The sequence below is a fragment of the Rhynchophorus ferrugineus genome, unplaced genomic scaffold, assembly GCF_030347505.1.
Source record: "Rhynchophorus ferrugineus isolate W39M unplaced genomic scaffold, kcgeb_rfMv2 rfM10, whole genome shotgun sequence".
In the NCBI taxonomy this organism is placed as follows: domain Eukaryota; kingdom Metazoa; phylum Arthropoda; class Insecta; order Coleoptera; family Curculionidae; genus Rhynchophorus; species Rhynchophorus ferrugineus.
Genome location: NW_027472589.1, coordinates 24,967,775 through 25,069,447, shown reverse-complemented (window position 1 = coordinate 25,069,447; position 101,673 = coordinate 24,967,775). Strand labels below are relative to the sequence as shown.

At 33.4% G+C, this 101,673-nt stretch overlaps 3 protein-coding genes across 7 annotated transcripts; 1 reads left to right on the top strand and 2 right to left on the bottom strand.

The window, feature by feature from the left end:
• The first annotated feature begins 9,056 nt into the window (after nt 1–9,056).
• LOC143203901 (uncharacterized) lies at nt 9,057–19,031 on the top strand. Of its 2 annotated transcripts, XM_076416219.1 has the most exons (10): nt 9,058–9,823; nt 9,877–9,981; nt 11,022–11,331; nt 12,324–12,582; nt 12,649–12,931; nt 16,289–16,585; nt 16,639–16,848; nt 16,906–17,229; nt 18,131–18,365; nt 18,416–19,031. In XM_076416219.1, exons 1-10 carry the CDS (start codon nt 9,197–9,199, stop codon nt 18,835–18,837), a joined length of 3,072 nt encoding a protein of 1,023 aa, XP_076272334.1. In that variant the 5' UTR covers nt 9,058–9,196; the 3' UTR covers nt 18,838–19,031. The 2 variants fall into 2 exon arrangements, with proteins under 2 accessions (XP_076272335.1, XP_076272334.1); XM_076416220.1 differs by lacking the exon at nt 16,289–16,585 and having other exon boundaries at nt 9,057–9,823.
• Nucleotides 19,032–31,198: 12,167 nt separating this feature from the next.
• Nucleotides 31,199–80,919, bottom strand: CalpC (Calpain C). Of its 2 annotated transcripts, none has more exons than XM_076416213.1 (11): nt 80,624–80,919; nt 68,949–69,089; nt 59,753–59,822; nt 39,442–39,562; nt 36,426–36,560; nt 35,670–36,367; nt 33,510–33,761; nt 31,826–32,031; nt 31,511–31,775; nt 31,396–31,454; nt 31,199–31,333 (listed from the first exon to the last, which is right to left on the bottom strand). In XM_076416213.1, exons 2-11 carry the CDS (start codon nt 69,084–69,086, stop codon nt 31,307–31,309), a joined length of 1,971 nt encoding a protein of 656 aa, XP_076272328.1. In that variant the 5' UTR covers nt 69,087–69,089; nt 80,624–80,919; the 3' UTR covers nt 31,199–31,306. The 2 variants fall into 2 exon arrangements, with proteins under 2 accessions (XP_076272328.1, XP_076272329.1); XM_076416214.1 differs by having other exon boundaries at nt 36,426–36,478; nt 39,501–39,562; nt 80,624–80,912.
• A 3,220-nt stretch (nt 80,920–84,139) lies between these two features.
• Cyp4aa1 (Probable cytochrome P450 4aa1) lies at nt 84,140–94,798 on the bottom strand. 3 transcript variants are annotated; one of them, XM_076416218.1, is made up of 10 exons: nt 94,710–94,798; nt 94,526–94,641; nt 88,866–89,063; nt 88,638–88,814; nt 88,534–88,585; nt 88,356–88,482; nt 84,984–85,127; nt 84,690–84,930; nt 84,448–84,627; nt 84,140–84,395 (listed from the first exon to the last, which is right to left on the bottom strand). In XM_076416218.1, the coding sequence occupies exons 3-10, from the start codon at nt 88,993–88,995 to the stop codon at nt 84,235–84,237; spliced, it is 1,212 nt and encodes a 403-aa protein (XP_076272333.1). In that variant the 5' UTR covers nt 88,996–89,063; nt 94,526–94,641; nt 94,710–94,798; the 3' UTR covers nt 84,140–84,234. The 3 variants fall into 3 exon arrangements, with proteins under 3 accessions (XP_076272333.1, XP_076272332.1, XP_076272331.1); XM_076416217.1 differs by having other exon boundaries at nt 88,872–89,063; nt 94,526–94,769; XM_076416216.1 differs by having other exon boundaries at nt 94,526–94,768.
• Nucleotides 94,799–101,673: the final 6,875 nt, after the last annotated feature.

Sequence of the window (101,673 nt, the reverse complement as noted above, 5' to 3'; positions counted from 1 at the left end):
CAAGTTGAGTACAGTAATGCCCAAGGCTGTCTGGTAAAATTGAAGATTTTTCGTCAAAATTGATAAGGAGCGATGAAGTCCATTTTCTTCTCAGTGGCCACGTCAATAAATAGAACAGTCGGTTTTAGGGAACCCCCAATCCTCAATTAATTAAAGAAATTGCATCCACTAAAAACAACTATATCATTGGTCCCTGTTTTTTTGAAAATGACCAAGTTGTTGCAGTTACTGTTACTGCTGAATGGTACCAAGACGTGATTCGAAATTTTCTTGTGCCTGATATGGAAGATCAAGGACTAGAGGACATGTAGTTTCAGCAAGATGGGGTCACAGCACACACAGCTCGTTCAACAATTCAATTATTGAATGACGTTTTTCCACGAAGATATATAATTTCGTGAAGTATGGCCACGATTTAGCATGGCCAGCCAGGTCGCCGTATTTAACAGCACCAGACTTTTTCCTGAGGGGTTTTTTAAAATGAAAAGTTTATGTGAATAATTCCCAAACGATTTAACACATTAAAGACAATATTCGTCATATAGTCACGAAATTGAGGAAATTAAGCCTCAGATGTTGCAGGATGTCATGAAAAATGCATTAAAAATAGCCGAAACTTGCATAATTTTTCAATCATAACGAAAAAAACGTGAAAAAAGACCAAAGACCAAGTAAACTTTTTATTAAAAACAAACTTGCTTATCTTTTCTTTGAGCAAAGTTATACGCAATCGAAATGGCAGCGGGACTTTTGCCCCACGTTGTATTTCGATATAACTTAATAAAATTATGAAATTATACACCACAATATAATCACAACTACAGTCCAATGTATAGTTTAAGTAAGTTATCTTTTACACTAGGAAATTTATATAGTTTATATACATATGATATGATATGATATATGATACATTTTACTGAGAAAAAGACGCATTTTGAAACAATTTATATTCATTTTATATTTTTTTAACTGGTTCCATGGATAGTTTTATGGATATTTACAATACAAGCCCAAGGAGTTGATATGCAGATACCAATTCTAATACATTTTATTTTTTTGTTCTTACAGTTAAACCCCAGACGTCCGGTTTCCATTTTTTCCAGAAATACAAAGTAAGCCATCTATTTAGATAAAAATTGTTCTTTATAAACCTTATATATCATTTTGAATACTAGCTTAGTTAATTATTAAAACAAGTTTCAGTTGAAAGTTAATTGAAAAACAATGCCAAACGGATTAACATAGACTGATTTTTTCCTTTTGCTCTAATTATATATGTGTAACGCTGAAACTGTTCAAAAGTTTATTTTTTCAGCTTTCTAATTAAATTAATGCGTGACCATGTATTACATAAAATTCAATAATGTAATGAAGTTAATACGTAACGTCTTTCAAGAAATTACGTAGGTTTGACAGCATTTCGTTGATCATTTCAACAATCTATTCTCCGAAAACATTAATTCTTAAACATACATTATTACATACATACTTTATTTTTAGTTAAATAATACCGAAAGCTGATTAAAGGAATAGATGACGTTAAATTAATGCAATAACACAATACAAGGGTTTGAAAATCATCTGCTCTTTTATTACTAATGCTCAAGTTTTTTAAGTTCATCTTGTATCAAGTTTATTGCCATTTGCGATTTTCACAATTAACAAAAAACCTCAAAACCAAGAACTTATTTGTTTATTTTTGTGTATCCTTTAAACGTTTTGCAACGTGTGGCCGACCGTTCTCATGCAAAAGAATGACTTTCCGTCTGTCACTCGATATTGCTAGTTTTTTTTTAACCGACTTCGAAAAAGGAGTCTTTTCTCCGTCAATTGTGGGCCGATTTTCAAAATTCTTTTTTTATTCGAAAGAGTGTACTTCCGAGGTGGTCCCATTGGAACCAAATTAGGATCTGATTGGAGAAGGGGAGAAATCGAGGGAAACGCTCACATATCGAACGCACGTACAACGTTTTCACATATTTTTTATCCAAAATAATCAAATACTTCTTTATAATGTTATTGATGAGCTGCTGTGACGAAAAATCGTAAGTAATTCAGTACAAAAGCCATTCAGTGTGCTTTTTAAGCCCTAAATATAGCATATAAGACCTCGTGGAAGTATTGTACACAAATGCTTCTATGGTGCAATGGTTAAAATCAAATCACCTAGGCTAGATAGCGGACGCCGGGGCCTAAATGTCTCCTTATTTTCAATCATTGTTTCTTAATCCCTATTTTTGCTCATACGGCTGCCCCTTTACTTGGCCTACACATTGTAATATTAAATAAAATGACTGGGTAATTTATTCAGTAAATATCTAAAACCAAAGAGAGAAAAATAAAAAAAATTACAAAAAAATTTAACCGACTTCAAGAAATAAATAAGGAACTTACTAAAAATCAAAAAATAATCAAATTTGGATATTTAACAAAAAAAGTTTTAAAATAAAAATATATACATAATAGTCGTTGTAATAATCAATAACCTTATTTAACCTATCTACTGCACGTATTTTATATTCTACTATATACTGAACCTATCTATCTATTTAACTACCACTCTCTAATCACTTTGCAGTCAATTCCGAACCCACAATACAAAAATAATAGTAAACCGGCTTGGTGGCGCAGAGGTAAAGGCAACAGGACGGTCCTCCTACTGTTGCGATGGGCGCGGGTTCGAATCCTGCTGATTGTCCTAGGCAAGAGTGTAAAATCCGACAAGGAAAATGATCCCAGTCACAGTAATCACCAGTAACCAGGCTGGGTAAGACCGGATGTCTTAAATAGTAATAGTTAAACAGTGCAAATAAACCCATAGTTGGTAAAAGGAGACTTTAAAATACGTAAAATAATAATAATAATAATCATACAGTTTTGTGATATATACAAAAAAGTAAATTACCAACAAAAAAATCTAAATTAATATAATTGTTTGGGTTTGGCACCATAAAAAAAATTAATAATAGTAATTTTTAATAAGTTCCTTATTTATTTTTTGAAGTCAGTTCATTTTTTTTCAGTTTCAATACGTTTTAGTTTCTTTCCGTTTTAACAGTTTCTAATACAAATACACTGTAACTTGCTGGTCCCACAATATTCACAGCAAAATTTTATGGCCATTAATTAATTATTATCGTAGTAGATCATTTTCAACGCTCATTATAATACGCCACAGAAAATGCTTTTTAGTTTGCCTGGAAAGCAATGAAACTTTCAATTCGTACAGAAGCCTTACAGTTGATTAGTAAACTTTTATAAAGAGTTTTGGTCCAATAAGTCTTGTAATTCTTCTCCAATTCGGTCTTTCGTTTTAGTTTTTCTTGTTCTTCTTTAATTTTTGATCCTCTACCTAGCAGAATTTGATATGTGTCTTTGACATCAACATTCTTTATCATTGACGTTAACATTATCACCTTTAAATAATTAAAATCAAAACTGAGCATTACGAAATGAATAGGCAAGTTTCTAAAAGTGTTTCATCGCCGTAGCCGTAGAAGATTTCTTCAAATTGAAACATAATTGTAAAAAAAACACGATAAATAATGAATGCCTAAAACGCCTATATATATTCTATAATATTATAAAATAAATATACATAGAATGCTATCTCGCATATATAAAGTTGCAACTAAGTTTTGTGCGCATACACCATTATATATATATATATATATATATATATATATATATATATATATATATATATATATATATATATATATATATATTAACAACTATCGACTAGCTAAGATCACTGGTTGTTTGCGGATATTTCTTCAAAGAAACAGGCTCAAGTCCTGTCAAATTAAAATTGAACGAATTCCTCACGGATTTCTATAGCTAAATCGACCTTTTCAAGAAAACAATTAAAAAAAGTCATAGAAAGCGATCTGAAAAATAGAAGGCATTCCTGTGGCATCAACATCAATATCATAAAGGCATTTTGGCCATAGCTGCCATCGATAATCATAACTTGGGAAGTCGTTGGAGTTTCCATTCCTGAAAATTTTTCTGGAATTCCGGCAAACTTAGTAGTGTATGTAACCTTAACTATAGATAGATAGTTAAGAGATAGATAATTAAATTGCAAATTTTCTCCGAAACATCATTGTTGTTTATGTTATAAATATATACGGATTGGCTATTTATATTCAGATCATAACACGAACAAATAGACATTGCCGAGCTTTATAAGACCAGACTATTATTTTTCGACAGGAGCTGTTCACGATTAACGCATTGCATATTAATCTCATTAATATTTATAACTTGTACCTTAAAATTAGCCACGATTTTGTTTATTTGCCATCGAGACAGGATCAAGGCCACTTTATTCTAAGGTTTTTACCATTTGATTCACCATGGCATATCAATTGAATTATATAAATTATATCTATAACCTTCAGAACACTACCGCCAGGCTTTAGAATGCGTTGATTATTATTTTTGAGTATAACGTTCCCATGATATTTGAGGTTTATGAGAATGTTGTATTCTTACGGGTGCCGCGTTTTATACTAGGCTAATAAGGCTGATGATTTAAACCCTTTACTTTTACCATATCCTGACCGGGAGTGGAATAAATTGTCCAAATGTGAAAATATCCAAAGTATTAAGGTGGACACTCATCGAGTTATGTGGATAATTGATGTAGTCAGATGCAATAATATAACACAGTGTCTCATCAAACTAGTTCTTTTCGATCTCAAAGATGGTAAAGAACGGATTTATTCGTTCGAACTTACAGCAGACCTCAGTTCAGCCAGGTGGTTCTTTAAATGATATATGTTAGTCATCGATGACGGAATCGATGAGACATGCGCCTATATCAGTGACGCTCGAGTGATGATTCAAGTACAATTGTACAACTTAAAGACAAACAGAGCCCGGAAACTCAAAGATAATTCGATGTTTCCCGAATCAAGCGCCACAGTTTTCTTGAATGACTTTATAGTTGAAACTATCAACATATACAAATGTATTTACAATATAATGGAGTTATATTTATTGGATTCTGTTGGTTTATGTTTGCTGATTTTATAGAGAGCATTAACTAACATTTTTCTTGCTAGGAAATCACAGTTGTAGTAGAGAGCTGTAGTCGGAATAACGATGAACAGTGATGTGCCACTCATCAATAATTAATGTAAGAATGCTAGAATATTAAAAATCAAATTCAATATATTAACGGGGACAGGGAAGTAATAAAAGTAAAAATTTGAGGTATATGAAAGAAGACCTAACTTAATTGCTAAATTCGATTGTTTTGACATATTTTTTACATAAAATGTCATTTTTCTATTTAGTATTATTGATTAATTCCATGTATATAGATTTTAAAAATTCATTACTTCTGTTGTTTGATTAGGATAAATCACTTTTAAAATCTTATGATATTACTCCGTTATATAACAATTGATGTTTTGGTTTCATTAGATTTTGATCTCAGTGACAATGAACTACCAAGAGAATAATAAATTGCAAGATTTATTGAATCAAAGCCCGGGACAATCCAGGCATTCAGAGCTTTACATGTAAACGACAAGAACCGATAGGAATCCAAGCCACTACCAGAATGACTCAAAATATGATTTCGAACAGTTTCAACATCGCAGCTTTATTTGTTTTCAGGCAGAAAAGAGGGATTTTCCGTGGAGTATTGTAACTGACGTTGAAAAGTACCTCTACTATAATTCAAATCGCAAAAATCCATAGCCATTAAGTATTGCTCTGCATATCGTGACATCAGGAAGTTGTAGTTTATTACAAGCTCTTAAAACCAAATGGAACTGTTATTGCAGACACAATGGCATCCTCTTATCCTTGACCACATGTTGCAACCATGACGGGTTCTTCAGAGATGATCTGATACCATTCCTTACTTATAGCTCTAAATAATATGTACCCATTGTTTTTATTATAAGGCAATTGCATACAATTGTGACTGTTACCATGCTAGATAGTTCTATGAGAAAGTAACAGAAGATATTTTTATCTCTTATTAAAATGTCATTAAACACAGAATTAAAATTTAATCTGTTAATCTTTTTAACCATGACATCTTCATTTGACTATCAATTGGCGTCTTATTGGTAATCCTACAGAATTTCATTCAATATTAGATTTATATTGCTCTGATATGATGCAACTATAAAAAACTACACATCTTTTAATATCATGTTTTAGTCTCGTATATTTAAAAAGACGTCATTAATGTTATAATAGAGTTGAAATAGTAAATAATATTGTGTTAATTGAGCAATTGAGGCTGTCTTATTGAGTTGTCTACTCGAGCTGTTGAAATGCTTATTTACTGATAGTAAACAGATTAAAGGTTTCTATTAGCTTAAGTTCAGGAAACTTATGATGAACATTCAATTCCAATCACAAAAAATATTATATATCACTTTTCTTGGCGTTCAGGTTTGGCTAATTGGCTTTATAAAACATTGTGTATTATAAGCTTAGGTTTGGACTATGATCTACGTAATGTTGGTCTATTTATAGACATAATATTCGTTTCGTTTTTCTACTTTTCATCATTACCAATATTTATCTTAGATTCATATTTTACCAATAAATTCACAATTAAGATGCATTTTATCCTTTAAATGCCTGTTTGAGATGGACCCATGTTCTCAAATGTTTTAAGGTATCGTAAATAAGTATGCTTGTAGAACCTGACAAACCGACAGAAGAAGTTGGATCTTACAGGCCTATTTCGTAGCGGCCTACGCTATCAAAATTATTTGAGAAACTGTTGTTAAAACGCATTAAACCATTTATGGAAATATCAAATTTCCAGTTTGAATGTTGGCATCACCATTGTGATTGAATCACCATTGATCACACAATCGACCAAGTGCACAGAGTAACAGCAGTTTTTGAAAAGGCATTCGAAGAAAAGAAATACTGCTCTGCAATATTCAATATTCCTGGACAAGTTTTTGACTGTGTACGGCATTTGGGATTAATCTACAAAATAAGCAAATTGCTACCGCGGAATTACTGTCGACTGCTGGATTCATATCTTTTTGAAAGATAATTTAGAGTCTCGAATGAAGGGGCATTCTCAACACTTAAACCTATTTCGGTTGGAGCACCCCAGGGTAATCTCTTGGGACCACTCCTATATCTGTTCTATGCCGCTGATATCCCAACAATAAAAGAAACAGTACTTGGAATATTTTCTGACGACACAGTTAAAATGACAAAAGATGTATCTCTGTCTAAGGCTATAGAATAAGTACAAGTAGCAGTCAACAAGATCTATAAATGGACTAAAGACTGGAAAATACATTTTAATAGCTCCAAATTTGTCCAGGTCCAATGTTGCGTTGTGAAGAATTGACAAAAATTTATAATTAAGTTGACAGATGCCCGATTACTCAAGCAAACTCACCTAAATACCTTAGAATATGTCTCGATGGTAGGTTATACTGGAAACATCATGTCAAACAAAAAGCAGAGCACATTAGACTCAAAGTGAAGTAACTGTGTTTGTTAGTCCCGTACACGCCTTGCTTGTATATTAATGCAAGTACGACAGAATTAAAGTAATAAGTATAAATTAGTAGTAATAAATTAATTTATAAGTTAAGATTGTACTAAGCATATCGAATGTAAGATGTAATTAATTTCAAAAAATTACCCATTAAATTTTGCTCTTAATTTCTTAATCGAACTTTTTTCTCTTTAATATTATGCAAAGGGTTTAAAACTGTTTAATTGTTGTCGGCCCGTCTCGATATTTTAAAGAATTTCATCGACTTTTTCAAGCATTAGCTAACCAGAGTGTAGTTCACATATATATCAAAATTTCTGAAATGAATATATTTACACTCATTTCATAAAAGTATTTAAACCATTTTTTAGTGACGCCATCTTGGTATCTAAGGTTTACTATGAACTAGTAGTATTTTAAGTTTACTGTTTTAAAATATTTCATTCAAATACTAATTAACAATTGTATAAAACATCTTCAACACACATATAAAACATGGCCCTATCTTAGTCTCTAGTGCAATAATATTTATGTAATATCACTGATGAATTTCTATTTAATGTTCACTGACTTTACGCTATGCAAGATCAAATGTCTTGATTTTTTGAGTCTGTGCCCTGTTCTGGTATTATCTTGGAGTTATATGGTAGCCAATACATTTCCCTATATTTTAACTCCAGTTCTTTTCTTTTATTTTTTACATGTTTCTTCCAGCGAAGCTTTGCATCAAGATTCATTCCAAAATACTTGGCGAGGTTGCTATATCGAATCATAGTGTTATTTATTGTTGTTAGTGCTTGTGCGGTCTTACTATACGTGATCTGCACATGCACAGATAGACTTTTGTTAAATTTTATATTTCAGGTTTTGATCCAATTAATTACATTGTCACTTGCCTGTTACAATTTTCGAGTGGCTTCTTCACTATTATCTTCTACAGCTAGAATCGGAGCATCATCAGATATTTTTCATTTGCGGAATTCGTAAAGAATTAGCCCCAATACGCTTCCTTGTCGTGTACCTGCTTTAGCTTCTTTTATTGTAAAATAGGCTTCCCCTTTATTGTAAAATAGACTCTAGAGATAGTGACTGTAATGAACGATTTTAATGGTTCAGTGTGCCGTAATATTTAATTCATAATATTTTCTGCGGTTTATAAGCATGGCCGTCAAGCCGTCAACCTTATTGAAGGCTGATTGAAGTACTACATCAAGGAGTAATGCAGATATCTTTTTCACGCATTTTTAATTATATATTTAATTCAGTGCACCTGGTTAATTGTTGAATGTTTATTAATAAACTCAAAGTAGTGTGTAGATTTAGCGTAAAGTTATATTTGAATGCCATTCAAATAACGCCATAGTAACAAGTTTTCTTACAATTATGCACAAAAAAGTCTAGATGTATGCTATATTTTTACCTTCAGCCCTCTGGTGACTTAGAGGCACAGTGAGAGCATGATTATGGATGTGCCCATTTAAGTTCCCATTCTATATTTCTATGTTTTGTGATTTTTACGCGCCCTGTACATACTCCATCCCCTCTCATTAATTGTTTTTCTAGTTAGTGACGTTTCTTATCTCACAAAGTCCGTTCGCCATTCGCTCGCGATCTACACGAAGCATTTACACTCGTTTTAAACGGAAACGCGACGCATTCGTCCGCGATATATAGCGTCGGCATTACGGCGAAATGAAGGTGAACGAGTTTGACGTAGGACCTGTCAGATTGGCTCATCGGAAATCATTTCAGAACAGGCGAAAATTCACAGTGTCGGAAGGGTTCGTCGAGCAGATCGGTAGAGAAACGGACCGACGCACGTTGGAACTGAGGGCTCGGAGACGTATCTCCAGCAACCCGCTGGTGCAAAAGAACATATCCTTCCTGCAGTCGTACAACGCGCTGTTCGGGAGGCCTCGACTGACCCAGGCGGGCGACGCGGACTCTATTTTCCGTAAATCGTTGCGGAACTACAGCCAGTCTCTGGATATAGTGCGGGAGTTGCGTCTGGATATCGGACGCAAGAAAACCAAGCAGAGGTCGTTCTTGACCAAGCATCATCGACCCTGTCCGGATCATCAGCGATTATTTGGAACCGAGCGTACCGGGTCGGGGGATAACCGCGAAGAGGTCGCGTCTACTCACGAGTCAGTTCAGGAACTGTTCTCCAAGACGTCATTTGACAAACAGTTCGAGAGCACGTCCGAGGGCGACCTGGTTCTTGTCTCTCATATCGAAGACGATCGAGAGGACCAAATGGCCGAGGAGGATTTCGGCGGGGAGGATTTGGAGAACCCAAACCTCTTCGAGAATGCCGAGGTGATCTCTCCTAAAACCAACCTCTTTTTTGTTTATCACAGTATCCGTTTTAGGATAACGAAGATGACCTGAAAGATGTGGAGGAAATGATCCAACAAGCCTCCAAGGAGCTGGCGAAGGTGGCCGAGGAGAACCAACAGATGATGGAAGCCCTTGAGGTAAATACTGTTACGTATTACTTCTGCCACATTTGACTTTTAAATCAGACAAAATGTTATTTTTCATTTTCCATTGGACGCAAAACTATAACGCCCTCTACTTGTTATTCTTCGTCTTTTTCCACATGGGCCTGTTTATCGATATAACACAAATATTTAACATCCATCTTAATTTAAATGTATCTAACACCTAATATAATTGATATTATAAATGTAAACCAGTACAAAAATACAATGAAGTTGCAAAAATAAAACTGTTATAATATACATATAGAATCATTTGAGCTCATAACTACTCTATTTCTATATGTGGAGAATTTAGCTTTACTTTAAAATTGATTGATCAAGTCAGCACAATAATGTGATAAACACATTGAACAATTAGCTCTTTATTTAGACCCAGTTCCGTAATGCAGTAAGGCCTTTGCTTCTCTTTGTATTCAAAGATTTTAATCATAGAGCTAGCACATACATTGTCAACTTCTAACGGCGGTTATTTAGTGTAATACTGGGCCGCCAAACTTGCAGATGTATTTGTCTTCGAATGAATTAATTCAATGTCACCAGGTTGTCTTTATGAAACAGTATGAATCCACTAAAACTTTCCAAATTCAAATATCTGTTTAGATGTGAAGTACTATATTGAAGTTGTGATCTCATAACACATTCATCGTATATAAGACTGTATATAAATCTTTTATAAATAAAAAAAAATTATGATAGCAATTTAGTAAATTAACAGTAATAAGCTATTTGTTTTGATTATAATTCGCAACAATTTTAAAAATACTTATTCGACGACAGATACTTTAGACTTAACATCTATATTTTAATAATCTCTGTTTTTAATATGCACTGAACGCCAAGCCAGGGTATTTAGTTATATTTCCATATAGAACTACTTGCTGATTTGTCACTCGGAACAAACTACAATGCCTCCTACTAGGTATTCTTGTCCCTATATCGATAAAAACAGATATTTGAAAAATACATCAACCTAAACCACATCTAAGTTCTTCTTGACGCTATCCCGATTACAGGAAGACGATGAACAGGACGAAGTGATAGCTGTAACCGAACCAACAGGGAAAGAAGCTGCGGGTGATGGTTCCGTGTTCAAGTTCGACCCGGCTATTGATGCGGCCGTTTTAAGAGAGCTGGAGGATGCGGAGAAACAGGCCAAGGCCACCGCTGTGGTCATCGCTGAGCTGAAAGATCGAGTAACCCAACTGCTACAGAAGGAGAAGATGACTGAAGCGGAGGCCAAGGAATTGGAACAGAAGAATAAGGAACTCAAGGATCAAATGGTCTTGTTCGAGGAAAAGACCAAGAGGATTCAGTGTCTGTTGGGTATGGTATAGTTTTGTAAGGACGGTGAAGTAATTTTGTCGAAAAAATTAAAACATTATCATTGTTCAAGCCTTATCCATCTCTAGTCGCTATATTTTGGTAGTGGTTCAAGATCCAAATGGAATATTTGGAGCCTACAGCGAATCTTTCCATTTATTTTTGTGTACATACATTAGATTTTAATGTAGGCTTCTAATTCTTTGTCATCTTAATTTCTTGGTGAGCTTTTTCGAAATGTCTTCTTCTAAACCATTTAAAGTTATTTTGATCTTGATGATCTCGTTTTTTTCGATGATGTATTTAAATAAATGTATGTTGAAATTTTATTTAGTGGTTGTTGTAATTGGAAAATGTTAAAATATGCATAGGGATAATTTGAAATGCTTCTTTTACTGAATTTCATAGGTTCTCTAGAATAATGTACAGAAAATAAATGAAATAATAAATACTTATAGATGAATATATATCCTACTATAATATTCACATACAAATGAATATTTCTTTAATCCATTAAAGTAAATAACTGAAACTGATTGATGTATTCACTTTTATACTTCCCTCTTTCTCTCTCTATATATAGAAATCTGTTAAAAATCCATGATATTTTATTAATAACTTTGTCAGTTATTGCCCTTTATATTCCTTTCCATGGCATTTTCTTTCGATATATTTCGAGTTTTCTATTATTAATTATTACATTGTTACTAGTCGTTTCCGATTAACCTACAATTTGTCTTTTTGATAACTTAAATCTAGGTATATGACTAGGAAGTGTTACACTGATTATAGCGACCCTTCAACTCTTTGATACCATTTTTGTAGTACGATTTGCCCTTTGCTTCAAAATAGGCCTCAGTTTCGGCGACCACCTCTTCATTCGACGAATATTTCTTCCCAGCGAGCGTTCTTTTGAAATCTGAGAACAGGAAATAACCACTGAGGGCCAGATATAGGCAGATTGACGATTTCCTAAGGTATCAGTGTTTTTTCAGGTCAGACAAATTTGTTCGATAAAATGACTCCCATCCAACCGCCGCTCCAAGCTAAACACGCCGAAGACGCACTTCCTAAAATGCTGGTATGCGGCGTCGCCGAAAACTTCATACCCACCATCGTGCTGTGCCACGACAACAAAAAGAAGAAGAGCCGTCCCCGCAGCACTTCGCGGGATCCCATGACGCGCAAACTCAGCGACAGCTACAACATGCAGGAACGCCTGGTGGCCGAGAATGCCGACCTTGCCGGTACCAGGTATGACAGTCCGTCAAACGTTTCGGAGGTGGCAAAAAAATTGTTCGTGTTCTCGTCACACCCCAGATATAAGCTCCAGACGGACCTGATCCAGAAGGACCGGACGGTGGAGTGCTTGCAGAGACAGTTGTGCTGTTTGCAGAATGAACTGCGGATGGTGTGCCAACAGAACAACCAGCTGAACAACCAGATGCAAAGCTGCACCAACCCGAGCTGCTCGAAAAATGTGTCCAGGTCCAGTTCCCCCTCGGGGAGGAAGCAAGGAGGGGGTTGTGGGGCCGGGAAGGGTCCCTGTCCGGGCGAGGTAGAGAATAGGTTGGAGGAGTATTCTCAGGTCACTAGTAACTTGGTAAGTTCGAGTATACCTATTTTCATTTTCAACTGCTTAACGAAATGATTAATTTCAATAATTATAATGGGTATAAGATATTTGAATGCACTTTGATCAACTAAATATAATATGAAAATTATAAAGTTTAGATAAAAATAACTGTTAAACAAACTAACCTAACTATTCAACTCGATGTTTTTGAAATTTCTCTACATAAATTTACCATTTCCCATTTAGTATTATTGAGTTATTCAGTATATACCGATGATAGTGACAGAATACTCAAAAGTACATTCTTTAACGATTCCTAACGAATAGTTCTGTTGTTTAATTTGAACAAACTAACTGACAGAGCCCATCACACACTTTTAGAAATGTTGTTTTCGTTTCCTCATCACTCATCACTGTATATATTCTTAGTTTCTGCTTTCTGTTATGGCTTGTATACATTCTCTCCACATAATTAAATAAATATAATCGCTGTGTAGGAATATGTGGCTGTCGATTCGATTGTTTGTCCGAACACTCACTACTATTTTGTGGAAGGAATTCGCACAGGAACTGAAAACACTGAGTGAATAAAAACTTGTTTATTGCGATATTACATGATACATGTGGTCGATGGGAGAATTGACAGGATATTAGGTTAGTTAAAGGAAGTACGGTAGCGCGGTGGAAGTGGTACTGTTACAAGGGAATAGAGAAAAGAAAAGAGAGCGAGAGGTCGTCGTGGTGGACTTTTATGGCCGGGAACCGCATGATACCAATCCACCAGCATTGCCAGCCTTTAAACTTGCTATAGGTAAATGAGTTGTGGCCTGTGGCGGTCGCTACATCACTCCTCTCCTATTGAAGCTGCCGTGGAACGTACCTAGGAACTGCTTATGACATTGGGATCCCTACCTGAGCGAGGAGTTTAACGGGATCAGCTGCCATCGAAATTGTAGCAGGACGTCGTTCATCTTGGGGCGTTCCAATTTGTTTGAGGGTACCTATAAGTGTGGTGCTTTACATGTCCCGTTTCATGATGCAAGGGTGTTCATGTGTTGATGTTATGCATGATGGGCTTGTCTGGTTTTTGTCCATCAGGCTTGTCTCGTAGGATAACGTCGACCATGTGATGTTGATGGGTTCCATTCCTCGTACTATCCTTCCATGCACATGTCAAGCACTTGTAGAGTAGCTTATGTTGAGCTGGTTTACGTGTTAATCACTTCGATCACGTCGGGTCACCAATTCTAGGAATGCTCGTCTGGTTAGTCGAAATGTGTGGCTGTCGATGCGATTGTTTGTTTGAACACTCACTACTATTTTGTGGAAGGAATTCACATGAGAACTGAAAACACTGGTTGAATAAGAACTTGTTTATTGCGATATTAGATGATACATGTGGTCGATGGGAGAATGGACGGGATATTAGGTTAGGTAAACGAAGTACGGTAGCGCTGTGGAAGTGGTACTGTTACAAGGGGACAGAGAAAAAAAAAGAGAGCGAAACGTCGTTGTGGTGGTATTTCATAGCCGGGAACCGCATGATACCAACCCACTAGCGTTGCCAACCTTTGAACTTGCTGTGAGCTGAATGCGTGCGTGGCGTTAGTACTCACTCTTTTTTCGTATATTTTAGCCAAATGCTCATGTATATTCTAAACAATTACACACATATCTATGTACATAACTCTTTCACACTCTATAATACGATGTTCTACATTTATCCTATATTAATTATATACTCACCTTTAGTTGTTACCACTCTCATCACCGTGTCTTGGTAAGTGTCAGCATTGAATCATAATTCTTGTTAAGTTGATCCAAACCGAAGGTGTTATTGTAGACAATGCTTCTTTCCACATATCCAGAGAATTCTTGCTTGTATATCCATCTCACGTATGAGCTAGAGTTCTAGGCGCGTTTTTTATGTAATAATATCCCGTGGAGGCCTAATCTACCTAATTAACAATTATACATCCAAGTAATGTTTTTTATTTTCATTAGAGAGCATATTTACCTTCTACGTTTAGTTCTTGTTTCCTTCCGGGCAGTGTTTCTTTGTCAAGTCATTTTGATATCACTGTATTTCTTCTTAGTTTCTGCTGTTACTACCTGTTTAAACTTTGCTTGATAAAATTAGATTTAATTACGGAATTCTGCCTAATGCATTTTAGAATTTACAAGATCATCAGTTAGTTCTCATACAATTTAACCAAATGCTCGTGTATATTCTGAACAATTACCCATACATTTACGCATAGACATCTTTTACACTACAAAATACGATCATACCACCTTCATCACCCTGTCTTGGTAATTGTCGGCATTAGATCATAATACCACATCCAGAAAATGTCATTCCGTTACTGACACTTTCACTATCTGAGCTACTCTTCAGGGCTATCGCTAAATTGGTAGAAAAGCATAATGCACTGTGTGGCCACATCGTGTTTTTCGTATTACATAAAACGCAATTAATTATTTACTTTATATTTGCCAAGTAACAATTTGAAATGGTTTACTCTTTAACATGCTATTTTTAAACGTATATTATATTTTGTAATCCATTCCTTAATTACAGCCTTTGTCGATACACTTGTTAGGACCTTTTCCATCAATGTCGCTAATAATATCTGTTGGTTCCTCCAAGTTCTTTAACAGCTGATTTTCAAATCAGAACAAAAACGTGTTATGATTCATTTCCCCATGGTAATCGCCACTGAACTTGGAGGAAAACTAACTCTGCTCGAGAGATAAGCAGAATTCAGTGGATATTCAGCACGAAGAACAATATATCTGCAATGAATTATTTAAAGTTTAGATTTTTCCAATAACTTGTTCTAACAAATCTTTACTGTCGTTTTATTAATATTAATATTCATTGGAGTTGCAACACGCCAGAATATGTAGTCATTATTATTAATAGTATCAATATCTCTAACGACTTGGACTGGCAAGAGAGGGGTCCCATTATCCTGTTAAAAGTAACTATTAGAGACGCAATCCGCATTTGATGGGATTTGGCATTTTCAATCAGACACATATTGACATAATATAATCACACATATTAAGTAGCGATTTCAAATTTACTAATTACTTTTTAAATTAAATTTATTATTAACAGCAAGGTACCAAAACAACATTTGCTTAATTATTATCACTAATATTTCGAAGAATTATGCAATTGTTTGACAAGCAGTCGAATTTTATAGACTGATATGATTACATGTCCGGATCCATCAGATAGCATTGTATTTATTTTTCACTATAATAAAATGAGAAGGAAAAATGTGGTCTAATTTCAAATCCAGTTTACCAATAGGCAATGATACGAGTTCACAGGAACCTCTTATTGAAATTACCAATCCGTGAATTTTCGATCAGGAAAAACAACTAGTCGACGTCGAAAAGGAGGTCAAAGTTATCCAGAAGGAGTTGCTTGAGGTACAAAAGGAGCGAGAACACTTGGAACATCACAGGCGAATGCTCGCATTGCAACCGTTACCCTGTCCAGCATCGATTCCTCCACCTTGCCCGCCGCATCCTTGTATTGTTCCTCCACCATGTGGCCACCCGCCCTGCTACCCTCCGCCCCAACCACCGTGCGTCTCACCACCACCACCGTGCGGCCAACCTCCCTGCCCCAGACCTCCCCCACCATGTTTTCCAGCTGATGGAGCAGTAAGTCTTTTAGTGTCGATCATCGTTTTACCATAATCACTTTGATGGAATAGGGAGACGACCAACAGTACCGGGAAATGAAAGAGAAGTACAGCAAGTTGCAAGAGGATTTCAAGGCGAAGCTCACGGAGGTGTCGAGCCTGCGGGCTGAAAACGAGAAATTGAAAGAGGCATCGAAAAAGGCCGAGGACGCCCGAGCCAAGCTCGAGCTGAAGGTGAAGGAATTGGAGCAGAAGCTGAAGGAGCTGAGAGGCGGCGAAAAAGTGAGAACCACCATACTTCGCCGGTGTTTCAGTTAAATCGTTGCCGTTCTCGCGCAGGGTAGTTCCAAGGAACAGCTGATCGATCTGCAACAGCAAATCAAGGTTCACAAGGAGCTGTACCGCCAGGCCCAGGACGAGCTCGAGGAGTTGCGCGCCTTGGTCGAGGACCTACAGGGCCAGCTGAACGACTACCGGAACAAGTACCTGGAGGCGATCCAGACGGTGGAGGAGCAGAAGCGCCAGATCGACATGATGCGCATGGAGAACAGCCGGGTCAGCGAGCAGGTGAACCTGGAGATCTTGCGGGTGAAGAACCAGTTCCAGGAGAAATTGCAGGAACTGGCCCCGTTGCCCGATATCCTAAAAGCCACTCAACTGAAGGTACTGACATTATTTTAAATTAATTACATCTTATATTAGATACGGTTAGTACAATCTTAATTCATAAAATTAATTTATTGCTATTGTTCTATTGTGATTACGTCAATATACAAACTGTATGTATTTCCCAAATTAAAATAATATTAAATTATTTAAATTATAGTTAAGAATAATACTTTTAGTGCTGCTAGTGATCATATTTGACTGATAGATCAATCTGTTAATCTTAGGTCAAATTCTAAGTATCTTCTTGCTAACCAGATGCTTCATGCCAGACTACATTTTCTTTCGAAAATATATATACTCCTATGCTCCTATACCTTGTAGATTAGTCCCAAATGGCATACCCAGTCAGAAGCTTATAAAACGTCCAGGAATATTGCAGGGCAGTATTTCTTTTCTTCCAATGCCTTTCCAACATCCGCCGTTACTCAAACAATCTGGTAATCTGGTATTTCTATAAATGGTTTCATATTTTTTAAACAGCAGATTCCCAAATAACTTTGATATCTCAGGTAGCAGCGAAATAAGTCTGTAAGATCCGACTTGTTCGGCCTATTTGTCAAGCTTTTTAAGCATAATTATTTGAGATTATTTGTTGTTTCCTCATTTTACTTCATGAATGAATGAGAATGATCTTCTGAGTATTAACAGTAACGTTAGTGCCATAATTTCACAAAACTTTAAATTGTACTTGGTTACTGGTGACTCCCTTTATCTGTGTTCAAAAGGACTCCTTTTTTAAGTTTTCTACTTCCTTTTCTAAGGGGAAGGTGTAATCCCCCATTTATTCATCTTTTTATCCTCCTTGCTCTTAACTTCTCTACACTTGGACTGTTCTTTTACCAGTTTATAGCATGGATCTAGTGTAGATCCGGTGATATTTGACTTGTTGTTCCAGCTGCAAGAGGCTCAGCAGATGCACCTGCTCGCCGAGCGTAACAACGAAGCCCTGGCCAGGGAACTGCAGACCTACAAAGATAAACTGAAGGAAATCACGGACGAGATGGCTCTGGCCGACGACGACAAAGCTAGCGGCGCCAACGAGAAGGAGACATTAACGAAACGCGTCAAGGAGCTCGAAGAACAACTGAACGAATGCAAGAGTGCCAACGATGAACTCAAGATAGAAAGAGGTGATTATGATGATACCTCTGAACCTCTGACTAACCCTACCACCTTCCAGACAAGCATAAGGAAACGGCTGAGGAGAAAGAGCGTCTGGCCGACGAGAGACAGCATCAAATCGTCCAGTTGGAGACGCAGCTGGAGGACGTGCGGGAGGACGCCGCCCGACAAGTGGCCCGCATCAAGGACCGTTGCGAGATCGTCCGCAAATCCATGCAGAACCAGATAAACGACCTGGAGCGCCAACTGGCCAGAGCGGGGGCGGCGGCCAAGGCGGCCGAGCGGGACCGCGACGACGTGCGCCAGAAGATGCAGGCCCAGATCAGGAACCTGAACGAGAACTTCGAGGACGCCCAGATGCGAATCAGGAACCTGCAGGGCCACGTGAACTTCCTCAAGACCTCCTACTGCACCATACCGGAGACGACGCCGTCCGAGAAGCCGAAGCCCAAGCCGGATCCTTGCTGCTGCGCGGACTAGCGAGGTTTGGTTCGACAAGATCGTTTTCGGTGAGTCTCGGTGGATCAAGTCTGTTTGCATGCCGCATGAGTTATTTTCAGCCTTCAACAGTAAACGAAATTTAAACTCGAACTGGTATCTCGTTGGAAAAAAGCGCATTTTACATTTATTTTGATTTAAAACCATTTTATAAATAAAAAACGTATACGTACAAATATCTTTATTAGTAGTTCAATTATTGTGGTTAATACGTTTTATTCAAGCCATCTTCCCATCAAGTTTAAAGTCTCCGAGCTTGAACCAATGATAGGAAAAAGAGCTACAAAGATATAAGTACTTTCTATAGTGATAAATCTCACAGTAATGGATCATATACTTATATGCTTCCTTTTAGAAAACGACGAGTAATCTCTTTTTCTTTAAACAATCTAAATGTTTAAATAATTCTAAGCTACAGTAATTAAACATATTTCCTGATCATAGCATGCTACAATTTCAAACAAATTAATTCAAATGGTAAACAAGACTGTGTCCTGCTGGCTTGGTTGGCAGAGTGGTAAAGGTGACAAGATTTTCTCCTGCTGAGACTGTCGCGGATCCTGATAAGGCATGGATGTACTTAAGTTTATGATTGTCCTTAGGCAAGAGTGCAAAATCCGGGTGGACCGTGGTTCGCAACCCACGTTAAACTGTAGGTCCAGTCCAGATAAACCCTAGTTGGTAAACTTGTATTTATTTTTTTTGAATCATATTTTTTCAGGAAATGTATTATAGAATTGCATGGACTACCTTATCAAAAGATTGATAATATAACGAGATATAACTTGGTTACAATTTTTTGAATGACACTGGTTTCTGTGTATAATTATATGTTTATTTTTGTGTTTCAGTGAATCTTTAGGAAATATTTTAGATCTTAAACTCACTCTTTTATTATGGGATTGGTTCATAATATGCCATAATATATATTATTACTTATTTTTGTCGTTTATTGAATTTTTGGATAGATTTTTTAATATTAAAACGCTACAGTTTGGTAGTAACTATTATCAGAATAATGTGTTCGGATATCGGATTAATTAATAATATACTTTAAATTTATTATTTATATTTACATATTGATTTTTGCCTTTCGTTGTTTTCTATTATATTAATTTCGATTATGTTAATACTATTAACTCATAATATACTTTATATTTATTATTTATATTTGCATCTTGAATTATTATATACTTTTACTGAATTTTCAGGAAAACTTTTGAATCTAACAAAGGGTTAGATTATGGCAGAATCGATTTATAATATATTTTCATAATATTAATGCTATTAATTCATAATGATATATGTTTTCAAAAATTTAAGGTTTGTTGAGTAGTTCATAATAGTAAAATGGGCTCTAAAATGGTAAGTAATTTCTCTAGATAAAATTCTCAGAATTTTAGAAAAAATATTTAAACTTAAAGGAGCTACATGGTCTTAATGATGGCGGTATTAATGATTGTATTAATTAATAATATACTTTATACTTGTTATTTATATTTACATGTTGATTTTTGCACTTTAGTCAATTTTGAGGAATTCTTTTGAATTTGGGAGCTACATTTTGATTTTGTATATACTTTATATTTATTCTTTATATTTGCATATTGTCTTTTGCATTTTACTGTATTTTCAGGAAAGCTTTTAACTCCCAACATAGGTACGAGTACATGTTGATGGTATTACTTTATATTTATTACGACATATTGAATCTTATTTGCGTATTTTATTGAATTTTCAGGGAAGCTTTTAACTCTCAACATAGGTTCGATTACATGTTGATGGTATTACTTTATAATTGTTTATATTGTATTTTATTGAATTTTCAAGAAAGATTTTGAAAAAAGCTATAATCTGATGGTATTAAATCACATTTGCATATTGATTTTTACACTTTAGTCAATTTTCATGAATACTTTTGAATTTGGGAGCTATATTTTGATGGTATTAATTTTTTATATACTTTATATTTATTATTTATATTTGCATATTGATTTTTGTTTCTTATTGAATATTCATGAAAACATTTGAGTCTTAACATTGGTTCGAGTATATTCTGATGGAATTAAGTCATAATATGTTTTAATTTATTATTTTTATTTGCGTATTTTACTGTATTTTCAGGAAAGCTTTTAACTCTCAACATAGGTTCGAGTACATGTTGATGGTATTACTTTATAATTGTTACGACATATATTCTTATTTGCGTATTTTATTGAATTTTCAGGATAGATTTTGAAAAAAGCTATAATCTGATGGTATTAAATCACATTTGTTACGACATATTGATTTTTACACTTTAGTCAATTTTCATGAATACTTTTGAATTTGAGCTATATTTTGATGGTATTAATTTTTTATATACTTTATATTTATTATTTATATTTGCATATTGATTTTTGTTTCTTATTGAATATTCATGAAAACATTTGAGTCTTAACATTGGTTCTATATTCTGATGGAATTAAGTCATAATTGTTTTAATTTATTATTTTTATTTGCGTATTTTACTGTATTTTCAGGAAAGTTTTTAACTCTCAACATAGGTTCGATTACATGTTGATTGTATTACTTTATAATTGTTACGACATATTGATTCTTATTTGCGTATTTTATTGAATTTTCAGGAAAGATTTTGACTCTCAAAATAGCTTCGAGTACATCTTGATGGTATTAAATCACATTTGTTACGACATATTGATTTTTATTTGCGTACTTTAGTCAATTTTCATGAATACTTTTGAATTTGGGAGCTATATTTTGATGGTATTAATTTTTTATATACTTTATATTTATTATTTATATTTGCATATTGATTTTTGTTTCTTATTGAATATTCATGAAAACATTTGAGTCTTAACATTGGTTCGAGTATATTCTGATGGAATTAAGTCATAATTGTTTTAATTTATTATTTTTATTTGCGTATTTTACTGTATTTTCAGGAAAGTTTTTAACTCTCAACATAGGTTCGATTACATGTTGATGGTATTACTTTATAATTGTTTATATTCTTATTTGCGTATTTTATTGAATTTTCAGGATAGATTTTGAAAAAAGCCATAATCTGATGATATTAAATCACATTTGCATATTGATTTTTACACTTTAGTCAATTTTCATGAATACTTTTGAATTTGGGAGCTATATTTTGATGGTATTAATTTTTTATATACTTTATATTTATTATTTATATTTGCATATTGATTTTTGTTTCTTATTGAATATTCATGAAAACATTTGAGTCTTAAATTGGTTCGAGTATATTCTGATGGAATTAAGTCATAATATGTTTTATATTTATTATTTTTATTTGCGTATTTTACTGTATTTTCAGGAAAGTTTTTAACTCTCAACATAGGTTCGATTACATGTTGATGGTATTACTTTATAATTGTTTATATTCTTATTTGCGTATTTTATTGAATTTTCAGGATAGATTTTGAAAAAAGCTATAATCTGATGGTATTAAATCACATTTGTTACGACATATTGATTTTTATTTGCACTTTAGTCAATTTTTATGAATACTTTTGAATTTCAACATAGGTTCGAGCTATATTTTGATGGTATTAATTTTTTATATACTTTATATATATTATTTATATTTGCATATTTTATTGAATATTCATGAAAACATTTGAGTCTTAAATTGGTTCGAGTATATTCTGATGGAATTAAGTCATAATATGTTTTATATTTATTATTTTTATTTGCATATTGTATTTTACTGTATTTTCAGGAAAGTTTTTAACTCTCAACATAGGTTCGATTACATGTTGATGGTATTACTTTATAATTGTTTATATTCTTATTTGCGTATTTTATTGAATTTTCAGGATAGATTTTGAAAAAAGCTATAATCTGATGATATTAAATCACATTTGTTACGACATATTGATTTTTACACTTTAGTCAATTTTCATGAATACTTTTGAATTTGGGAGCTATATTTTGATGGTATTAATTTTTTATATACTTTATATTTATTATTTATATTTGCATATTGATTTTTGTTTCTTATTGAATATTCATGAAAACATTTGAGTCTTAAATTGTCGAGTATATTCTGATGGAATTAAGTCATAATATGTTTTATATTTATTATTTTTATTTGCGTATTTTACTGTATTTTCAGGAAAGTTTTTAACTCTCAACATAGGTTCGATTACATGTTGATGGTATTACTTTATAATTGTTACGACATATATTCTTATTTGCGTATTTTATTGAATTTTCAGGATAGATTTTGAAAAAAGCTATAATCTGATGATATTAAATCACATTTGTTACGACATATTGATTTTTACACTTTAGTCAATTTTCATGAATACTTTTGAATTTGGGAGCTATATTTTGATGGTATTAATTTTTTATATACTTTATATTTATTATTTATATTTGCATATTGATTTTTGTTTCTTATTGAATATTCATGAAAACATTTGAGTCTTAAATTGTCGAGTATATTCTGATGGAATTAAGTCATAATATGTTTTATATTTATTATTTTTATTTGCATATTGTATTTTACTGTATTTTCAGGAAAGCTTTTAACTCCCAACATAGGTACGAGTACATGTTGATTGTATTACTTTATAATTGTTACGACATATATTCTTATTTGCGTATTTTATTGAATTTTCAGGATAGATTTTGAAAAAAGCTATAATCTGATGGTATTAAATCACATTTGCATATTGATTTTTACACTTTAGTCAATTTTCATGAATACTTTTGAATTTGGGAGCTATATTTTGATGGTATTAATTTTTTATATACTTTATATTTATTATTTATATTTGCATATTGATTTTTGTTTCTTATTGAATATTCATGAAAACATTTGAGTCTTAAATTGTCTATATTCTGATGGAATTAAGTCATAATATGTTTTATATTTATTATTTTTATTTGCATATTGTCTTTTGCATTTTACTGTATTTTCAGGAAAGTTTTTAACTCTCAACATAGGTTCGATTACATGTTGATGGTATTACTTTATAATTGTTTATATTGTATTTTATTGAATTTTCAGGATAGATTTTGAAAAAAGCTATAATCTGATGATATTAAATCACATTTGCATATTGATTTTTACACTTTAGTCAATTTTCATGAATACTTTTGAATTTGGGAGCTATATTTTGATGGTATTAATTTTTTATATACTTTATATTTATTATTTATATTTGCATATTGATTTTTGTTTCTTATTGAATATTCATGAAAACATTTGAGTCTTAAATTGTCTATATTCTGATGGAATTAAGTCATAATATGTTTTATATTTATTATTTTTATTTGCATATTGTATTTTACTGTATTTTCAGGAAAGTTTTTAACTCTCAACATAGGTTCGATTACATGTTGATGGTATTACTTTATAATTGTTTATATTGTATTTTATTGAATTTTCAGGATAGATTTTGAAAAAAGCTATAATCTGATGGTATTAAATCACATTTGCATATTGATTTTTACACTTTAGTCAATTTTCATGAATACTTTTGAATTTGGGAGCTATATTTTGATGGTATTAATTTTTTATATACTTTATATTTATTATTTATATTTGCATATTGATTTTTGTTTCTTATTGAATATTCATGAAAACATTTGAGTCTTAAATTGTCTATATTCTGATGGAATTAAGTCATAATATGTTTTATATTTATTATTTTTATTTGCATATTGTCTTTTGCATTTTACTGTATTTTCAGGAAAGTTTTTAACTCTCACCATAGGTTCGATTACATGTTGATGGTATTACTTTATAATTGTTTATATTGTATTTTATTGAATTTTCAGGAATGATTTTGAAAAAAGCTATAATCTGATGGTATTAAATCACAATACTTTATATTTATTATTTATAGTTGCAAATTGATCTTTTTTTCAGGAATATTTTTTAATTTGAGATCTACATTCTGATGGTATTCGTTCTTTTTATACTTTATATTTATTATTTATATTTGCATGTTGATTTTGGCATTTTGTTGGATGCAAATCTTCTTATCATAAATGAACTAAATTCTAATGGTATTAATTCATGATGTACTTTACATTTATATATTGATTTTGAGTTTCTACTATATTTTCAAGTACCTTTTTGCATCTTAAAAGAACTACATTCTGATAAAATTAATTTATAATTTGCTTTATATTTATAATTGATATTTGCATATTTATTTTTATTTTTTATTGATTTTGCGGGAAAACTTGTTTAGTGTACTTACTACCCTTTAATAGTGTCATTTCATAACATACTCTATGATTATTATTTAGATTTGCATAAAAACTTTTGCCTTTTATTGAATTTTCAGGAAAACATTTTAATCTTAAAATAGCTACATTCTTATACTATTAATTTATAATATATCTTATATTTGTTATTTCTATTTGCACGTTGAATTTTGCTCTTCATTGATTTTTTAGGAATACTTTTATATTTTAAAAGGAGAGAAAGAACTGATGGAAATAACTGATAATATATTTTATATTTATTATTTATATTTGCATGTTGATTTTGGTATTAATTCATGATGTACTTTACATTTATATATTGATTTTGAGTTTTTACTATATTTTTAAGTACCTTTTTGCATCTTAAAAGGATTACATTTTGATAAAATTAATTTATAATTTGCTTTATATTTATAATTGATATTTGCATATTTATTTTTATTTTTTATTGAATTTTCGGGAAAACTTTTATAGTGTATTTACTACCCTTTAATAGTGTCGTTTCATAACATAATTTATGATTATTATTTAGATTTGCATATAAACTTTTGCCTTTTATTGAATTTTCAGGAAATCATTTTAATCTTAAAATAGCTAAATTTTTACTATATTTTTAAGTACCTTTTTGCATCTTAAAAGAACTACATTCTGATAAAATTAATTTATAATTTGCTTTATATTTATAATTGATATTTGCATATTTATTTTTATTTTTTATTGAATTTTCGGGAAAACTTTTATAGTGTATTTACTACCCTTTAATAGTGTCGTTTCATAACATAATTTATGATTATTATTTAGATTTGCATATAAACTTTTGCCTTTTATTGAATTTTCAGGAAATCATTTTAATCTTAAAATAGCTAAATTTTTACTATATTTTTAAGTACCTTTTTGCATCTTAAAAGAACTACATTCTGATAAAATTAATTTATAATTTGCTTTATATTTATAATTGATATTTGCATATTTATTTTTATTTTTTATTGAGTTTTCGGGAAAACTTTTATAGTGTACTAACTACCCTTTAATAGTGTCATTTCATAACATACTTTATGATTATTATTTAGATTTGCATAAAAACTTTTGCCTTTTATTGAATTTTCAGGAAAACGTTTTAATGTTAAAATAGCTACGTTCTTATTTGTTTTTATTTGTTTTTTATTTGTTTTTATTTGTTCTTATTTGCTATTTCTATTTGCACGTTGCATTTTTCTTTTCATTGAGCACTTTAAAAACACATAAAAACGAAGTTGTGAAGCTGAGAATACGATTTTTTGGCGAATTTGTGAAAAGATTCGGTTGGTCTATCAAATTCTTAAATTCTCCATGACAATTCCTGTAGTCCTACGATTACTACACTTTTTTTTTTAATACTAACAACTATGAAATATTTTCCTTAAATTCCAAAGAAATTGATTTTTAGAGAAGACCATACTGAACCATTGTAATAACTTGAATAATCGTGACTCGTTAAAATGATTCACACTCTTAATGGAAAGTATTATTCAGTAGTAAAATGGGAATTATTAAGTAATACAGAAGAGATGCCCAAATGATATCATTACAACAATCGTGCGTTACATTTCAAGGAAATATATCTTAATGGTTAGGCAATATTATACTAGGAGTTTTATTTTACGTTAAATCCGATATTATCTATATGACACCCTAGATTAATTATATCATTTTGGTGATTACTGAACTATATATTGTTTAATTAATATCTAATTATTAAATACTTAAGCCCTCCAAGATAATGTTAGTGATAATATATCACAATTAAATTAGTGCATATTTCTACACGTTAACATTCAACATTTTTTCTAATCAATAAATATGAACAGGGTTGCCAACGCCAATTTATCAAATTCACCAAATTGGGGAGAAATATTTACTGATTCCCCACAAATTCCCCTCAACATTATTTTAAGAAATTGTTGAGATTTTAGGTTATTAATTGATATTCTGAGATTATTTTTAGCAAAAACAGCTTTATTTATTGCATCTATCTAAACAGTTGAAAACTCTGTAAACGAACTAATGGACAATCTATATACAAGAACAACGTGGTTTTTCTCTTGACTAATACTTGTATACTTGTTGTTAGATATATATATATATATATATATATATATATATATATAACTCGAAAGTCCTTAGAAACTAGTAACATTTTATTACTGTAAATAACACAGATTTCTTCTTTTAAATAAAGAAGAAATATACTTTAACTCTTTCAGACTTCACTTTCATTTTCATTTCAAATGCAGCCGTTTTTTGACGATTTCGTCCTTCAAACAATCCAATAACGCTATGTAATAGTCGCTGTTGAGGGTCCTTCCTTTTTCAAGGTGGTCAAGGAAAATTATTCCATTGCGCATTCCGAAATTCTGACGCCATAACCTTTCTAGCCTACTGTTGCGTTTTCCCATGCTTTGGAGCGGGTTCATCGTGTGCAATCCACTCGGATGATTGTCGATTGGACTTCGGAGTGAAATGATGGAGCCATGTTTCATCCGTTGTCACATATCGACGCAAAAATTCGAATTTATTACGCTTGATCATCTTCAAACACTGCTCCGAATCATCAATTCGTCGTTGTTTTTGGTCAAAAGTGATCTCGCGCGGCACCCACTTTGCACAGAGCTTTCTCATACCCAAATATTCGTGAATTATATGATGTACACGTTCAGTTGATATCTTTATAGTGTGTGTTATTTCATTGAATTTCAATTTACGGGCATTCAAAATCATTTTGTGGATGTTTTTAATGTTTTCGTCGGTAACAACCTCTTTTGGGCATCCACTGCGTTCACCGTCTTCGGTGCTCATTTCACCACGTCTAAACTTAGCATACCAATCCTTGATGGTTGATTTTCCTAGGGCAGTATCCGGAAACTTGACATCACGCCAAGTTTTTGCTTCAACTGTATTTTTTACCAAAAAGCAATATTTTATCAGCACGCTAAATTCCTTTTAATCCATTTTTTTCACAATAATAAAAGTTGCTTCACTCAAAATGATATGATTCAGAAACTAAGGATCCAACAGCTGTTAAATTTATACAGGCTTCTTTTGAGGGTTAAGGCTAACTAAAAAACATATGGATTTAATTCTACTAGCGCCATCTATGTGTCAGGCCGGAAACTTTTAAATTGATCTGTTATATATCTAACAATTACATAACTCAAAAGTCCCTAAAAACTAGTAACATTTCATTATTGTACTTAATACAGATTCCTTTTCTTAACTAAAGAATAAATATACTTAACTAAAGAATAACAAAACTCAATGGTTTAAATATTTATTTTGTATCTTTTATAATATTGAATATAGTGTAATGTCGTCCAATTCCTTAATTCCTTCCCTTGATGCCATTAGAGACCCTACAGGATCTAAATTTTATCGATTGCAGTTAACAGTTTTCAAACTGTTAAGGACACTAAATTTTCCCTTTATCGATGCGTTCGAAAACAGTATCAGCAGAAAGGACATCAGAATTTTTATGTTTGGGAATAAATCCTACCCCGAAGGCAAAATAGATACAAAACCCCAATAACAATAATCATCATCATATCTTCATGAAGGTCAAACCCACGTTGATCAAAATCCAATATAGCATCACCTAGCCGCTCGTCATCTAATTTCTGTGCTGTCACAAATTTACGAAGCGCAGGAAGTCGCTTCAGCACTGACATCAGTTTTAACTGGTGATCTTCTAATTGATTTTCAGCAGACAAAAAAGAAAATAATGAATCTCTGTAAGTAATATAAAATTCTTGGCATGTTCTATTAAAATCTGCAATAACAGTATGACGTATACTTTCATCTTTTTTTCATCAAATAGTCCTTAATAGAGCTTTTAGTTCAATGCATATTTCGTTTGGACCTAGGAAAAGTGTTGAATTTCTGAAGTCAGCATTTTAAAGTAATTTATTAGCACAGGGCTTGACGTAGTTAATTTTCGTGAAGTTGGTAGGCAGCGTTTTAAAAAATGTCTAATTCTGTTTTCAGTTTGTAAATAAGAGATGTTTCTGATTAAAACAAAGTATTGGAATTTATTAGATACATAGACATTGAGTGAGGCTACATAAGACACGAATTCTAAATATTCCACAGTGCATTGATTATCGATATTATATTTACGAGATGTCAAAATTCCTTTTTTTTTCCGCATAATATCAATCCCCAATCAACATGAGTTTCTCAGCGAGTTGGAGTATTCCCCACAAGTTGGCAACGCTGTACATGAATTACTTGAATAACTTGGTGATGATGTAACTCATTTAGTGATACTTGCAAATAATACGTAATTTTTCTTATTTATTATCATCATTATATTTTTTGGAATCAATTAAATAGCTACAAGCGCAATTTTACTAGCATATTTTTTCCAGCATTACGCTATAAGTTACATTTTCTTTCTATTTTATGTTAATATAACAAAAAGACAATAACGAAATCTTGGAGTAACGTAATTAATTTGAAATAGTTTAAAATAAACTAATCCAATATTTGAAAAAGTCGTATTCGTAAAAGTTATTAACTTGTTTTCTTAAGAGATTGCTTCAAACTTTTTTTTATTTCTAGTTATTTTGCTGAAGCATTGGTTGAAAATGAATTTAAATACTTGTTAAGAGTGTTTGAAAGCTACCGTCCATATAACATGTTAGATATAAAGCTGGCTTAAATATAAAACTAATTACAGGGGGTCTTATCTAAGGGATAAAATGCAACTTAAACTGAAAACAATATGAATGAATGAAGAAAATAGCGTGGTATTTATGGTGATCAGTGCTTAAGTGAACGCCAGTATCAAAATTGGTTTTGATCTTTTTTATTAAGGAAATTTCAATGTTAAAGAGGAACCTTGCACTAGCTAGCTAATCGTTCTGATATCTTCGCAATGAAATTCTTATTCATATCGAAGTAGACCAACATATTTCGTCTCGCGGCATCACTATCACTTAAACAATTTTTGCATCATTTAAATAAGACTGCATACCAAAAGAAACTCTGTACTTGGGTTTCACATGAAGTAACACAAAAAATGTGTTGAACCGAATTATAATTTCTGACGTATTTCATCGTATTTTTGTAAATGATTACGGATGATGAAAAGGGGATGATCCGCTTTCTTACCAAATATACATTACCAAAGCCCCCAAGGTGATGTTGAGGTGTTAGAAAAGGAATTTCTTCTCATGAGTTGTTCAATTTGACATTAATTTAGTTCTTAATAATGGAGAGTCAAATTAATGGTTTGGCTATGTTTGAACAACTGTTTGAACATTAGACAAGGGCAGTCAGAATTAATCAATATGAATACTGTTCCATCATGACAATGCCAGGCTACATACATCTTTACTTGTTCAGAAAAATTTGTTAGAGGTTACCTGGGGACTTTTGATGTATCCACCGTATAGTCCAGAACTTCCACCGTCCGACTATCGTTTATTCCGTTCTTAACCCCGCTGATTTCAAAAGAAATATACCGCGTTTTCCACCAAAAATCTGCCAGAGACAGAATTATGGTTTAACAAAAAAAGGCACAAGATCATTTATGAAAACAGTACGAATATTATTGATTAATGTTTGAAATTCGTGTTAATAAATTTGTTCTAAAAAGGATGAAAAAACTGAACCTACTAACCCATTGTTTATTATCTAAGTGGATTTAATTTGATACTACATGCAACATGTTTTCAATTAAAAAAAACCATTTGCGTTATATTCAATCAACCAAACATAAAGATATGTCTGTTGCTTTTTTCAAACACCTTGAATATAATTAAAATATTAAACCATGCCATTATGGCGGATGCGCGGGGCGTCACCTAGTTGGTATGCAGTACGGGTTTTATTGTTTCAGCGTTAATAGGAATTAGACGCAAATTTATTTTTTATCGGAGAACGTGTAGTTTTACAAGCGGGATAATTAAAAATGTAGGAATAAGTAAAAAACCGAATAATCGCAAGGTTATATGCACAAGAATGTCGGCGTTTTTTTCGTCAAATTCGAAGTGGTGAAACAATGAATTGGCTGATGAATACTTTCGCTAATTTAACTTCTTCCTGCGAATTAAAAACACAGTTTTATAGGAAAACGTATATTACACGTAAGGTAATTGAGAACGTAGACAATGTTTCAAAAATCTGGGGATATTCACAAGGTTATATGTACAAAAACATCGGGACTGATTTAACAACTTAGTGATGACTTGAGCCACTGAAACAAAAGAGAAAACAAATAAATAACGAACGATTTTCCGGTCTGTTATCGTCGCTTACTTCGGATAAATTTAACTTAACGCTGCCATTCTGCAGGGGGTCCTTGGCTTCGAATATTCCTGAAATAAGATGGAATTAACAGTGACCGTGTTTTGAGTGTTTAGTTTGAACTCACCAAAGGCGACGGTCAGATGCAGAATGGCGGAGACGAAATCGCCGAATCTCAGGGTACCGTCTTTTCTCATGTATCGGAGCACCAACGTGGTAAGCACCTCGCTACTGAGCTGGAACCCGACTTCCAGCAGGGCATCCCGGAACCGCTCGGCTTTCAGGATACCGGTCTTTTCCTTGGTGTGGTTCTTGAAGGCGGTCTGCCAGAACTTCAGGCTGCACATCAGGTCCTTGAAGTCGTTGAACTTTAACCGACCAGTACCCGAGCTCTGCGAAGTAAAGTTATAGTGACGGCGATACGGGGTACTGTTTTACTGACCTCAAAAGTGAACACGATTTGTCGACAAACTTCTATTGAGGCACAGCTCTTGATGTAGTCGTTCGGCAGGCAGGCGTCCAGAAGCTCCTGTAGCTCGAACGCGTTGACGGTGCGGTGTTCGTCAGCCAGCTGCAGGAACACCGCTTCATATTGACTAAAACTTTTACCATCTAGTAGAGGAGGAGCTTTGACTATAGCTGATTTAACTGAAATAAATATTCTTGATTATATACATTGCTGATTTAGTAGTAAGTAGCGCTTTCCAACAATGAATATACTTTGGAACTATATAAAGATAAAAGTACTCGATGAACAAGTTTTTATTATTATTATTATGCACGTCTGGGCTCTACTGGACCACGCGAATTACAATATAGGGACATTTCATTCTCCCCTCTCGACCCATATTGTTTTATTCCCTCAGAATCTGCTTATTTTTGTTCATCTGACCACCTGGTTCCAGGTTTTCGGGGTTTCTCTGACTGTTCCACCTCCCAGTCACATACTTTCTATTCAAAAGCCTTTCTATGCTGTATTTCTTGTTGTGTTATTTTGGCTCCGTTCAGTGTTGTATAATTTTCCCTCCTTAATTGCAACGACATTTTATTCATTTCATTGTTTCAACATTAGCCTTACTGCGCGCTTTATAGAATTCCACGACCTGTCTGGTCAATCTGCTTGGTTCCATTCTTTTAATATGCCTATAAAACATTAGCCTGCACTTTTCTAAATCCGAATATATAACATGTCAATTAAAAAGTGCCCGGCCTGGTATATAGATGGAGCTACTAGAATTAAATCCAACTGTTTTTTAGTTAGCCCTAACCCTCAACAGATGCGTACATAAATTTGACAGCTCTCGGATTAATAGTTTGTGTATTATAGCATTTTGAGTGAAATAATTTTTGTTAAGTGTTAAGTTTGTCAGGTGTTTTTTGTTTATGTGTGAAAAACATTGATAAAAAGGAATTTCGCGTGTTGATAAAATATTGCTTTTTGAAGGGAAAGAATACAGTAGAAGCAAAAATTTGGCTTGATGCCAAATTTCCGCCCACTTCCCCAGAAAAATCAACAATCGAGGATTGGTATGCTAAGTTTAGACGTGGTGAAGTAAGCACCGAAGATGGTGATCGCAGTGGATCGAGTTGGCATTAAAAAAAAGCAAAATACCCGAAACTTTCATCAGCTATTAACCTACTCTAACCTACTCTTGACCTACTCCTTCTTCAGTCACTCCACTTCAAATATATGAGTTGCAAGTAGAAAAAGAAAGACAGCGTGGAAAAAGAAACACTCAACATTTATTCATTCAGCCAAATGAAGTTGAATAATCCCATTTGAGATTTTGATTTTGAGGTTACAGGGACGAAATCTTAGTTTGATCATCTATACTGATGTCAGTGTTTCTTATAAGTGAGAACCCAATACACAACGTGCGTATGAACCACCAATTACTTCTTAGTAGATTTAAACAACTCAACAGTTTTTTTTCAACAACTTGGTATATAAATATAATTAAAAAAGAAGCAATCATATTTTAAACGTTGCTAACATTTGTGATTATTTCATACAATCTTCTTAAAACTGCAAAAATTGTTGATTTTTTAAAAATCGAAAATGAGTAAAAATCCACTTATGAAGTGAAACATATAATTAATTTTTTGTTGGACAGTATAGTACTTACCTAAGAATGGTACGGTGTCCACTAATTTTAGTTTCAACGGTTTGCTCGAGTAGACTCTGAGGGTGAAACCGGATTCTTGACCTGGTTCGAAGGTTGTGGGTATGATGAGGTATCCACCCTGTTCCAGCTGACATCGGTGACTGATTTGCCGGCTGTTTGTGTATTGGGAATTGAACAGGGACTTGTTCTTCTTGAAGAAAGCCTTGCCTATAGTTTCCGAGTTGCTTTTCGGTAATGAATATGCGGTGAATCCTATAACAAATCATTAAGATACAAATATATTTTTAGAGGCAAATTTATAATGTAAATATTATATATTGGCAGTTCTAGTTATAAATCTTATAAATTCTGGAATAGGACTATGGCATATGCTTTGACTCTATCTAGAGGCCCAAGTTTCGATAACATTTGTGGTCATATATAAGTACAAACAGAGCTAATATTTGGTTTGGGGGGGAGTTTACATGGCTCACAGACAAATATTACGGTAGTCACCATTATAATACCGAGTGAAATATTATAGTAGTACCTTCGAGGATACGGGTGTGACACACCGGGTCCCCATTTTCTCAGAAGATCTTCCTGGTTCAAACTCAACGAGCATTGACAATCCTAAAACCCTAGTTCATAAGGAAACTCTGTACTGTACTCTACAATAAATACGTGAAATATGTTTATAATAAAGGCAGAAGTTATTGGCAGTATTGAAGAATGCAGAAATACAAAAGCAGTCCCACAATTCTTATTATCTGTTAATTAATTTAGCAAACCAACAGACAAGCCCATATCTTTATTGAGATTCGTTTGGTGTTTATGAATGTCTTAACTTTCTCAACGTTTCCTTTTAAAATCGCTTTGTGCTGTGGCTAAGATATATAAGTATCATTAATGGGGATTTGGTGAAAAGGAGACTATCTCAAAGCTAAAAAAGAATCTCCAATGGATTATATCGGGTGGGCTGACTCTTGTATGTTTTGTATCTTGTATTGGATGAATAATGATTCTCAAGCAGTTAAGACTTCCCTAGTTTTTGTTCTAAACTAAGCAGAAGGGAACAAGAATGTTTTTACAACGTTTTTAACAGTGTGGGTGCATATATTTTGCACTTTTGAATGAAATATTTTTTCTCCATTACGGCTGTAGTGTTTTCTTTGCCATTTCTTCCTGTGCAAAATGAGGATGTATTCGTTATCTTTAAAAGTGCTAGACGTTCTTCCTGTTATATATCTTCCTGTCGTATTGGGTTAGAAGCAAGAGATTTGGTACTATAGAGTATAGTATTAGTCCGGTACGCCCAATAGTTTAAATATTTTAATACTAGAATCTGAACTTAATTTTATCTTCACCGTTAAAATTTTTCATACCATAAAATATCTCCACCAAATGTGCTAGCACCAAGTGCCTGGTATTAGCCTTACCTAACGTAAATTTTCATTCGCATTTTCAACATTCATTACTTTTGTCTGGTTTGAAGAAATTAGCCGCCGAAACCCATAAGCTTATGGTGATGCTGTCCATGAACATTCATGGAGGCCAAACAAGTTTGAAGACTTTGAATTGCAAGACCTATTGGTCTTTGAAATAGCTCAAACCTTCAAAGAACTTTTAGACAGCTTAACAGCTGATAAATCAACTTTTTCGTGGGATATACATATGATTGGAAGGATCCGAAAGGCTTAAATAGCGATGTACTACTACAATTCTGAGTGTAAAAATTCATGGGTTAGTTCAGAAGAGCTATACACATCGAAGAACAAACGAAAAATGGAACGACGAATTGTTGAAAAAAGGATTAGCAATAGCCAGTAACAGACGCATTCATCCTCTGGCTTGACAGCGTTCGACCACACGCTTCAAGAGTTGTGAAAGATCGCTCGAATGAGTCTACCACATCTACCGTACCTTAAGACATAGTACCTTCTGATTATTCCTTGCCCGGATCGATGCAGTATGGCTTGGCTGGTACACGGTCTTAAAATGCTGAAGAAGTGCGAAAATAGATGGATAATTAGACCGCTACCAAACCAACGTAGTCATTTCGACACGGTTATCAGAAAAATAGGAAAAGTCTGTAGAAAATGATTAATTTTTTTTTTCAGTAATTGTCTACAAGCACCTAGTAATAATGTATGGGCTGATTCAGTTGTTAGTATTAATTACCTATAACTTTTGGTTCCATTATACTGTGCTGATTTAAAGACACCACCACCTCCTCCATCTCGCTGAGGATCAGATGCAGCTGCGGATTGATATGGAACGTATCCGGATTGTTCCTGCAACCCCCCGCCGTCACACCCTTTTGCCAGTTACCCTGGTAGAGCCTCATCTGCCAAGTGCTTTTGTTGTGGAGACTCGGCTCGTCTCTGCTGGTATCGCTGTCCAGATGCACCACCTCCAGGTGCGTGAACGTCCTCAAGAACTCCGAATAGGGCATGAAGAACTCGTCCTCCGTGAACTTGGCCTGGATGCGCTCGTATTCCTGCGGCGGTAGTTCCGTCCACTCGGAGGAGTCTAGACACAGAGGCCCGCAGTACTCGGCCGCCGACCCCAAGGGATTCTTGATCTTAATCAGCTGGAGCGTCTCGTTGTTGAAGGTTTCCACTCGGTCGACCGCGTAGATGCGGTAGTTGACGCCCGTCTGGATGCCGTTGTCCAACTTCTCGGTCAGGGAACGGACCTGATTCGGAGGTTGGGCCGTGCAGGTGATGATGGAGGTCATGTCCAGGAGTTTGTGGAGCAGCCTAGAGCAGGACGTCGCGTCCTGCCTGATGGCGATGCTCTCGGTGATGCCCCCGGTGAGGTCGGCCAAGCCGTCCAATAACGAACCATATTTTAAAGCTTCATACGACCCGTGCAACCTGAAAATCATGTTTTTATTGAATTTATTCGGTTACCACCATTTCTAAATATGTATACTTTGCGTAAGCCTTCTCTAGCAGGCCGGGCCAAAAGTAGTCTGAATTCTGCGACTGCAGGAAAGCGAGGCGACCGTGCACGGTCGGCAATCGGTCGTCCACTAGCACCTCGGTCCATTCTCCGCACCACCACAACCTGAAATCGAACCAGCCATATTTTAGACGACACGAAAATTCGGCCTTGCCAGTTTCTCATTGGTTTACATTAAACATGTGCCTTTTCGAAGTTCGTTTAAATCTGATATAGTGGGAATAATTGGCAGAATAGCCACGTGCTTTAAATAATTTCGTAATCGGAACGGTCGAGTAATTGGAATAGTCACGTTGTCTCGTTTACAATCGCGTTTTGATCGAATTTTTTTATTAGTATTTATTAGTTATAAAAAAAAACTCAAAAATGTAATACCGGAAGTTAATAAAATAGGGAAATTTGCCCAATTAGTGGATTTACATAATATCAAACTTTCAAAATCTGGTGAAGTAAAATTTGTAACCAACGTTTATGAAGTACGCATAACTTTATGGCAATATACTGTATATTTATGGGTCTTTTAGGTACTACATAAAACATGAGGAACGTAATAGGTGGGCTGAAAAGTCCCAGGTGTAATAAAGAACACATTATAACGCATTGTTAGAGCGCCGCTCTAACAATTCAGTACCACTTTTGTAGAACGATTTATCTTTTTCCTCATAATATGCCTGTCACTAGTTGCTATCCACTCAGATGACGGTCGTTTTGATTCCGGAGTGAAGTGATGGATCCATGTTTCATCCATTATTACCTATCGGCGCAAGAATTCCGGTTTGTTACCTTTAAACATGGCCAAACACTGCTGAGAATCATCAACATGTTCTTGTTTTTGGTCAACGGTGAGAAAACACGGCACCCACTATGACATAGTCAGCTTTCACATAGTTGTAATATAAATCAAACACGTTCTTTTGATATATTTACGATGTTAGCTAATTGAAGTGTAAAATTAAAACACGAAATTGTTTTTGATCCATTGTTTTGAAAATAACAAAAGTAGTATTACTCTTAGTAGAATACCATTTACAAGTTCATTTACAGTTTCTTTTACAAGTTCTTCCAACATATATAGAAACGTTTCTATCGTTATCTTATAGCATTTCTATACCATGCTATTACCTAAATTTTTTGCGATAGCCAGCTTTCTGGAAGTTAAGATAAATATCCGTATTAAGTAATTTTTCATTCCCTTTAGTGTATTTCACTGTTCATATTCCTTAATTTTTATAATGATGCCTGTTTAACATTATTTATATATGTATATATATTTTTAATACCATACAAAAAATGTCAACTTCTTGTTATATGATAGATCTGAAAATAGAGCTTTTACAGTAAGTTTTGAGTAAAAATCACATTACGTCTACATTGGGCTAGATTTGCTCTTAATCTGATCTACAATTTATGATTAACCTGCAGAATATAGATTCTGAGGTAAGAATGAATTTTAAACAAAAGTGAGATATAAATAATTTAATAACATAAAATATAAACACGTTATATTTTATAACACAAGATTTGTCTTATTATATTTGTGAAGTGGTCAAACAAGAAGAAGCTTACTCTACAATAAAAGAAGCTAAAGCAGGTGTACCACAACGAAGTGTACTGGGGCCATTGCTTTATCTACTCTACACTTGTGATATACCACAAATGGAAAATATTACGATGGCTACATTTGCTGATGATACTGCGATTATAGCTGTCGGAGACAATAGTGAATAAGCCTCACGAAAATGATAACAGGCAAATGACAATATAAATAATTGGACACAAGCTTGGAAAATAAGAATTAATGAAAATAAATCTGTACATGTGCAATTCATCTATAAACAGACCGTACAAGCACCAATAACATTATTTAACACTATCATTCCGTAAAGCAACAACGCTAAATATCTCGGAATAAATCTCGATGCAGAACTTCGCTGGAAGGAACATATAAAGAAGAAAAGAAAAGAACTGTAATCGAAATATAGGAAGATGTACAGGCTAATTCGAAGGAAATCACAATTATCAGTACATAATAAATTGCTATTATATAAGCAAATACTGAGACCTATATGGACATACGTTCATTTATGGAGATGTTCTGCAAAGAGTAACATAAATAAAATACAAATTTTTCAGAACAAAGTCCTGACAGGTATTGTGGGTGCACCCAAATACTATAGGACTGATTACCTACATCGAGACCTTCAGATACCCACAGTCAGTCAAGAAATCAAGAGAGTTGCAAGGGGGCATGAGAAAAAATTCCATTCTCATTCGAATATTGAAATATGGCAACTTTTGGATACCACCTGAACAGAAACAGACTCAAAATAATCAAACCATCTGATCTTGTGTAGTGAGGTGCATATATTAAAAAATTCAGCAGTAATATGTATAAACATTATTTCACCAGAGACTGAGTTAGGGCCTATGGGTCTTCCTAGTTATATACCTAGATTTAAGTTAGCATAAAGACAAATTATAGGTTAGACGGAAACGACAAGTAACAATGTATTAATTAAATAATTAAAAAAATATTTGTAAAGTGTGTTATTTTAATGGTTGACTCAGATTTGTTGAAATATGTTAAATAAGTAATTTTGATCGCAAATATTGTGAAATACACAAAGGAGTAACTAAATGAAAAAGTTACTAATTATTCTAAAATTATATAAATAATTCTAATTCTCTATTATCTCTTTCTATTTCAAAAACTAAGAATAACACGTAATTTTTATATTTTATATAGTTTTCTATTTTCTTTTCTTATATTTCTTTACTGCGTTTGATATGAAGTTGTCGAAGAGGGGTTTTTGTTGTCTAAAGCCTTACATGACTGATCTGATAATCGTTAATTCTTTATCGGAATTAAACGAATTTCATAAGTACATATGGTCAGTGTAAACAAATGAGAATCTGGCAAAGCCGAATTTTGGCATCCTTTGTCATATTTGACGACTGTTGAATCGATGATGACGAAGCGTCGTACCTGAATCTGAACAGACCACAATATTGGTCGCCACTGAAGGACTGGTCTGCCGGCACCACCCTGTAGAAGAGGCCCTTGTTCAGATAGAGCACGCCGAGGCAGGACACCAGCCACCTGTCACCTGCAACATTAGAACAGAAGCGTATTACACGCGACAGCAATCGATATTCACGTTTCCTACGACCAGAATATCCCTCAATTACGCGCCAAGGTTACGTTTTGAATACGGGAAAGTTTGCACGTTACTTTCTCTCCGCTCGGACATGCATTTGTTTATTTTCTTTCTACGAGGACATTCAATAAAAAAAATCCAAATTATAAACGGTGAATTTACCATAAAAAAGGCAATTAATGTGGAATTATTGTCAGCCCCAATGGATTTTTTATAGGGGCATAATTTAAATGAAATCGTTTACATGTATATGTACAAAAACGTATTGTTGCTTCTAAAGAATATTCCAGGATCCTTTGACTAACATGGTTTCTATCTGTTTTTCATTTGGTATGCTGGCATTTTATTCTACGTTTTCCAATTATATAAAAATGTTTAAATTAATACAGAAAATGTCCTCCTACCTATATTGAAGAACCTTTTCTATAGCTTTTAAGTGGAAATGACATTAAACTCTTCTACACGGTTCTTCGCCTTGGGTACATAACTACTTCAACTAGACTTCGATATAATCGAACGCTCATAATATTTACGCATATTTATTCAGTAAGTACTTCTTATACAGCGAATTTCTACAAGTTTTATTACTAAATATAATTGTGGTACTAGTAAATATTTCAGAAAGCTTAATTTTATATATATATATATATATATATATATATATATATTTTAAAGTCTTCTTTTACCAACTATAGATTTATTTGGACTGGACCTAAAGTTTAACGTGGGCTCCGAACCACGATCGTCGGCATTAAGCCTACCGACTGACGAGTGATCAACTTTAGGTATCATTCCAGAAAAAATCCGGTCTTACCCAGCCTGGTTACTGGCGTGACTGGAATCATTTTCCTTGTCGGATTTTACACTCTTGCCTAGAACAATTACAAATATTAATTTACGACCATGCCCCAGCAGGATTCGAGCCCGCGGCTATCACAGCAGTAGGAGGGCCGTCCTATCGTCTTTACCACTGTGCCACCAAGCTAGCTTAAATATTGAATAGGCGAAATATGAGATTAAAAAAGATCCTAGTAAATAATAAGTTATTAAAAACTTAATATACAATACCAATCATCAAAATTTCATGGATATTACTTTTTAAACTAAAATGTTTAAAGTGTATTAAATTAATACCAATAATAGTAAGATATAAAATAATAATTACTGCTACTTATAAATTTCTTATATTCTTAGATCTAAATAAATCAGCCGCTTTTTATTTTCTTTATGAACCAATATCCAATTATGCTTGTATTTGATTTACAATTGTATTAATTCATCTTGCCATTTTTACGGCTTTTACTATTTCTAGAGTGTGTCATATTAGACTATGATTTAACAATTCAACTTACTTCAATAATTATTCTCATTCTTTTTGCAATGTGTTTGCATCTCTTATTGGCTATCGTTTGTCCATTTCTTCAACAATTATTCAACATTATTTGTTGATTTCACTAAACGCAAAGCATCAGTTTCTTACTATTTTGGTGTAATAACTTAGTTAACTAGTATGAACTAATATCTTCAATAAATCAATTTTAATTATCAATATAACAATGTATTTTAGTACGGAGGTATATCTTTAATTATTATAAATATTATTTACGTATTTTTATTCTTAACAACTTTTATTCTAAATATTTTCAATGAACTCCACAATGGTAACCAATCTTTTTTGACCTCTCACATACCTCTTCCGTAAATTATATTTTGCTTCATCCATAGGTCTAAACTTTAATTTTTTCTTCTTACTGTGTGAATCTTCTCAGTATATTACATTGGGGAAAAGTAATATAGTTTTTTTTTTGTAATGTTTTTGAAGTCGAATCCATTCACATAACATTCAAACATTGATCAGTGATAATGTGTTTTGAATGATTATATTTTGCCATGTTACTGTTAAAACCGTTATTCTCTCACTGTCTGAGATTAAGGCTCGGGCTTTACGGTGAAAGCTTTTTTTCAATTCCACCAAATACTTGATGTCTTTCTTGCCGTCAATGCGTTCTTTATAACACCTCTGAGCGTTGAAAGAAACGAATGACACTACTTTTATATCTAAATGTTCTATAGACTGAATGCTTTATGTAAATAAAAATCACATTGAAATTCTTATATCCAACTGTATACAGAATTTCTACAAGTTGTATTACTGAATGTGATTATAGTACTAAAAAATATTTCAGAAAGCTTAAATATTGAAAAGGTGAAACATGATTTTAGAAAAGTTCCTAATAAATAATAATTTATTAATAATTTAACATAAAATAATAATCATTAATGTTACCTGGATATTACTTTTTAAAATAAAATGTTTCAAGTGTACTAAATTAATACCAATAACATTAAAATATGAAATAATGATTACTGCTTCTATAAAATTCTTATATTCTTAAATCTAAATAGATCAGGCATTGTTTATTTTATTTCTGAACCAATAACCAATTATACTTGTATTTGAATGAAATTTTTAATAATTAATCTGTCTATTCTTGCAGTTGATTACTATTTCTATAGTGTATCATATTAGACTATACTTAAACACTATTCTACACTATCTCCGGCACTCTCTCACTCTTTTTACAATGTACATCTTTTGCATTTTTTATTGTCTATCGTTTGTTCTTCTCTCCAACAATTATTCTACGACCTTTGTTGATTTCACAAAATGCAAAACAATTTGATCCAATATCTTTACCAATATATATATATATATATATATATATATATATATATATATATATATATATATATATATATATATATTTGAAATATTGGTTATACATTTTAAAACTTTTATTCCAAATATTTTTAATATATTCTCTCTACAATGGCCTTTTTCTTGTTAAGCAAATAATTTGCGATGGTAAATCCGTTCAGATTAGTACATGGCAGATAGACCTTGATATTATCAAAGTTGACACTATACATCGTTGAACAATATCAACTTGGAATTGCACCCCATAGATGAATGAATATAATTAATACTGGATTCTAATAATAAAGCTTTCTGCAAAATTTGCTTCATTCTAATATTGCTTGATGTTTTTGATGTTATGTTTCTAAAGTACTGGCTTGTTGCGCATCAATTCAAACCTATTTTTAGTGACACTAACTTCACATACATTGTGGCGATGATCAAAAATGTTTCAAGTGTACTAAATTAATACAAATAATAGTAAAATATGAAATAGTGATTACTGCTTCTATAAAATTCTTATATTCTTAAATTTAAATAGATCAGGCATTGTTTATTTTATTTCTGAACCAATAACCAATTATACTTATATTTGAGTGAAATTTTTAACAATTAATCTTTCTATTTTTGCAGTTGTTTACTATCTCTATAGTGTATCATATTAGAGTATACTTCAACACTATTCTACACTATCTCCGGCACTCTCTCACTCTTTTTACAATGGATATATTTTGCATTTCTTATTGGCAATCGTTTGTTCTTCTCTCCAACAATTATTCTACGACCTTTGTTGATTTCACTAAATGCAAAACAGTATGATCAAATATCTTTACCAATTGTAATGATCATGATCAGTGTAGAAATGTATTTTAATATATTTAATATACATACATATATATATATATATATATATATATATATATATATATATATATATATATATATATATTTAATTATTTGAAATATTGGTTACACATTTTAAAACTTTTATTCAAAATATTTTTAATATATTCTCTCTACAATGGCCTTTAATAATTTGCGATAGTAAATCCATTCAGATTAGTACGTAGCAGATAGACCTTGAAATTATCAAAGTTGACAGTATACATCGTTGAACAATATCAAATTGGAATTGCGCCCCATAGATGAATGAATATAATTAATACTGGATTCTAATAATAAAGCTTTCTGCAAAAGTTGCTTCGTTCTAATATTACTTGATGTTTTTGATGTAATGTTTGCAAAGTACTGGCTTGTTGCGCATCTATTCAAACCTATTTTTAGTGACACTGACTTCACATACATTGTGGCGATGATCAAAAGTGAAGGCTTAGTTGTGCATATTGCACCTATTACTATTAACATCAACGTTATCCGAACATAATATTCAATTATGCAATTTCAGTTGCATTTTAACACAACACAATATATCAAAATAGCATGAAACCTCTCTTCTATGTTTTTTAATGAGTCTCTTCTCTTTTTATCTAAAATGAGTAGCTCTGAAAAGGAGATATTTACAATTGTGTGCGTAAAAGCAAATTAAAGAACAAGAGAGAACAATGAAACATAATGAATACATAAATTTGATAAAAATTTCACGAAGGCTGCTTATTTTTCAGTGTTAAGGGATGATGTCATAACCATTAAGTATGAGAAATTTTACGATCATTTAAATATGATACATCCAATCATCAGAAAAGCAAGATAGTGCTTTTCGAAAATTAACGAATTCGAAGAAAATGATGTATATCATTAGAGCACTTAAGTATTTTTCGATGATGGGTCAAGCTTAACATAGCTATGCTGCACTGGTGATATATTAGATCATCATTAGTACTTGAGAAAAGTATATAGATCTAAAACAACAGACTAAAACATCCATCACTAAATCTCGCCAGTGTTGATGATTTACAGCAACCCTTATGGCCTCACACCATGCTAGTTTCCAATTTTTAAGATTTTGATCCATACTTTTTTTGAAGTTGCGCTGCGTCTTCCAGCTAATGCACCCATTTCACCATAGAAGCCTGTAAGGAATTCCTTTATGTTTCATTCGACAGACATGCCTACTAAACCTTTGTAATATGTGTCTCCAAATTGGATCCTCAACTCCCTTAATCCTTAATCCCTTAATATTAATCATTTCTAATACATTCTCGGTACCCATCGGTAGTGTAGAAGGGAAAACAAAAAATACGACAATACGGCATGAATCTAGTGATTTTAGTATTTTTGTTACGTCTCGTTAAACATTACGCCATTTCAAAATAAAAGTAATAATTATTAGGTGCATAAATAAGTCTCTTATATTCATCAAAAGAAGTCCTAACAAGTTGCATGTATCAACAGTAATGTGTACTTGTATGATTCCAATTATCATATCGTAAGATTTGGAACATCTCAACAACATATCCCTCAAGTACTATTCGAGTTAAAGAATTCTAAAAATAAGACAAACGGCAATGCTGTAACACAATAAAAGGCGGCAATACAATAAAAGTAAAAATGCGAATAAGTTTTGCAAGAAAAAAACGTTTACTCACTTCAAAAGAGATTGGGCAAAATTTTAAATGAGAACGCTTAAATGGAAGTATTTATAGCAACCACCTTACCCCACTCATATTCATTAGAAATTTATCGTTTTTTTTTGGCCGAACGGCAGTTCACTTCTTACGAAGAAGCCAAAAGTTAAGTCAAATCTTGAATTGCTTCAACTAACGCGGTATCCACATGCTACTAAGTATAAAGAATATCGATATTTTACAAACAATGTATCGATGTTTTTAAGAAAAAACAAAACTAAAGAAATATTAGCCTAAAAAAATATATTTTTTCTAAATATTTAAAAAGTTGTGATTTTTCTGATGGGCCTCTATAATTAAGTACCAATATTATCCAAAACTTTAAAAAAATGTCAATTTGAAAGGTTAATTAAAAATTATATATAACTTATTTAGAAAAAATATCCAAAAATATCGATATATCGGCCAAAAATATCGATTTTTTTTTCAGAAAATATCGATATATCGATATTTATATTTGTCGCTATAGGTTATATTTTATTAGGTTATAAGCTTTGTTCTCTGTTGGTTAAAACAATCGATCAGAGGGCAAGTCATTGGCGTTCTGTTAGAGGGTGTATCTGTGAGGAAAACACATGGATTATTTAATATTTTACGAATAACGGTACTCACGGTAGTGACAGCATACATAAAATATGGTAAAACATTATCGGAGATGAAGAATATTGGGCGAAACCCAATGTTAACTGACAGAGACCGACGAACTTTAAATATGATTCTGGCCATCACAAAACTACCGGGACCAAAGTGACATCAGAACTCAATATTTACTTGAGTAATTATGTTTCTACAAAAACAGTACGATTCATAGAAGGGATCTGCGACTGCGAAACCCTTTATAAAGGAAGCCAACATTAAGATAATCATAGAACCTAAAACACTTGATGATTGGAAGAATGCAGTATGGTGTGGTAAACCATCGTTTATATAGTTTCTTATCAATGACAGGGTTAATGCATGGAGAACCACAAGAAGCTTACGATGTGGACTGTCTGCTTCCTATAGTCAAGCATAAGGAAGGTTTAGTTATGATTTGGATGGAAATATTGTGGAATTATTGTAGAATTTCTTACTTTCTTGAATCACTAGCACATTGCTACCAAATATTGCGATATTCCAAGATGATTATGCGCCCTTAAACATAGACAAAATGATTCAATCTTGGTTTGAGAAGCATCAAAATATCATCAGACATCTTTTCTGGTCGGTTCAATAGCCAGACCTCAACATAATTGAAACTTTAGAGAGAGGAGATTTTAGAGCAGTAAGTCAGGAGTTGTTCATCTCCACCGTCCATCGTTAAAGCAAATCATGGATGTCTTGGTACCAATGGAAACTGTTCAGATACTCTATATATATATATATATATATATATATATATATATATATATATATATATATATAATTTTTCTATGGAATTGATAATTACCCCACAAATGTTTTATTGTATTTTAATATGTTAATTACTATTTTTAAATAATATACTATAATAAATATAGACAACACAGTAGAAGTTAAACAAAAACTAAAGATCTACAATAACTATAAATACTATATAAAAACTAAACAGATACCTAATCATAAAAAAACTAATCCGTGATATAATTAAAAATGATCTGAATGAAATGATATAAATCCTTAAAATTTGGTTATTATTGAACGGAAATATGTTTTAACAAAAATCGAGAGAGTAATCGAAATATTACCTATTATTGCCATAAAAACAGTCAAAATATTTTACTATTTATCATTCCCAATTTTAATCTTTTTATCCTATTACATTAAGAGTCCTAAAAAATATTGTACCAAAATGCTATAATATTAATATACAATATATTGTTATATACAAGCAAACTACCAAAAAATCATAAAACTACATATATTACATATCTATGTAAGCATGCATTGGGTACATTTTTGTCAAGGTCACGGCGAGAACGACAAAGCCAGAATGATAAAAATCAGTCGAATGACACTAGTAGAACCAAAAATAGTAACTAAAAGTACGACTGAAAAAGTCGATAGTAAATAGTAACGAAATCAGTCGGGCCGAAAATAGCGACTCAAAACAGTCGATAGTCGATTTCAGTCAACAGTTCCCAACACTATTATATATATTATATATTTATATATACAAGCAAATGGTGGGCCAACATCTTATTAATAAGTAAATATTGTGTATATGTCAGGGGTTCACATTATTTTGCCTTGTACAAGGCCGTTCTTACATTAACTATCTGATATTTGCTAATACTTTTCGACGCTACCGTATATTCCTCTCCGTTCTCTCACATGTTCGTCTTTGAGCCGCAGGCTATTTAATTCCGAAAATTCATTTAATTAACACGCCAAGGCCGGCCAAGAAACGCAAGAAAGTTTTATCGATTACTTTCTCTCGTGGCGTGGCCATTTTTCTTCATTTTCCTTTTACCGAACCCGGCGACGCGAAAAAAGAACCCGGCCACTCGGTTATTAATAGAGGGGAAATGGAAAACGCCCGAATTTACGGCGGACTCGTACCGAATTCAGCGGAATCGGAATGCGGAAGGAAATTGTCCCGTCAAAAAAAATCAGTTTCTCTTTGGTGACGTCCCGATATGTAAATAGACGGAGATTCGGTAATCTTTGCGCATATTTTACCCGTCGGCTAGTTCCACCATTTTTATTTAACGAGTTTAGAAACGGAAAAGGTCGGTCGCCTTTCTCGCGTTGTCTCCATAAAAATATCGAATCCCCTGTGGGATGAAGAACGAAGGAGACAAGTTTCGTATCTGGTGTATGATGAGGTTGAACCAATTTTTTTTTATTATTCTCTGGAACGTCTACAACAATCTGCCCGTGGGCAATAAGTACTATTATATGATTTCAGATATATAATATAACTATCCTGACATGTAGTAGATCACTTCAGTAAGTAATCTACTGTACAACTTATAATCTAAATCTTATTTTAAATACTATTCTAACTTATTTTAAAGTCTATCCTAACTTATTCTAAAGACTATTCTAACTTATTCTAGAGATTATTAAATCTCACTCTATTTATCTACTAATCAGTTCGTAGGGCAGTTTACGTTTGAGCCTACGAACTTCACTGTCATCGCGCACATTTAACTGTTTGGCGAGTGTATTGGAATGCACTAATAGCCTTTCGGAGCACTTCGCACTCATATTTCGAATCACGTTCGTTATGGGTTCTAAGGGGTTATCGCGCTGAATCAGTTTGTCGGACACATAACATGGGGCATCGACGATGACTCGCAACACTTTATTTTGGAACCTCTGGAGGATATCTATGTTAGTATATCTATCTAAGTATTTACTTATACAGCAAAACCTTGTTATCTAATGATTGTACAGTACAGTCAGTACATTTGGTTTAGTTTAAGCCCAGGTTGTTTGCATTTTGCATCTATATGTATTTCCATGTCAAACGTCGATCGAAATGTATTCCCAGATATTTAAGTTGAACCAAATGCACTCATTTACCTTTGAATTATCAAGATTGTGAACTTTTAGTATTGATATTTTCTTACAGAAATAATTAATGTAAATACAAGAATCAAGCTATAATTATCTTCATTTATTTAAAAATATATGTTTATTAGTTGTTGCGAAATATATAACAATTTGTCTTTACAATAACCTAAAACTAAATAGTTATCTAGGAAGATTAATTGGTCCTTACCTAGTTTCTTATAAAATAAAAGATAGTGGTGCTTTCGAGTGTTTTTACCATTCACTTAAGTTCACTATACAAGACCACACCATTTGGTTCTCTTGAGTCTGCGTCTTAATTCAATGTTGTCCAAAAGAGTCACAGTCCTTAGGTGTTTACATGGGAGTTAAGTAATTCCTCATGTCTTGTTGCGAAACTCTTAATTTCATCTATGATAGATGGAATCCGAATGTCTCAGTGTAAGAAATTTTTTTAATATCTGGGTCGTTCCACAATATATCTCAGATCTTCATTCTGCAATGATTGTATTATGTTGGTGTTACTTCTCGCGGAACATCCCCATAATTGAATTCCATAGGTCTATATAGCAGCATTTTGTTATGTACGGATACTTTTGATTTTCCTCCTAATAACCTATACGTGTTTTGTATTTCGATTCTTTTCTTTCTTTTCGTTCATTTTTGTTTTGTTTGCATTAAGAGTCATCCCATATTTCCCTAATATTATTCATATTTATTTTATTTTATTACCTGCTAAATTGTGACTAGGATTCGCTATACAACTTCTAGGTATTTTTAAGGCATTTTCCATAACATCCTGCAACATCTGAGGCAGAATTTCTTCAGTGTCGTGACGAATATTGTCTTTAAAATGTTGAATCGGTTGGGGCCTATTCACATAAACTTTTGATTTTAAAAAAAAACCTATAAGAAAAAGTATGGTGCTGTTAAATCTAAAGATCTGGCTGGCCATACTAAATCGCTACTTCGCGAAATTAGTCTTCCTGGAGGAACGTCATTCAATAATTGAATTGTTGAACGAGCTGTGTGTGCTGTGGCCCCATCTTGCTGAAATCACATCACATTTTAGTCATTAAGTCCTTGCTCTTCCATTTCAGTCTCAAAAAAATTTCAAATCATGTCTTTGTGCCGTTCAGCAGTAACAGTAACTGCACTACCTTGGTCATTTTCAAAATAATACGGACCAATCATCTTGATGGATGCAACGATGTTTCATGAATTAATTGAGGATTCTCTGTTCCCAAAACCGACTGTTCTGTTTATTCACGTGGCCACTGAGAAGAACATTATGTTCAACTCGTTGATCAAGATCTCTCGGTAGCAATTTTTGGACTAATTGAATTTTGTACGTGAACATTTTCAAATCAGTTTTCAAAATTCGCTTTAAACTGCGTGCAGAAATGTTTAACTGGGAACCACGTCTCCGAATTGATGTTTCTGGAGACTCTGCAACACTATCGCGCACCAGAGCCACATTTTTCAGCGTTTCAGCGTCCCTTGTCTTGCAAGACGAGGCCTTTCTGCTATCGTACCGTACTGTCGAAAATTTGTATGTTAACGATAAATTGTGGTTTTGTGAGATTTCGGAGGATTAGCATATTTTAGATGCAATTTCCGCTGAGTGGCAATAATAAAATGATTATTTTCAATAAATATTGTCACTATTTCTGCTCGTTCTTGTCGCGTATATTTATCCATAACAAAATTTGGACGTTTACACAACAGAAAAGTCGAAGGGAAACTGAGCTAAACGTCACATAACCAAGATGGTGCGCAATCAAAATTGTAACGGGACTTTTACCCCACCTTTTAGATGCATTCGATATGCATTAATTTACTCTGGTTTTCCATTTCTTATTTCTATTTCTTGCAATTATTTCATGCAATTTTGCAATTTTTAGGTTATTTCTTCGCTATTGTTTGCAATAATAAGTATCGCAATTTTGAACGTATTGCTTCGGTAACATTATACATGAGTCCTTTGTGTCAGACTTTATCGAAGGCTTTCGGTTCTTCCAAGAATATTACTTTTTTCTATGTACCCGCACAATTGATGAATATTTGTAGGCAGGTATTATATTTTTCTATCTGTGATTTTTTTTAACCTTATTAAGAAGAATTATTTAAGTACTTTGGATATTATTGGTAGCAAACTATAATTATTGAGTATATATTAATACCGGGTTTTAATGCTTTTATTAAAAGGATATCTTAAGGTAATTGTCAGCATCTCTCAACAACTTTTCTTATCTGGTCAATTTTTCTTGCCATTTAGGGATAACTGTCTCCTGCTCCTTAATAGAATCTACCAAATCAGCAAGTGTTGAATTTAGATTAACGAAGATTTCAATCTGTTTAATTTCATTTTCTTCTAAACTTGGCGATTCTTATCAATAATACTTCGATGTTAAAAAAGAGAACTGGAAGTGTTCATGATGTTGGATGCAATTGTTCAAAAAAACATTTAAGAACGGTATTCAGAATGATGCTGTGAATCTCTTGAGCAAATATTTCAAATGAGATGCTTAAGACAAGTTCTTGGGTTAGTTTACGAGAGGATATTAAAAATGAAGTTATTCAATACAGATGCAGCAGTATCAGTGTGCAATTGAGGAACAAATCTTAAGGCTTAGATTAAAATGGCTTGGACACGTTTATCGAAGAAAATGTGAATGAATTCTTCGCCCCGGGAAAGATGATTGAAAAAGATAGTAAGTTTCTAAAAATAACAAATTTACTGAATGTCTGATGGATGGAGATAAGTCCTACAGCAGCACCGTATTGATAAAAAAGTAGACAGGGTGTCTCTGAGAAGCGGCTCTGGGCTGATCGTGATGATGTAGTATCTACACCCTGATGGGATCAAACATTTTCTTGGTATTATAATGAACACAGTTTTCAAATTCCCACATAAATGTTGAGCTTTCCAATTAGCTTCTAGTTTTCTAATACATTGTCTTCTTCTATTCAAATTTTATTCACCAGATCCGTATTTATGAAAAATATTGCATATGTTATTTCCTTTGTATCTCTTAGTTTTTTTATTGATCGCTGTTTTTTAGCATTATTGACATACAAGTTTCACCTCCAGTAATAATTTTATTAACAACTTGATAAAGGTTTTCAGGAAAAAAGATATTTTTTTTATCCCAAAATACAATTTTCGCCAGAAAATTCTCTGGTCTCATGCGGTTGGACGCGAAACCATCAAAATTATTTATTTTGCGTGTGAATTGCATGTGTGAAGAAGTGCAGTCGTGTGTGGGTCTATACTATGCAGATAAAGCGATCAAGTGACTGCACAGAATAAAATAACTTTTGTCTCAGTATTGTTTTAAACATATCGATATATTTATCGCTAATTTAATGAGTTAAAAAACAGTGATCGATAAAAAAAAGACAGTAGAAAAATCGATAAATCGCTGAAGACATATTTATATTTGTCTTCGAAGATAAAAAAATATCAAAAATTATATATATTTTTTTAAATTGATATATTTTGCAGACTAATGACCTTTTTTGGTTGTCGACAGAATAGGGATGCAGAATGGGATGAAAAAATATCGATATTCTTAGCCGATATTTTTTTGGTTGATACATTGATATATCGATATTTTTCGATGTTTTTTGAAAAAATTATAATAAACCTTTCAAAGGGGTACTTATTTTATGTGTATATATGTATATATATATATATATATATATATATATATATATATATATATATATATATGTATATATATATATATATATATATATATATGTATATATATATATATATATATATATATATATATATATATATATGTATATATATATATATATATATATATATATATATATATATATATATATATATATATGTATACATATATTTTGCCGCTTCTGTCATGGATTATCATGGCGAATTGCTATATTTTGTAGATGTATTTTATGGAATCACTTATCAATTTCGACCTAAGTGTGAATATAAATGTATTTTTATAAAGCCGTTAATCCAATTTCTTTAGATATATACGATATTTTTGTGATTTTAGTGTTAGAATCAATATACAATTATTTTCTATTATTGTAACAATTACTGTATCTTAACACATTATTTCAACTTAATAATTCTGGGTTTTTACATTTAAAAAATATATATTTTAAAGTCGAAACCTTATTAAGGCATTTTTATATTAGGAAACAAGCCAATATTTTAAATACTGTGCACGCAGAAGCAATTAATATCTTGTAATTTTGCCTCTTAAACTCGACAACAGTTATTTATATTCAAATGAGTAATGAAATAATTCTGCAGAAATTGATTGGGATGACTACGGTCTTAATAATCTTGTCACACTTTCTCTCTCTTTCCAATTGCTTGTCGTATATCACTGGTCATTTATAGTAAATATTATTAATAATTTCTGAGGTGTTAACCTTATTTAAACGACCTCGATGGCTTCTAAACAAAAATGCTTGTTTGTCTGCGTTTAAATTCAACCGTCAAATATTTTATTTAAAAATCACCAAAATTGAATACGTAATTAATTAATATTACGACATAACCAAAGTTATTCTAACACTTTATATTTTTCAATGAAAAGAACATGTTATATTTTAATTTTCATAAGATTTAAAAATGTATTCAACGTGATTTTTGCCTGTGGAAATTGTTATTCCCGTTGTTAAATATTTACTGTGGAATCTTGTATGTTTCAATGAATTTCCCAAGACGTGAATGAGCAGTGCAGGCGAGAAATGTTAACGTTAATGTGCGAAAAATATTACCTTGTTATATATCGTATTAAGTGTGTTTAACTGTTAATGGTAACAATCGCCTGTTACTATTAACCCACCACATAATTCTTACCATAGGAGGTATTTTTATGTTTAATTTGGATCTTCATTCAACAACTTGCGCACATACTCTTTACCTTCAACATTTAAATCGCCATTTCTAAATATATCAAATCGATAAAACTTATTCGCCATAAGGTTGAACAAGCAATTTAATTTTTTATGATATTATTGTTCTAATTGAAACATAAAACTATTTTATTGGAATAGAATTCATAACATCTATATTTGACAGAGATCTAGTCGTCCCATTTATGAGAGATATTGTTTTAAATGCTGAAAAAGTGCGAAAATGGATGGAATGATTGGATCGCTGTCAAACCAATATTTATATAAAAACAATATCTCTCGCCTGTTAAAAACTATACAATAATAATTGAAGTAGAAACAATAAGAAAAACCTTTTCCCTAATCACTTAAAAGATTTATATAAGTATTTTCCTTCGGAGCTATGTAAAGATTAAGAAAATAAAATTACGAAGTTCCTAAATTCCCCATTTCAAATGGAAGCCATACCATCTTATGACAAAAATTACTATCACAGAAATCAAATAATAATAAGAAAGACTAAAAAACGTGCCAAATACCGAAATTACTTACTTCATCGTGACTCGCAAACCGGGAAAAAGAACAGAAGAGATCATTTTTTACCAGTCTATACGTTCATTACCGGTAATTCAGACTGGCAGACAAAATAATTATAGATTTAAACGGCAAAAGATAGTTCGACTGCATTCCTGGACGTATCTCAGGTCATTGATAAAGTGAGGCATACGGTGTTGCTGGTTAAATTAAACGAAGTTATCCCTCATCCTCATTTTCAGTTTCTAAAATCTTATCTCACAGGCAGACATTTTATAATGAACTAATTAACAAGACGATGAAGATACTGAATTATATCCAATATATTCAGAAATCCTAGGAAGTACTGTACTGTATCCGATATTACATCTTCTATATACAGCTGTACTACAGAAATACCAAAATCACCATTGTGTTAATGTACGTTGTTGACACTACAATCTTGGCAGGACCAACGGAATTTGGCCACTTCCAAACGTGCGTCAAAAAATACAACTGTTGCAAATAATGCAAATGTATCAAAATCTACCAATGTGACTTTTTAAAACATACCCACCAATGAATATTGGTATTCATTATTAACTTTCCCTAGCGGAGGGATTCTAAATATACTGGTGAGTGACTAACTTTAGAAATCATCCCAGAAGACATCCGGTCTTACCCAGCCTGGTTACTGGCGTGACTGAGATCATTTTCCTTGTCGAATTTTACACTCTTCCATCACAAACATAAATTTACAATCATGCCCCAGCACGATTCGAACCCGCGACTATCGTAATAATAGGAGAACCGTCCTACCTCCTTTACCACTGTGCTAATAAGTCCGCGGAGATGCTATAGAAACGGTATTTTGGGGAACACATTTTAAGATTTCATGAATATATTAATAATTTTACTAACTTATTTCTCTGACTTCCTGAACAATCTCGTCGGAATGTCGCCACTTTAGGAACTAATGGCTTGGTGAATTAAGAAAACTAAATTTTATGAGAAGCTTATTTTTTAAGATGTAAATATTGAAGGAAAATGTATTTAACAAAAAAAAAAAGATTAAAAAACTTAAAACACACCATATTGCGCGAAACCTCCATTCACAAGTCCCATTCGCAAAAAGATCACTTCCAAATATCACCACTTGAGGGGCCTAATAGCTCAGTGAATGGATATATGGCTAAATAAAATAGTTAGTTTTACATGATGTGGCCGTTATATATTGATATAATCTAAAATATGATGAAATACAAATGGATAAAAAAGACATGGCACAATGGGACTAAAGACATCATCGATGATGGCACATCTGATCAGAAATACTTATTGCCTACTGAGCAGATTTTAGACTAAAGGTAATAGCAAAAAATATACGGCATAAAATATCCTTTACTTTTTAACCGACGTCGAAAAAGGAGGAAGGAATGTATGTTCGTCGATTTTCAAAAAAAATTTTATTCCAAAGAGTGCACTTCCGATGTGGAATGAAATCAGTATCCGATGGGGGTGGAGGGGGGTTAAATCGAGGGAAAACCTCAAATCACAAAGCCACGTACACAATTTCACAAATTTTTTATCTAAAATAATCAGATATTTGTGTATAATGTTATTTCTGAACTGATGTGACAAAAAATCGGAAGTAGTTCAGTGTAAAAGCCATTCAGATTGCTTTTTAAGCACTAACCATATCATATGACACGTCGTAGAAACATTATGGGTAACTGTTCTTATGGTGTTGTGGTTACAACGTTGAGCTCACACGGGGAGGTCGCTGATTCGATCCCAACAGGGTAGGAATTTTTTTGTTCTAGTTTAACTGGAACATTTGTCAAATCACCTATACTAGGTAGCGAACCAAAGGGATCAAAACGTTCCCTATTTTCAATAATTATTTCTTTATTCCTATTTTTACGAGATGACATTTTACTTGGGCTATCCATAGTAACACAAAATATTTTTCACAAAAAATTGAACCGACTTCAAAAAAATACATAAGGAATTCACTAAAAATTAAAGAATAAACAAACTTACATTTACAAAAGAATTATTTTAAAATAAAATTTGTACATAATAATCGATGTAGTACCTGAATAAAAATTAACTAAAAACTTAATTAACCTACCTACTACACGTATTTTGTATTCTATTACATACACACAATGTAGCTTAATACCTACCCGAATCTATTTATCTGTTTACAATATTATTTTAAAAAACCACTACCAATTCATCAGTTTGAAGTTGGTGCCGAGCATAAACAATACAAAAGTAATAATATAATTTTGCGACATACACATAAAATTAAATTACGAACAAAACTAATCCAGTTCCTGACTTCTAACTGGTCAGTTGGTAGTAGTTAAAATAATATTGTAAATATGTAAATAGGTTTAGGTAGGTATTAAGCTAAATTGTGTGTATATAGTAGAATATGAAATACGTGTAGTAGATAGATTAAATAGATAGATAGGTTACTGCAACGATTATTATGTACATATTTGATTTTAAGACGTTTTTTTTAGTTTAAAAATATAAGTCTTTAATTTTTAGTGAGTTCCTTATTAATTTTTTTGAACCCGGTTTAATTTTTTTCTTAAAAATATTTGAATTATTGGATTAATATGTTGTAATATAATCGAGATAAACGAATTAATGAAACTCATCGATTCTGCTCAACACCGCATACCATGGTCGGAACGTTAGCCCACCCAAATGTCATCGGAACCCGTTTCAGTAAATACTTAGAACGTATTTTGGTTTGTCGTTCGTAATCAGCATTCGACAGATGATGCACCCGATTGACAGGAAACGCGGCTTTCGTTCGAGGATGTGTCGGACGTGAAAGGAGTACGTACGGACGCCGCGGTGTGCGTACCGGGAGCGCGTGAAAACTATTCCGGCAGAACGGACGCGAAAGAGAAAGCGTTCGCGCCCATAACAAAAGCCCCCCAATTATCCCGTAATCATAACGCGGCAGCGGATAATGATAATAAATCACGTGTACATCCTACCGTGTCTCGTTTTCCTTCGCGTTATTCAGGACGTAACCGCGTGCGCGACTATGACGGAAACGTGAGCAGTATTTCCGTGTCGTTAAACCACCAACAGCACTACCACCAGCAGGCCGAGACCTTATAACCTATTCTAAAATATAAACAGACTTGGGGATTTACAGATTTACCACATACTTAAACCTTTTTTCTATTAACCTCTTAGAACATCAACAATCTGCCCGCGAGCAATAAGTATTATTATATAATTTCCGTTATATAATATAACCATCCTGGCATGTAGAAGATCAGTAAGAGATCTGCTATACAACTTATAATCTAAACCTTATTCTAGATACTATCCTAACTTATTCTAAAACCTATCTATGTGTCTATTAATGAGTGTGTATGGTAGTTTGCTTTTGAGCCTATGCACTACAGTGTCATCGCGCACATATAACTGTTTGGCGAGTGCATTGGGATGCACTAACAGTCTTTTAGAGTACTTCGCACTAACACTTCGAGTCACACCCGTTATGGGTTCTAAGGTGATGTCGCGCTGAATCAGTTTGTTGGACATGTAATATGATGCATTGATGATGACTCGCACCACTTTATTCTGGAACCTCTGGAGGATATCTATGTTATTTTTTCTAGTAGTACCCCATAGTTCAATACCAATAGGTCCAAATAGGCCTAAGTATTGAGTTATGTTATACAGATCCATAAATTAACAGATATTTAACGTTGTCTGCTTGCGGAAGTTCGCGATTATTCAATTTTACTAAGGGGCATATTCTTCTACAAAGGGTGTATGTCACATGGGCAGATTTTGTCTCATTTACTTTGATACGCCACGTTTTCGGAAGTTCCTTGTGGCTAATATTGGATACTTGCATGCTGATAAAACCGCTGTATCGCTAGCATTTGTTGCAACAGTAGTGTTTCTTGAGGTGGGTAGGTCAGCTGTATACAATAGATATAACAATTGGCCAAGAACACTGACCTGCGGAATGCCCGAATATATTGGATGTAGGTCAGTGTATTCGTCACCCTGTTTGACAATAAAATGTATCTCTGTAAGGTACGATTTCAGCAATTGAAAGTGCGTATGGAGCAAAAGCTCTCTCAATTTAACATGCAGTCCAGTGTGCTACATCTTGTCGAAGGCCTAAGATATAGCAAGAAATGCAACGGAGCAATATATTTTATCGTTTAAGTTTTTGTTAACTTGGCTGACTAATCTATGTATTTGTTCTGTTGTTCTGTGTTTATTACGGAAGTCAAATTGATGGTCTGGAATAATATTTCTCTGTTCTGTGATTATTCTGCGTCTCTTAATGTTATAGTTTTTGAAAAAGTTTAAAGACCACAGGTAACAGGCTTCTAGGACGATAAGAGGGGACGTCTTCTGATTTTTTCTCAGGATTAAGAGTCTTAAAGATTTGAGCCACTTTCCAAGTGCTAGGAAAGTGATCAAGTCCTAGCATGGTTTAAATATAAATGTTATTAATTTGATACAATTTTCTGGGAGCTCTTTTAAGATCCTTATAGTAATTAGGTCAAAACCAGGAGCATTAGGCATTTTTAGCATTGATTTTAACAATTGCTTGTATTACTTCCTTAACAGTAAGTTTCTCATGTGACAGATTCATATGAAAGGAAGTGTTAAGAAAATCAACTATGTTTTCTTAAGTTGTTGATATTTCAAACGGGTAGGGATTAAATACTGTTTTTAAATGTTTAGAGAAAATTTCCACCTATCATTACAGGTACTCTTCTCAATATTAATGGGTGGATTATGTTGTTGAGGTTTCTTTTTATCTTTTTTGTTAGTTTCCGGAAAGAATATTCCGTTGCATCAGTTGGCGTTAAGTTTTCTAAATAATTTTGAATTATCTGGTTTTGTTCGTTATTTATTAGTTCTTCAGCTCATTTGTTGCCTTGTTGAATTTTCTCTTGTTTCCTTTTTTTCTGATTGGTTGACAGGTTTTTTGCAGTTTACTCTTTTTAGCAATGTTTTGTTTAATTGTAGATGAAATATAATTACAGTTTTGATATGTCGCACCACTATTCATTGTGGAAGGCAACACGAAAATTCAAAAGGCCCCAGCATCATAATCCTCTTAATAATATAAATGAAAATAATTGGACTTGAGTTATGAGAAAATAAAAAACCGATGGCCTAAGCGAGCCTAGGATGAATGCATATGAGAAATACATTACAAGAAAGGACCCTGGTCAACACAAGACACAAGACTCAGTAGAGACAAAAAAAATGGAGCGAATGTTAAGGCCACGTGTTTTTAAGAAAAACTGAATGGTGTAACAAGTTTGGCCTGTTTTCTAAAAACTGTCAAATACCGATTTATATCGCTGTTCTCAAGCCGCCTCTTCTTACACCAAATAAAATAGCATTTATGATAAATAAAAATGTGTCTTAAACTGCTTCACATTTTATAACTGTTGCAGTCGTAAGGATTTCCATGTCGTAAATTATAAGGATTTTCTCTTTTGAATTCGTTCAATTAAAATTAATTATCACGAAAAGATCTCGTTCTAGAAGTCGATTTAGAATACCCTAGTCAACGCCCCCACCTTTATTCACTTCTTATCAAACTATGCAAATAGTCCGATTAATGACTCATTACTAATCACAGTTGATTACATTCAAATCTAGCTAAAATGTGGATTTAATCAATCCAGGTAAATTGAAGCTAGTCAGTCTGTGAATTGTTGGTGTTAATAATACAAATAACAAGGTTTTAAACGCAGTTTCACTAACGAGCTATCTCCGATATCGGTAGGAGAAAAGAATTAATTGGATTTTAATTTTAGTTTTCTAAGCACATACCACTGCTCTTTAGCTAAAGTTTTAATTATATATTGCAATAAATAACAAACCGGGGCGAAATAGGGGAAACTAATGTGAAAGCGTGTTCTATCAATTTTATTATCTTCTAAGTCTTACCCATTTTCCCGGGACTAATGTCGAACGGAGCCGGTCCATCTTGTATGAAGCCTGGTCGGGGGCACAGGTCCTGAAAAATATTAGAAAGCGGTCAGTGACGGCCTTGGTTCTACGGCGATTTCTGCTCGTCCATAACGGGCGCTATGCCGGTGGGTGTCGGTGGCACTGCAACCGGTGGGCACAGCGATTAGACTTTTTTGTTTGCGTCTTGTCGGTGGGCGAGCGACCGGCGTGACGTAAGAGATGTAATATACGAAAGCGATCATATGTAAATTCGAATAATTGGTTATAGGAAAAAAGTGGTTTCTTTTTGTTTTTGAATTAACCTTATTAAAATAGTAGATGCTGGTATATATTCTGATAATTATTTCACTTTTAAAAGTTATTTTTTCACACGATATATAGTTATCAAAATATTTTCTATAACTTTTTTCCTTTCTGATAATGTTGAAATTGTGAAATTATTATGTAATCCTAGCGGATTGATATATAACAACACTGAATCAACCAAAAACAATTCTGGACAGAAAAGTGGCGCATCAAAATGAATGAAAATAAATCAATGCTAATTGATTTCACCAACTAAATAATGAATCACATGCCGGTATATATACATCAACAAGTAATCCCCTATGGCAATACAACCAAATATCTTGGCATGACCCTGGATATTAAACTCAGGTGGAAGCAACACATTAAGAAAAATATATGAGGAACTCAAGCTGAAATACAAAAAATGTATTAGTTATTGCGAAGATATCCATGCCTGTCCGTATATAATAAGCATTTTCTTTACCAACAAGTTTTGAAACCAGTCTTATGCTGTTCAACTTATGTTGTTCCATCCAAAACAATAGAAATATCATATAAGAATTCTAAAATAAGGTACTATGAGGTATTGTTGATGCTCCATGATACATTCGTAAGGACAATCTGCATAAGGAGTTGCAGGTAGAAACTTTCGATAACATTATCTAGGACTATGCCCAAAGACCCGAACAGAGGCTTCATCAGCACATTAATGTTGAGGTTCTCCAACTCCCAGTTAATGATGGCTTAGTCCGAAGATTACATTGAGAAAAACCAAGTGATATAGTTCATTTTAAGCCCAAACTGTCTGTTTTAGAATAAGTAGTTTGTAATTTTAAAACTGCAGCAAATTAGAACAAAAACAAATAGTTTATTAGTATTAATTGACTAGATTGCTATAGTGATTGTAAAAAAAATGAATGTTGGTTTAGCAACGATCAAATTTGCATTTGCATTGCATTTGCCTGAATTTTACGTGGGTGTGCGTCCAGTAAGCCCTGGAATTAATTGTCTTCAAATTTGGCTGCTCTTCCAAAACGTTATTTGTCATTGATTGATCATTGATCATTGATATTCTAAATTGTTGAAATTAAACAGGCAATTGGGACATGACGAAGCAGCATCATCAAGAGTGTCTAGAGGTATTTGATGTACTTCGGCAGCGGATTTCCTCAAATAAACCAAGAAACATAATAAATTAATGTTCTATGATCAGCTTTAGTGGACTGTTAGTTTATGCAGATAAATGTCAACACCTCACTTAAACGAACCTAACAGGTCTGCTCTTCGTCGATTAAAGAACTATTACTAATTTAATAATCAATCAACTTAATCAATATTTTAATTTATATAAATTAATTAACTTTTACGTACACCTTTTTTAATTTAAATTATGCTTTACCTACTACTACCAAATATTTTATGGCTCAATATGTTTTTATAGTTTAAAAACTGAAATTCTTCATTCTAACTTGATGACTAATGCGTTTAATTTGCCTATTCTGTCCTTATCAAACGAACTGCAAGACTTACAGGGCATATTTATTATTTTTTGCGTATGTTGAAATATCCTAACAAATAACACATTTCACCCATCCCGTGTTTTAATCGTCACAGAACAAAGCTTATAATACACTGAAATACAGGCTACAACACTTGTGATGTAAAAAGAGCAATACAATTATTATTGTATTAATGTATTGCCCTTTTTACATCACAAGTGTTTCAGCCTGTATTTCAGTGTATTATAAGCTTTGTTCTGTGACGATTAAAACACGGGATGGGTGAAATGTGTTATTTGTTAGGATATTTCAACATACGCAAAAAATAATAAAACATCATCGACAAAGAAGAATTGTGGCCGAAACCTAAAGTTTACTGACAGAAACCGACTAGAATTAAAAAGAGTTATTGTCAGGCAACACAAAATTATCGCGGCAAAAGTGACAATATATCTTAACACTCAATTCTGTAATATCGTTTCGACAACAACCGTATGGCCATCAAGAAGTCCTTACTATGACTAGCATACCTCGGCCAAACACTACCATATTCCAATACGATAATGCGCCCATACACATAGCTAAAAGGTTTGTATTCAGTCTTGGTTTGAGGAGCATCACCATCAGAATATCAACATCTTACCTGGCCAGCAGAATCGCTAAACTTCAATAGAGCTGAACCATTATGGGGAATTTTAGAGCTGAAAGTGAGGGTTAGATCTCTACCTCTAACATCATTAAATCAATTGGTGGATGTTTTGTTAGAATATCGATATAACACTGTGTTGAAAACTAAATAGACACTACTCCGCGAATAATTGTATCTGTTGTAAAAGCAAATGGTTATCCAACACCTTACTTTTTTAATTAATATCTTCGAACGCCAAAACTCTGCCCGTGGGCAATCGCTTCAGTAAGTGATCTGCTGTACAACTTATAATCACAATCTTATTCTAGATAATATTCTAAATTATTTCAGAGATTATTAAATTTCACTCTATTAATCAGTTCGTATGGTAGTTTGCGTTTGAGCCTATGCACTACAGTGTTATCCCGCACATATAACTGTTTGGCGAGTGCACTAACAGTCCTTTAAAGTACCTCGCACTAACACTTCGAATCATACTCGTTATGGGTGCTAAGGGGATATCGCGTTGAATCAGTTCGTTGAAGATCTAATATGGGGCATTGACGATGACTCCCAACACTTTATTCTGGAACCTCTGGAGGATATCTACGTTAGATTTGCTAGTTGTACCCACAGTTCAATACGATAGCTCCAAATGGGCCTAACTATTGACTTATATAGCAAAACCTTGTTATCTAATGATAATTTAGATTTACGCCGTATCAGCCAATACATTTGGTTTTTTTAAGCCCAAGCTCTTTGCGTCTTGTCACTATATGTTTTTTCCATGTCAAACGTCGATCAAAATGCATTTCCAGATATTTAACTAAGCTTGCGGAAGTTCATGATCATTCAATTTTACTGAGGGACATGTTCTTCTACAAACCGTGAATGTCACATGGGTAGATTTTGTCTCATTCTGTTTCTTGAGGTCGACAGGTCAGCTGTATACGATAGATATAACAATGGGCCAAGAACACTGACCTGCGGAATACCCGACAATATTGGGTCAGTGTATTCGTCACCCTGTTTGATAATAAAATGTCTCTCTGTGAGGCATGTTTTCAGCAGTTGAAAGTACGTATGGGGCAAAAACTTTTTCAATTTAACATGCAGTCCAGTGTGCCACACTTTCTCGAAGGCCGGACATATATCAAGAAATGCGGAGGAGCAATATTTTTTATCGCTTGTGTTTTTGTTAATTTGGTTGATTTATCTATGTATTTGTTCTGTTGTTCTGTGTTTATTACGGAAGTCAAATTGATGGTCTGGAATAATATTTCTCTGTTCTGCGATTATTTTGAGTCTCTTAATGTACAATTTTTCAAAAAAAGTTTAGAGATCACAGGAAACAGGCTTATATTACGATAAGAGGAGACGTCTTCTGATTTTTTCCCAGGTTTAAGAATCATAATGATTTGAGCCACTTTCCAAGTGCTAGGAAAGTAATTAAGTCTTACCATGGCGTTAAGTATGAATGTTATTAATTTGATGCCCTTTCCTGAGAGCTCTTTCAAGATTCTTCCAGTAATTAGGTCAAAACCAGGAGCTTTTTTAGAATTAATTTCTTTATGTATTGTTTGTTTTACTTCCTTAAGAGTAAATTTGTCATATGGCAGATCCATTTGAAACGGAGTGTTAAGAAAATCAACTATATTATTTTCTTCTGTTGCGGATATTTGATGTTGTTGAAGTTTTTTAATCTTTTTTGTTACTTTTCAGAGAGACTATTCCGTTGCAACAGTTGGCCTTAAGTTTTTAGGTTTTTCGCAGTTTTCTCTTTTCAGTAATTTTTTGTTTAATTGTAGATGAAATATAATTAAACTTTTGATATGTCGCGCTATTAGGTATTGCGTCCCATGCGGCCTCCTGTATTAATTTTGGTTGCTATTTCTGTATCTTGTTCTGTTCTGAGAGGTAAATTTAGGGATATTAAATTATGTAGTTTCTCTCTAAATAATGGCCAGTTAGTTATAGAATATAGTATATATGTCAGGTATTCATATTATTTTATATATCCTCTGTCAGTACAGTGAACCATTTAAATTGTTTTCCTTAGTAAAAAATCTACCACATGTACATAGTACATAGACACTCGGTCATGCGAGTCTCAGGTATCTGCCGATAAATAAACTACAGGACGGTGGTTTTCCTCGGTTAGATATCATTTTCAACGGGCGTCGAGTAGGAGAAATTGAGAGAGCGGTAGGTGATCTCGTAAATTTTATTGCCCAGATAAGTCGATCGCGCGCATTTTCTACAAAACGCCGCCATAAACCTGATTTTGCCCGGCCGTCGAGCGAGGAAAAATAACGACTCTTAAAGACCGATCATTTCTCCTCCCGGTTAAGTGGCGGTTAAGCGGCGGCCTCGGTTGTTTTTTCCTCCTCTCGGTGTGTTACAATTCTGGGAAAGTAAAAGCCGTGTAAACGGTCACTGATCTATGCGAGCTTTATGCCTTATCGGAGGAAAACTGTTCTTTAATATCAGTATAATGTATATATGTTATATAGCGCTACTACAACGGCATGATATTCTAAAAAATTGGTCTGATGACGTGAGGTTGCGATTGATGTGCTTACATTATAAGGGTTTCGTTTAAATTAGAATTGGATTGAGACGGCGTTTGTGAACTTGAATTGATTCAATCGGAATTAACTTACTTATCAAATATACACGTATACACAGTTTTGGACCTGAGAAACCGAAAGCTGTTTATAAGATAAATTGAGAAGCTGAATCCAAAACTCCGTTTCTTTTTTAAATTGGTTCTAGTTCTTGAAATATTCATTATTTTACAATTTTTGACTATTAACGATCATTTATTGAATTAAGAAGTATAAATCACGAATGAATTGAGGTTGAAATGAGTAATAGTTGATATTGAGCACGCATAAGGGCCCAACAGTTATCGCTCATTATCCCTTCGTCCCAAAATCCTTGTTTTCGTCTTTCGATTTTCGCTGTGCCTTGGTGTAACCACTCTGCTTGCTCGACGGTCGCATCGCCCAAGTTTTGCGAGAAAAAGAAAAATCAAGATATGAATACAGAAAACGATTTTTGCAATAATTTATCGAATACGTGTTTATAATATGGTGAATTGCGGTTACCGAGAAAGTTATGAACAACACTTGAAGCAATTCTCATGCTACTGCTTCATCAGGCGTTGAATATTTTGTAAATTTTGTGTTGTCCATTAGTTTTCGAATATCTGCTCCGACAAATATACTTCACCATAATACTTCACAATTAAGCGTTTTGACAAAGTTGTTAATATGGTCAAGTTTATTTCGAAAAGATGGCAATATACCAGTATAATATATAAGAGTTACTTATAATGTGCTTTTTTAAATTTATTTCGAAGACATTCATCGAATAAAAGTAGTAGTAATTTACACGATTTCTCCCTCCATAACGTTGACACAGAAAATGAAAAGTATATATGCTCATCAAGTGCCCAAGTGCTTCGTTCTGCAACAAATTCAATACCCATGGCTTCTCAGTGTTTACTACAGCAAACTTAGAGATTAGATTCAAAATCTTAGAGACAATATTCGTCACGAAATTGAAGAAATTCAGCCTCAAATATTGCAGGATGTGACGAAAAATGCCTTAGAAAGTGCCGATATAATTTTTCAGTCACAACGAAAGAAAAATATAAAGACCAACTAAACATTTTATGAAAACCAAACTTAGTTATCTCTTCCATGAGCAAAGTTATAGGCAATCAAAATGGTAGCGGGATTTTTGCCCCAACTGTTATTTTAACCCATTATATTTTTACCAATTCATTTTCTATATATCAGTTAACTGACGCACATTAGACAATTAGTTTCGCAATTATTGCTGGTTAGTAGAAAACGATTCATCATAGTTTTCTAATGAATGATCAATGATGAATAAATATGTTTAGTTGCCAAGGTTTCATATGCAATAACTTAGCAGATATCTCGAGATACTCTTGTATGAATTAATTAATAATAAACGATTTGAATAATTCTAATGACATCGAGTGTCCATTATGAAGACTCATATACTAAATTTGGATTCGGCTGCAACGGTTTATGGTGATTGGAGTGGTGATAGGTATGCTGCTAAGTTTTATACTCGGCACAAGTAATAATGCATGTTTTCAAATGATGTCTCTCGGAACAAAAGAAATAAGTACTTTCTTTCTTATTATTTTATTTAATTTGTATTTATATCTTAATATGAATAGTGATTTACTATCATCGGTGCAAGAAAAAATGCGAATTTCTTATTTGCTAGTTTTGAGTATTTATTACACAACAGTTATTTGTTTATGTTTTTATGAAAACACTATTATTTTTTGGTCTTGCAGGACGTTTCTTTTTCTTATCAATAATGTGAAATGTTAATTTAAAATAATTATTTGCTGATTGATCTTATTTATATTGATAACTATCTAACCAAGATTTCTCTGCAAATATTTTTACTTTAACAGATTTGTTCTCTTTTGTTGACAAAACTCAGCCAACTATTCAGATACTGTTAAATACATTTTTTAGGCTTCAATGTCACCTAGAACAAGGCGTAATATATTAAAGCTATCTATTCAGAAAATAATGGTCCTTTTATTGGTGCCGGCCGCCAAGAAAAATATCGATATATCGATATGTCGGAGAAAATATATTTAAAATTAAGTACCAAAATGCATTAAAAGTTTAAAATTAAGTACGTCATCGCTACGTTACAAAAGCAGTGCTATAATAATCATTAGACCTGAACACTTGATTATTGGAAGAATATGGTATGATCTTACGTATGAAGTTTACGATCCGGACTGTCTATTTCCTACAGTCAAGATTCCGGTATGATTTGGACGGAAATATCACAACTGAATGCTCCAGGTCCTCGGATTCACATCTCTGATGATGAGTGTTCTAATTATGATGAGAATACCTACCTAACACTGCCGTATTCAAAGATGATAATGGGTCTCTTAGTTCAAGGAGCATCAGTGTATCATGAAATATCTGGTATTGGCCAGCAAGATCACCCGACCTCAACATAATTGAACCATATTTTTTTAGACGGAGTTTTAGTTTTTAGGGAAGTAGATTTCCATCTCCAATATCATCAAGATATTTTGGTACAAGAATGGGAGAACATTCTGTTGGAAATTATTCAGACACTCTACGAATCTATTCCAGGAATAATTGCAGCAATTTTAAAGGAAAACGGTGACTCACCACCTTATTAATAAATACATATTGCGTATATGGGATCTCTTTATTGTTTTATGGTGTCCAGTTCGGAGGTTGCACCAGCCAAAGCAATAGAAATATCACATAAAGATTCCAAAACGAGCGAGGTACTCCTGCGAGATATTGTTAATGGTCCATGATATATTCGTAAGGAAGATCTAGATAACTACCTGAAGATAGTAACAGTCGATGTATCAAGGACCATGCATAAAGGCATGAACAGAGGCTCCATCGGCATATCAATGTTGAGGTTCTCCAGCTCGTAGATAATGATGACTTAATCAGAAGATTAAAGAGAGTAAAACTATTGGACATAGTTCAGAGAAGTTATAAGTCGAAACTCAGTACACATTAAAAGCAGTGTCATAGATGTTAAGACCAAATTGTTTATCGTAGAGTATATTGTAGTATCAAAATGGCAGGAATTTAGGGTAAAAACAAATAGCGTTTTAATGTTAATTAACAAGATTGCTATAATAAAGAATATATTATTTCGTCCATCCCCTGTACCTTGCAGAGTACGGGATTTTAGATTATATTAGAAGAGCATCTGCTATGTTCAAACATATAAATCAGGAAGTAACTCCATTTCTTTTCGTTGGTTAGGTCCTTTCAAGTAAATATCGGTAATACACTATTCAGTCCTAAATCAGTCAAAGCAGGAGTCTCCCAAAGTTTCCCATTAGCCCCAGCACTATTCTACCTCTTCATGTCAGACATCACAATAAAGAAAGATGTTGAAACCGCCCAATAAGCGGATGACAGAGCTTTCTTCACCAATTCTCATTATGTAGATACCGCCCAGAGAAAACTTCAAATTCAATTAAATGCCACAGTCCAATGGTTAAATTTCTGGAGGTTGCAAATCAACCACCAAAAAACCCAGACCATAATCTTTCACAATCAGAGAGACATCCGCGCCTACCAGCGGAGAGTGGAAAAAGTCTCAATCCCGTGGCGACAAAAAGCCACATATCTCATCTTTGACCGTAGATTTCTACTCCAAAATAAAATCTCCAAAGGCTACGGTGTCGCCACAGTGCTTAACCCTCTCATCTGCAGAAAAAGTAAATTGTTTTCGATGATTAAAGTTTTGCTTTACAAGCTGCTTATCAGACCAGTCATGTTACACGGATCTAACACTTAGTATCGGTTTGTCAGGCCGGAACTGATGGAAGAGCTTCAGGTAATGCAAAATAAACTTCTCAGGCAAACTCCGAATGCGCCACGGTTTGTCAGAAATACCAGAAATTCATCGGGAAACTGACTCATCAATCATTAGAATTCCATGGAACCTCAGCCCTCTCTAACAATTCCCACATCAGATACCTGTAAGAGGCGTTCCCTACCAGGTAACCCCGAAGACTATCCCCCCAAAAAGCGGTTCTTCAAGCCACCAAAGGTTCTCATACCCCAAATAAAGCGCCTTCACGGGCAATCCTCTCTTATAAATTGAGTTAACATTAGCAAGGAAACCTTTTCAGCTGGTAAATCGGGCCCCAATAAAAAAGGAAGCAACTGTTTCTTACCTTTGGTCGTTTCCACGTAAATTGGAACGGTGGCGTCTGGTGGTAGAAAACGGACGTTTGACTGGCGGGGAAGTCGGGGTCCTCCCATAGCTCACCCCGCTTCAGGCACGCCCTTCGGATCCTCTCGTACTCGCTCATACCCTGAAACAGGAACCATCGCCGTGGCAATTAGTCCTCGCCGTCATTGGTATTCGGCAGACGCGGGCGATTTGTTTTTGGTACCGAGAAACCGTACCGAATCGTCCGTTGTTTTTAACGGTTGCGGCCTCAATTCAATCGATTACTACTCGTCGTGAATCGTAATCTCGACCTCGGAGCGGTGCTGCCCAAGATGCGATTTCGTTGACCTGAAAGGCGCGTTTAGCGGTCAATACACTGCCCCCGATACAACCCCCGTCATTTGGAACTCGGCGCGACGACGTAACTTAACTTAAACTTCGTTTTGACGAGTTCGATTAGTGGGACAACGGTTTCAGATACAATACAACGAAACAATATGGTTATCGACATCTTTCTACAGAATTTGGTACCATTTAATTAACAAAATAATGATGATACATATCAGAGCCCGTTCAATAAAACAACTAATATATATTATACTTTTTTTTGATAATATCTTTATTAGAAACGTTTAGTACAATCTTAATTATAAGTTAATTTATTACTACATTTCATTTATACTTGGATTAATTCACAAGCAAGACGAGTGCCAGAAAATACATCAATATGTATTCCTCAATTATAAAATTATAATAACTTAAGCTACACTTAAGATACAGACTTTATATAAGATCGTATGGTTTGGTTCGCTACAATCTCCTGACATCTTGCGCGCTGTCCAGAAATTGTATTGCTTCCACGTTAGTATGATTTAGTAATCTTCTTTCGTGTTTCAAGGCGAAATCTTGGATAACTTCGCAAATCCATTTAATTTCCAAGTCACCGTGCAGTTCTTCGTTGGTTACGTAGCGATAGGCATTGGTAATCAATCGAAGAACCTTGTTTTGACAGCGTTAAATGACTAGTTGATTTGAATTTTTAGTGCAACACAATATTTGCACCCCATAGGTCTAAATTAGCTTTATTATTGTCTTATAAATCAACCTCTTTGATCCAACTCATCTTCCAACTAACCAGTATAGTTGTTTTATTTTGGTACTAATGTGTTTTGCTTTTTGTCTAACGTAATGTTTCCAAATTAATCTACAGTCAAGATGGGTTCCGCGGTATTTAGCTGATTCTGCTTGAGGAGTCGCAATGCAAAACTTTCGTCCATTGGTAGATTTTGTTGACTGCCACTTGTACTATTTCTACTGACCTAGGCAAAGATATGCCATTTGCCATAATAATTGTGGCGTCAGCAAAGGTTCAAAGTAGTGTTTCCTTTGTTGTTGGGATGTCAGTAGTGTAGAGCAGATACAGGAGAGGTCCCAAGACGCTATTTCGTGCGAGACTCCAAATGTTCTTCCGAAAAAATATGACTCCATCAATTCACAGCAATTACGCGGTAACAATTTGTTTATCTTACAGATTAATCCCAAATGCCAAACCCGATCAAAATCTTGTCAGACATCCAGGAATATTGCGGGGCAGTATTTCTTTTCTTCAAACGCTTTTTCAATAGCCGCAGTTACTCTGTGCACTTGATAGATTATTGAATGGTGATTTCAAAAACCAAACTGGAAATCTGGTATTATTACAAAAATTTTAACACGTGTAAATATTAGTTCCTCAAATAGTTTTGATGTTGCAGGTAGCAGCAAAATAGGCCTACTTTAAAGTATTCCGGAACATGCTTCAGTCTTAAACAGGCATTAAATATATATGTCGACATGATGATTGCTTTTCGTGGCAGTTCTTTCAATAATCCAGGTGAAATATCATGTATACCAGGTGCCTTTTTAGGGATTGAGGTTATCAATTTCAGTGACAACTTCCAATGGGGAAATTAGATTTAGATCTACATCGGGTTGATGAACAGGAGATGTATCCATGGTAGATTCTATATCATAAGGTCGAAATATGTTAGCTAAGTATTGTGCGAACAATTCAGCTTTATCATCGTTGCAGCGAACCCATTCAATTCGTTCATTTTTAATTGGCGGTAATCGTATAATTGGTCTTTTAATATTTCGAGTTCCTTTTCATAGCGAATAATTTTTGTCTGCTTCTGGGCTTAATTCACTTACATATATTTGAAAGCAATTCTGTTTATATTTTTTGATCTTTTGATTCGTCTGATTACTAATTCTATTAAAAGTAGTTTTGTCTGCAGCATTTCTGGTTCTATGCCATACTCTTCTGGCTTTTCGCCTTTCTTTGTCATTTCTATAATTTGGAGGAGGTAAACTACTTCATGTTCTGATTTCTCTTTCACTATGCAGAATTTGTTCAATTATATGTTTGGTTTATTGCTCAAGATCATTTATACTTTTAAGTCTTACTATTAAACTGATTTGTTCTTGCAGTATTAATCTGAATTTGTCCCAGTCAGTTTATTTATTGGTAAGATTAGCTTTTTTATTTCTCTTAGGATTGTCACGCCCAGTGTTAACAATACAAGATTTCTGTACTAATTTGATTTAATGAAATGTTTTAAAGATGTTTTTATTGAAATATAGAAATCCAGCACGTCTAGGACTTTGTTACTGTCTGTGGACTAGTAGGTGGGTGATAATTATAATGAATGATAATTACAATTTGTAAGGTTAATGACTTTGAGTAATTCGTTTCCTTTTCCAGGTGTTATTATTCGCGAACCCCAAGCTGTTTGTTTAGCATTAAAGTCTCCTTCAATAATAAACCTTGGGCTATTTTTGAAAATCTATCTTTATATTGTTGTTGTGACATTTTATGTCTTGGTGTTAGAATTACTCATTTTTGTTTTTCTTTAACTTGTTTTGGGTAGTTTTCTTCAATCCGGATTTTTCCAATTTTTCCACCCTGTCTGCTAACTGAGTGAATCTCTGTCTCATTTCATTCATCCTTTATTTGTGGTAAGTCACTTGTGTAGAGTAGATAAAATACAAGACCCAAAACATTTCAAACTCTTTGGTACATCTGCTTTTTTTATTTCATTATTGGGTAAGCTTCTTCATGTTTACCTCTACACATCTTAGTGTGATGTAGGAGTTAAGGGTTCAATGTACTGTTTCGGTAACATTTTATGAAATTTTTATAAGTCCCTTATGCCAGATGAAGGTTTACGTTACATCCAAAAATATACCTGAGATAATGTTTTCTCGTCGTAGGATTTTTCGTAACACTAAACTGATATGCTAAACTGCTATTAAATTTTTTCCATCCATGATTGGTTTTAACCTTTTCAACACGAATTTTCTAAAATGTTGTATATTACTATTAATAGTGAAATGGTTCGATAAAATTTTAAATCATTTCGTGGGTTTCCAGCTTTCGTAGTACTAATAAATTCAGCTATTTTCCAAATATCAAGGATATGTATTAAACAAGTTGGTAAGATTTATAATAATCTTGCTCGGTTTTTCTGCACTTTTCCAGTTATTAAGTCGTAACTCGGTGCTTTCTTTGGACTTATTACTTAAGGTATTAAATACAACTTATGTAAATTACGTAATTTAACATTAGTAACTAATTTCCAAGAGGGTGCTCCAAACAATTGATATAAAATATTATTGGGAGTTTTAGTTAAATTTTGGATTAGTTTTAAATTAGAATATTGGTACAATTAAATACATAATATTGGCAATTAATAATAAACTCGAGATAATGAATTAAACTAGATCCCTGGCACCGTTAAATAAGATTTATGTAACACAACATAATAACAATAGCAGAATAATAAAGAGATATGTAAATAACATTGAAGTGTTACACTCGAGATTTATTCAATATAACAAGGATATGTTACAATTCTTTTTTCCAATATTATTGGAATAATTACGTGTACATATAGTTCTTGATCTTTTATACTATTACTGCCTATTTCCTATCTGTTTGAAGTCGAGAGCACAAAACAAATATGTGGAGGAATATGTGTTATATATTTCAACTTAATAATGCTAATTGATCATAATGAAAGACTTACTATTTACTATTGAAAGTGCATCTAGGCAATGCTCTTCCATATTGGGGGTTATAGCCATCTGGCCTGAAAATAAAGGAACAGACTGTCTTGTCATTTTCGGTATTAGTGCTCTTAAGTTTATCATTGTTTATTTCAAGGACCGTTTCTGGGATAAATCAAGATCCTCAAGATCAAGAGGAGGAGAATGCACTCTATGTGAACTTTCACATCCCGGAATACAACACTTTTGTTTCTTTCCTACGTTTAAACAAGTAATTTTTACCATATATGCTATAAAAATGGTAGCCTAACAAGAAAGTTCCAAAATATTATACACAAAAATTAAACAAAATATAAATATAACCTAAAGACCAAAAAAGAATATAATTTGTTCTTGCTTTTATATCTCCACCTCACGCATGATTAAGACGCACTACATGAACATGATTGCGAATCTTCTTTTATTTCCATTCTTTATGTTTATGTTGTGCAAATCATTTCCATGAAAATATTTTCAAACAACCACATGTACATAACACTGACCACGTCAACAATCAGGATATATTTTCACTCATTTCTACAAATTTAGTGGTACTTACTATCAATAGTCAATGACATTAATCATGAATTATTCACTTCCATAAGATTGATTAATAGGATTTCTTCAACTATTATGAGCCAAACCTCAAGTTGTTTGGTAAAAGATGTTATTCATTGTACTAGTACTTTTAAAAATGGGACATTGGGAATCAATGGATTGGATAATCCTCTATGCATAGTAATATCTATAGTAATTAAATCACTTAATTTTTACAGATTTTGTCTGTAATCTTAAAGTTATATTTAAAACCGAAATAATAGTGTAGGAGAAAAATAATTTTGGTTTTATCATATTTGTCAAGGTGAATTTTCAAACCGATTTCTTAATCCCGATAATAATCTTTTTCGAACACCGTACATGATCCAGTTTTCGTCGTTTGTAATCAATTGTTTCAAAAATGTCTCGTTTTTGTTTCGTTTCAAGAACGATTAACGAATTAAAATTTGCGCTTCTTTTGGTATACAGTCTTACGTAAATTACTCAAAACTATTCTATATGATTGGAACGATATCCTAAGATGTCTACCTCGATATTTTAAAGAATTTTATCGACTTTTCCAACTAATGCCATGACAAGATAATGACATGACATCGAAATTCAATAAACGAAAATGAGCAAACTAATTCTGACATCACAGTCGTCGCCACAAATACTATACAATTCTTGATGAGCTTGCGATATCTACTTTCACCTTTTCACAAGTGATAAAGCCAAATATAATGAAAATGACCCTCTAGTAACTAATTTTTAAATCGTTTTGACGACTTCTGATGTCGCTGGTGACAGCGTTATATTCGCTGATTCAGATGCTGAGGCTTCGAACATTCTTCATGGAATATTTGGCATTGCAGAGCCATATAGTTTCAGAATATTGAAGAAAATACCAAATTAACAACTGACGGATCGCTTACTATTGTAAATCTCAGCCTTTCAGTTAGAGCCAGTGCAGGAGTTCAAGTACTTGCGAGCATCAACATAGGAGAAGAAAGGGGAACCTACGACTGAAGTAATCGATCAAACTGCAACAGAGTTTGCTTGTCTAAGATAATTAGCAAATGCAAAGCTGAAGGGAAATTCTGTGGGAATTTTTGTGTTCGAAATAGAGTAATTCGCTAATGTAAGAAATAAAGATACGACAACCAGTGCAGAGTTGAGAAATATATCTAGAGACACAGGGTACAATGATATGCACATGTCTGTTGAATGAATTGCCTACGAATTTTTGTGCGAAATCGATCTTTTGAATGCAAAAGGCCGCGAACAGATAGCGAACAAAGATGGACGAACATCTTTTTTTTCTTGTTCCAGAATGACCAGCTAGAACCAAATGGTCTTTTGCTGATATCGCTGTTGCTGAGGTTCGAGAAGGTAAAAGGTTTTGCGGGCGACAGGGATTCTGGGTTACGACTGGGATTGTCGTAGTTGGTTATCTACTGAAGCTTGAGGATGGGTAGGGATTTTATTAAGATGTTGTCGTGTCGAGCATGTTCATGAAATTCTTCACAACGGGATACCTGATTCGAGGTGGGTGATGACGTTCCTCATAAACCATGGGGCATTGAGCAACGCGCGGACTTTTTTGGATTGGAACACTTGAAGTTGTCTCTCAGAGACATGCCTGTACCACACCTGTGCTCCGAAGAAGCAGACTGGAAGGACTAGCATTTTATACAGAGTTCTGGGGGATTGGGAGCTTTTATTTTTCTGCGGAGGAGTGGGAAAAGAAGACTATACACGCCGTTGCCTTTGCAGATAGCGTGCTGGATTTGGACTGACCATTGGAACCTGCGGTCGAACTATAGACCGATGGACGAACATCATAGAAAGCTATCTGCATAAAGCATTGTCCGAAACCAGAACGGTTGCAGCGAGATTTTAGGAATAATATTAGAGGTCATATCATCAACACATTCATTGTCATCAACAGCAACGTACAATAGGTTGAGATGTGGAGACTCTGAACATCATTTTTGGATTTGATGAATTGTAGTGATAAGCATTATTTATTTCGCTAATAATACTTTTGTATATTCTCTGGTGATTTTTGATGAATCCCTGTTTCATCAATATTTAGAAACTAGTGTGAACAAATATTTCTATAGGATTTTAATATAGTCATTTTTTTTCTGATGGCTGATCGTTGTTTTTCTGGAATAGAAGTCGAACACTGCCGAAGTATAGTAATATATATTAACTAGCAATAGACAACATCATCAAAACATACAAATGTACATAATTTACACAATAAAACATTAAATTTAGGAAAAATTCTCATTGAAATCAAAAGGTATTTTCAATGGAAGAGTCACTAACATCAATAATTTTAGCTTTACACACACTGTCAACGGGATTAATAACTATTAGTAAGAAAATAATTTCAAATAATCCGAATGATATCACAATCAAGACCCTGGTCTAAGTACAGCTCATTTTTCCGTTTATTCTCACTTTTTTCTTGTTGTTTCAAACCGCATCGACAGGATATCGCAGAGCTGTGACAATTTTACGTCCCACTGAACTCAGGCTTTCGTTAAATCAACGGTTTCGTCATTAGTTCTAGTTCTTCAAGTACAACAACGATTGAAAAATCCCCGGTTTGACCTATTGCTGACACATCTGTTTATAATATTTCGAAAATATCGACATTCAGATGATATCTGTCGGAATTTGATTAAATTTCGATTATCAAACGATAATGTATTTATATTAATCTATTATAATTATATAGAACGTGACTACATTATATTGGGAAAGAGCAAATTCCACCGATATTTATGCAGTAAAGTCATGCCTTTTGTCAGAAGAAAACATCAAAGGCGTAAATTAAGATAATAGAGAATAAACTGAAAAATGAAATATTAAAAATGTAACGTTATCGATTGATCAGCAATACCAAAACTATTTTTTAAATTAATTTTCTATCAGATCATCTGCATTGGACTGATTATTTTGTTAATTCTATAAAAATTATTACTTCTTTCGTGTTTTCAATATACAAATTCATTGTATTCATCCATTAATATATTAATATAAAAAAATAGTATAAATATTCAGTATTTCGTCAACACCCAATTTTAAGGAAATTAGAACAGAATAAATAGAAATTCTACTATAAAAATACGCTTTTTATGCTTTCATCCCCCTGCTTCGTACTTAACGATATCCATATGAATGTACATCGATTAGTCTCTGTTCTCTTTTATTCTAAACAATATACTTTTTATGCATAAAATAAATAGTTATGAATGTTCTTGTATCAACAGAATGTTAACCAATATGTTCACTGTGCCAAATTTTATCAATGATTTGTCCTAAATATTTTATTTTTTGTGCTAGTAATTAAGTGAACCTCATCTATAGCTTAATGACTTTCTTTAAAGTCAAAATAGTGATTTATAATTTGTTCATTGGTGAATTGTAGGCCTTTTTCAGGTAGATTTGACAGTACTTTAAGTAAGATTGGCTTTATGATGTTGGTTTTTGAATCATGACATCTTCCCTTTGCCACTCTTCACGTCCCTAGTTTATCTTATAACTTGGTCTACAAGAGCTTAATTACTTTTGTTTTGGAAGTAGTTTGAGTATTTTCCTAATGACTAAATCGATTTTAAAAATATATTTACTATGTATATTTAATTTTATTTACAAAAATATTGGATAAATAAAGAAATTTGGAAGCCACTTGGCCCAACTTTAGTATAAATATAGTTATGTATCATTCTGTATGTTACAGTTCTAGTAAATTCATGACATTATAATTCAAAACATTCAGTTCTACTCAATATTATTAAATTCATAGACAATCTTTTCCATCAAGACAAAGGAAAATAAAAAATAAAGTTTTAATTATTTTATTTATCGTCCTTTTTACCAAATTTAGCGGCCAAAACTTATTATTCATGTATTTGATATGTAATCACTAGCAGCACTAAGCTATTTCAATCCAATAACAAAGGTATTGTAGGTGGGAAATTATATTTTGAGTGTTCTATGATAAATTCAGTAAAATTAATTAAAAAAATATTATCAATAATTATGTAAAGAAATGTGAAAACTATTGAATTTAATAGTTTACTGAACACTTGTATACATTAATGTTGCACAATCATCAAAATGTGCAATATCGTTCAAACATTTTTTAAAATTTTATTTTAAAAACATAAGTCGTTTGAGAAGAGTTTATAAACTTGATTCAATTTTATTTCACACAAACAATACACATAGCCATAAAATGACATTATGTCGATAACATTTTCTAAAATTGATACTATTTTAGGCTGTACTACTGATCAATGCATATAAACAACTTAAATTATAAGCTCCTTACATGTGAAAAATTAATACAATATACATTAACCCATCATTTTCTACAACCTTTTCCCATTATTCTCGTAACATGATGATACATTGTCGAAAGAACCATTTTGGTTTGGCAGCGATCCAATCATCGATCCCTTTTCACATCTTTTCGGCATTTCGGCGAAACTATTGTCAAGCCATACTGCATCGATCTTAACCAGTTTATATGTGTTGAATTCATTGAGTTCGTCAGATCTTCCCATTCGACCCTTCAGTCACCTTCAACTCTTTCAATATATGACCGAGCGTTGTCATGCACGAGAATAAATTTGGGTCTATTCTAGCTATTGCTGGTCTTTTTTGCAACAACACGTCATTTAGTTTATTTGACTAATGACTTGTGTAAATATTGAATATTATAAAAATTTAATATATAAAAATAATTATAAAATTTGTATATGACTGCGCTAAATATCTATAATAACAATTTAATTTATTTTTGCAGCTTTTAATAGACTATACTTTGCTGATTCCATAATATACACAACAAGACTTTATGGTCCTGAATATTCCACTTCAGTCTTGATATTGGTGACTCTCCTGGAATTACCTATGCCTTTTTGTATTTAGAATTGTCGTAGTATGTCCAATTTTTATCATCACTCTCAATACGCCATGGAAAACTCTTCTTTTTTGCTGTCAAGCAATGAAACAATGTTTGAAACGATTTGACATTTTCAGCCAAATCGTATGGTAACCATTTTCTCATCTTTTAGATCTTTTCCATCGCATGTAAAAGTTTTGAAAGGTTCATCTATCCAACAATTTGAATATTACGGAGCACCATCACCAAAGTTCTTCGAAAAGTGTTGTAGGTGAGAAATTATATTTTGAACGTTCTATGATTAGCGTGTGATAAACTGAATAAAATTAAAAATTATTATTTTATATATGGAATTTAACATTGAGGGTAGTTTACTTAACAATTGTTTACATTTATGCCGCACATTTTCAGCAATAGATATCGCTGATCAAAATAAATGTACTTTATCAGACGCAAATCACGGTTAGCAGGGTAGTACTATATGAATCATTCAACATAAGAATTCAGCTGTGGTATGCTGCTAGTAAATCCAACTAGTGAGTTGTAATTGGCACAAAATATTACTTGAAATGCTTTTATAGGCGTGTAAATGAGTACCAAATCAATTAACTAGTAAAAACTAATAAAAGAATCTTTCAATTCTGAAATATTTTCGGTTTCTGCACTGTAATAAAAACTGTATTAATTATAATTACTCAGAAGATATCGATAAAGATAAAGTATGGTAAAACAAACCAACCATAAAAGATGTTTGCCGCCACCTGTCTATTTAGGAATTCGTCCAAAATTAAAAGCCTTGATTTGTCAGACATTCTTCGCCCATTGCAGTTGTTTTTGTCACCACCTAACCTTCTGGCGAACTTTAATCGAACACTGATATCATTTGAATAAGAATAATTTTGAAGAAATAGACATATGATGTGTTAAGACGATATTATACTATCTACATTTTAAAGGGGATTTTCAAAAATCTAGATTATTTAGCTGGTTCGGAGATATAGCTGTTTTTCTCGAAACTACTTTTCTCGAAACAGTTGATATGATATATCCAGTTTTACTGAACCGATTTACTCGAAAATTAGTATATCTCTTCTTTAGTAAAATGGAGTCTTCTCCATTTTTTCCACATTTTTCTATAGCATCAAGGTAATAAAGTCAAACAATTTTTTTTTCATCAAAGTTTTAACAATTTTTTTAACTTTTCCAAACTTTCAAAAAATAGTAAAAATGCACATTTTGTTACCATTTTACGATAGAATAGGGATACAGAAAAAATATCGATATTTTTGGCCGATATATTTTTAGTTGATACATTGATTACGATATTTATTATACTTGTTTTTGCAAATAATATATCGATTTTTGTTTCTCCGATATAACGATATTTTTAAAAATATCGGTGGCCAACACTCCTACGATAGAATAATATGTAGGGAAGGATTCCAACAAATTTCAAAACAAATCGGCTCGGTAGAACTTGAGATATCAAGATTTTGACGCCGAGTCACTAAAACAGCTATATCTTCGAAGATCCTTTAAATCTTCAGGAATCCCCTTATCAGCATACTCTTATAGGGCTAAGTTTTGAGAATATATTTTTTTGAGTCGATTTCCTCAAATTTCTAGGCTGGAGTACCACCTTAACCTTTTCTTGAAAGTAATGTTTTCCTACTAGTTTTAGACCGGAGACTTTTCATTCGGCGTTCTTATTAACGCCCCGTCCTCGAGCCGAGAACGTTTCGCAGCCGCGTAAGGTCTCATTATTGCAAAAATCACTTTTTCCATCGATCGACAAACAAAAAGCTTTGACCGTCGGTGCGTGACAAATTGGCGTAGCCCCAACAGCTGAGCTTGGTGATTTCCTTACGACATTCTCTCGTATAAACTAATAGACACACTCATAAATATACACACGCACACTGGCACGTAAGGAACCATTCACTGGAATTACGTAAAGGTCCATAATTAAGTAGCAATGAAAGTGGTTCGAACCACGGTTTGGACCCTACCAGCGGGACGCGCGTTAGAGGTCGATCGGACCGAAACTGGTTCTAAATCTCCGGCAGGAATTTGCATTTTTATATTCGGTAACGACGTCGAGGCCGTTTTAAATCGACTATACTCACTAGTAAGTTCGCTAGCTGCCGCTCAAGCTCGTATTCATTGTCTTTGTCGAGCTACGGAACTGAAAACCACGTTCACAGCATCGTCGGTTTTCGGACGGACACTGAACCGCGAACTGAACACCACCGAAAAACCGTATCGTTATCAGGAAGAGGTAACGAGAACCTTTCCGAGTAATGACGATGAGCTCGAGGGACCGCACGAGCACCACGCGCCTGCCGTTGGTTTCGTGAACTGAAACGCGTCGCCCGTTCGAACGCTGGTACTCTTTTTCTTCGCCACTTGCGCTTTGGGTACTGCTACGGCTCTCGCAGAAGTTCTGGCGGCCGCGTTGCCCGATTGTCGGGAAAATATGCGACGATGATGATTATTGAGGTTGATGTTCTCGATGGTTACGCGGCGAGGAGTGATGGCTTGACAACAGCGCTCGGCTCGCAACTGATTGCTTGACCTCGTTGAAACTAGCGTATACAGAGTGAATCCGAAACCAGTTAACTTTCTTTTTTTTCGAACGATAATAAAATTCTTCGACCCGGGAATTGTGTCTGGACTCCTTGACGGGATGGTGCGTTCCAACTGGGCAAGATTTCTGATTGTGTAAATATCAGCTTTAGGATGGAGTATTAGGCCTCTTTTTAATAACATAATTACGCCTTACATTTTCAGCGTAGTTGTTAACAGTGTTTGTTCTAACAAATGTAAACAAAAGAAAATGTATACAAATTCAATGCGTACTTTAAAATGGTTAGAAGATCTTTGAAACCTAGTCGAGAATTCATAATTCGGAAATAAACACTACCTGCCGTATTTACCACATATTGTGCTTTATGCAGCATCCAAATGAAATAAAAGGTAGTTGAATTATCTGAGGTACTTGAAAAACTCCTGTTGAAAGGAATAAAGTCGATATAAAGAGAAAAAAACTAATACACGCTCACCAGTTTCGGTTTATTGACAAGTATTGAAACATTTACCAGGTACATAGAATAACAAATAAGATTGAAAAAGTATATAGCACAGGCCTTCGATAAGATATGGCATAATAGCCTTGTTCATAAGCTACCGAAACAACACACTGAGCTATTCAAAAGAAGCTAAAGCAGGTGTATCACAGGGAAATGTATTGGGTCCAATTCTTGACCCATTTGACACATATGATATAGCACATATGGAAAATATTACGTTGGCCACATTTGTTGATGATACTGCGATTCTTGTTATCGGAAACAATAATGAAGAAGCCACATGAAAATTAGAACAGGCAAATGACAATCTAAATAATCGGGCTCGAACCAATAAAATAAGTATTAACGAAAGTAAATCTATGCATGTGCAGGTCACGTATAATCAAACCGCACAAGCACAAATAACAATAAATAATTGTACCAACCCAAATCGAATTTTATAGGCCGATTTCGTTACATGTTCATAAATCCACTCAGGGTTTAAAATGAATCTTACATTTTAACAAACTGCAATTGGCAATATATTGGATGTCATATATGATGTGCATTGGCTATTTTACTAGATGAACTACATGTGTCATTATTTTGTGGATTTAATTGCAGCAAAGGCTGTAAAAAGACATTGGTAATCATATCGTTTTGTTTTATTGTATTTGAAGCTGTTGTTCTACAAATCTAACTCTTAGATGCCCTCGCAAGATAAAATAGACATTTGTTTGAAGTTTACATATGTATGTAATTATTTTTAATTGTTAGCCAGAGCGTTAAAGCAGTGCTTCGACATTAATCTTTTTGGTGCGTTATTATCGTAGGCCATAGGGAAAATGTCTTCTTCAATCAATACGCTGTTTTTGATAAATATCATCACAAAACTGCGATACATATTCCTCCCGAAAGGTCGATTGTACCAGTGTGTAAGGAATTCGTCACCTTTTATTTGACAGGCATGTCCAAACCATTGTAACCTGCATTTCTGAATTTGTTCTTCAACTATGTGATTGTCATAACTTAAACGAATGACTTCATTTCTAATACAATCTCGGACAGAGACATGTGTCACATAATATAGAGTCCAGTTATCTGAACCATACCAAAGGATTGGCAAGATAAGCATTCGAAAGAGGCGGATTTCAACGTCGACTGCAATATTTTCTCTCTTCCACAGGCACCATCTTAGAGAAGCAAAGGTTTCTTCATCTTGGCCGATTCTTCTTATAACGGATTGTTACACTTTCTTCTTCTGTATTACTGATCTCCCAAGTACTTGAACTCTAACACTTACTCTAACTGGATACCGTTGAGATTTACAGTACCTTTTCTCAATTAGTTCTTAATCATTGTAACTCTGCAGTACGTAACAGATCAATTGTCAAAAGTCCCCGACCTGACACACAGATGGCTACTAGAACTAAATCCAGATATTTTTTATTAGCGCTAACCCTCAAAAGATGCGTGTATAAATTTGACAGCTGTCGGATCATTAGTTTGTGAATTATAGCATTTTGAGTGAAACACCTTTTGATAATGTGAAAAAAATGAATTAAAAGAAATTTCGCGTGTTGATAAAATATTGCTTTTTGAATGAAAAAAATACAGTTGAAGCAAAAACTTGGCTTGATGCCGAGTTTCCCGGCAGTGCTCCAGGAAAATCAGCCATCAAGTATTGGTGTGCTAAGTTTAGACGTGGTGAAATGAGCAAGTTCATGATTATTCAATTTTACTGAGGGACATGTTCTTCTACAAAGGGTGAATATCATATGGGTAGGTTTGTCCCATTTGCTTTGATACGCCACATTTTCAACCACAATTCGACTTTGTTAAGATGAAGTTGGAGATTTCTTGTGGCTGATATTGAGTCCTCGTGTGATGATAAAACCACTGTATCGTCAGCATATGTTGCAACAGTAGTGTTTATTGAGGTCGGTAGGTCAGCTACATAAGATATAACAATGGGTCAAGAACACTGCTCTGCGGAACACCCAAATATATTGGGTGTATGTCAGTGTATTCGTCACCCTGTTTGACAATAAAATGTCTGTCTATGAGGTACGATTTCAGCAGTTGAAAGTGAGTATGGGGCAAAAGCTTCTTACTGGTTATGGGCAAGGTTGTTGTTTTCAGGAAAATAGGAAGTAGGAGGTTTTCATTTTGCATACCCAGCTAGAAAAGCTTACCCAACTGAAGACCTAGTACGGGATTAATATATCAATATGTATTTCCAAACTTAAAATTGAATTAGACACTTACTTAAGTTAAGACACATACATTATATGAGTCCGTGTGATTTGGTTTACATGGGTCTTCTGAGAATTGGTCATTTTATTTACCATAATTAAAATATTTTACGTGTTTTTTAAACAAATTGTATGTGGTTACTGTTGGCCTTTTCTGCGACAGTTGTTTAACAAATTATTTAATTCACGTTGAGAAACCTCAATAGTGAGGGTCTCATTTGGTTTCAAATAACTTTTAATTAAACTAAATTACGTTAGTCAAGTACAAGTAAATAATGTTGGATTCGTTTATTAATAAATGGGCAAATGAAAGAAAATATTTCTAATTCCATAAAGTTTATTCATCTCTATACGCATATTGAACACCCGTATTATTGGAAAAATTTAAACCATTATATAAAACATTCCGAATACTTAAGCTCTACGTTCGAACTCCAACATTACACCTGAATTTGCTCTCAGGGTGACTCTGTAACTAAACGATAAGTTATCCTTACCAGATATCAGCCTTAAGCGATAGTTTTTTACCAACATCGCGATAATATTTTTTATTTCGAGATAAGCGAATTTATACCCTGGAAAAAATTATAATTCAATAATATTCCAAGAAACTTTTTTAGCACTTACCTATACAGTTTCTACTACCAGCACTGAAAGGAATGAAAGCGTATGGAGGAATGTTCTTCAATCCTTCTTCGGAAAACCGATCTGGATCAAAAACTACAGGATTCGGGAAGATGTGTGGCAATCTGTGAGTCATAAATGGTGATATGAATATATTCAAACCGGCTGGTAGAACATAGTTAGCTAAAATCATTGAGAGAGAAAAAAATAATTATCCAGCAATACCACCTTGTCATGATACCTACCTAAAGCCACGTCTTTTGTCAATACCCTGGAGATCACAGGAACACTGGGCGCCAGCCGAAGGGTCTCTTTGATACACTGCTCCAAGTAAGGCATCCTCATCACCTGATCCATGTCAATCTTTCCTGAATCGTTACTCCGCGTTACTATATCGATCTCCTGGAACAACTTTTCCTGGATACTCTGGTTCCTTGCCAAGTAATATAAACAAAATGCTATCGTTGCTCCTACCGAGTCCTGGCCCTGAAATTATTTCATTATTAAGTGCTTCTGTAGTTCCACGAGCACAATCTTACCGCCAGCATAAATGTTACACATTCGTTCAGAAGGTCTTCCTGGGTAAAATCAGTTGTTTCCATCAAATCAATGAAGTAATCCAAGAGGCAGGTACTCCAATTGATTTGGTTATCTTTTCGGTCATCCAGCCGTTGATCCAGCAACTAATGATAATATTAATAACGATGAATATCATTGTAAACATTGTGTCGTGAAATTAATTTTTTTTAATTAATTACACCTTTCATTAGATATGCTTTGTTTTCAAATTAATTTATTACTACTGTTCTGTTGTACTTGCATTAATACACAAACAAGGAGAGGGAGTACGGGATCAATACATCACTCTGTATTTCGCAAATTAAATTAAAACTAATCTAAGTAAGCTAAAGTTAAAAATACTCTTATATACTAAACAAGTTCATGTGGTTTGCTTCAATCTTCTGATTTCTTGCATGTTGTCCAAGTTGCTGTGATGTAGCAAACTTATTTTTAGCTTACTTATTTCATGTTTTAGCACAAAATCTTGGATCACTTCGTGTATCCATTTGATTTCAAGGTCATCGTCCAGCTCTTCGTGGGTTAAGTAACGATAACCATTGGTAATTAATCATAGAACTTTGTTTTAGATGCGTTGGTTTACTAGTTGGTTTGATGTCCTAGTGCAACCCTATATTTGCCTCCGATAGATCCAAATTTACATTATGATAAACTAATCACTGTTGTTAGGTCAAGTTGAGAGTATCTTCCGACTCAACAGTACAGTTTTTTGACTTTGAGTCTAATCTGCTCTGCATTTTGTCTAACATGATGTTTCCAGTTTTACCTACCATCGAGATATATTCCGAGGTTTGGCTGTTTCTGCTTGAAGAATCGCGCGTCCGTCAAGTGATATAATTATGTTTTTGACATTTCGCCACAACGCAAAATTAACATGGACAGATTTGGAGCTATTAAGCTGTATTTTCCAGTTTCTTGTCCATGTGTAGATCTTGTTGACCGCTACTTGTACTTGCTCTATATTCTTAGATAAAGATACATCTTTTGCCATAATAACTGTGTCGTCGGCAAATGCAAAAGTACTGTTTTGTTAACAACGGTGCACAACAGATATAGGAGTGGTCCCAAGGCACTACCCTGTGAAACCAAAATAGGTTTAAGTGTTGAAAATTCCGCTTCATGCGAGACCCTACATTTTCTTTCAAAGAGATGTTACTCCACCAGTCGATAGTAATTTCGCAGTAGCAATTTGCTCATTTTGTAGATTAATCCCAAATGTCATACCCGGTCAAAATCTTGTGAGACATCAAGGAATATTGCAGGGCAGTATTTCTATTCTTTCCAAATTCTTAAGTAATTATGTCAAATATCCACCAAAAACGTGAATTCGTTAGATGGTGGCCATTAAGAACTCATGATTTAAGCAAGATATTATCAAATTCATGATTACCTGATCATTAACTGGGGACTAAATTTTAAAGGATTCATAACGAAGTCACGTAATTGACGTAATTGAATGCTACTGAAAGTATAATCTTTAAAAGTGGTGATTTTGATGTCAATGACCAAGAACGGTCTGATGGTACATGTGTGGTACTGATGGACAGTATCTATCAATAAGTTATCCCAGGAGGCTGATCTTTTTTAGCCCAACTGACTTGATTTGGTTAATTGGTGTTCCACTCGTTATGGTTATCTTTGGGCAAGACTTTCAATTATAGTTCAAGTAACAATTAAACCCATATTTTTATTTTGCATTAAAGATTTGCTATACTTTATATATGATTCTCATTCAGAGTATATACATCACAGCTATGCATCTTGATTTTACTAAACAGTATGCCTAGCAATTTTTAATAATTAATATTATGCCAGACCTACTCGATTGCTTAGTGTTTTATTTAGAATTTCGGCAAGAAATCTCGGAATTTACAATTTCACTGTAAATTTCGAGTTATGGCATATACAATGAGGGGCAAAAGTCTCGCTACCATCTTGATTTCCGATAACTTTCTCCAAAAAAAGATAATTATATAGGCTAAATGGTAACCGCGATTCGCTATGCAACTTTTGGCTCTTTATAAGGCATTTTTCATGACCTACGAGATCTGAGGCTGAATTTCTTCAATTTCGTGACGAATACTGTCTTTAAAATACTGAATCGTTTGGGGTTTATTCATATAAACTTTTGATTTAAAAAAAGCCCCATAAGAAAAAGTCTGGTGCTGTTAAATCCGGAGATCTGACTGACCATGCTAAATCGCGACTTCGCGAAATTAGTCTTCGTGGAAAAACGTCATTCAATAATTGAATTGTTGAATGAACTGTGTGTGCTGTGGTCCCATCTTGCTGAAATCATATGTCCTCTAGTCCTTACTCTTCCATTTCAGGCACCGTTCGGCTGTAACAGTAACGGCAATACCTTGGTCATTTTCAAAAACATAAGGACCAATGATATTTTCAAAATGAATATCACACCATACAGTTGTTTTTAGTGGATGCAATGATGTTTCATCAATTAGATGATGATTATATGTTGCCAAAACTGACTGTTCTATTGATGTGGCCACTGAGAAGAAAATGGGCTTCATCCCTTATTATTAATTTAGACGGAGAGTTATATTAATTTAGAGTTACGGGACATCCGTTGTCTTCTAGAACGAGGCCTGTCTGCTGTCGTACCGTACTGTCGAAAATTTGCATGTAAACTATAAAATGTGGTCTTGTGCGGCACTGGACGATTAGGATATTTTTGACGCAATTTCCGCTAAGTGGCAATAATGGAACGATTATTTTCAACAATTATTGTCACTATTTCTGCTCGTTCTTGCAGCGTATATTTATCCATAATAAAATTTGGACGTCTACAAAACACAATGGTTAAAGCGAAACTGAGCTAAAGACGTTTAGTTTTGTTTATGTGACGACATTACCAAGATGTCGCGCATACAAAATGGTAGCTGGACTTTTGCCCTACCTATTATATATCGTCGATTACTGTTTGAAATGTATATAAAAAATCACTTTGAATAACGCCAAATGATCTCATACGAATCTATATATATTAACATATATGGTCGTACGAATTGATTCAGTTTTCTAAAAGAAATTGAATTGAATTTCTTGACGTTATACCTTGTATTTTTCATAAGGTTATGGCATATTTTCTAAAATTTAATTACCGTACTACATTTTAATCTCTATTTTTCTCATTAATAATTTATATTTTTTGCATCTCATTTAAATAATATTTATGTTGATTTTGTTTTAATTAGAAATACCGTCTAGTCATTTGTTCACCTTGTGTCTTAGAATAAAATTTTAATTGATTATTTTTGTAAATTCGATATCTTTGTGAAAAACAAGATATTTGTCATATTTTGTATTTTTACCCTTTTCACATACTGATGCAATGCAGACTGCTGCTTCTTCTCCCTCTTGGACATTCCAGAACATTTAAACACGCCATCAAGCAATAACCATGGCTTCAATATCCTTTTTAGCAGTAGCAGCTCACCCCTAAAAAGTTTAGCATATATCATACACATCTCACATAAATTTCATAGTTACTTTCTAAATGGACTGTTCTTTATCTCTTCTGATGGAACCCCTAAGATGGCATCTGTGAAAATCGCGAACATGAAAATCAGCAATCTTGTCAATCAGCGACTTACCATGCAAAATACCCAGTACACAATCATTGATTAGTTCCGTTACCTTGACTTGACGCCGGTTGTTTACATTCTGTACTATCTTAAGAGAACATCGGGAAAATATTTCGTAATAGTTTTGTAGGAAGTTGTTTTGGAAGTAAGGCTGGATGAATTTCCGATTACGTTTCCATTTCTCCCCTGAATAGAGTCAGTTTATTAAGGAAAACCGATCTGGTGCACATATCTTACCATTACTGGTAATCAAGCCGTCGCCAATGAACGTATGCATGATCCTATAAAAGAAGCTTTTCTCTGACGTTCTTCCATGTGCCAGTACCGCTTTTAGGTCCTCCGGTTCGTAGATAAAAACGAAAGGCATGAACAATATCCATATTCGAAATATAGGGCCGAAATAGTTGGATGCATTAGTACCCAGATCTTCTAAAACTGAAATACACAATATATAATCTAAAAATATATAATTTGATTGTTAATTGATCAATCAGATCAATTGTTAATTTAAAAGTTGTTCGCCTTCTTTTGAACTTGTTTTAGGTAGAAAATGTGGGTATAAACGGCATCAAACGAAATAATTAGAAACATTGTTGCCCACATTAGCATTAGTTTTTATCATTAATTAATTTATGGGTATGTAAAATGTTACGGTGTTTTTGTGATTGCATTTAATTGATTGATTGGATGTGATTGGAAAGGAGAAGTTGAATATCCCTAATATTTTAAATGTTATCATACTTTTGTATAATTCTAGATTGTGATGGTGTAGTCTACCGATATATGTCTTACTAAATAATATCTCATTATCATATTGCCGAAATTGTGCAAAATTAAATTGCTTCTTCAAAACTAAAAACTAAACATTTTCTCGGCAAATCTCTTAGGTTTTGGCAACTTATTTAGGGATATATTGACGAGTATATTAGCACTATACTCTGATTTTGGCCTAACATAATTTTATAATATACTACTAAGGTGAATACTGTCGTATGGGGGCAAAAGTTAAGGAACATGTCTCGCGAACAAGCGCGTTTTCGTAAGAACTTGATTTCTGTCAATTTCCTTATGAATTTGATTATTTCTGACTAACCATGGGGCGTTTAAGGAGTCTCCGGAGGAGCTTATTTTGGAAAACTTGAAGCCGTTTCCCTAATATTTTAAATTTTATCATACTTTTTAGTGTATAATATTTTTATATAATTTATTATAGTTGTATATTTGGCGGTAGCTTTGCATATGCACAACTGTATAATTCTAGATTGTGATGGTGTAGTCTATCGATATATGTCTTATTAAATAATATCTCATTAGCATATTGCTGAAATTGTGCAAAATTAAATTGCTTCTTCAAAACTAAAAACTAAACATTTTCTTAGCAAATCTCTTAGGTTTTGGCAACTTATTTAGGGAAAATGTTGACGAGTATATAAGCACTACACTCTGATTTCGAGAAGTTGGTTTTCCTGGAAATGAATAAGTTCTTGTTCATGACCCTTACTAAATTTTCTAATAGCCTGAATAATGGTGTAGATTTCCATGCCTGAATGTTCCGTTTCCACAGCTTTTCTTCTTCCCTCTTCACATGAACTTTGTAGCATATATAGCCTCAGGTCCAATGTCAATCCCAAATATATAGATGTATCAATATATGGCACTTGAGTAATACTAAGCACAAACTACTAACACGAATAGGTTAATTTATTTTAATAGTTGAAATTAACGGACTGTTAATTTTGTTTAATTGCAAATTTATTGCTGCTTTTTCATCACCTATACCTACAGCCAAAATGGGGGTGTTATCAGTAGAAGGAACTATTTTATTTATTGATCTGCTTTAAAACCAGGCGGTGAAATGCATGACGCATACCTGGTCGTGGAGACTTGCCCTGGAGTGACAAGTTGGACCGGGTGATGTGGGACTACGTCTGGGCTTACCTACCAATACACTAAACCGAAACCGCCTCACGCCCTGTGAATCGTTACTGCTACTGCATTAAATTTGGGGATATGGCACCCGCTGATCGGGCAGCCGTTATTGGGCACGAGGACCCGGCGAAATAACAAATAGTGAAAATAATTATTGATTTGCGAACTTGAGTTAACAGACGACTGCGTATTGTCATATGGGGGCAAAAGTTATGGCTGCAGCGAGGGATGAAGTAGTTTTAGCATGGAAAAGAGCTCGCGAATAAGCGCGTTTTCAGATGAACTTTAGCTGAGTTGTTGAAGTTATTATTAACCATGAAGCGTTTAAGATTCTCCTGAGGAGCTTATTTTCGAAAACTTGAAGCCGTTTCACCTGGTTGGGTGTAACAAACTTGAAGTAGACATTAGATCCGTAAAGGAGTACGGACCGAATTAACACCTGTAAAATAAGCATTTGAAGGAGATGGGAAGTCTGCTACAAGGGCAGATCAGAGAAGATAGCAGGTTTGCTATCCCTGAACCTTTCTGGATTGTTTTAGGTATTTTGAAATGCCAATGAAACCGTCAGTCAAAGTGGAGACGAGTACGTGACGTTATCCAGCCATGGAATTGTTGCGGTTTCTATCAAGTTATGACGCGCAGTGCTTAACGCTTCTTATGGAAAATGTTGGGCTGGGAATTCAAGGGGTTGATTTGCAACCATCAGAATTTGAACCACTTAACCGCTTGACCGAGCTGCTTCAGTAAACGTTCTTGAATTGTAACCTCGAACCTGGAGGCAGTGAAGAAAGCAGTGTCGTCAGCGTAAAACGCGACGTCAATGTGCTCCTTTCTCGGCAGATCTGAAATTAAGAGGTTAAATAAGGCTGGGGCCAGCGGAGAACCTCGATATCGTCGATTCGTTTTTGACTGGAAAGTATTTTCTTGATCTTGGCCTGGAAAAATATATCCGATAGGTGGCAAGCCTTGTGGCTTTGGTGAGGTCTAGGAGGACTACTCTAAGCTTACTACGTTACCAGACGGGTAGCCTGATGGACGGATGAATGGTGAGCGCGAAAGCAGCATTTTTTGTCAGGAGTGATGTTGTTTCCATTTGCGAAAGGGTTAAGAGCATAGAGTATTGCCCTCTCGGCAAGCTTCGAAATGGAATTGAGAAGGCTGATGGGCTTGTAGTGAGATGGAGATTATTTTGCTCATTTCTTGGGAATAACCGCTCTATGTGCGTGTCTCCAAGACGCCCGGAAATGTTGCAGCCTCATAATGGAGTTAATGATGTTTGCCAGTTCTGCGTTTTCTTGGCCAGTGACTGCGAAATTTCCTGTAACCGCTGACTTATTTTATTATATTAGAATTCTGAAATATCATTGGTGTAATATATTAGGTAGAACATTTAAGGTAAAAAATTTTAAGTATTTTAGGTACTATCTTTAATTCCGAGTAGGTATTCTCTCTTTAATGTAATCATTCTGCCAGCTGTTGAGATAACATTATTAATTTACCATAAAGCCATTATACTGCACCCTTGCAAAAGTGGTATCATATCAAGAAAAATTATAAAACAGTGAATTTTCTCTGTAGTCAAGTGATAATCCTTGAAATCAAATTGATAAACTGGAGTTAGGTTGTTAACTTCCATAACAGGTTCCATCCGGTTTTCTTTAATTAATTTTAAAAGTTTAAGTAATAAGGAGTTCTATAAAGTGGGGCTCGATTTGGTGGTTTTCCTGTTTTAGATATCATTATCACTTTATTTCATATCTTAGGCATATGTTTTAACCCAAAAGAAGCATTAATTAAATATGTAAGTTTTTCTATTGCTTGACGTCGAAGCTGCTTTAGAATCTCTCCTGTAACCAAGGGAAATCCATGAGTATTTTTTTAAGTTTTCGTTTACTTCAGCTAAAATATCTACTGGACAATATTTCGAAATGTGATTGTCTTCATATATAGAACTGTTAATCTGGTTAATACCATAACATTAATGGTACATTCATCTATATTTCCTCGTCACTTGTGATCTTGCATTTGAAGTTATATCTAGACAAAATCACAAAACATGATTAGACTGTCGATATAAAATTATAGTACCGATGATTTTTACTAATCCAATTGGACTCCTGGAAGGACGCTATCTAGGATGGAACGGATCACCTACTATTAACCCAGAATTTATCTGCATTTATTAGTTTAACATCGCCAATAATCAGACGGGGATTATATTCGTATTGTAATAATATAGCAATAATATTGAAAAATTAATTAGCAATATTTCAACCTTCAAAGGAACCTTTTTCATTCAACACTTAATATTCAATACTAGTCTGCATTTTTATTTGAGTGTTGTCTTTGTGGTAGACACGACTTTGATTTGGACTCTTTGTTCGACCAGCCACTTGGACTTCCCCAATAATATCTCCAAATCGACAAATGAAGAAGCAGCCTCCAACAAATGGAAAAGCAATCCAAATACTTCAAACTTTAATGACGATCAAAGGTACGAGATATTCCACTATTTCCAGGAAAGCCACCAGATACATGTAAGTCTGGTTCCTGTAGAAACGTCTTTAGCAATTAAAAGACTAACACCAATAAATGTATAATTTAAAACTGCCTAAGGATAAAGTATTGAAATGCAAAAAAGTGTTTAATCAATTTCTTATCAGTTCGTCACCAAATGTTGACTTGAGAATGACAAACATACTTTTGTTAAACATTAAACTTTTAATGACATATAAGAGATGATAAATCTATGATGATATTTTTTATCTCTTATTTATCCCTCCTATTTTGGATAGTTAATATCCAGAATACAGGTGCAACGTTATCCATGATCTGCTAATATTCTTTATATACAGTTTTACAATTAATAAAACAGCAGCTTAATTATCTCATTATACACGAATAAATGGATTGAACCAAAATATACACTATACAATACAAATTGAGATGGTTAGAAGCAAAGAAAAGCATCAATCATCATACATCAATAAAATGATCTCGTGTCTATAGGATTAAAATACTTGACTCTTATATTAACATAAAGAAATATATTTTAATTTATAAAAGAAAACACAAACTATTGTTTGGTTATAAATAATTTGAAAAAGATCTCTATGAAATTTAATTTATGTAAGGAAATAATTGGTTTGTTAAGATTTCCAAAAAAAAATACCCAAAGCTTCAATCAGAGAATATTGTTTGAGATGCCTTATGGGTTGTCTTACGAACCTAATAGCCATCATCTATTAAACACAGAAATTTTCTTGAACAACTATTTGCTCGTTTATTTTGCCATTTATCGTTTTTTTTTTATTACCACCATTTTGTTAATAAATTATCGTTTGTATATATTTATTATTATTATATAATGTATAAATATCTCCTAACTTGATGACTTCGCAGTAGCTATAAAATAAATAACCGTTTATATTAAAAAATATAAAAAATAGTCTATATTAGGCAACCATTTATACAAGAAGTATATTAAAAATACTAATTTTAATTATAATTTTATTTTAAAACAACAAAAAAATATTTTGTGACACATCTGTAAGATGTTAGAAACAACAATTTAGCATATTATAACATTACTTTTGAACTAAAACAAATATATATTGCAACCGCATATTGAGTCATTAATAAAAATCATTACTTTAAATTTAAATACTGTTTGAGCATACAACACGAAGAAGAAAAACAATTTTATCCGTTTGTTCACTTTCATAAAAGAAATCAAATGATTTTAAAAAATTTATTTTATTTTTTATTTACGTATACGTATTTTTTATATTTATTAATAGTTTTAAATGATATGTTTTTTTTCTTTAGTAATAGTATCAATTAGTCTCACTAAGGATTTAGCCATAATTTGTAATCAAATTAAAACGATTTAAATAGTAACTTTTCAAAAATTTTAGGTTTTTTAATTCAAATATGAATATTAAAAAAAATAATCAACATAAACTTACACTTGTTGTCCCTAAGTTTTGGTATAAATCCCACGATGGGCGCGCCTTCAGGTCCGGGAAGGCGTAAAGCTAGTGCAACACACTTGATGTATCTTGTTATGCTTTGAAATATTCTCCTGATAACGAAATAGATATAAGAAATCGGCGTAACTATACACTTTTCCATGGATACAATTTTACGTACTAGCAAGTCTAGCGAACTAACATAACAAAGGTACTAAAAATCTCCAATGTCATCCTCATAGATCTTCAATACTACCACAAATGTTTTTAAAACGTGTCTAACATTTCGATCAATAGATATGCAAATTATTGCAATAAAAAGAGGTAATAGCAGTACAGCTTCATTACAAACATTGAGCATAGGTATTTAAAATGCTATTAGATATATATCTGTATTATGACGAAATATAAAATTTTTCAAAACGTTATATAATTTATTTTAGGTTCTTATAGATTAATTAAAATTATTAACAAAGATAAATTAATGAAATATTAACAAGTAGTAGACAATATATCAAGGTCTTCAATAAGTTTTGTCGTTCGACTATAATTTTCCTAGCCTTCCAGGAAGGAAGAAGGACCTTCCTTCAGAAGGGAATCCTTCTGAGATGGGCTCCAGTTATTCTGCATCAACCTCTTCGACTAAGGAAAATCATCTTTTACATAATAACAGACTGAAATCAGTTGATGATAAATCTGTTTGAAAGTGTGCGTCGTTTCAATGAAAAAACTGTTTTTCTTTTGCCAACCAAATATTTCCTAATCAGTTTTTACATCTGGGTGATCTGAAAGAATATTGTGAAAATCACAGTTTAATATTTTATTAGTTTGAGGTATAAAATTAATTTGGCAACCCAAAAAATGGGTGCTAATAACTCCTTGTCCAATCCTTTCACCTATTCATACCATTCCATCGACTCTTATTGTCATTCAGGGTCATCTATTGTGATGAAACTATGCATAAAATAACTAATTCCTATAGCCTGGGTACTTGGAACATTCTAGTAATCAGATCGATGGTTCTATTGTACTAAACCATTTGAGATTTGGATTGGCATACTTCAAACCATGTACTTATATATTTTCTAATTGGTAATTAATCAACTTATAGCCCTTCTGCAAGTTATTAAAATGTCTACGTTGGGCTATATCCTATCTCCTAATCAAAATCACAAATTTAAACCATTGTCATCAAATTCTACAGCTATTCGCATTTTTCTTTACATCTTACGGTAGATACTGTTGTCCTTGCATCGATACACAAGCAAGATGATTGCGGCATACGTACGTCAGTATGCATTTTCCAAATTAAAATTATACTAAACTAATGTTGAAACAATATATATATATATATATATATATATATATATATATATATATATATATATATATATATATATATATATATATATATATATATACACACCATACAAGTTCGTGTGGTTTGATTTGCTTCAATTTTGTGATTTCCTGTGCGTTGTCTTATTTCTGCTCCACTACGTGTTTTCCTTGTCAGACGACAAAACTTATTGAACACCCTGATATATCTAGGTGCTCTATATATATATATAGTCTACTTCCACGTTGCCCTTATTTAGTATCCTTATTTTATATTTAAAGGCATTAACATTTTGGTTAATTTAGTACATCCAGTTATTTACGGGACTCCTGCGGTCATCGTGCAGATTTCGTTGGCCACATAACTATATTTTGGTGCTAGTCAACATTATAAAACATTATCAGCAGAAGTTTCCGCAAAATAATGAAAATTTAACACGAAATTTCGAATACTATATATATATATATATATATATATATATATATATATATATATATATATATATATATATATATATATATATATATATATATATACGTTGGGAAATATCGACTGGAATTAGTCGAAACAGTCGATAGTCGCAAAACAGATCGACAGGATGTCAGACAAATACGTACGAATTATTTCCTGTATAAATTGTGAGGGAGGAAAGGACGGAGATAATTGCTTGGAGAAGTTTATTTTAAATGTTCTTATTTTTTCCAACGGTAGTATAAGCGAGACGGAAATGTATATATTCTTTCATGTACTAACTAAAGCAGAAAAAGATAGAAAGAATTACTGAATACTATTACAGTGGAATTAATAATTTCATTTTAAAAGAAGTAGAATTACTTTTATATTTTAATGTTCTATGGATCTGTAAAAAGGAATGGAATAATAACCCCACAAATGTTTTACTGTGCTATTTTAAATAACATACTATAATAAATATAGATAATAAAGTAGAACTTAAACAAAACCTAAAACCTGAAGATGCACAATAACCTTAAATATTAATTAAAATTAAATTAAAACTACAAGAGACTTTTTAAATAAAATAAATGTTTCATTTATTATTGAACACTTGTTCAGCTTTTTTCCCGGGATATGATTTCTTCGGTTGTTAATGATTTGGGCAGATTTTGAAAGAACTCCTTCCGAGGGGATATATATTGGGGGTATAGCAGAATATTTTAAATGTAACTGATATAATTCAAGTAATATCAATTTATGAGCTTGCTAAAAATCTAATGGGTTTTCTAAACGGCTAGTAAGTGGCATTTACAAATACTGCTTAATTTGTAAAGTTGTACTACCTGGTGTAATTATTATTTTCATTCTAACTAGATTTTTATGATGATTCTGGAACCTTTCGGTACTAAATTTAGTTTTCAAGATTTTAGGAAAGACGTTTTGACAATCAAAAGACTTAAAGACTTAAATCATAGTGAAACTAGTAGAACCGAAAATAGTAACTGAAAGTATACGATTGAAACAGTCGATAGTAAATAGTAATAAAATCAGTCGGACTGAAATTAGCGATCGAAAGTAGTCGACTGAAATAGTCACTAGTAAAAACTAGTAACATCAGTCCAACCAAAAATACAACTGAAATTCGGGAATAATAAAAAAGTAGACCATTGTCAAGAGACGTATGAACCCTTGCCAACCTCCTAATCGAACGTTATATTCGATGATCAAGTGCTTCAACTGGCTTTTACACAACTAATACCCTTAAAAACCTTTCTGGTATAAATATGATTCATACTGGTTACAACCATCAACCAGGGATTAACTAATCAACCTTTCGTCATTAATTTCTTGTAAGTACGTATATTTAACTTTGTTTTGACCTTGATTTTTGTGGCTCTTTTAAAATTGAAACATGTACCACGTATATCAGCAGCTGCTGATTTAAGACTGATATGATTTTTTTTAGAAAAAACCTAAAACCTTTAAGCACAATCGAAGATACTTTATATTCTGTATTATGGTATTTCGCATCATACATATTAAACAATTTTTGCAAACGTTCGTTAAACGACTGACAAATACGATGTGAATTATTATTATTACATTATGTGGGTCGCAGAAAACGGAAATATTGTTTTTTGAGTATTTTTTTTTATTAATATCAGTGCTCTTTTTGTTCTCTAAATATCTATCGAGATGTTAGAACATACATAAAATATTGAAGAAATAATTAGCCCCGTAAGCGCACAGATTACACAGGAGTCAACAGAAGACGAAAGTATTTCATTATTAAGATATCAAAACAATTGATTTCCTCCTAACATCCATGATTTAATATATTTCACATCTGAGCTGTCTTGCATTCTCCTGGTATTGTCAATACAAACTGGACATTGGCACCTTATAATAAGCAAAATGAAAGCTCTCCCTGGCATTTCAGACGTTCCTGTTGGAATACCCAAATTGTGAAGTCATCTGTAGAGATGATTTTAAGTCTGCTATAGGTGTAGGTTCCGCAGTTCACTAGAGCCATTATTTCTCTGTCTGTCTATAATCTCTGCTGAGATATTTCTTGAGACCTTAAAGCTTATATTTTGCCTCAGTATCTCTTCAAATTATCGGATTATCCATTTGTAACACCTTTTCCAAATCCATGATTTGTACAGTCTGGCTACCTAGTGACAAAAGTACATCATTCCCGTCTGCATTCTCGACCATAAGGATACTAATACTGGTTAAATACTGAAACAAATGATCAACTAATCATAAATATTTCATATTATAAAGACAGTAGATTATAAGACCTGTTGGAGCGTGATAACTAAATTTGTCGCGTCCTAAAAAACCTCTTTTCTCCAGCTATCTCTTTAAAAAAGATATACACATAAACAAAATTTAATATATTGTTAATTGGGCATTACGAATTTACTTATTCCTTTCTCATGAATCGAAATGAAAGATCTCTATGTGCCTACTTTGAGGAACTGCCTGTCTCCCATATTTTAACTAAATACAGCAACTTATTAACTTTCTGGAGAAGATATCGCTCATTTAATTCATTGAAAAGAATTCTTGACACAAAATATGTTTAAATTGTTCGATTTGCACAACGAATATTATACACAGCTTCATTTTATGTTAGCCCTTATCTATACACAATTTTATTTATTTAATTTATGTACATGTCTGTATATTTATTGTTTTACTATTTGTAGCAGTTTTTATTTTGTTTGTATTTTGTCAGCATCGTTGTTTTTATTTTTCCTACTTAACTTTCATTTCGAATCTTTAACAAATATTAATTATGTTTTATTATTTTGAATGCTGCATAAAAATTTGGGAACAGTTTACACACCAAAAGTGCAAAAATGTTCAGTCACATTTTCTTTGAATTCATAGTGTCTAATTTAGATGGATAAGTAAAATGTCCATTTTGATGCATCTAAAATAAAGGTAGTTTATCTGAATAGGAGTATTTTGATCAACCTAAACAATTTTTAACTTACTCTTATACAAGACTACTGGTCTATTCTTTATTACATATTTCCATAAAGCAATATAGTTGAAAACATAGACCAGTTTAATTCTTAATGTTAAATATATTATACTGAAGTATTCAGTACATATATGTATTGTCCAACGGTTACGGAATCCATAAAGATGTTTACATTGCATTTCATAAAATAATTATTAGAATTATGCTGATATCTGCTAGTGTGCTTTGACTATTTATAACGTTACTGCTTTGTTTTACCTTATTTCAACGACATGGAAGATTCTTTCTTGTAATAGGTTGTTCTTAAATCTAATGTTGAATACATTTTAGGTTATAATAAGAACTCTATACTGATCAGCAACACTGCATGGTCAAAAATTGTATTTCGTTCAGCGACTGAACCTTTGAAAGAAAAATTTAATATACCTTTCTTTTTATTACCACAAAATTGAATACTAACAGGTCAATTGAAAAGTCCCCGGCCTACCAAAGTAAAACAAATTTTATTGGCATTTTTTTTTTAATTCAAGATAATTCCTTTTAAGGGTGATACGATGATTATAGCGACCCTCCAACTTTTCGATATCATTTTTGTAGTACGATTTGTCCTTTGCTTCAAAATAGGCCCTCAGTTTCGGCGATCACATCTTCATTCGACGAAAATTTCTTCCCAGCGAGCATTCTTTTGAGATCTGAATACAGGAAATAGTTGCTGGGGGGTCATATCTAGAGAATACGGTAGATGAGGAAGCAATTCGAAGCCCAGTTTATGTATTGTTGCCATCGTTTCCACTGACTTGCGACACATTGTCATGGTGAACACATTATCTTGGCGAAGCAGCACTTTCTTTTTCAACAAATGCGACCGTTTTTCGGCGATTTCGTCCTTCAAACGGCCCAATAACGCTATGTAATAGTCACCCTTCTTTTTTCATGGTAGTCAATGAAAATTATTCCATGCGCATCCCAGAATACAAACGCCATAACCTTACCAGCCGTGTGTTGCGTTTTCCGACGCTTTGGAGCAAATTCATCGTATGCAGTCCACTAGGATGACTGTCGATTGGACTTCGGAGTGAAATGATGGAGCTATGTTTCATCCATTGTCACATATCGACACAAAAACTCGGGTTTATTACTCTTGATCATCTTCAAACACTGCTCCGAATAATCAACTCGTCGTTGTTTTTGGTCAAAAGTGAGCTCGCGCGGCTCCCACTTTGCACAGAGCTTTCTCATACCCAAATATTCGTAAATGATATGATGTACACGTTCAATTGATATATTTAGAGCGTCTACTATTTTATTCAATTTCAATTTTCCGTTTTCAATGTTTCCGTCGGTAACAACCTCTTTTGGGCGTCCACTGCGTTCACCGTCTTCGGTGCTCATTTCATCACGTCTAAACTTAGCATACCAATCCTTGATGGTTGATTTTCCTGGGGCAGTGTCCGGAAAACTTTTTACTTCAACTGTACCTTTTCCTTTCAAAAAGCAATATTTCATCAACATGCGAAATTCCTTCTCATCCATTTTTTCACAATGACAAAAGTTGCTTCACTCAAAATGCTATAATTCACAAACTAATGATCCGACAGCTGTCGAATTTATACACACATCTTTTGGGGGTTAGGGCTAACTAAAATATATACGGATTTAATTCTCGTAGCGCCATCTATGTGTCAGGTCGGGGACTTTTCAATTGACCTGTTATAATTGATTGGAAAAAATCACTTTTTTAAGTACTTATGTAGATAGCACTATTAAAGTAATAATTAATTTTTTGTTACAGTAAAATTTACAAGTTTATCCATGACATACTTATTTCTTTTTAATGATTTAATCTTTGATTATACATGACATATAGAAAATCACTTCATTAAATGATCTGTGTAAAATATTATCTTAAGTAGTTACCCTTATTCTAAATTCTATTCCAAAGTCTACATATGTCCTATGACCAGATAGGATAGCGTAAAACGTTTTAGTCTACGTGCTTCATTATCACGTAGTTCATTTAGCTAATTAGCGAGCACATTGGGGTACACTAACAATCTTGTAACGTACCAAACCCAAACATTTTGAATTACATTCCTTATGGTCTTTAGAGGAATATCGCTTTCTATCACTTCATTAGGGACACAACACTTTGTTTTGGAATCGTTATATGATGACTAAGTTAGACTTGTTAGCAGTACCTCATAGTTAGATGTCATATGAGCAAATAGACTTAACTATTGATTCGTATAGCAATGCCTTGTTATCTAATGATAACTTTGATTTATTGGATGAAACTAAATTGAATTATTTGCTAAAAATGTGGATGAGAGAGGAGTTTCTTTAATTTAACCAGCA

What these genes read in the sequence shown, in the direction of transcription:
- LOC143203901 (XM_076416219.1), top strand. Translation starts at nt 9,197, where the DNA reads ATGAAGGTGAACGAGTTTGACGTAGGACCTGTCAGATTGGCTCATCGG. An exon ending in ACCTCTTCGAGAATGCCGAG is followed by an intron (nt 9,824 to 9,876) that starts GTGATCTCTCCT and finishes TATCCGTTTTAG; the next exon opens with GATAACGAAGATGACCTGAA. An exon ending in GAGGATTCAGTGTCTGTTGG is followed by an intron (nt 11,332 to 12,323) that starts GTATGGTATAGT and finishes GTGTTTTTTCAG; the next exon opens with GTCAGACAAATTTGTTCGAT.
- CalpC (XM_076416213.1), bottom strand. Translation starts at nt 69,086, where the DNA reads ATGAGCGAGTACGAGAGGATCCGAAGGGCGTGCCTGAAGCGGGGTGAG. An exon ending in AAATCGTGTTCACTTTTGAG is followed by an intron (nt 31,776 to 31,825) that starts GTCAGTAAAACA and finishes TTTACTTCGCAG; the next exon opens with AGCTCGGGTACTGGTCGGTT. An exon ending in TTAAGTTAAATTTATCCGAA is followed by an intron (nt 31,334 to 31,395) that starts GTAAGCGACGAT and finishes CTTTTGTTTCAG; the next exon opens with TGGCTCAAGTCATCACTAAG.
- Cyp4aa1 (XM_076416216.1), bottom strand. Translation starts at nt 94,691, where the DNA reads ATGGAAAAGTGTATAGTTACGCCGATTTCTTATATCTATTTCGTTATC. An exon ending in CGGCTTGATTACCAGTAATG is followed by an intron (nt 88,815 to 88,865) that starts GTAAGATATGTG and finishes GACTCTATTCAG; the next exon opens with GGGAGAAATGGAAACGTAAT. An exon ending in TGGTAGTAGAAACTGTATAG is followed by an intron (nt 84,396 to 84,447) that starts GTAAGTGCTAAA and finishes AATTTTTTCCAG; the next exon opens with GGTATAAATTCGCTTATCTC.